This window comes from Notolabrus celidotus, chromosome 23 (genome assembly GCF_009762535.1).
Source record: "Notolabrus celidotus isolate fNotCel1 chromosome 23, fNotCel1.pri, whole genome shotgun sequence".
Lineage (NCBI taxonomy): Eukaryota > Metazoa > Chordata > Actinopteri > Labriformes > Labridae > Notolabrus > Notolabrus celidotus.
Genome location: NC_048294.1, coordinates 24,504,964 through 24,649,142, shown reverse-complemented (window position 1 = coordinate 24,649,142; position 144,179 = coordinate 24,504,964). Strand labels below are relative to the sequence as shown.

General features: G+C 41.0%; 6 protein-coding genes across 12 annotated transcripts in view; 5 read left to right on the top strand and 1 right to left on the bottom strand.

The window, feature by feature from the left end:
• chrnb1l (cholinergic receptor, nicotinic, beta 1 (muscle) like) overlaps positions 1–60,311 on the top strand; it is a 118,138-nt gene extending 57,827 nt beyond the window's left edge. For 2 of the 7 annotated variants that reach the window (XM_034676555.1, XM_034676556.1), the window contains exons 11-12: positions 3,123–3,270; positions 7,265–7,554. In XM_034676555.1, coding sequence (XP_034532446.1) covers positions 3,123–3,270; positions 7,265–7,474 — 358 coding nt within the window. In that variant the 3' untranslated portion in view covers positions 7,475–7,554. Of the gene's footprint in view, positions 1–3,122; positions 3,271–3,489; positions 7,025–7,264; positions 7,555–9,947; positions 9,966–20,748; positions 21,038–26,548; positions 26,683–28,338; positions 28,384–28,767; positions 28,878–31,346; positions 31,456–32,549; positions 32,698–32,778; positions 32,965–43,384; positions 43,609–43,683; positions 43,863–59,552; positions 59,692–59,900 lie in introns of those variants that run through there. The other 5 variants (XM_034676561.1, XM_034676557.1, XM_034676560.1 and 2 more) reach the window with 5 other exon arrangements.
• A 13,711-nt stretch (positions 60,312–74,022) lies between these two features.
• Positions 74,023–88,343, top strand: cldn7a (claudin 7a). Its single transcript, XM_034676667.1, has 4 exons — positions 74,023–74,740; positions 81,697–81,861; positions 85,482–85,566; positions 87,240–88,343. The coding sequence occupies exons 1-4, from the start codon at positions 74,518–74,520 to the stop codon at positions 87,406–87,408; spliced, it is 642 nt and encodes a 213-aa protein (XP_034532558.1). The 5' UTR covers positions 74,023–74,517; the 3' UTR covers positions 87,409–88,343.
• A 1,687-nt stretch (positions 88,344–90,030) lies between these two features.
• On the bottom strand, positions 90,031–97,335 carry si:dkey-112a7.4. Its single transcript, XM_034676914.1, has 3 exons — positions 97,048–97,335; positions 96,385–96,723; positions 90,031–91,530 (listed from the first exon to the last, which is right to left on the bottom strand). Exons 2-3 carry the CDS (start codon positions 96,557–96,559, stop codon positions 91,451–91,453), a joined length of 255 nt encoding a protein of 84 aa, XP_034532805.1. The 5' UTR covers positions 96,560–96,723; positions 97,048–97,335; the 3' UTR covers positions 90,031–91,450.
• A 9,465-nt stretch (positions 97,336–106,800) lies between these two features.
• LOC117807717 (PLAC8-like protein 1) lies at positions 106,801–123,074 on the top strand. The gene is made up of 4 exons (XM_034677102.1): positions 106,801–106,810; positions 107,013–107,124; positions 108,675–108,829; positions 122,363–123,074. The coding sequence occupies exons 2-4, from the start codon at positions 107,025–107,027 to the stop codon at positions 122,522–122,524; spliced, it is 417 nt and encodes a 138-aa protein (XP_034532993.1). The 5' UTR covers positions 106,801–106,810; positions 107,013–107,024; the 3' UTR covers positions 122,525–123,074.
• A 3,260-nt stretch (positions 123,075–126,334) lies between these two features.
• ponzr4 (plac8 onzin related protein 4) lies at positions 126,335–132,940 on the top strand. The gene is made up of 4 exons (XM_034676918.1): positions 126,335–127,132; positions 127,791–127,907; positions 132,153–132,307; positions 132,489–132,940. The coding sequence occupies exons 2-4, from the start codon at positions 127,802–127,804 to the stop codon at positions 132,603–132,605; spliced, it is 378 nt and encodes a 125-aa protein (XP_034532809.1). The 5' UTR covers positions 126,335–127,132; positions 127,791–127,801; the 3' UTR covers positions 132,606–132,940.
• Positions 132,941–141,230: 8,290 nt separating this feature from the next.
• LOC117807463 (UDP-glucuronosyltransferase 2B20-like) lies at positions 141,231–142,715 on the top strand. The gene has a single exon (XM_034676777.1). It carries the CDS (start codon positions 141,246–141,248, stop codon positions 142,713–142,715), a length of 1,470 nt encoding a protein of 489 aa, XP_034532668.1. The 5' UTR covers positions 141,231–141,245.
• The last annotated feature ends 1,464 nt before the right edge of the window (positions 142,716–144,179 follow it).

The window sequence follows — 144,179 nt, the reverse complement described above, 5'->3', positions numbered from 1 at the left end:
TATTATTATTATTATTATTAGGGATGCTCCGATCGATCGGCCACCGATCATAATCGGCCGATTTCTGTGAAAAAGTACGTGATCGGCGTTTGCCGATCACAAAAAACCATCACCTGTGGCTCACAGACATGTCTGCCGTGTGGAACTTTTATACAGTCTGTGAAAGTGATGTAAAGTTTGCATCCTGCAACACATGCGACGAAAAAATACCTCGCAGGGGAAGCACGTTAAAAAAGCTTCAACACAACAATTTAATAAGACATTTAAAGAACAAACACTTGGTGGAGTATGGTGAGTTTTTGAGACTCACGGCAGTGAATGAAAAGAAGACAGCCGGAGCAGCATCAGTCAGACGGCAGCTAACACAGCCCACGGTGGCAACACTCGCCTGTATGAGCGTGACAGTCAGAAGTCTAAGCAAATAACCCCAAAAAGTATTGAATCAGGTTAGATGAGCCTTTCTCAGTGGTGGAAGACACCGGGTTCCGCCGACTGCTCTCACTTGGAGCCCGCTACGTGCCACCGGGACGTAAATAATTCATAGAGACGTAGTGCTGCCAGAGCTCCACCAGACAGTGTACTCTCACCTCGAATGTCTCCCTAAAGAAGGAATCCCATTCTCTGTAAGTTTCACGAGTTTCAAACATGGCATATTCCGAAAGACAAACTTGTGAGATATATTGTATTTTATTTATTTGACTTTCTGCACTATTTAGTCTGTTGAGAGCCTTAATGTTTCCAATCTGTTAAAGATTGGGTTACTGATAGCAGGTACATTGAAGTGTCTCTCAGTTGTCCTTTTGACTGAATAGTTGCTGCATTGTGCTTGCAAGTTTTTTTTTTGTATTTTTTCTCTTGAAGAAGTTAGTAAAAAGACCTTTTTTTCTAAATTAAGGTGATTTTATGGTTCCTTTTTCCCAGATGATGTAGCACTCACCATAACTAAATTGAAAAATGTACAGAAAATCCATGTGATCGGTATCGGTGATCGGCAGTGATCGGCACTGATGGCTGATCGGTATCGGAATCGGCAGCATAAAATCTGATCGGAGCATCCCTAATTTTTATTATTATAATTATTATTATTATTATTATTACTATTATTATCATTCATATCATTAATATCATTATTTTCATTATTATCATTATTATTATCATTATTATTATTATTATTATTATTATTATCATCACTGCATAGTGATGGATACCTACAGATTTGGATGTTCACACTTTTGGATTGGCATCATTGAGCAGTGAACTCCAGCTCGCACTGGGACGGTTTGCAGCCCAGTCTGAAGCAGCGGAGATGAGGATCAGCACCTCCAAGTCTGAGGCCATGGTGCTCAGTCGGAAAAGGTTGGCTTGCCCACTCCGGGTCTGAGGAAAGTCTTTACCCCAAGGGGGGGAGTTTAAGTATCTTGGGGTCTTGTTCACGAGTGAGGGGAAGAGGGAGCGCGAGATTGACAGACGGATCGGGGCGGCATCTGCAGTGATGCGGACGCTGTACCGGTCTGTTGTGGTGAAGAGAGAGCTGAGCCAGAAGGCAAAGCTCTCAATTTACCGGTCAATCTACGTTCCGACCCTCACCTCTGGTCATGAGCTGTGGGTAGTGACCAAAAGAACAAGATCGCGAATACAAGCAGCTATAATGAGCTTTCTCTGCAGGGTGTCTGGGCTCAGCCTTAGAGATAGGGCCAGGAGCTCAGACATCCAGGAGAGACTCACAGTAGGGCTGCTGCTCCTCCGCATCCAGAGGAGCCAGATGAGGTGGTTTTGGCATCTGGTCAGGATGCCTCCCCGACGTCTCCCTGGGGAGGTGTTTCGGGCATGTCCGTCTGGGAGGAGGCCACGGGGAAGACCCAAGACACGCTGGTGAGACTATGTCTCTCAGCTGGACTCGGAGCGCCCCGGTATCCTCTCAGAAGAGCTGGTGGAAGTGGACGGGGAGAGGAGTGTCTGGGCTTCCCTGCTGAGACTGTTGCCCCTGCAACCCGGACCCGGATAAGCGGAGGAAGATGGATGGATGGATAGATGGATGGATGGATGGATGGAGTTTTGGATTGACCTGAAAATGAAGGAGATGTTTTAGGCATGAAGAGGTTTGATCACAGCCTGTTTGAATCTCATGTCTCTTCTTTGTTGAGAGCAGTGAAACAACAAAAGGAGGACATGGCTGAACATCTAAAGTAAAAACAGTCATCCTTTGATTTCAGCCACAATGTCATTTCTGAACATGTGATGTCCTGCAGTGACAGCCGTGCTGTATCACTTCTCTAAAATAAAGAAGTATTAGAGCTCTGTGTCTGATGCTCTACTGGAGGCAGCTAATGGAAATCTATGTGTCATTGCTCAAGGACACTCGGTGTGATTATGCATGGAATTGCAACAGGGAAATCAGAGCAGAAAAGGTTCAGAGTAATCCTTCAGTAGCTGTTAAAGCAACTCTGCAGAACTTTTGGAAGAATCGAGTAGAGACATTTGTACTAAGTGACAGCTATTGTGCTTAATCTTAGCAAACAGTGTTAGCTAATGTTTTTCACCCATGGTAAAAACACTGTCCTAAACATCCTAACAGATTGCCTGAAATTACTCTTAATTTATGATGTTGTGTTTTTTTAAATGAATTTATTACACACACACATTTCCTCTTCCTTAGACCGGACTTAGAATGATTTGAGTGACAGCAGGTTGAGGAGAGATATTCACAGCAACCCTCTCCAAGCTTCCTCCTATAAATACTGCACACCTTGGCAGCTGACAGCTGCTAACTGAGAGCAGGAAGTAAACACAAACATGCATTTCAGTTTGGCAACAAGTAAACATAAATATTCACACACACACACTCAGACAGAGCAGCCCTGTCAGCAGATGCAGAGCGGTGACTTCCACGCTGGCTGAACAGGCCGGGGGAGTTCCTCTGACCTTTATTTCTCTCTAAGTGAAGTGTGAAGAAGCCGTGCAACACACCTTTGCATGAAGTTTACAATGTACAGTATGTCCATGCATTCATTTCCCCTCCCAGCCTCCTCAGTGATCCTGTGATTTATATCTAATGTCTTCTCCTGTGATATACTGATATATTCCAGTGACAGTAAAGTGTGTATTTGTGTGTGTTACCATAGGTTTCATCCAGAGGGCATGTGCACAGATCTGAGAAAGTTCATTGACGGCCCCAGTAGCTACCTCTCGCTACCAGAGGAGCTCAAGTCAGCAATTGATTCCATCACATACATCGCTGAAGCTCTGCAAGCTGAGAAGGACTACGAAGCTGTAAGTTTACCCGCTTGATTTAAAGCTGCTCTTTCCTCATCCTCTGTTTCATCTTCATTCCTCTGAGAACCATCATGTGGTTTTTAAACTCTGCTCCGTCTCTTTTTTTCCCTGTCTCCTCCCATCCTCTCATCGCTCCTTCCTTACTTCCCCTCAATCACTTCCCATCACCCCTTTATTTTTCTCCCACTCTGTTTCCTCTGTCCTCTCCATGCCCAGCTGAGGGAGGACTGGCAGTACGTTGCCATGGTGGTGGACCGCATGTTCCTCTGGATCTTTGTTGTCTTCACCACTGTGGGCACCTTGGCCATCTTCGCCGATGCCAGCTTCAACCATACACCCAATGACCCCTTCAAACCCACATGAAACCGTGGGACGTTTGGTTTTCTTGAGCGTTACCCATCCTCTAGTGCATAATCAACTGAAAGGGAAACTGAACTCACTGTGTCATACTGCCAGAGAGTTTAAAAAGTCTAGTTCACCATCAATCCAATGTGCAGGTACCACTTTGATGTTTTCAGGCCACTGAAGCAGGAGTCCTGAGCAGCCAGTGTTCCAGCTTTAACCGGACGAAAGCTTCAACATTAAAGAACCAGTTTTTCAAATATTACACTTGGACAGAAGGTTGTTTATATATTCTCTCCCCACCCTCAGACAGTGTTGTAGTACTCGAGTACTCGCAGGACTCGTGACTCGACTTGGACTTTAGCACTAATGACTCGGACTTGGACTCAGACTCGAGCATTGATTCCACAAGGACTTGGATGATAGAGAGGAGGACTCGGGCTTATATCCCTGTAAAGCCTGAACCATCAAATCATTTCCAGAAAATTCTAATTCTTTGAAAATGAGTATTTATTGGACCTTCTGACAAAAAAATAAAAATAAATTAAATTGCAATTTTCATATATAAGTTTCAATTTGTATCATATTTGATACATCAGGAATTTTGGTGCACAATTTTTGCTCAAAGTTTCTTCTTTTGAAAACAAACTAAAACATATAAAAACATTTTTAGCCTATTAAACTTTGAGTTTCCTTCAAATTTTTCCCAAAGTAATTTCAAACCTAGAATTTTTTTTTCCATGTTGCACGACAACGTCATATACATTCTGTATGTACTACACAATAAAAAAAATAATTTATTGTTTATTTTTGCTCTGAATTATTCAGTTTTTAGTTTGAGCAATTGAGCAAAAGAAAATTATTTACTATGAGCCATTTTAACATTCAACTAGTCATCAGTCAACATGATACAGCAGGTTACATATATAAAAATACAATATACATTATAAATATCTGAATTTCTACTCTAAATATACCTCAGTATGTCATTTTAACATGTTCTTAAATAATAAAAAGACTGTATGTTGCTTTATAGAATGAATAGTGTATGAAATGTAATAAAATGATGATTGACAGATCTCCAAATAAATGTCCTTATATACCTGCTGTATCAAACATGATACACACATTTTCAACAAGACTATAAATGAAGTCATGAAATATTAATTAGTTTTACATCAATCCAGTAACTATTCCTCTTGAAGTTTCAGGATCAATTTGAAAGTTTTTTTCATCCAAACTTTTTCAAACTTGTTAAAAATATCCCTGAAAAACCTGGAGTGGGTCTCTGATCCACAGCTGACATGTTGGATGTCTCAAGTGACGTCCTTCTGCTGCATGAATGACTCTCACCTGGTGGATTATCCGTGCACTGCATGTATCTGATCGTACACATCAGGTTTTTTATTATAAAAATATATCACACTGATGATGTAGAGGTCTCAAACACTGATGTATCAAATATGACACGCTTGGCGTTATAGGGATATATAGTGATACTGACTGTTTTAATGTTCATGTTAGATTTTGTATGTTTCATAAAATGTATTCGGTTCAGAGCGAGGGCTGGTATGAGCGTTCACCTGTGTGCGTGTTGATGTGACGTCTGCCAGGATTAAAAGACGCTACCAGCCGTGTGTTCTTCTTTCAAAGATTTAACAGTAAAAGCGGTGAGAGCAGATCGACATGTTGGAGATTTAAGAGACCCATCAAACTTTAACAGACATCTGTACAGGATGAACCCAGAGAAGAGAGAGAGAGATGCTAAAGGTACTGAGACCGTTCATCACTTTACTGTGTTAGCATGCTACCAGTAATATTAGTGACTGGTTGGTTAAATTCAGATTAACAGTGAGCAGAATCTCTGAGCGTGTCCCCTCATCAACAGAAGCATGGTGTGCATTTAAATACAGCACACAGCGCTGTGACTTCATTCATAAACTAATCTCCAGACACATCGTATCTGGTACATTGATCTTAATATAAACAACAACAAACACATGACTTAAAGTAAATATGTACATACAATGATGGAAATAGCTCCAACACTAATGTTGATGTAAGGAAATGTGTTTCCTATATATCCAAAAGGTCCCACACAGTCAGTCCAGGTCCACACAGTCCGTCCAGGTCCACACAGTCCGTCAAGGTCCACACAGTCAGTCCAGGTCCACAGTCAGTCAAGGTCCACACAGTCAGCCCAGGTCCATACAGTCAGTCTAGGTCCACACAGTCAGTCCAGGTCCATACAGTCAGTCTAGGTCCACACAGTCAGTCCAGGGTCACACAGTCAATCCAGGTCCACACAGTCAATTCAGGTCCACAGTCAGTCAAGGTCCACACAGTCAGTCCAGGTTCACTAAGTCAGTCCAGGTCCACACAGTCAGTCCAGGTCCACAGTCAGTCCAGGTCCACACAGTCAGTCCAGGTCCACACAGTCAGTCCAGGTCCACACAGTCAGTCAAGGTCCACACAGTCAGTCCAGTTTCGAACAGTCAATGGTTTGGATTGCAACAGCCGCCCTCCTTGTAATAAATAATATTACCAATGAGGACTCAACTTGGACTTGGACTCAAACAATGAGGACTTGACTCAGGCTCACATAATGATGACTCGACTCGGACTCGCATAAAGAGGACTCGGCTCAGACTCAAATAATGAGGACTTGACTCGGACTCAGACTCACATAATGATGCCCCGACTCAGACTCACATAAATAGGACTCGACTCAGACTCACACAATGAGGACTTGACTCGGACTCACATAATGAGGACTCGACTCAGACTCACATAATGAGGAATCAAATCAGATTTTCTCTGGTGACTTGGACTCGACTTGGACTCAAATTCAAACACTGAGGACTCGACTCGGACTCGAACACTGAGGACTCGGGACTCGACTCAGACTCGAACACTGAGGACTCGGGACTTGACTCAGACTCGAACACTGAGGACTCGGGACTCGACTCGGACTCGAACACTGAGGACTCGGGACTCGACTCGGACTCGAACACTGAGGACTCGGGACTCGACTCGGACTCGAGGTTTGGTGACTGGACTACAACACTGCCCTCAGAGGATTGCATGTTGTTTGACCATCTGAATTTATAAAACTGTACGCTGTCAAGAATCCCTGTGAGGTCTCGTCTGCATTCAACCTCAGTTTGCAAGAATCCTCCAATGAAAGAACATCTTGAAGTTTGTCAGCTGAGAGAGCAACAGAGACTTTCAGCGTCAGTGTTTTTGCCTTAATTGCAGAAAATGTCTTGCCGCCAAGAAACGTTGTACAGATCTGGTGACGTGGATCATTTATACGAACCAGAACTACATTTAGTTTGATAACTGCATGAGATTTAGCAACCCAGCCACGTCTACTGTACTTCACGTGTGTATGCAAACATCAATGTTAGCTGCTGCTCGTGTGTGTTTTTAGTGTTTTGAGACTTTAGGTTTGAAGAATGTGGATCCAGGGTTTGATATTCCAATGTGGTGTTCACACATAAACACAAGAGAAACCGGATGCTACATGTAGCAGACTGTATACCTTTCATTTCCCTGTGTTAGAATGTGCTGCAGCGTAACAAATGCTTCATGGGTATTTCTGCAACCACAGTAATCCTCGTTGTATTTTTGGCACTTTTTTTTTTAGCATGGAAGATATTCAAATATTGGACTGGGGAGAAGCATACCAAGTCACTTCACCAGCTGCATCAATACCCTGTGGAATGTTCATTACATAGGAGACATGAGGGTCAGGCTTATGTTCCCAGGGTCTTGTTTACCCGGGTCTTTCAAAAGTTCTGTATGGGTTCCTTTGCAAAGAAATGATGGAGGATGGCTGTTTCACATGCAGTTTTAGATGTAAAAATATTTTTGACCATGCAGAAATACTAAATACTGCATAGCAAGTGCAACAAAATAAAGTTTAAAAAAAAAGTATTTTGACTACTTCTAAAAAGATTATTGGGTTTAAATAAGAGCTGAACATTACGTTGATGTGCATTATGTACACTACTGGTCAAAAGTGTGGAAACACCTTCTCATTCAAGGGTTTGTATTTATTGTAATGATTGTAAACACTGTAGATTAATACTGAAGACATCAACACTATGAAAGAACATATATGGAATTATTGAATGAACAACAAAGTGTTAAAGGTGACATATCACGCTTTTTTCATCAATATATATTGGTCTAAGAGGTCCCCAAAACATGTCTTTAAAGTTTATGCTCAAAAAAACACTTTGAAATCAGATTTTGGTCTGCCTGAAAAGCCCTCTTCTTCAGTCCTCCTCAGAACACTCTGTTTTCTCTCTGACCACGCCCCCTCAGGAAGTGGATGTGCCTCGGATGTCCAGCACGTTGATCTAATGTTTACATGTTGGCTGAATATACACGGCTGCTCAGAGATCACGTTACTTCAACCCTCTGAATCTGATCCAGAATCTGATCCTGACGGAGAGGCGCCTGCAGCAGGACCTTTCTGAAGGATTGGTCACAGATTTAGTGTTTCTTGTTGTTTTATTTATCAGTATGTCGACGTGTGTCTTGGTACACAGCTACAGCTACAGCTATGAACATGTAGCTATGTGGCTATGCTAATTAGCACTAGCACTTATCCATGACAAATACAAATCATCCACTAGATCTTCAAATCTGCAGACGTGGGGGGTAAAACCGACCTCTGCCAGAGAGGCAGCAGGACCTTTCTGAACCATTGGTCACAGATTTAGTGTTTCTTGTTGTTTTATTTGTCAGTATGTCGACGTGTGTCTTGGTACACAGCTACAGCTACGACATGTAGCTATGTAGCTATGCTAACTAGCGCTAGCACTTATCCATGATAAATAAAAATCATGGGAGTAAAACCGACCTTTGTGTTTATTAAGACAGCCTACAACTAGCATGCCTCCCTCCTAAGCTCCCTGTTAGCACACATGTGTGCAGGTAATGAAAAACAGAGGAGGGATTCAGTATTATTTTATACAGTCTATGGGCTGAACAAGCTCTGAGCTCTGACTCCGTTACAGACCGGATATTGTTGTTACGTAACAAAAACACTGAAAACTGAAACGGCTGGTTTCACACACATTTACAGAAAGGTGTAGAAATCAGAACAGGGGCAGAATGGATTTTTTTCATTCTCGGGGGGTTTGTAGACATGCCAGGGAAACATATTTCAGGTAGAGAACCATTAAAAAGTCAATTTTGCATGATATGTCACCTTTAAACAAAGCAGAATCTGTTTTATATTTCAGATTCTGTAAAGTAGCCCCCTTTTTCCTTCATGACAGCTTTGCACACTCTTGGTATTCTCTCAGTCTGCTTCATGAAGTGGTCTCCTGGAATGGTTTCTAATGAACATGAGCCTTGTGAAGAGTTCATTTGTAGAATGACTTGCCTTCTTAATGTGTTTGAGGCCTTCAGTTGTGTTATTCAGAGGTAGGTTTAGTACACAATGGATAGCCCTATTTGACTACTGTTGTAATCCAGATTATGGCAAAACCAGATTATTTCATAGTTTTGATGTCTTCAGTATTAATCTACACTGTTGAAAGCAATTAAAATAAATACAAACCATTGAATGAGAAGGTGTGTCCAAACTTTTGACTGGTAGTGTATGTTACGTCACACACATTATGTTAGGTTGCATTCATAATGTTTCAGAAGTTGCATTCCTGAAGGTGCATACATTATGTTTTTTTGTTAAGTTGCATTTGTTACATTACAAACAGTTTGTAACTAGGTCCAGGAAAACATCACTGATTTCCATGAACTATATTTTTATGGTGCAGACTAGTGATGAGGAAATGAATCTTCGGGAACCACTAGTTGTATTTCTTGACTCCTCTAGATGGCGCTCTCTGTTCAAACAAAGGGTTGAAAGCACACTGAATTACCATTCATTGAGCCTTCATTTTTAAACCAAGAGCGCCATCTAGAGGAGTCAAACAATACAACTAGTGGTTCGCGAAGCCTCATTTGACCATCACTAGTGCTGACTTGTAACTTTAATGCAGCAGTCAGGTGTCAATGCTAAGTTTGATAATCTCTGAGTACTTAATCACAATATGTTGACCACCAAATATTCATATTAAACATTTGACTTATAGAAAACTGTGCAAAGATCATATAACCCTCCTAAAGGTCTCCATAGTGTGTCATATACTCAGAGGATATTAACAAGGTGCACATAGGACCTTGGAGGACAGAGTCCTAAATGTGCTCCCACACGCACACCACACATGCTTTTGGATTCTCTCACATGACTCCAACACACACACACCTGCCCTTTTAATCTTGTGCTATCGTTTTGTGTTTGTCTTTTTAAGTAAAGATCTGAGGGGAGGATATCAAAGGCTGCATCTGTTGTCAGAATGCTATCAGGAGAGCTGTGACCCTTGCTCTGTCACCTGCCTGCTTCGCTATTAATAATCCTCAACACACACACACACACACACACACACACACACACACACACACACACACACACACACACACACACAGAGAGAGAGAGAGAGGGAGAGGAACTGGTCATGAGACTCTGCTGCATGGGCTTCCCTGATATTTATGTGTGTAAATACAGTTGCCCACAATAAAGGCTGACTGGTTGAAGACTGCATAGCTCAACAGCTCATTGTGTAAGATAAGATATTCCTTTATTCGTCCCACAACGAGGACATTTGAAAGTGTTACAGCAGCAAAGTAGATAGTGCAAAAATAGCAATTATTAAAAAGTTATTAGCAATTAGAATTAAAGAAAGTAAAATAAGCATATCTTAAGAGCGTATACACAAAATAAGTACATTTACATATATTTACAAAACCAGTGATTCAGTGAAAAATGTGCACAGACTATTAGCATAGGTTAAAAACAATGTACAGAACTGAGAAGATTGGTAGAAAAAAGTATTGCACATGTTAGGAGAGGGATGAGTAATTATTGCACGTTAATAATTAGACGGGGGAGATATTACACTTGAGTCCTTCTTGGTGAGGTTGTTGTTGTTGGTTATAAAGTCTGACCACTGAAGGAAGAAAAGACGTATGGTATCTCTCCGTGAGACACCGCAGGTGAAAGAGCCTGTCACCGAACAAGGTTCTCAGTGTTGTTATAGTCTCCTGCAGGGGGTGTGACGTGTTGACCTTCATTATTCAGCATCAGTGTTGATGCTAAGAGTGCTTTAATATTGTTGAACCCCAGTTTCAACAAAGTTTGAATGTTAGAATGTTGATAAAAACTGCGGCGCCCCTGAAGTCCCTAAAAAAATGTTTTTATCTTGTGCGCATGAGATTATTATATTGCTTGAATATTTCTATTCTATGTTATTAGGTTTTATGACCCTCTTTCTTTATACATTGAGCTGCTGCAGCGTCCAATCAGGGAGTGATATTCGATAAGGGGGCGTGTCTGTCTGCAAAAAGACTCCGGCTGAGGCTGTTGTCTTTCAGTTAGCGATGCGGAGAGGTAATAGTTATTATTTCATCTCTGCTTTTTGGAGATGATGTGGTTCTGTTGGCTCCTTCGAGCTGGGACCTCCAGCAGGCATTGGGGCGGTTTGCAGCTGAGTGCGAAGCGGCCAGGATGAGAGTCAATACCTCCAAATCTGAGGCCATGGTTCTCGGTGGGGAGCGAGTCTTTGTCCCAAGCGGAGGAGTTTAAGTATCTCAGGGTCTTGTTCGGTAAAATGGAGTGTGAGATCGACAGGCGGATTGGTGCAGCGTCAGCAGTGATGAGGGCGTTGTACCGGACCTTCGTCTTGAAGAGGGAGCTGAGCCAGAAGGCAAAGCTTTCAATTTACCAGTCGTCTACGTTCCAACCCTCACCTATGGTCATGAGCTGTGGGTCATGACTGAAAGAATGAGATCTGTGATACAAGCGGCTGAAATGAGTTTCCTCTGAAGGGTGTCTGGGCTCAGCCTTAGAGAGAGGGTCAGGAGCTCAGACATCTGGAGGGAGCTCGGAGTAGAGCCGCTGCTCCTCCACGTCAAAAGGAGTCACCTGAGGTGGTTTGGGCATCTGGTCAGGACGCCTCCCTTTAGAGGTGTTCCGGGCACGTCCAACTGGGAGAAGACCCCGTGAAAGACCCAGAACTTGTTCGAGGGATTATATCTCCCGCCTGGTCTGGGATCATCTTGGGATTCCCCAAAAGGAGCTGGAAAGTGTTGCTGTGGAGAGGAATGCCTGGGTCAATATGCTTGGACTGCTACCTCCGCCACCCGACCCCGGATAAGCAGAAGAAAATGGATGGATGGTTATAATTATCTTGTGCGCATAAGATAAAAAAATATGTATTTTTGGGACTTCAGGGGCTCCGTAAATACTTGGGACAGGGACAACAAAACATTAAAAGTTGTGTAATGGTGAAAAAAAAACACCACTCATCAGTATTAATCTACAATGTTGAAAAGAATTAAAATAAATAAAAAACATTGAATAAGGTGTGTCCAAACTTTTGACTGGTAGTGTATGTCCAGGTAAAAAAAGTCAAACACACTGGTCTAGTAAGAAGAACTGTGTTATTACCGTACATGGTGTCACACCTAATGAACCTTTTTAGACTATTCTTTGAAACATGTTGCGGGCATCAAATACAAAATGAACATATCGTTTTCATAAAACAATGACATTTTTCAGTTCAACATGTGATATGTAATAATAATAATAATATAATATATTTTAGTTGTAGAGCACTTTTCAAAAACCAAGTTACAAAGTGCTTCACATGGGCAGTAAAATAAAACAGGCAGATCATAAAATCAAACAAGAAGTAAAACATATTTTAAAAGACAAAATTCACCTAAAAGAACTAAAAAAAATTTAAGATATATTTCTTTAGACAGTTAAAACAAAATCCTAATAAAAAAAATCTAATAAAATCAGTGAAGGCTCTGTGATAAAAGTATGTCTTCAGAAGAGATTTAAAAGAGCTCACTGACTCAGCAGACCTGATCTCCTCGGGCAGATGGTTCCAGAGTGTTGGACCCCTCACTGTGAACCCCGTCCTCTTTTGTTTTCATTTTTGTATTTGGAATGCACAATAAACCTCTGCCCGAGGATCTCAATGCACACGTCGGCTCATAGGGTCCTAAAAGGTCTGCTATGTAGCTTGGAGTGAGTCCATGTAGAGCATTAAAGGTGACATATCATGCTTTTTTCATCAATATATATTATATCCCCAAAACATGTCTTTAAAGTTTATGCTCAAAAAAACACTTTGAAATCAGATTTTGGCATGACTGAAAAGCCCTCTTCTTCAGTCCTCCTCAGAACACTCTGTTTTCTCTCTGTCCACGCCCCCTCAGGAAGTGGATGTGGCCTCGGCTCTCCGGCACGTTGGCTGAATATACACGGCCGCTCACAGACCCGCGTTACTTCAACCTTCTGAATCTGATCCAGAATCTGATCCTGACGTAGAGGCGCCTGCAGCAGATTTAGTGTTTCTTGTTGTTTTATTTATCAGTATGTAGACTTGTGTCTTGGTACACAGCTATGAACATGTAGCTATGTAGCTATGCTAACTAGTGCCAGCACTTTTCCATGGAAAATAAAAATCATCCACTAGATCTTCAAATCTGCAGACGTGGGGAGTAAAACCGACCTCTACCAGAAACGCAGCAGGACCTTTCTGAACGATTGGTCACAGATTTAGTGTTTCTTGTTGTTTTAATTGTCAGTATGTCGACGTTTGTCTTGGTACACAGCTACTAACATGGAGCTATGTGGCTATGCTAACTAGCGCTAGCACTTATCCATGATAAATAAAAATCATCCACTAGATCTTCAAATCTGCAGACGTGGGGAGTAAAACCGACCTTTGTGTTTATTAAGACAGCCTACAACTAGCATGCCTCCCTCCTAAGCTCCTTGTTAGCACACATGTGTGCAGGTAATGAAAAACAGAGGAGGGGTTGAGTTGTATTTTATACAGTCTATGGGCTGAACAAGCTCCGAGCTCTGACTCTGTTACAGACCGGATATTGTTGTGACGTAACAAAAACACTGAAGTCTGAAACGGCTGGTTTCAGCACACATTTACAGAAAGGTGGAGAAATCAGAACAGGGGCAGAATGGATTTTTTTCATTCTCGGGGGGTTTGTAGACATGCCAGGGAAACATATTTCAGGTAGAGAACCATTAAAAAGTCAATTTTGCATGATATGTCACCTTTAAAAGTAATCAGTCAAATCTTAAATCCAATTCTAAAACATATAGGGAGCCAGTGCAAGGAAGCTAAAACCGGAGCTATATGGTCAGATTTTTTGGTTCTGGTTAAGTAGTCTGTTACAGTAGTCCAGGCGTGATGAGATAAAAGCATGTAAAATCATCTCTGTGTCTTTAAAAGTTCAAACAGACAGAATTTTAGAAATGTTTCTGAGGTGATAAAAACACACTGTACGAGTGTTGTGGTATGGTAACAATACAACATGACCTTCCACAAAACTGTAGCACTGAGAAGATTTGTTGTTCAATAGCTGCACAAAAACAAACAGCGGCCATTTTGATGTATTTTTACTGGTCGCTGTGGCATGCAGGGAGACACTTTGAGACATTCACCCTCTCTAAACTTTCAACCTCTGCATGATTTATGGCCTGTTTGTGTTCTAGCATTAAATGCCCTGGCCAGCAGAGAGGATAGGGACACCAGATACAACAGGTAATGTGCAGTAGAGTCAGAGGGAAAGTAATGGGAAGAAGGGGAGCTCTTTCTTATCTTTTGTAGCTGACAGAATAACTCGATGGTCCTTGAAATACTAACATCAGCTTCACAACGGCAGCACTGAGGATCCAAGACACGGCAGGAAAACCGAGTTTGTTCCAAGGCCTTCACTTTATCAATCACAACACTTCAGGTTTTCACATCCTTGAACTTCTCTTACCATCTCTACAGTAACAACATCCATCTCTATTTTTATACCCCATTCGACATGCTTATCTTTGCTTGCCTCAAGCTCATTTCAAGCCCAGTATGAGCAAGATGGAAGTTCTCTTTCCTTACGCAGGCTCATGAAACCTAGAAGACCTTTCCATCACTATTAACAACACCTCGCTGCGCCTGCCAAGACGGTTGGTAATTCTAGACTCTGCTTCAGCAACTTAATGCTGCAGGTTTTCACTCCACAGCATCAGTCCTTCAGAGTCTCTCACATTCATTCCCGCACAAACATCAGCTCTAACGGCTCGGAGACGTATAACGTCATGTCAGCTTTACTCGGCTGAATAAGTTCTTCTCTGCTCCACTACCTGCAAGCTTTATGTATCTAAATTTCACTTGTCGTGACAACTCTGACATTATTAAAATGTTTCATAACTTATGAATGACTTTTTCTACTGCTGCAACTTATTTCAGGTTCAGTTTTCACCCTGGAAGACTATTTGTCCTGACAAGCCGAGATGTGCCTCTGAGCCACATTTTTCAAAAGCAAAATGAGCCACACAAGTCCAAATTCTGTGCTGCTTTCAGGACACGTATTCAAGTTTCCATATATGATTTGGGACACTGACCTCTCAGTCAATCCATAAACACTTCTCTGCTTTACCCCAAACACTTCTACTTCTTTGTAACGGCAGTGACATAAAATCCCTGGTTTGTGGACAGCCTTTATTAAAGATGGTCAAATTCCACCAGATCCGTGTCCGGTCTATCTCTGATCCGTCACAGCACCGGATCTGATGGGCTTCTATTCTAGTCAATGTGTTAACTTCCACTGGATCCGCTCCGTTGCATTCCGGCTGCGTCTCTGATCCAGCCAAGCGTGCCGGATACGGCCCTGGTGGGGAGGCTTTCAGCAGTGTGACTGCCCCCTGGTGGCTGGCTGCAGTATAGGTCAAAAAATCCGTCTCCCCCATTCATTTGAATGGGGGAGCAGTCAAACTTTAAAAAATAAATACACGTCGTACGAATGTTTCTCACATCCGTATGTTGTGGTGATATGTAGCTAGTATTTGACTGTTTTGTGTTCAAGGCCTCTTTTTCCTGAAAAGTTTCTTTTTCGTTAGTTATTAGAGTTTAAAAAACGGGGTTTTACTTCCTGGTTTCCTTTGATTCACAGCCGCCGTAGAAGGAAACTTCAAAGGACACAGCGTCTTGTGATGTCACGCTGTAGGGCGGAGCTTATTACAAAGGCTTCACAGGATCTGGCTGCACAATGGCTGCGCCCAGGAGAGGGATTTTTTGGCTTCAGAACTGTACAACGGGAAGAGGCGGAGCAACGCTGTCCATTTTTATTTACAGTCTATGGATCCAGCAGGTCGGAGTCCTCCGGATCAGATACACAAGACTTCTATTTTAGCCGGATGCTGGAGCACACCGCATCAATCTCAACAGAGCAGATGGAGCGGGACAGGAAGTCAGGTTTCACCAAAACAAAATGAAAACATCCTGTTAATTTTCAGAATAAAACACTCTGTGTTATCACCAGATCGTATTTCACTTAACTACAACAACAAACCATCATGATGAGCGGAGCCAGGCCTGGAGTCAACAGGTCAGAGGTTTTCAGAGGACCAGAAAGACAACATGGATGAGGAGAGTCAAGTCAAGTCAACTTTATTTATATAGCACATCTAAAAACAACCAGTGTTGTCCAAAGTGCTTTACAAGGTAAAAAGTAAAAATTACATGAAGACAACAATAAACAACAACATAACAGGATATTAATGTCCTCTTCACGAGGAGAAGGCCAAAGAGAAGAGATGGGTCTTCAACAAAGATTTAAAACATTCAACAGTTGGGGCCGATCATAATTGGATCAAGCCATTCCAGAGCTTGGGGGCCGCTGCTGCAAAGGCTCGGTCTCCCCGGGTTTTAAGGCGACTTTTAGGCACATCCAGAAGCAGCTGGTTTGTTGACCTCAGTGCTCGGGTTGGGTTGTGAGCATGGAGAAGATCAGCCAAGTAGGATGGAGCCAATCCATTTAGGGCCTTGTACGTTAAAAGTGCAACTTTAAAATCAATCCTGTGACGGACTGGGAGCCAGTGGAGAGCACACAGCACAGGTGTGATGAGCTCCCTCTTTTTCCTGCCAGTCAGGAGGCGAGCTGCCGCATTTTGTACAAGCTGCAGGCGCTGAATAGACGGCATGTCTAAGCCCACATACAAAGAATTACAATAATCAAGCCTAGCCGTATTAAAGGCATGTACAACTCTCTCTAGATCCTTAGGAGGGAGATATGCCTTCACCTTTGCTATGAGTCTCAGCTGGAAGAAGCTGGACTGAACCACAGAAGAGATTTGTTTCCCAAATTTGAAGGCACTGTCAAAATGAACTCCAAGACTCTTTACAGAGGAGTGAACATTTGCTGCGAGAGGAGGAGGAGGATCCTTGATTCAGTAATCAACGCGGGAAAACCTCGGTCACATGACTCCAGCTGTCCGGTGGTCCTGCTCCGAGAGAGAGCATGGAGCCGGACCGCAGTGGATCAGAGATGGACCGGACACGGATCTGATGGAAGTCCCGTGTGACATATCAGCTACTACGTGAATTATATGTAGCAGGAGATGAGGGTGTTTCTGGAGACCAGGGGAGAAATGTCTAATAAAGATATCTAAGTTACAGTTTATGTCCTTCAGCTGACTCATGAGCTTGCTAATAAAGTTGGTTACAATGAGCCAACCAATAATGGGATTTTATTCTTGTTGGTAGCTGACCAAAAATGTTTAAACTCACAAAGTGTCTGTTATCTTTAGTGTAGAGGACTAGCAGGAGAATAAATGTAACCAGGTTGTATAGAAGTGTTGGTTTCTTGGTAAAATCTACCCTGACTGTCGTGCAGAGGCTACCACAAATACATCAATGTACGTATAAGGCAAAGTTGTTCCAAAGCATCTCATTTCTCAGTCATAAAACATACATTTGAATCGTGATTGAACTTAATTAAGGTAAGAAAACAGCAAAAACTATTAAAATTGTGCAAAATGTGACGCCATCTGGTATATGTGCTTGTTTACATCTGCATAGTAGAGAATCTTCTTATGGCAGCACCAATAAGGTCATGATGATAACCAGAGCTACAGCCCCAGCTAGTGGAGTTTGGCTGAGCTACATCTTAGATACAACATGTAACCATTTCAGGCCTTTAATAATAAAAATATCAGTTTAAACATCTAATATTCTGGGGACCAGCGAAGCTGACACAGGTTTAATTGGATTCAAGTCAGACTCAAGTCCTGATTTTCAGGATTTGTGACTTTACTTGGACATGTGCTTTGACTACATAAGGACTGAGATGACATCAAGGAGAAGATAGACTTCCTTGATTGATAAAGATTGTTTAAATTTATCACGCCCTAATAATGACCATCGATGGTGCTGCCGTGGAGAGGGTTAGCAACACCAAGTTTCTAGGAGTTCACCTATCCGACAACCTGACAACCACCACCAACACCCCACAGTCATCAAAAAAGCTCAGCAGCAGCTCCGTCCCCTCCGGAGACTCAAAAGGACAGGAGTTCCCACCCCCCACCTCATCACCTTCTACAGAGGCACCATAGAGAGCGTCCTAACATACAGCCGCACTTCCTAGTTTGGGAGTCGCAATGAACACCAGTGGCTAAACAGAGTAGTGAGGACAGTCAGCAAGATCATCGGTGCCCCTCTCACCTCCTTAATGGAGATCCACCAGCAGCGCTGCATCTGCAGAACCTTCTCCATCCTTAAGGACCCCCACCACCCTCCTCAAGGTCTATTTTCCCTCCTGCATCCAGGGAAGAGGTACAGAAGTATCTGCTGCAGATCCAGCAGGATGCTGAACAGCTTTTACCCACAAGCTGTGAGGATCAGAAACAGACTGATTCCCTCCCCTCCTCCTTCACACACTCACATCCAAACAATGTTTCAGCTGACAGCCAATCACCTGTCAAGATGAATCCCACATAACACTTTACTGACTGATGCACTTTCTACCTTTTGGTCTCATCATTCTGCTAATACTGTGTTTTATGTGTTTTTTTAATGTGGCAGGGCGGACTCGTAGCTAAGGTGTAAACATAAATGAAAACCGGCAACGCCACCTGGGGACCTGCGCCCCAGGAACTATAGAACAACTTGATTTTAATGAAATAAGGTCACACAGGTAAGAACTGACAGAAGGCAGAGACAGGGTGTCAAAATAAGTTCAAAGTTTATTAACTCAAATGGAGAGAATGGAAAAACTTTATAAATTACCTAGGAAAGGAGAAAGAAAGTGATACAATGAAACAATAAACAAACAAATAATGAGGGTTAAAGAGTATTTCATTTTAACAAGTATTTAAAATAGGCCTTCTACAAAGTTAATAAAATTATTATTAAAAACTACAATGAACCCCTAACATAAACTAACTAACCTAATCAAACTAAACAAGAAATCCAAATAAACAAGATCAACTCAATGTACGCTGAGGCCACCAGAAGGGAGGCAGACTACACAAAGGAAGTGCAGGGGGTTCTACCACATACTCAACTTGGTGAAGCACACAAGCACACAAGCCAATCGTCGGCGGCTGCCATATTGGAAATGCTGAACTCACCTAACGTAGTGTGAGGTAAAGAGGCGGGGTTTGAGCCATCTAGAGGAGTCAAAAAATACAACTAGTGGTTCGGGAAGCCTCATTTCCCCATCACTAGTTACAACTGTCCCCGGTCTCCCTACTAATAATTGGTATAATAATGTATTTCGGTGTTTCCGTTTTAGGCCTTGGTTTCCTCATTTTTGGTTTTCGGTTTTGGCCAAGAATTTTCATTTTGGTGCATCCCTAGTAATTATTAAATGTATTATCAATTAAAAAGTGAAAAGTAAATTAGCATTTTAGAAGAAAAGTAGGCTTTGTACAAACTAAATAAGTATATTTAAAATATATTTACAAAACCAGTGATACTGTAAGAAATGTGCACAGGAGTAACATGAGTGAATAAAAAACAACGTACAGAAGTAAGAATGTGGGCAGAAACTTATTGCACATGTTTGGAGTGAGATGAGTGATTATTGAACGTGGATAAATAGACAGGGGAGATATTGAACTTGTGTCCGTTTGGTGAAATTATATTATTACTGTTTGTTGTGAAGTCTGAACACAACAGGAAGGAAAGACCTGCGGTATCTCTCCATGAGACAACGTGGGTGAAGTGGTCTGTCACTGAACGAGCTTCCCAGTGTTATGGTCTCCTGGAGGGGGTGTGATGTGTTGTCTATCACAAAAGATAGCTTTGCTATCATCCTCCTGTCAGCCACCACCTCCACAGGGTCCAGTGGGCAGCCCAGGACAGAGCTGACCTTCTTCACCAGTCTGTTCGGCTTCTTCCTGTCAGCAGCAGAAGATGCTGCTTCCCCAGCAGACCACTCCAAAGAAGATGGCTGATGCCACCACAGAGTCAAAGAAGGACTTCAGAAGAGCCCCCTCCACACCAAAAGAGTCTGCTTTGTCCCTTCTTGTACAGCGCGTTAGAGTTATCTGACCAGTCCAGTTTATTGTTCAGGTGAACACCCAGGTACTTGTAAGATTTCACTGTCTCAATCCCCTGGATGTTCACTCTACTCTATCCTAACTTTGTCTGTTTTTTTTAACAGAAATAATCTGGGATTAAAAGTAAATTTGATGAGAAAACATTTCCCCCCAACATTTGATTTACAGCTTCAATGCGACCATTGTTCGTGTCCTACTGTATAACAGACTCAAATCAGCACAACCACAGTGATTCAGTTGAACAGGAGACGAGGCAGGATGGATATGAATGTGTGAAAGAATCTAATAAGTGAAGGTGATTAAGATTGTATTCACCCAGAAAAGAGGAGAGGTCAAATAGAGGATGAAGACAGCATTGAAAATGAAGGGAGTAAGGGATGCCACCACTTCAGCTTAAAAAAACCACCCCACACCATCCACTCCACGCTCCACCCTGCCCCCTCACTCCCCACCCAAAAATATCTCCATTGTCATAACCCGTAGTCCATTGCCATTCCTTTACCCCCTCCACTTCCTCCTCCACCGTCCCCACAGTGCTAACCTCAGGATTGGTGAGCACCAACAGGTGCCTTCCCCACAGGCTTCCCAGTACAAACACATTCCACCCACTCGTCACTCCCAGCACGCACGCCCAATCAGGCCGTGGTTTCACCCATGGAGCCATGGCCACAAAGAGACGAAAGGACAGGAGGGAGCCACGTTAGCTGAACGCTGTGTGCTGTTGAAGGTGCCTACATGCTGATATTCGGCTGACGGTGTGCTCGTGAATGCTGAAGCTTGAAAGGTGTGCCTTCTTTAGTGCGCTTCTTCGTGATTCAAGGCTCCAGCATCAGTGATCCTGTTCAGCAGAGAACAAGGCCTTTGAAATTTAAGATGTCATGACTGCCATGATCGGACAAATGAGGATGAGAATGGACATTCATGTGAGGTTGAACGCGTTTATCTTCTTATGCAGCTGCATTTGTTTCACTTTCTCAGGTAAGACTCTTGACCTCGTGTGTGTGGATAGCTTTTCTTGGTGTTTTGATTTTGTTGAGCTGACATACACTACCAGTCAAAAGTTTGGACACACCTTCTAATTCAATGTTTTTATTTATTTTAATTATTTTCAACATTGTAGATTAATACTGAAGACATCAAAACTATGAAATAATCTGGTTTTGCTATAATCTGGATTACAACAGTAGTCAAATAGGGCTATCCATTGTGTACTAACCCTACCTCTGAACAACACAACTGATGGTCTCAAACACATTAAGAAGGCAAGTCATTCTACAAATGAACTCTTGACAAGGCTCATGTTCATTAGAAACCATTCCAGGAGACCACTTCATGAAGCAGACTGAGAGAATACCAAGAGTGTGCAAAGCTGTCATGAAGGAAAAAGGGGGCTACTTTACAGAATCTAAAATATAAAACAGATTCTGCTTTGTTTAACACTTTTTGGTTCATTCAATAATTCCATATATGTTCTTTCATAGTGTTGATGTCTTCAGTATTAATCTTAAGTGTTTACAATCATTCCAATAAATACAAACCCTTGACTGAGGAGGTGTTTCCAAACTTTTGACTGGTAGTGCACTTTAAGCTTTAAAGGTTAATTCTGTTTTACTTTGATCCAACCACTAATTATGCAATTTTCTTTATCAAAATCTGCTGCCACAGTTATCATATCAACCAGTTCTCTTTTAACTGTGCCTTTAAATCCAGCCTTAAGTTTTGATCTGTGCGGTGACATTGAGAGTTTGGGAGAAAGAGGCAGAAAGACGAACAACAATGCCTGACTAACTTTGACTCTGACCTTTGACCCCATGTCGTGCTTGGGAAGCAAACAGTTGCCCTTTGCGTGTGTGCGACCTGTTGTGCAGTGTTACAATTCCTCTCACTCTCCTAAGACTACAGCTGAACATATTTCCTGCTTGGCTGGACCGGAGGGAATCTTCATAACCCCCAAATGCAAGCTTGCACTCAGAAAATTAAGGCATACCTGCAGTTCAGTCAGATAACATACACAAGCAGCCTGGATCCTGCTGCACTCTGTCAGTTCAGTTAAATTGGTATTGATTCCACTTCCTCTGCCTTTTTTGGGGGATAAAAATCATAATTGAAATCGATTTGTTACAACTAGTTCTTATCTGAGCTGAGCTGAAGGGCTCTGACTTTAACCTTCTGACCGCTGTCCTGCTCTGTTTGAGAAGCTCCACAGGGATTGTGGTGATTTTTTCCTGTCCCTTTTTTAAGTCCAAAACCTGGGGCTAATTTGCCACTTATTTCCCCAAACGGAAAGACTGGCGGTAAAAGAACAAGGAGCTAAGTAGAAGACAGTCCTCAGTCCCTAAATCCCTGTGAAAGAAGTTCTTATTCTCTTTTTTAACTCATAAAGCAAAAACCTGCTCTGGAACATATAATGAATCACATTAACAACTCATTGTTTGTTAATCAGGGTCTATTTTTGTCCCTGATGGAACTGGTATCCTAGACATCCCTTTGATCCCATCCCCCCGCTGCGTATCAATTACATTAGCTCAGTCACCTTTGCTACCCATCGAACAGCACCTGCCCTGCTGACTGCTTCTTTTGCCTGCCCCGGCTGTCCTTCTCCCTCTTTTCCACGTGTTGTTCCACCAAATATTTCAGATGAGTCAATCCATCATTGTTAAGAACTGAAACCCTTTTTTGATTAGACCAGTCATTAGACAGAAATCTGCTGATAATTTCAGACTTAAAATTTAACGTCAAAGATTTCAGTGATTCAAATAGTATTAAATGCTATTGGAAATTGAGCCTTAAAGGCTGTGGAAACGTGAATGGAATATTTAAAATTCACATAGAATATCAAAATGTAATGTGTAATCAAGCTTCAACAAAAATCTGTGTGAAAATAAACATCCACAACTCTGAAAATAATCTGTTCAAAAACATCTTATTTTATAGGTCAGAGCATTTATCAGGACTGTGTGGGCGTGACCTAACTCTTTGATTGACAGGTCAAGAGAGAGTTCACAGCCTGCATGTTTGAGCCGTCTGACTCTGAATCTAAAGACATCAAAACTCTAGAATCTGAAAATTATTCATTTACAATGGTCTCTGAGTGCTGAGTCACAAAATACTTCAGAATCAGGACTTCTATCATTTATTAGTTTTATCACTCCATAGTCTCCGGGGCATCAGGACCATGGGACACCCCAGAGCAGAGGAGGCTGAAGTGTAGTATGTGAACGCAGAGGAGCTCGGCTCCGGGTGTCAGACGGAGCTGTTTGTCTAAACTCTGAGCTGTTTGGGAAAAGTTGGTGAACCGGTCCTGGGGAAAGTTAGTGAACCGGTCCTGGGGAAAGTTAGTGGACTGGTCCTGGGGAAAGTTAGTGAACCGGTCCTGAGGAAAGTTAGTGGACTGGTCCTGGGGAAAGTTAGTGAACCGGTCCTGGGGAAAGTTAGTGGACTGGTCCTGGGGAAAGTTAGTGAACCGGTCCTGAGGAAAGTTAGTGGACTGGTCCTGGGGAAAGTTAGTGAACCGGTCCTGGGGAAAGTTAGTGAACCGGTCCTGGGGAAAGTTAGTGAACCGGTCCTGAGGAAAGTTAGTGGACCGGTCCTGGGGAAAGTTAGTGAACCGGTCCTGGGGAAAGTTAGTGAACCGGTCCTGGGGAAAGTTAGTGAACCGGTCCTGAGGAAAGTTAGTGAACCGGTCCTGGGGAAAGTTAGTGAACCGGTCCTGGGGAAAGTTAGTGGACTGGTCCTGGGGAAAGTTAGTGAACCGGTCCTGAGGAAAGTTGGTGAACCGGTCCTGGGGAAAGTTAGTGGACTGGTCCTGGGGAAAGTTATTGAACCGGTCCTGAGGAAAGTTAGTGGACCGGTCCTGGGGAAAGTTAGTGAACCGGTCCTGGGGAAAGTTATTGAACCGGTCCTGGGGAAAGTTAGTGAACCGGTCCTGAGGAAAGTTAGTGAACCGGTCCTGGGGGAAATGAGCAGAAACAATGTGGGACTGCTTTAGCCACTCGACCACGGCTCAACTCAACCGCGTCCCCAAATTTTCCCAAATCCACCACAGTTAGTTAAACAGAAGAATGACAACAAGCTGTCATCTTCAGCGGTGGATTTGCAGACAGGGACACACGAGAGACAGCTATACAGACAGATTACAGGCAGTACGTGATTAGCCAACAAGCTAACAGCTAAGACAACTCTGAGGGGAGCTGGCTGAGATGTCAGGAGACGGTCTGAGCAGGAGCGGAGTAGTTTTGTTGAACATGTGTGCACGTGACTCAGTGTTTAATTTCTGATTGGTTAGATATTCATACGTAATAAATATCAAAGTTAGCCCCGCCTTCTTTATCCTAGTGTTAGAACAGTATCAAAAACGTAACCGATTATACTTCAAAAATGGATTAAAGTTCAGTTCCAATTAAAGATGTACACGATAGATAGATAGATAGATAGATAGATAGATAGATAGATAGATAGATAGATAGATAGATAGATAGATAGATAGATAGATAGATAGATAGTTCTTTACTCGTCCCACAACGGGGAAATTCAAGTGTCACAGTAGCAAAGCAGACGGTGCAAAAAAAAAAAAGCAAACAAGAGCCTATAAAATATCAATTATTAAAAAGTTATTAGCAATTAAAATCAAAGAGGTAAAAAAAAAAAAAAATATATATATATATATATATATATATATATATTATTGGTTATATAGTCTGAGCACTGCAGGAAGAAAATAATCAAGTATTGATTAATTAATTGTTAAGAAATTACTCAAAACATTTTTGTTTTCAATTTTCCTTGACGTGGAACAAACATCATGTGGTCTCATATTACACTCAGCTATCAGGGAGGTGTTTTAAGTTTAAAGCATGTTTCAAAGTGAATCAGCTGACTGAAGGTGTTGAGCACAGCAGAGACGCTCAGCTGTGCGTCAGGTCTCCACGAGCACTTTTTAAAGAGGATCAATGCACAACTGCTGCCAACAACGACACGGACACGAAGGTTGACAACTATAAACAGGACATTTCCACCTTTAGATACAAAGCCAACAGACTGCTGGGAATTGCTGGTACACTATGTTTGCAGAGCAGCAACATCAGAGCCGTCTGAGCTTCTCTGCAGCTGGACTGATTATGACCCGGTTGCGCTCCAGGCTGACACCTGACCGAATACACACGTTTATTTTTCTCAATAAGAACGAGTAGACAGAAAACTGGACACTGAGTCTGAATTACTTTTTGTTAGTATTATGAGCCTTCACATTATAAGACTGTATGTCCGCGGAGAATATTTTAATGAGCCTGATCGTTGATAATCAATGTTAAACATGTACCTGTATTCAATACCATCAGTTATTTGCATTTTGTTGCTGTAGAAAATATAATTTAGGGGCAAAAGAACATATTTGGCCTTGTTTTTGACTTGATTTGGGTTCCCAGAGGCTTTAACAAAGGGTATACTCTGTATATTTTAAGCATTGGTCATCCCAGTAGAAAATGTAACCCTTCGCCACTGTAGGCCTGGCTCGCTGATCCATGGAGAACAGTCATGCTGTGATCTGGGGGCCAGTGGCATGTGTCATGTGCTCTCTTTGAACAGCTTAGGTCACCCCGCTTAACCTCCAAAGTAAGATTGGGGAATCTGTTTCCAGTCATTTTCAGAAATTCAATCTAATCTACAAAAGTGCGGTTTCACTTGTGTGTACCTGAAAATAAGAATAGAAAGAGATCTCTATATCTGTAGAGGGAGTAGGTCTCATTTACAGGGTCAGCCATGTTTCAGCACTGTACCTCTGGGATATTCCTAAATGCATGGAGGGGAAGTTGTTTGGGATCTGCAGCCAGGGTTAGACGCTACACAATATTACACACTGCAACAGGGTTTTCAAGTGGGCGCTTCCCTTTACCAGTTTTTTTTGTAAATTTAGGCTCACTACACCTTGGGGGAGGCTCAACAGTTAAATCCAGCACCCCAGAAACACCCTTGTCCATGCTGGCTCTGAACCCTTCATACACAGACTCAAAAAAGACAGGAAAAAACAAAGTGAGGAGTCTGTAGAGAGGTGTTGGAAAGAGGACAGGGAAAACAGGGGCCACAGATCACCAGAGCTGGGTGGGGCTGTACTCTCTACCTCCCACTTTCTCCCTATTGTAATGAAGAATGAGGGTAGGGGGATGTAGGAAAAGAGATGTAAGTAGGAGGACTAGGAAGGCAGAGCCAGGGCAAGAAGCCGGTTTGGGCTAGAGCGTCCATCCTCTTGATCCAGGATGGACACTCAAGAGAGGAAGTGTGTTTATGCCCAGGCCAGTAATCATTCTGTCAATTTGCTTTAATTGTATAAAGAAATGAACTGCATCTTTCAGGACTTTTTTGGTCCCGGTTTGGTCTTATTCTTCAGTTTCTCTCAGCTGTTTTTCTTTTCAGACAATGTTGACTCTTGGTTTATCCGGTTTCACTTCCTAACCTCATCATTTTCTGCCTCTTTGCATCCATCCTTTCATCCAGCGGCCTCAGAAATCGAGCGGAGGCTCCATAAGAAGATCTTTGAAAACTACAACTTGAAAGTGAGACCGGCTCGTTACTGGGAAGACAAGGTGATGGTTCGAGTGGGGATGACCCTGTCGCAGCTCGTCAGCTTGGTAAATACACACACGCATGATGGGGGCTGAAATTTAAATAAGGGAGGGGGGGGACAGAGATTTGGTGATTACTGTTTTCCAGGACTGGGACAAATTCATATATGCCAACACAAAATGGGGGGATATGGAGTATGGTACACTTGTCTTGATGCTGGAGTGTTTTCATGGTGGAGAAACGAACCAACTAAGCATGCAAACTAGAAATGGTGACAAGATAAACAGACCAATGTCCCAAAACAAACAAGACAAGTGATGAAGGCTATCTTACTCTTGGACTCACAGTGACTGGGTTGGAAGATAAGGGGAGACCGGTGTTTCAGTTCTATTGGTGTTTTTCGACCGCAGGAACTTTTCCCCCGGAACTAGAGACTTTACCCCTGAACTATGTATGTTTTGACCAGAGGAACCAGGGTCTAAATTTAGTACTTTTCAAAGGTCCCGGGACTTTGGGGGGGCAGGGCCTGCAATGCTGAACGTGTCTGATTGGTAGATTAACCTCAGTGTTTTTATTCCGCCCTCCGTCCACAATAACATCACACACATCTGTGATTCTCTTGATTTCTCTTTCTTTCATTAGTTTTTATTTGTTCTATCTTTTTTGTATGTGTGTGTACTTTTCAAAAGAAGAAGCTGTGATTCTCTTGATTTAGCAGCTTGTAACAGTAGTCTTCTCTCAGCCCACCGTGAATGCGTCTCTCCCGGTGTTCCGGTTTTAAAAGTGACCCTGTAAACTGGAGACCTTCAGCTGAACGTGTCAGTGTTTGTGGAGTTTACACAGCTGTTGAAACACAGAGGGAGTTCCTGGGAATACAAACTAGTTTAGTTTTTATTAAGTTTTCAAAATATCCTCATCAGATATTTAATGATGGTCTAAAGACGTTTATGAGGGATGCATCCGGCTGAGAGTCTCCAGTTAACAGGGTCGCTGTTTAAACCAAAACACCGGTCGATCTCTGCCACGGCTTTTTGAGTTCAAAAGGATTTTAAAGTCGTGTTGAAACGTCTTTGCTACTCGCGCTTATCTCCTCTCACGTGTTGATTCAGTGAATCCATCTGTGATGAAATATAGCACCATCTAAAACAGACCAGCTGAGTCTCTTCATGCTAACAGGCTAACTGTTGTGTTGCTCATAATGATACCTGCCTGTTCAGAATCAGAATCAGAATCAGCTTTATTGGCTAAGTATGCTTGAACACACAAGGAATTTGCTTCTATGGTGTCATCTGTGATGAATGGCATTCCTCTTTGTTTTACTGCCCTCTACTGGTCTGGTGGTGTAGTGCAATTTACTTTTTTTTTCTCCATACGTCACTGGCCTGATTTCCACAATCTACCCGGGACTTCAGCCCGCAGTCGAAACGCAGACAATCGTAGGGGCACAGGAACCTTTTAGTTCAGGGTAAAGTAGTCCTGTGGGCTAAAAGACCCCAGAACTCTTGGTCCAAATGCACCTATAGTGACCCTGTTGACTGGTGACTATCAGTCGGATACATCTGGGGTTATTTCAGTTTCAGCAGATGTTGAATACAGAGTATTTTTTTTATATTAAAAGCATATTTTCACTGTACTGCTATTACTTCACTCCCATACCCAACAACACATGATGGGATCTAACGTATGTACCCCTCTTTCTCTGTCCTTCTATCCCTCTACAGAACGAGAAGAACGAAGAGATGACAACCAACGTGTTCATGAATCTGGTACACACACATGAAACCATTCATCTTCATCACCGAGCCTCGCTCTGCTGCTCTGGCTCCTGTCTTCTCTCTCTTGGCTGCTCTTTCTCTGTGCCCCTCAAATGGACTTGTCACTTTCTATAACCACAAATTATTTAATGCTTTATCCCCCCCTCTCTCTCTGTCTCGCTCTGGCTCACTCATTTCTTCCCAACTTTGGCTAATTAGAAATCAGGACAGGTTGAGCGTTTGTGACAGTTGTGAGTGTGAGTTTAGATTATCATTTTCAAAGACTGGAGAAGGTAGAATGTAAACGACAGAGACATCAGGGCACCATGGATTCTGCTTAACCTTCACCCCCCTGTACTTGTTCTTCATTTCCTTTCTATGTCCCCTCCATGTTAGGCGTGGACAGACTACAGGCTGTCCTGGAACCCAAAGGACTATGATAACATCGATGTTTTGAGGATTCCTCCCAACAAGGTGTGGCGTCCTGACATCTACCTCATAAACAAGTGAGTGTCCTGTTTAAGTAGTTATTCACTACCATATTATAACAACGCAACTTTTCAATATAAACTTCAAACCTCATGTGAAACACAATAGCATTATTACAGAATGAAACACACTATGTATACACTGTATACTTAGATTCATGGTCCCATAGGATGAACCCTTCTGAAACATAAGAACAACATGAGGTTGAAATTTGTCTTTTTAGTTTCATATCTCATTAGCAGACGGTCATAAAATTGGTGTTCCTCCGGCTTTTAATTGAGCACTATCATTTTCTGTACATAGCTAACTAACAAATGAGCGCTTCTGGATATACTTTATTATTTTATTTACTCTATTTTATTTGATCTTTATTTATTTTATTCTATTTTATTTGATTCCTTATTTTATTTTATTCTATTTTTATTTGATCTTTATTTTATTTTATTCTATTTTATTTGATAATTATTTTATTCTGTTTTATTTCATCTTCATCTTATTTTATTCTATTTTATTTGATCTTTTTATTCTATTTATTTGATCATTATTTTATTCTGTTTTATTTGATCTTCATCTTATTTTGTTCTATTTTATTTGATCTTTATTTTATTCTATTTTATTTGATCTTTCTTTTATTTGATTCTATTTTATTTGATCTTTATTTATTTTATTCTATTTTATTTGATTCCTTATTTTATTTTATTCTATTTTTATTTGATCTTTATTTGATTTGATTCTATTTTATTTGATCTTTATTTTATTCTATTTATTTGATCATTATTTTATTCTATTTTATTTGATCTTCATTTTATTTTATTCTATTTGATTCTATTTTATTTGATTCTATTTTATTTGATTCTATTTTATTTGATTCTTTTTTATTTTATCTGTACTTTATTTTATTCGTAGCTATATCTTATTTTATTCCTTTTTCTGCTTATATCTAACTTTCTTACATACCATTTATAAGAGCTCTGTAATGACTTAATTCCCCTCCCCGGGATAAATAAAGCATTTCTGATTCGGATTTTCTGATTGGATCAAAAACTAAACTGGTCTAATGCTTCATTTTATAAGGAACTACCTAAAAACTGGAGATAATTCTATCAAGCTCCTCTGTAGCATATGTTTTGTAGTCATAGGCCAATTTTAGCATGCAAAAAGCTAAGCTAAAATTGAAGCATGTTAAAATGAAAAAGTATTACCTGCTAAACTTTAGCATGTTAGCACTGATTTGATATCTGTGTGAACATTAGCGCTGAGCTCAGAGAGTAGCTTTAAGTTTCCATTAAGTCAAAGAAATCAATGTTTGCCAATAATTCAAATTATAATAATAACTATATGTGTATAGCGCTTTTCAAAACAAATTACAGAGCACTTTACAAACATTTTTTAAAAAGCAGATGGCCGTAATTAAGAACATATCATAATCCAGCAGTAGTAATAAAACAAGCATCAAAGTAATAAACCATCAAATCAATAAAAAGTCTAAAATAGTGAGTTTTTAAAAGACGACAGTCTGTTAGCTTCCCTGATCTCCTCCGGCAGGTCGTTCCACAGCTTCAGGGCCCGAACAGAAAACGCTCGATCTCCTTTGTTTTTCTGTTTGAGCGTGGAATAGTCAGTACCGGAGGATCTGAGGTTACATGAAGGCTCATAGGGAGTCAAGAGGTCAGCAATGTAGTCTGGAGCTGACCCCCCAAAATGGACTGGGAGCCAGTGATATGCTGTTTTATACCAAAAAATGTATAAATATTCCTTCACCACACCTTTTTTAAGAGAGAGATTGTAGTTTCAAGAAAATCTAAAGTTTGGTCAATGACTCATTTGCCCTAAAATAGAAAGAGTATGACATGTAAATTAAATGTTTCCTATCGGGGCCCCTCGTCGCAGGGGTCGCCAGTTTGATTCCCGGCCGGGTCGACCATTCCTGCATGTCTTCCCCCTCTCTCTACTCCCCACATTTCCTGTCTCTCTTCAGCTGTCCTATCTAATAAAGGCAAAAGGGCAAAAAATATAACTTAAAAAAAAAAGTTTTCTATCTGGGTTCACATTCCCAGGATCTACTAGCTAGCTACGTAGCTAGGTAGCTTATCGTTATTGTCATAATCTGTGTTTCAAAATTGTATCATTCATTCATAAATGGCGAGAGTACATCATAATGAATCTCTACACTGAGTCCAGTTCCAGCTTGCACTGGAAACCCTTCTGTATGTATCACTAAACCTGTTAGCCATTTACATTGGAATTCAAAGCCTTGCCTCTGATGACAGATACAAGCAGACTGATACTGAACATCCCCAAACTTCAGACTGAATCATCTTTGTAATCTATGAATAAGGAGTCGTCTTCCTGCTACTCTTCTGTCTGATATCCCTCAAAACCATTTGCTATTGACACGTTTGTTAAGCCTTTAAAAATGTGTTACAGATATACAGTATAATGTCAGGGTATCCTCATGAAATGTTTCTCTTTTTTTCTCCCTACAGTAATGACGGTCAGTTTGATGTCGCTCTCTACGTCAACGTCTTGGTTTACAGTGATGGGACAGTCAACTGGCTTCCTCCTGCCATCTACCGCAGCTCCTGCTCTATAGAGGTAAGAATCAGATCCAACAGGTGGATCACAACCAAAGTACATCAATTATATCAAGACTTGTTTGTACAAATATTCAAACATTTTAACTTTGTTGTGATTCCTATAAAGGCATCAACATTTAAGATTAGGGATGCATGACCAAGGGGGGGATACTGAAGAATTGTATTATCCTGATTATAAATTATAACCTAGTATCAATCACTCAATCTTTATTTGTATCGCACCAAATCACAACAAACATTATCTCATGACACTGTGTACAAACAGAGCAGGTCTAGAGCACTCTATGTCAAATTATGAACAGAGACCCAACACCAAGACAGGATAAGACTCAGTCTGACCCCACCTTAATCCACCATGAGCATTGCACCTAACAGTATTTAGCTAGTTACAGTGGAGAGGACAAACTTCCTTTAACAGGCAGAAACCTCGAGCAGGACCAGACTCATGTTAGACACACATCTGCTGAGACCGAGTTGGGTCTGGAAAGAGGGATAGAGGAGATTAAGAGAGAGAGGGAGCGGTGATAGTGATGAGAAGAGTAGTAGTAGCTGTTGCCGCTGGAGTCCAGCACGTCCGTATCAGCTGGAGTCTGGAACGTCCACAGCAGGAGGACGTCTACGGCAGCTCAGAGGAACCTACGAGACAAGGGAGCTCAGGGACTCCAGAAAGGTCTATGGTTAGTAACTTTAATGGGACAGGGAGAGTTACAGTTAGTGATGAGGGGGTGAGATAGGATCCCAGTGTGTCAGTTCCCCCGGCACTCTAAGCCTATAGCAGCATAACTAAGAGCTGGTCCAAGCCTGATCCAGCTCTAACTATAAGCTTTATCAAAAAGGAAAGTTTGAAGCCTACTCTTAAAAGTAGAGAGGATGTCTGCCTCCCGGACCCTGACTGGTAGATGATTCCAAAGGAGAGGGGCCTGATAACTGAAGGTTCTACCTCCCATACTACTTTTAGAGACTTTAGATACGACCAGCAGGCCTGCCCCCTAAAAGGCTTCACCTATCTGCCGATCTATCGTGCATCTCTACTTGAACTTCTCCCCTCTCCCTCTTACATCATGAATCAGTTTGTCATGTCTCCCCCCTCAGGTGTCGTACTTCCCGTTCGACTGGCAGAACTGCAGCATGGTTTTCCGCTCTTACACCTACGACGCCTCTGAGGTCGAACTGCAGTACTTCCTGGATGAAGAAGGCAAAGAGATTCAAGAGATCGTTATAGACGAGAATGCTTTCACCGGTGAGTGCCTACAGTTCATACAGTACCTGAAGACACTGCACGTGCTCCTCCTTTAACAGCCATGTGTCGGTGTTCCCACAGAAAACGGAGAGTGGAACATTTGTCACAAACCCTCGAGAAAGAACGTGAAAGAGGACCTGTATGAGGACATCACCTTCTACCTGGTCATCGAGAGGAAGCCTCTCTTCTACATCATCAACATCATCGTGCCCTGCATCCTCACCAGCGTGTTGGCTATCTTTGTCTTCTACCTGCCTCCAGGAGCAGGTCAGCACACATGACACACTCTGACACTGACTGCACATCACTGCCACAGAGATATATATGAAGGGATGCTGTTTGATCCAGCGTCTAATGTCATGACAAAGAGCATGTGTCTAATACTAGACTCCTTCATGAGGTAGGGGACCTTAGGTGGGATTTATTATAGATGGAAGGAGAGTGACCTTGGCAAGGAGGCAACTTTATCAGTCTCCGGTCTTGAGGGATGTTCTCGTACAAAGAAGAATTTATAGATTAAACAGAACTGATGACGAGCAGTTTGAGCACGCTGATCTTTGAGAGCACAGAATCTATGAAGGGTTCTCCGATTCAAGGCTGCATTTAGGAACCACGTTCTTAACATAATACAAACCATCAAACTCTTGTAATCGTGTCTCTCTCCAGCGTGAATGCAAATAGCTTAGAAACTCTGTAGTTTAGAGCAGCGGCCCCCAACCTATTTTGCACCACAGAGTGGCGGGCGGTGGCAGGTTTAAAATAAAATTGTACACTGAGCAAAACACAAAGTGCATTAAAGTACCACTCACCAAAAATGGAGAATCAGTGGGAACCCTGAGCTTGTTTCTCTGCAATGACACGGTCCCACCTCAGAGTGATGGAAGACAATGACACACAAACTGTGTTCCTTATGTTCCTTATGTCTACTTTGTTTTGGTCACCGTCACTGCAGAAAAACCCACTTCACAAAGATAGGATGTTGGAAATGGAAGCATTGTTTTTATTTACTTTTGTGGCTCTCTGGATATTCTGCCTTGATTTTAATCCAGAACATTGGCAGGTTTGAAGTTGACTCAAACATACTTTTAAGGCCACCGTCATTTGCAACCTCCAGCAGCCGATCCTGTCCAGCATGGACATGCTTGATGCACCAGGCATGTTTGCAAACGGGCCGCAGATACACTCCTTCATACTACGTGGATCATTTGTGGTTGGGAAGTAATGCTGAAACTCTTTTGATAGTTGAGATAAGTGGTCTTGCACCAGGTGGGAGAATGGGGGCCCAGGCTCAGTCTCTTCCACAACCCCGCCACATATTATGCAGAGAGGGATCGGCGCATCAGAATCACCTGTCGGGATAAACTGACTCTTGATATTTTCTATTAAAGCTGGGGTTGGTAATCAGATTTAGATCCACTTTTTGTTATACTGGTTAAAATGATCTTTATGTCCTGATGGTAATCAATACATAATGTGTTCTTAAAAAAAGAGGTACAAAAAAGCTGCTATCTACAGCCGGAGTAAACCTGGAAAACACCAACCAATCCCTGCCATCAGGAGCCAAATGATGAAACCAATCAAATCCCGTCCTGCCGTTCTGCCCGCCTCCTGCGTGTACATTTCCCTGGCGTGTACTCCTCATCCCCTGCCTCTGCTTCCCCTGCCTCTATTTACTGCCCCTCTCACTCGACCTCAGGCCTGTCCCCTCTTACCCAATGAGGTGCTTTGCTCAGGACTGTAGTCCGGATCAGAGTCTAAAAAGCTCTCACCACGGGGGCTCTGACAAGCAAAAGAATTAATGACATTTAGTAAGTCCTACAGAAATATATATCAGGGTTCCCACGCGTCCTGGACAACCTGGAAAACAGTTGACCAGTTTTCCAGTACTGGAAAACACCTGGAAAATGGGAGAAAAAGTCAAATGTCCTGGAAAATCACATATAGTGCTGGAAAATGATTCCAACATGGCTGCGTGTGACCTGACCCTATTAACAAAACACATCCCCATTCATTGAAAGTTGAGTGCATGCTGTGCTGGAAAAGACAGCGACACTGCGCAACTTTTTTCACATCTTTTCTCCTTCACTTCATAATCATGCATTCACAGAAAACGGGGGTATATTGTGTATGTTTTATGGTACATTTGGCTCAATTACTGTACTCTAGCTCAGTTGTTCTCAAAGTGGGGTCCTGGGACCCCTAGGGGTCCGCGAACCATAGCGTGGAGGTCCCTGAAATAATTTGAATACATTTCTAGTAAATCATAAAATTGTGCTATGTCATTAAAAACAGCATACACCATTGTTATGATACCATTTGGTGTCTGAAGGGATATGTGAGTCTTGTTACTGTTAATTTTCTGAAAGCGTTTAAGATCAATTACTTGAAAAGTATAAATGCTGTCATGTTGAGTCCACAAGGAATGAAATGACCCTCTGTTTTAAAGGATACAAGTGGGATTTACTGGATTCAAATTGAAGTGTTATCTGTTTATCACTATGGTACAGGTCTGAAGGATTTACATTGATACGTTTTACAATACAAATAGTTCCAAGGGCAACTAAGAGTGCAAATGGTAGTAAGCATGTGCTTTAGTGATGGGGAGTTGGGCTCTTTTCAGAGAGCCGGCTCTTTCGACTCCCGAACGGCTCTTAATTTAGGATCTTTTGTAGCCGTATGTTTTACCTTAACTTTGCAAAAAATAATGGTTTGTGTTGAAAACCCTTTAACAGTGTTTTTATGAGAAGACTTATAATTGCCCAATTGTGTGCATTTAGTCTGTTACAAAACCATTCTCACCCTGATCCTAGGGTTATGATTAGGGTTAGGGTTAGGATTAGGGTTAGGGTTGTGATTAGGGTTAGGGTTAGGATTAGGGTTAGGATTAGGGTTAGGATTAGGGTTAGGGTTAGGATTAGGGTTAGGGTTGTGATTAGGGTTAGGATTAGGGTTAGGGTTGTGATTAGGGTTAGGGTTATGATGAGGGTTAGGGTTAGGGTTAGGATTAGGGTTAGGGTTAGGATTAGGGTTTGGGTTAGGATTAGGGTTAGGGTTAGGATTAGGGTTAGGGTTAGGATTAGGGTTAGGGTTAGGATTAGGGTTAGGGTTAGGATTAGGGTTAGGGTTAGGATTAGGGTTTGGGTTAGGATTAGGGTTAAGGTTAGGGTTAGGGTTAGGATAAGGGTTAGGGTTAGGGTTAGGGTTGGGATTAGGGTTAGGGTTAGGATTAGGGTTTGGGTTAGGGTTAAGGTTAGGGTTATGGTTAGTGTTAGGATTAGGGTTTGGGTTAGCATTAGGGTTAGGGTTAGGATTAGGGTTAGGGTTAGGGTTAGTGTTAGGATTAGGGTTAGGGTTAGGATTAGGGTTTGGGTTAGGATTAGGGTTAAGGTTAGGGTTAGGGTTAGGATTAGGGTTAGGGTTAGGGTTAGGGTTAGGGTTAGGATTAGGGTTAGGGTTAGGGTTAGGATTACGGTTAGGGTTAGGGTTAGGGTTAGGTTTAGAAACAGAACCAAACTTATGCAAAGAGAACCAGAATCAAACTCAACCAGACCCGAACCAGAACCGAACCAGAGCCGAACCAGAAACGAACCAGAACCGGACCAGACCCGAACCAGAATCGAACGAGAGCCCTACCAGAACCGAATCAGAACCGAACCAGAACCAAATCAGAACCGAACCAGAACCGAACTAGAACCGTACCAGATTCGAACCAGAACCAAACCAGACTTTAAACAGAACCAAACCAGAACCAAACCAGACTCGAACCAGAACCGAACCAGAACCGTACCAGAACTGAACCAGAACTGAACCGGAACTGAACCGGAACCGAACCAAACCAGAACCAAACCAGAACCGTACCAGAACTGTACCAGAATCGAACCAGAACCGAACCAGACTTGAAACAGAACCAAACCAGACTCGAACCAGAACCGAACAAGAACCGAACCGAACCAGAACCATACCAGAACCAAACCAGACTTGAACCAGAATCGAACCAGAACCATACCAGAACAGAACCAGAACAGAACCAGAACCGAACCAGAACCGAACTCAAGCAAAGTGAACCAAAACCATAACTAAACTCAAGCAAACAGAACCAGAACCAACTCAGGTAAACAGAAACAGAACAAACTCAAGCAAACATAACCAGAACCAAACTCGAACAAACAGAACCAGAACCAGAACCAAACTCAAGCAAACCGAACCGAACCGAACTCGAACAAACAGAACCAGAACCAGAACCAAACTCAAGCAAACAGAACCAGAACCAAACTCGAACAAACAGAACCAGAACCAGAACCAAAATCAAGCAAACAGAACCAGAACCAAACTTGAACAAACAGAACTAGAACCAAACTCGAACAAACAGAACCAGAACCAGAACCAAACTCAAGCAAACAGAACCAGAACCAAACTGGAGCAAACATTATTAATGTCCTCAGGATGGCATTGAGAAATATCAGATGCCTCAGCTTGGATGGGCTGATCTGATTTCTCCTCTCAGTGAGTATTCCCCCAGTCTTAAAGAAGACTCTCTCTGAAGCAACAGATGAAGCCAGGATACACAGCCTCCCCTCCATCACCTGAATCCTATATCCTCACATGTGATTGGCCGCATAGCCGCCATGCTGACCAATCAAAACAAAGTTCTGCTGTGAGCAGAGCTGGGGCTGAGCACTGAGAGAGCTAAGCAGGGAAAGGAACAAACTGGGAGCCGGCTCTCTCTCGATGTAAGCCGGCTCTTCTGATTCACTATAAAGCATCGGCTCTCAGAGCTGCAGCTTTTGATCATGACACATCACTGATGTGCTTAATCTGTGTTACAGTTATGAGGGGGCCATGGACAATTTTCTCACCTGTAAGGGGTCCCTGGCTCCATAAAGTTTGAGAACCCCTGCTCTAGCTAGTAGGAGTGCAAACTCCTGATAGTGAAAACAAACAGAACAAAAAGAGCGACACAGCTGCACAGAAACTCCACGATGTAGACATCGCTGATCATAATAGACATCACCATGCAGGAAGACAGTTTACATTTTTCTAAACCTCTGAGAGATCTTCAAATACAGAGTGTGTCTTTACACCGGTGAGATTTTTTCAGAGTTTACGGTAACTCAATTAAAAAATCGTGACATTTGCTTTGTTTTATATGGACCACTTAGCAGGATGAATATCAGGATTAAGCAGGTATATTTTGAGTCTGAGTTGAGTTGAGAAACATTTGTGGCCATTTTTGTCATTCAGTTCTATTTATGTCATTAAAGCACTGATCCTCTGATCATTATTATTATTTAATTATTTCAGTAAGGCAGCTTCCTGATTCCTTTTCAGGCTCTTTTGTTTTTTTCTTAGCTCATTTTATATGTTTTGAGAAAAGAGAAAGCTGAGATGTTGCCCATCATTGTTACTTGGTTGCACTAATAAAGTGAAGTGCTGTACATCTGTGGTTGCATTGTTCTATTATCAATTTGCCATCATTTTTAAGTATGTAAGAGATGATTTCATTGATAGCCATAGACTACATGTCTTTCAATGTAGACTTCCACTGAGAGGAACATATTAGACTATTTAGGAACTAAATTAGGAACTAAATTTAGACTGTCATACCAGCTTGATCATCACTGAAAATGTCCTGGAAATGTCCTGGAAAATGATCTCTGGAAAAGAGTGGGAACCCTGTATATGTATTGTAGGGGGGGGGCACCTATCTCCTTATCTCCTTCGTGAAGTAGCTCTCCAAAGACGTTTGTTTTTGGCTCATTTTAGCAGGTAGGCCTTAATTTTTTAGTATCACGTGACTGAGAAATGTACGTGTGGAGCGCGTCAACAGGAACAGACAGAAGTTATTAAAGAGCATTCGGTTTTTCAAAATAAAACATCTTTCAGTGTAAAACGGAAATAAAATAAATGATTTATTCTTTCTGTGCGGCCCTGTACCAGATGACCCACTGACCGGTACTGGTCTGTGGCCCGGTGGTTGGGGACCACTGGTGTAGAGTCTTATGATGGTGGTAAGCATTTAAAAATAGACTTATTTCAAAATATTGTCACATCATTTTTTTTAAATGTTCCTGATGTTTGATTTAAATAAGACTCTGTTAATTATTAGTATATTCATAAATAGTCATGGGTGTGCTGTGTTGGCAGTAGTTGTGTATATTTCTTGGTGAGGTCTGTTGTTGATCTTTATTCCTTACTGGCTGTTATACATTGACATGTGGAGTTTTGTTTCTGATATAATGGCCCCTCACATGCTAAAGACCCGATCCAGATCTCCACCCTAAAGCTTAAGCACTTGAACCCTAAAGGACTTTAATACAGTTAGGCATGCGGTGTGTGATTGTGTGAGTCTGTTGAGATGGTATAGAAATGAGGAATGAGGCACGCTATCACAACATCCCTGTTCGCCTGGTAACAGGTTATGTCATTCAGTTATATGAAAATAGCCAGCTGCCACTTTGTACTTGTGTTTCTTATATTACAGTCTTTGTTTATTTATACTTCAATCCTATAAATTAACCACAAAAGTGATGAGCTTGGATTGTTGCTGATAGATATACTCAGACTGTTTACATGTTTTCCCATCACGTCCATGCTTGCATTGTTTACATTATTGAAACTATATCAGTTGACTACATTTGAACATTTGTTAACATCTAGTTGGGAGCTGGACAATCACATTCTTCCTGTCACTAAGCTCCCAGTGCATTGTGGGTAAATCTTCCAGGAGAGTCTGCAGGAATAAGGAGTCACAAAAAGTGCATCATTTGGTGTTGTAGAGTCACAGCCCTTGATGAGGACTAGGGGTGTGCCGATTCATCGATTGTTAGATTCATCGCGATGCGACACGTGACGATTCAATTACGATTCCTAAATGTTCAAAAACGATTCTTTTTAATATTAGCTAAATGACAGGAACACAACCGCTGCTCGCAGAACGAAAGTGAAAGTTGCGCATGCCACCCGGACACCTGTAGGAACAGACCAGGTGAAAATGGTGGCAGCTAACACTTTGGCTACAGTTACTGAGTCACTCATCAGGCTCAAAAGCTAGCGTTTAGAAGCATTTCGGTTGTTATGAACATGAAAATGGAAAGGGCATTGACAAAACCTACTCCATATGTAAGCAGACCTGCCAACACTCCTGATTTAGGCAAGAGTCTACCGCTTTTTAACTTATCCTCTCGCTGTACTCCCGAGTTGTTATTTCTCCCGACAATCTCCCTATTTCACGTTGATGTCAATCAAATGAGTGTCCCTCAACTTCTTTTTCAAGAAGTCCTCTGCGTGAGCCTTATAAATCACCCCCCAAAACATCCACCCCTCCTCTCCCTGTAGATGGTTTGATCCAAAAGACGCTGCTTGAGATCATATCTGATAGCAGGTAAACACAGACACCGAGCGACAGGTCGATCTGTGACACCGGTGGCTGAAGTGTTGATTAGACGGATTGTTCTGAGTTCAACCAACTTCTGCACTGTTTAAAGGGGACATATCACGCTTTTTTCATCAATATATATTGGTCTAAGAGGTCCCCAAAACATGTCTTTAAAGTTTATGCTCAAAAAAACACTTTGAAATCAGATTTTGGTCTGCCTGAAGAACCCTCTTCTTCAGTCCTCATCAGAGCACTCTGTTTTCTCTCTGACCACGCCCCCTCAGGAAGTGGATGTGGTCTCGGCTCTCCAGCACGTTGATCTAATGTTTACATGTTGGCTGAATATACACGGCTGCTCAGAGATCACGTTACTTCAACCCTCTGAATCTGATCCAGAATCTAATCCTGACGGAGAGGCGCCTGTAGCAGGACCTTTCTGAAGGATTGGTCACAGATTTAGTGTTTCTTGTTGTTTTATTTATCAGTATGTAGACGTGTGTCTTGGTACACAGCTACCAACATGTAGCTATGTGGCTATGCTAACTAGCGCTAGCACTTATCCATGATAAATAAAAATCATCCACTAGATCTTCAAATCTGCAGACGTGGGGAGTAAAACCAACCTTTGTGTTTATTAAGACAGCCTACAACTAGCATGCCTCCCTCCTAAGCTCCTTGTTAGCACACATTTGTGCAGGTAATGAAAAACGGAGGAGGGATTCAGTATTATTTTATACAGTCTATGGGCTGAACAAGCTCCGAGCTCTGACTCCGTGACAGACCGGATATTGTTGTTACGTAACAAAAACACTGAAGTCTGAAACGGCTGGTTTCACACACATTTACAGAAAGGTGGAGAAATCAGAACAGGGGCAGAATGGATTTTTTTCATTCTCGGGGGGTTTGTAGACATGCCAGGGACACATATTTCAGGTAGAGAACCATTAAAAAGTCCATTTTGCATGATATGTCACCTTTAAAGGTTTGATCCATCCCTCATTAAAGTGGGTTAGCCCTGTTCTTGCTAGCTAACTTAAGTTGTGAAGTGCAATAATGCAGCCTCCTCTTTAAAGTTCATAAGGAGAGTTTAGAGCTGTGTGACATTTCAAGTATTTGACTTACTGATCCGTTTATTAAATGGTGATTTGTTAAAATAAAAGATAATGGAGATAAATTTGTTTTGTTACTTTAATTAATGGATACTGACAAACATACATTTTTTTAAGTATGAAGTAGCCGCGTGATAACCGTTGAATAATCGAATCAAACCGTGAGGTGCCTTAGATGGCACACCCCTACTGAGGACTGCATTAAACACTCACACACCTACTGGTAACACACGTCAAAGTCTGAGAGTGGGCCAAAGAACTGTCATTTAGTTTTGCATTAGTAGATTCAGGATATACAAAGAGACATGTTGGCTGAGGTTACATGTGCATGGTGAACAGCTCACAATGTTGTTGACTGTAGTCCAAGTTACCAAACCTCCAGTCTGAGTCTGGTCCTGAGTTCAAGAGCTACCAGAGAAGAATCCAAGTGCCCCCATTACCTGAGCATTTATAAACAGGACCATAGTTTAACTCTGAACTATCTGCTTCATGTACCTCAGGTGTGTGTGAGAACTTTTGGATGTGTAGAAAACACATTTTATTCATTAACACTAGATTCTGACTCATGTCTGAGATTTCAATCGTCAGTAAAGCTACAGCGCAGAAGTATAAATCAGCCTTTAGGTTATCAGCAGTCAATGTCCCTTTAGCTTCTTATTTACTTTGCTGGGTTCATCCTGGACAACTGTCTCAAAGTTTAAGCTTGCCCCTGTCTTCTTCTCAATGGTTCTTTGATATAATAAGAAATAATAATTGATTAGACTTTTCTAGGTACTCAAAGACTCTTTACATGAAGTGCAAAATGGATATACCGCACATGTTCATAGTGCCCTATTACCCCTCTAGAACACTACGCTCCCAACATGCAGGCCTGCTCATCGTACCTAAAGTCTCTAAAAGTAGTATGGGAGGTAGAACCTTCAGTTATCAGGCCCCTCTCATTTGGAATCATCTACCAGTCAGGGTCCGGGAGGCAGACACCCTCTCTACTTTTAAGAGTAGGCTTCAAACTTTCCTTTTTGATAAAGCTTATAGTTAGAGCTGGATCAGGCTTGGAGCAGCTCTTAGTTATGCTGCTATAGGCTTATGGGGGAACTGGCACACTGACGCACTGGGATCCCATTTCACCCCCTTCCCCCCCAACCCCTTCATCACTTTCTTTAACTCTCCCTGTCCCATTAAAGTTACTAACCATAGACCTTTCTGGAGTCCCTGAGCTCCCTTGTCTCGTAGGTTCCTCTGAGCTGCTGCAGACGTCCTCCTGCTGTGGACGTTCCAGACTCCAGCTGATACGGACGTGCTGGACTCCAGCGGCAACAGCTACTACTACTATCCGTCTCATTACTATCATCTCTCTCTCTCTCTCTTCATCTCCCTCTATCCCTCTCTCCAACACGGTCTCAGCAGATGTGTGTCTAACATGAGTCTGGTCCTGCTGGAGGTTTCTGCCTGTTAAAGGAAGTTTGTCCTTGCCACTGTAACTTGCTAAATGCTGCAAAGTGCTCTGCTCATGGTGGATTAAGATGAGATCCGACTGAGTCCTGTCTGTGAGATGGGACTGGATCTTATGTAGGCATCTTGGCATGAACTGTTGCTGAACAAGACGGCACATGCACTTGAATGCACTTGTCAGCCCTCTCTCCATTAGGGCCTCAAACACAATAAAACAGTCTGTATCAGAATGTAAGACAGAGGCTCAGGCATGCAGTCAATGCCAGAGTCTCAGTCCAAGTCTGAGTCATCAGTGCTTGAGTCAAAGTTGAGTCACGAGTCGAGTCCTGGAAATCAGGATCAGAGTTGGACAGCCCGAGTCTTAGCCTGGTAGACAGTGAAGAATTGTGTAACTCAGATGGAGATGCTTCTGCTTCCTCCTGTTTCTGAATCAGATGACTGATTCATTCAGTTAAGAGCTGCACTTCACCAATAACTACAGGCAGGGTTGCTGTTTGCAGAATCAAGGAAGATGTCAATTAAAACAAGGGATCCTTGAGAAATTGTCTAAGAAGCAAATACAGTACTTCTCTTAATTATCAACTTTCATTTTCAGTCAGACTGAATTTATTTATGCATTTGTGAATCATAAATGCATCTAAATGTTCCTTTAATTATATCTAACTGAACCCATCATGTTCCCCCTCTCGTTGTGAAGGCATCACAGTGAGATTTGTTATGATTAAGTCTCTTTTGTCCCCGCTGTCTGCAGGAGAGAAGATGACCCTCTCCATTTCTGTCCTCATCGCTCTGACTGTCTTCATGCTCCTGCTGGCTGACAAAGTCCCTGAAACCTCCCTCGGCATCCCAATTATTGTTAACTACGTCATGTTCACCATGATCCTGGTCACGTTCTCTGTCATCCTGAGTGTGGTCGTCCTCAATCTGCATCACCGAACGCCCAGCACACACATCATGCCCACCTGGGTCAGAAAGGTGAGGATTAACGTTTACTCTTCACAAACACTAACCCTACTCCAGTACTCTCATCTCTTTACTTCAACTTTACAGGTTTTCATTCACTTCCTGCCCAAGTACATCGGCATGGCACGGCCAAACCCGGAGGAGCCTCTTTTAGAGGAGGAGTCTAACGAGGACACGCCCAACCCAAGCTATATCAGCAGGCAGCCTGGAGGGGAGTACTTCTTTCGTAAAATAAACCCTGATCTCGTCTTACCCTGGAGAGGGAGGTAAGTGGATCCACCAGGGGATGACTCCATCAGGTTATAATCACTATGAATGCTGCACTGATATGACTCTTATGATTAAAGGGATAGTTCAGTTTTTTTAAGTGTGGTGTATGAGATGCTTTTCAACAGTAAGTGTGTTTAAGCGTTTTTCGACCGCAGGAACTTTACCCCTGAACTACGTGCGTTTTGAGCGGTGGACCCAGGGTCTAAATTTAGTTCAGGCCCCAAAACAGGCCCTGCTAGAGGGGTAGTACTTTTCAAAGGTCCCGGGACTTTGGGGGGGCAGGGCCTGCAATGCTGAACGTGTCTGATTGGTAGATTAACTGCAGTCCACAATAACATCACACACATCTGTGATTCTCTTGATTTCTCTTTCTTTCATTAGTTTTTATTTGTTCGTTCTTTTTTGTATGTGTGTGTACTTTTCAAAAGAAGAAGTTGTGATTCTCTTGATTTAGCAGCTTGTAACAGTAGTCTTCTCTCAGCCCACCGTGAATGCGTCTCTCCCGGTGTTACGGTTTTAAAAGTGACCCTGTAAACTGGAGACCTTCAGCTGAACGTGTCAGTGTTTGTGGAGTTTACACAGCTGTTGAAACACAGGGAGTTCCTGGGAATGCAAACTAGTTTAGTTTTTATTAAGATTTCAAAATATCCTCATCAGGTATTTAATGATCGTCTAAAGACGTTTATGAGGGATGCATCCGGCTGAGAGTCTCCAGTTAACAGGGTCGCTGTTTAAACCAAAACACCGGCCGATCTCTTCCACGGCTTTTTTGAGTTCAAAAGGATTTTAAAGCCGTGTTGAAACGTCTTTGCTACTCGCGCTTATCTCCTCTCACGTGTTGATTCAGTGAATCCATCTGTGATGAAATATAGCACCATCTAAAACAGAGCCAGCTGAGTCTCTTCATGCTAACAGGCTAACTGTTGTGTTGCTCATAATGATACCTGCCTGTCCGTCTGCTTCTATGGTGTCATCTGTGATGAATGGCATTCGTCTTTGTTTGACTGCCCTCTACTGGTCTGGTGGTGTAGTGCATTTACTTTTTTTTCCTCCATACGTCACTGGCCTGATTTACACAATCTACTCGGGACTTCAGCCCGCGGTCGAAACGCAGACAACAATGGGGGCACAGGAACCTTTTAGTTCAGGGGAAAGTAGTTCTGGGGGCTAAAAGATCCTTTAGCCACAAGTGATTCTGGTCAGCTCAGCCCTTTTGTTGAGAAAGAGTCCAGAGAATCTGTATGGAAGCTAGGCTATCAACCACCACAACCGGGGTCAGCCCTACTGTGAGTAGTTGACTTTAACAAGCAAAGCACTGTTCTTGCTCTATTTGGAAAATGATCAGTGATTATTTTGCTATCAGAAAAAAACCTGTTCATTTTTGCATTATGTTCAGATGCGGCACATACTGTATGTGTTCTTCTGCCTGTCGATTCGACGCAGAAGTATAACTCAGGCTTTATTAATCAAAGAGCGGTGAAGCATGCACATGCCAGCATAAACATTAAATCTTGTTCATAGACATTTAGCCCTATTAGCTAGCAAAGCCCTGTTTGTAGAGCCTCTTCAGAAAACATACGTCTGTTTGCTAATCCTGTTTCAGTATCAGCCATGAGAAAAACAACAGGCACATAAATTCAGTATAAAGAAATAACCAATCACTGATAATCTCATGTTACTAAGTGAGTCAGTTAAAACCTCCTCACTGTGCCTTTAAGGAAAAGTCAGAACAAGCTTTTAGTTTGAGAAAAATGAACAGTCTACGTATATTCTTACCCATCAGGAGCATTAGCCACCACAGACCTCCACTAACACCCCTCAGAGGCCTGGTTTAGTCTCCCTCTGGGCCAAGATGTAGTCCCCTTCCTTACACCATCAGAAATGTTTTTCTATTAATGTTAATAAAAGTCGGCACAGCCATGAATCTTCTTTGTGTGCCAAAGTGTGAATGTCAGCGCCGATGCCAGATGAGCTTTTACAGTGAAGTACACGGCGTGCTTGGCAGAGTTACAGCCTTCACCACAGCAGCTCAGAGAATCTGGCAAGACACCGGCGGTACATACACTTCCTTCAGCTTCACACATTAAATGTTACATTTAATACGACCTCAGGAGAGGAGCAAACACAGAAGATTAATGATCCGGGTAGATGGAGCCAGACGAGTGCTTGCATTCTGAACTGAGTGTAGGTAACAGGACCTAATGGAAGAAAAACATCAGAGCTGATGTAGGGGCAGTTTTTAATGCACAGAATACCGTATACGGAGGACCTTATGAGTGTGAATTTTAAAAACTGTATGCAAGAGGCTTTTTAGTATGCCAGTTTGTGGCCTCAGCAATAACAATGTCAGACCAGCATCAGAAATATATCACCTGCAGGGCTGAGTTTTTCTCATTATCGTATTCAAGGCGTCTCTAGGTATGCAAACTTTAGGCTCATATGATACCTTTGAAAGTTCAAACTTCAGTAGGGTTGGGATATTTATGTTCCATGTATCTTTTGGTCTTTGGATTTCTCTTCAGCAAGGAAGTAGGAATTGAAAAATATGTGGTTATTTGATTTTCTGTTTTAAAATCAATCAATCTTTATTTGTATAGCGCCAAATCACAACAAACGTTCTCTCAGGACGCTTTTACAAACAGAGCAGGTCTAGTCCACTCTATGTCAAATTATGAACAGAGACCCAACACCAAGACAGGATAAGATCCAGTCCCATCGCACAGACAGGACTCAGTCTGATCTCATCTTAATCCACCATGAGCAGAGCACTTTGCAGCATTTAGCAAGTTACACTGACAAGGACAAACTTCCTTTAACAGGCAGAAACCTCCAGCAGGACCAGACTCATGTTAGACACACATCTGCTGAGACCGTGTTGGAGAGAGGGATAGAGGGAGATGAAGAGAGAGAGGGAGCAATGATAGTGATGAGACGAATCTCTGTTTAATCTTCCATAGCGATTCAGAGCGTGTTATGTTAATCTACAGCTGATACATGTTGCTGTTTATCATACAGACATGATTACATGAAGAATAGAGAGGAGGAGATGAAACCATGAGCATTGCACCTTGCAGTATTCAGCTAGTTACAGCGGAGAGGAAAAACTTCCTTTTAACAGGCAGAAACCTCGAGCAGGACCAGACTCATGTTAGACACACATCTGCTGAGAATGAGTTGGGTCTGGAAAGAGGGATAGAGGAGAATAAGAGAGAGAGGGAGCGATGATAGTGATGAGACGAGTAGTAGCTGTTGCTGCAAGAGTCCAGCACGTCCGTATCAGCTGGAGTCTGGAACGTCCACAGCAGGAGGACGACTACAAAATTGAAATTCGTAGAAAATCAGCATAAGTGAAGGTTTATTTTTGTTTTGATTTTTTTCTACTGTGAATCAAAAAGACAAAAAATAGTCCCTCTTTTTCATTTTCTGTGACCAGATGTGATCATGGGAAAGTGCAGAGCAGTAAAAGACAGGCAGGGGAACCTTCCAGAAGTTTGTATGTAAAAGTTTTGTCACTTGCTGACTCTCTTTGTTTGTCCTTTAAACTCAGTCATCAAGAAAAGCAGAGTCATCATACACTTTGTTTCTAGATCAATAAATCACAAAGCTTAAATGAACACAGGGCGAGTCATCAAACTGTAAATCAATCAATAAGAAGATTATCAACATTTTTATTTAAATCAAGAATCTGCCTTCAAACCGTACTGTCCCTCCAACCATGCTGTCTAATCTGCCAGTAGGCCTCCGCCTTGCCACCCAGCCCCGGCATCACAAACAGCTCAACAGTTCCCAAACCAAGCCTGGTGCTGAGCAGCTCTCATCCCGTTCCAAAGGCATCAGATTCAGCCCCGGCTAAACCCCTCAGCCCGTCCACAGTCGCCAGACACTAAGCCTCTGTTTAGGTTGGGCATTAGGGGGTAATCCCACAGAGAGGAGGGGGAGGGAGGGGGCACAATAGAGAGTGGGCAGTTGAGTGGAAGGGAAGACCAGCACTGTGTGATCAAGGCATGGGAGGACTTTGTGGTTTTTGATGTGGGAGAGATGGTGGTCGAGCTCTCAGGCACTATCAGGCACCATCAGGCAGTCAGTGTCATCCAACTCTCTTATCGTGTGATTCTGTCACATGTTAGTCAGAGGACAGGTGCTGCACTTCACATATTTATGAGAATGTCCTGCAGGTTTGATGATCTGCTTCAAAGCTTCAGAGAAACAATCAAACTCAATCAATGAGAATCAATAGAAGACAAACATTTTAATAATTGACTGTCATGACCGTTAGTTTCATTCACTGGTTTCAGCTTCTGAGATGTTCAATTTTCTTTAGGAAGGAAAGTGTAATGAGAACTTTAAACAAAGAAAATATATTTTATATTTTTAATTGATTAAATAGATTTGTCAATTTGTAGCTCTGCTTGCATGTGCGTCTGCATCTGAGTGTAGGTATTACTAAGTGTTAATATCAAACATAGTGTAGGTTAGGAGTACGACGGCGTATTAGGACCATTGTAGAAAGAAAAAAACCCTGAATGGATCCAGAAAAAACAAGTAATAATCTCAGACTGATATCACAAATTTGGGAGATTACAAAGTCCCAAATTCTGAATTCTGAAAAAAAAAAGTCACAAAACGGTTAGAAAAATGGTAGAAAATTTACTAGAATAAAAGTGACAAATTGGAGAGAAAATGGCAACTTTGTGGGAATAAAAAAATCCAAATCTGTGAGATTATAATAGCAAAATTGTAACAAAAAAGTTGCAAATGTGTGAGGGGGAAAAAAAGATTTTTGAGAAAAACGTAACAAAATTGTGACAAAAAAAATGCAGCTTTATGCAAAAAGAGTTGTATATTTTTTAGATAAAAGTAATGAATTTGTGATTAAAAAAAAGGTCATGTTTATTTTTAAGAAAAATTAAGCAAATTTTTCAGATCAAAAAGTTGCAAATTTGTGACAAAAAATGCAATTTTATTTTAGAAAAGGGTCTTATTTTCTCCTTTGTTTTAAGATAGAAGTTGCATATTTGTGAGAAGCACAAATCCAGGTAATATTTTTTATAGGATCCATGTTGTTTCGATTCTGAACATCCTGGTTATGCCAAAGACACAGACAGAAAACAGAGAATGCCACATGCACACCAAGTGATAAAGTGTTGGAGTAGGAAACATTGCGTCATCAGGTCAGTTAAGTCAAAGTCAAAATTAATTAAGAAGTTAGTTTATGAGACAAATCAATCAATCAATCAATCAATCAATCAATCATCAATCAATCAGACTTTATTTATAAAGCACTTTTAATACAATGACATTGAAACAAAGTGCTGTACACAAAAACAACTTCAAATATAATAAATTAAAATATAAATACATAAAAATAAAAAAATCTATTAAAAATACATTTAAAAATAAATATAAAAAATTTAAATAAAAAATAAAAATAATATATATACAACTTTTTAAATACAACACATGAATCATAATGAAAATGCTAAATCCATCTAAAAGTACAGTTTAATAAGGTCAAGCACGGCAGACATGATGCATACCTGCAGCGTCTGATGTTTCAAAGAGAAAGGCGATGACGTTCTTTGGCAACATTTACTGAGTTTATCTTGCAAATTTGTATCTTCATAATCTCACAAATTTCAAAAAGTAGTGACGTTGATCTCAGAATACTTATCTTCTCTCTCTCTCTCTCTCTCTCTCTCTCTGGCCCTGATCTGCCGTGGTATGTGAGTACAAAGACTAAGAACACAGTTGATTATGAGTCAGTTACTCAAAATAGGTATGCACATGTGCGATAGGTATTATAGGTACACATATGTTGTTGTGTGAGGGTGTGTTTGTGTCACAGCGAAAAGGCTCCATAGATCTGCAGTAATGAATACAAGCCGGGGAATGTGACTGGCACGCAGCATGTACAGCACCGACATAGCTCTGCGCTGAGCTGTGACCACACACACACACACACACACACACACACACACACACACACACACCTCTCTGGTACAGGCCCTCTCAGCCGTTCCCTTTTATATTGTCTGGCAGGCCATGTGTTGTCACGCTGTCTCCCTGTGACTCTGATAACTTGTCCCGCTCCTTCATGACGCATGACACTGACTGCTGAAGGTTCTGCACTTTATTAAACATCATGAACAATGTCCTCCCTATATACAACACATACATACAGACGCTATACACCTAAGACATGAGCTGGAGGGTCGATCTGACAGTTCCTGTGTGGCGCCTTGAGGAGTCTGAACATGTTGGTGTACAGCCAAATGCTCTCAATGACAAAGACGACTTCATGAGGAGTATCACAGTGGAAATGAACGGCCCTGTCACCTTGTGAGAGTTGGTCTCATTGGACTCACTTTTAATTCCTTTCTCTGTCATTTAAAGAGCGGGCTGCGTCCTACAGGCACCTCCACATACCTGTGACCAATATACCAGCACAGAATGCAGAGAGACAGAGACACTGCATGTCCTGTCATCACTGCCAGTGCAGCCACTAACAACAACAACTGCATGCAACCTGACGGGATCGAAAGTTCACACTAATTCATTCAGGCTGGCAGTGGAGCTTTTTAACAACTACTTTCTCTCGTTAGGTCATAATCATGTTTTCAGTGAAAACAGAGGTTTACTGTTAAAGCACTGAGTCCTCAGTTTAAGACAAGTGACCAGCAGTGGTGGGTGGTGTGAGGAAAGGTCAAAGGCACTAGCTCTGCACCTCACAGATAGTAAAGTTATCACAGGCTGAGTTCAAAGAGCATGGTTCAACCAAGCTTAAAAAGATCCCTTTAATGACTCCTAGTGCTTCATCACTTTTTCCAGCATGTAACCTTTCAGTCTTTCTTTGAATGGACTGTGTTTATACAGCGCTCTCGTCTCCTGACCACTCAAAGAGCTTTTACATTACATATCACATTCACCCATTCACACCACATTCATACACTGATGGCAGACGCTGCTACGCAAAGAGCCAAACACTTTTTACCAATCCCATTCACACACAGCTGGCACAACTATAGTTAGCTGGTCCAAGCCTGATCCAGCTCTATTAGTTATGCTGCTATAAGCTTAGACTGCCGGGGGAACTGGTGCACTGAGACACTGGGATCTTATCTCACCCCCTTCCCCCAACCCCCTCATCACTTACTTTAACTCTGCCTGTCCCATTAAAGTTACTAACCATAGACTTTTCTGGAGTCCCTGAGCTCCCTTGTCTCGTAGGTTCATCGTTATCAGTTTCAATTCTGGCGGAATACTATCCATCTCATCACTATCATTGCTCCCTCTCTCTCTTCATCTCCCTCTATCCCTCTCTCCAACACGGTCTCAGCAGATGTGTGTCTAACATGAGTCTGGTCCTGCTGGAGGTTTCTGCCTGTTAAAGGTGACATATCATTCTTTTTTCATCAATATATATTGGTCTAAGAGGTCCCCAAAACATGTCTTAAAGTTTATGCTAAAAAAAACACTTTGAAATCAGATTTTGGTCTGCCTGTAAACCCCTCTTCTTCAGTCCTCCTCAGAACACTCTGTTTTCCCTCTGGCCACGCCCCCTCAGGAAGTGGATGTGCCCTCGGCTCTCCAGCACGTTGATCTAATGTTTACATGTTGGCTGAATATACACGGCTGCTCACAGACCCGCGTTACTTCAACCCTCTGAATCTGATCCAGAATCTGATCCTGATGGAGAGGCGCCTGCAGCAGGACCTTTCTGAACCATTGGTCACAGATTTAGTGTTTCTTGTTGTTTTATTTATCAGTATGTAGACGTGTGTCTTAGTACACAGCTACGAACATGTAGCTATGTGGTTATGCTAACTAGCGCTAGCACTTATCCATGATAAATAAAAATCATCCACTAGATCTTCAAATCTGCAGACGTGGGGAGTAAAACCGACCTCTGCAAGAAAGGCAGCGGGACCTTTCTGAAGGATTGGTCACAGATTTTGTGTTTCCTGTTGTTTTATTTGTCAGTATGTAGACGTGTGTCTTGGTATACAGCTACAGCTACGACATGTAGCTATGCTAACTAGCACTAGCACTTATCCATGATAAATAAAAATCATCCACTAGATCTTCAAATCTGCAGACGTGGGGAGTAAAACCGACCTTTGTGTTTATTAAGACAGCCTACAACTAGCATGCCTCCCTCCTAAGCTCCTTGTTAGCACACACGTGTGCAGGGAATGAAAAACGGAGGAGGAGTTGAGTTGTATTTTATACAGTCTATGGGCTGAACAAGCTCCGAGCTCTGACTTCCTTACAGACTGGATGTCGTTGTGACGTATGAAAAACACTGAAGTCTGAAACGGCTCGTTTCACACACATTTACAGAAAGGTGGAGAAATCAGAACAGGGGCAGAATGGATTTTTTTCATTCTCGGGGGGTTTGTAGACATGCCAGGGAAACATATTTCAGATAGAAAACCATTAAAAAGTCGATTTTGCATGATATGTCACCTGTTAAAGGCAGTTTGTCCTTGCCACTGTAACTTGCTAAATGCTGCAAAGTGCTCTGCTCATGGTGGATTAAGATCAGATCAGACTGAGTCCTGTCTGTAAGATGGGACTGGATCTTATCCTGTCTTGGTGTTGGGTCTCTGTTCATAATTTGACAGAGAGTTGTCTAGACCTGCTCTGTTTGGAAAGAGTCTTGAGATAACGTTTGTTGGGATTTGGCGCTATACAAATAAAGAATGATTGATTGATTGAATCGTCAGCGGGAGCCATATTGGAAATGTTGAACTCAACAGGCTTTGAGCCTCCTAGCCAACAGCTACAGTGTTCCCGCCTGTCAATCAAGTCAGCTGTGCCTCTTGTAAACTCTTAATCTTAATATCCTCGAAATTGCTGCTTTAGATAAAGAAGTGAGCGATTCAGACTACACTTGTTTCTTGTACCATGTTTATTTCTGCTGTAAAGATCAGCTTCTTTGAATGGGTGTGTTTGAGGGTTTCCGGTACCTCCAAAGCCAGCCTCAAGTGGACACTCGAGGAACTGCAGTTTTTAACACTTCCGCATTGGCTTCAGTTCTAGTTAGCGGAGATTGCCGCTTGTGTAGAGCATCCTTTGTTCAACTAATGAGAAAATAAATAGGGATGTATGAGTTAATCAATACAAGCACAAGAAAAAAATGTGAATGTGCAAATTAAGAAGGAAGTGCTCAAATAAGAGAACACAAGTTAGAGTAAATCAACTGAGGGATTTTTAAATGATCAAGTGCAGTTTTTAGTGTTTCAACTAGTAGTTCATGTTGTCCTTTGAGATGTTCTGAAGCAGAAAATTCCAAATCCTTTAAACTAGTTACTCTTTTTCTACAACATGTCATCCACCAGTCAGGCAATGGTTTGATTCCCAGCTTAAAGTGTCCTTGAGCTGTAATCTGAATGAACAAAGAGCTGATTTCATGTGAAATCTCTCTAAGCTGTTTGTTGGATTGGTTTACAAAAGTTGGTATGATGGTGTTGCAGCCCGGGGATGATTTAACACAAGCTTAGACTTAGTAACAAGAAGGAATCATGCCGTTATTTTTCCTCACATTATAGTACGACCTTCCTCTCTTGAAGTTATTCCTCAGATATGTTTTCACATCATGTATTCATGAGCTGCTGCAGAGTTATTCACACAGGCATGAAGGCACTCCAAGAACGCTGTTAATAAGATTCTGCCCGTATGTTTTGCTTCATGGAACAGCTGTGTGAGGGAAAGAATGAAGGGGTCAGAGGTCACAGCATCATATAAATGTTGACCCAGCGTTGTGTCAATGTCACCCTGTCAGTGTTGGGAGTATGTTGCTGTTGTCACTCAGCGTTCAGCTGCAGAGAGGGGCCCGACGTATAGCTCTGCCTGTCAGTGATTAGAGGATACACACAAGGACAAAGTGTTTGTTATGAAGTGACAACACTGACATCTTCCTTTGTAATGGATGACCTACAGCGGACAGCTAATGTCAGAGCTGGTTTTGTTTCTGCAGAGGTGAATCATGCTGTGCTGCTGACTTCTGACATGTTCAACATCAATCTGAGCTCAGGGAGAATTCATGGAGACTGCTGCTGGAGGTTTTCCTTCTTACTGTTTCAACAAGTTAAAATTTCAAGAGAGACATCCCCAATTAAACAAGAGATGTTTATTGATATATAACATTTGAAGAATGTATCATCTGTTTGCCCATATTTACTTTTCTCTGCATTTAAATGGCAAAAATTTCTATTTATAGACTCTGAAAAAAAAGCTGGATCTGAAAGCATCAGAAGGCAAATTGAATTCTTTGTAGGCGTGTAACAGCACATTTCAGTTCAGTTTGATACGCTCTCTGTAAGTAAGAGAAAGAAAGGACCACATCAAATTTATTTTCCTTTATTTGGAACTTAAAGAACTTTTACACATTAACTAAAGTGGGAAATTGCCAGTTCAGGCTTGTATGCTTGGTCAGATAATAATAATAATTGAAGCCGCAAGCGGCGATGAACAGGCCCTCGCACACCCGCGGCCGCCGCCTACGCGAGCCGCCGCCACATGTAAACCGGCGGCTGATATTTGCCACAACACCATGCAAAAGCTAGATCTGAGAGTCTATACCGCCTTGGGTGTTGCAAATGTTCCAAGTTTCTGGCAGATTGCCAAGAACACCTCCAAACTTTCCAGATGTGCAGCTTGACTCATCACAACAGATTTTTGCTGCTGGATCTCCTTCCTTGCTGTTTAAAATAGTTCTGCAGGGCTTGTTTCTCCTTTGCATTTTGATGCCCCGCCTCAACACATGCCACGCCCACAATTTTTGTCTGAACAGAATTCCTTTAACACTAATTTAATCGTCAATATGTCTGCTATAGAATGTGCCTTGTTTGGACTGAATCTGAGAAAAACTCTAGGAGGAGCTCTCAAAAGTATGCACCCTTATTTGGGCGTCATTCTTTACATTCAAAGCTGTATGTGCATTTTGATGCCCCGCTTCAACACATGCCACGCTTCAACACATGCCACGCCCACAATTTTTGTCTGAACAGAATTCCTTTATCACTAATTTAATCGTCAATATGTCGGCTATAGAATGTGCCTTGTTTGGACTGAATCGGAGAAAAACTCTAGGAGGAGCTCTCAAAAGTATGCACCCTTATTTTGGCCCCGTTTTTCACATTCAAAGCTGTATGTGCGTTTGATGCCCCGCCTCAACGCATGCCACGCCCACAATTTTTATCTGACCAAAATTTGTTCTGATAATTTTTTTTCGTCAAGGTGTCTTCTATAGGTTGCCCTTGGTTTGGAGTGAATCGGAGAAAAGCTCTTAAGGCCAATAGTGTTTGTATGCACCCTTATTTTGACGCCATTTTTCATGTTCAAAGCTAGGTGGCGCTCTTCCTGTTGAGTTTGGGATATGGGTGCAAAAGGCTTTTTTTGTGCGTCCTGATGCCATGAATATGCTTAAAATTTTTCAAGCATGTAGCTCAAAATAACCCCTATGGGGAGGGGTTTTTGAAAACTGTAGGGGGCGCTAGTGAGCACATTTTTTCGACTTTTTTTGCGAAACCCATAAAATGTCGCAATTTTTCCCAGCACTGACGAGTGTGTTGGATGAGGTGAAATTAGGTGCATTTTAAAGTCACAAAAATCAATTTTCCAACGTTTTTTTTTTATGCCCCGCCCCAAAGTCTGCCACGCCCACATCTTTCGTCTGAACGGAATGCCTTTACTTTGTATTAATTGTCAATGGGTTTACTATAGAATGTGACTAGTTTGGACTGAATCGAAGAAAAGCTCTAGGAGAAATTAGCAAAAGTATGCACCCTTGCACAGACCCATTTTGGCCCAATTTTGCATGTTCAAAGCTAGGTGGCGTTCTTCCTGTTGAGTTTTAAATATGGGTGCCACTGACTTTTTTGTGCGTCCGGATGCCATAAATATGTGTAAAATTTTTCATGCATGTAGCTCAAAAAACGATGAGTAGGGTGTTATTTTTACCTCTAGGGGGCGCTATCTATAATAACTTGCAATTTTTACCAGGCCCAATGAGTGTGCAAAAATACTCGCGCTTTCATTAACGTTCAGGGGTCCAAAACTGCAATCTCCTATAATATGAAACCCTTAGGGTTACAATAGGGCCTTCGCCACCATCGGTGCTCGGGCCCTAATAATAATAATAAAGTTTATTTATAAAGCACTTATCAAAACAGACGTTGCAAAGTGCTTAACATCATAAAAACCCACAATAAAGAGAACAAAGCAAGGGGGGGGGGTATGGGCTTGCAAGACAATTTAAGAGGAAAAACTAAAAGAGAAACTCCTAAAAGCAATTAAAACAATTAAAATCAGTAAAACAAATAAAATCAGTAAAACAATAAAACGATCAGTGAATAAAAAATAGATTAAAAATAAATGTAGCATCTTGGATAAAACAATATTACATGTTTTCAGCTGTGATTTAAAAGAAGATACTGATGCAGCTCTCCTGAGATCCTCAGGCAGGTCGTTCCACAGTCAAGGAGCCTGCACAGTAAACGCTCGCTCACCCTTAGACTTCAGCTTTGTGACGGGAACTTTAAGGAGGTTCCTGCCTGAGGATCTGAGGCTGCGCCCGGGCTGGTAGGGTGACAGCAGATCACATATATATTTGGGGGCCAGGCCGTGAAGTGCTTTAAAAGTGAGAAGTAAAACCTTAAAGTCTATTCTAAAAGCAACGGGCAGCCAGTGTAGGGTCATTAAAACAGGAGTAATGTGCTCTCTCTTCTTGGTTTTAGTTAAAAGTCTTGCTGCTGAATTTTGTACCAGTTGTAATCTATTGAGAGATTTTTGTGTTAAACCTGTTAAAAGCCCATTACAATAATCTAGTCTAGAAGAAATAAAAGCATGAATAATGGTCTGGGTGTCATTAAAAGTGAGCATGGATCTGATACAGGCAATATTTCTAAGGTGATAAAAGCAAGACTGGATGGTTTTATTAATATGTCTGTCAAAGGATAAGCTGCTATCAAAGGTCACTCTGAGGTTTCTGACATGTGTTTTTACATTATGTGAGAGGGAACCAAGGGAGGACTGGAGGGGAGGGTGCATGTTTTCTGGACCAATAATGAGTATTTCTGTGTTTTTCTGAGTTGAGTTTCAGGAAGTTTGATGATGTCTTTTTTTTTTTTCTACATTTTAAATTAAACATATATATATATTTTTAATAATATAAAAAGATATATAATAAAATAGATCAAAAATAGAATCATGCAGGATCTGTGAATCAGCGGTTCTCAACCTTTTTGAGTCGCGACCCCCAATTTAACATGCACTGGTGTCCACGACCCCCCCCCACCCCCCTCACGCGCACAGGTCAATTCATACAAATTTAGTTGATACAATGCATTTTGAAAAAGTAATGAAGCACAAAGCAACTCGAACAGCTCCCTGACTGAAATTCTGTAATATAATATTAGATATATTTTTCGAAAATTATTTGGCGACCCCCAGAAATCATCTCGCGACCCCCATTGGGGTCGGGACCCCAGGGTTGAGAATGGCTGCTGTAAATAACCTCCTCTAAATGCAGGCAGATTTTCATTTGCTGAGTACATTTCAGAGGTTTCACTCCTCTCCAGCCTTGGGGAAGGTTTCTACAGGAAACATATAGTGCTGGATGTGGATATGGTGGTATATACTGTAGATATGCATTGCTCTGTTGCGGTCTCTGTCTTGTGGAAGGTTGTTGTGAATGTCTGTACATGTGCTGCCTCACTTTAGAAAAGTGAAGGAAAGAAGGAAATAAAATAATAAGTGTATTAAAGGGGCCAAAATATAAGTTTTGATGCAGTTCTTCTTGAAAAATGACGAAGAAATAATCAAATATTAAAACACACATGTTTGTTGATGAAAATAATTGTTACAGTGATGCATCATTTGAGTTATGAAAGAAAAATGTATGTTATTTTTATTTTGTATCAGCTTACTTTTTTATTTAAAGAGGGCTTGTTTTTGTGTTGTTTGTTCTGTTTTCTTTTGTTTAAATGTTTATGAATTTGTCTGTTTTTGTTTCATGTGTTTGTTTGTTTGTTTGTTTGTTATTGTGTATTTGTGTACAATGGAAAAGCTAAATAAAACAAAATATAAAGACAATATATATACAGATGTGCTCATAAGTATACATACCCTGGCAGAATTTAAGATTTCTTGGGTAGTTTCTGTTGTCTTTATGATAGAAAAAGAGTAAACACAGTTGTTTGATAAAAATTTTGCTTCACCCAACCACTAACCATGAGTGAATTTTTTTTTCTCTTACCACTCATATTCTCTGAAAAATGGCCCAAAAAAAATTCACAAATTCTTCCAGGGTATGTAAACTTATGAGCACTACTGTATATATACAGGGTTCACACGCGTCCTGGAAAACCTGGAAAACCTGGAAAACCTGGAAAACATTTGACCAGTTTTCCAGCACTGGAAAACACCTGGAAAATGGGAGAAAAAGTAAAATGTCCTGAAAAATCACATATAGTCCTGGAAAATGATTCCAACATGACTGCGTGCGACCTGACGAGGTTAAAAAAACACATCCCCATTCAACATTTGTGGCCATTTTTGTCATTCAGTTCTATTTAGGTCAATTTATGCACTGATCCTCTGATTATTATTAGTATTTATTCATTTCAGTAAGGCAGCTTCCAGAGTCCTTTGCAGGCTCTTTTGTTTTTTACTTAGCTCATTTTATATTTATAGAGAAAAGAGAAAGCTGACATGAGAGTTGCCCATCATTGTTACTTGGTTGCACTAATAAAGTGAAGTGCTTTACATCTGTGGTTGAATTATTCTGTAATCAATTTGCCATAATTTTTAAGTATGTAAGAGATGATTTCATGGATAGTCATAGACTGCATGTCTTCAATGTAGACTTCCACTGAGAGGAACTTATTAGACTATTTAGGAACTAAATTAGGAACTAAATTTAGACTGTCATACCAGCTTGATCATCACTGAAAATGTCCTGGAAATGTCCTGGAAAATGATCTCTGGAAAAGAGTGGGAACCCTGTATATATATTAGAGGTTTATTCACCTCATAACAGTAAATATTTATACCAGAACAGTTATCTATTAATAAATAACTCTGCTGAATTTTTGCTGCTTTGTTGGTGTAGCTGCAGCCTCTCTCTCCTGCTGTCTGCAGGTGCTCCACACACATATACACATATGCACACAAACTCACAAACAGGAACTGTTTACACTGGACGTCAAGCTACTGCAAGGGTTTTAGGGATTAAGACTCTATGACAGGGTGACTAGCTGAAGGCTCATTTGAGTTTTGTTTTCTATGAACCCACTAGAGTCTTGATCTGTACTTTCTCCTACATTGGACAGAGTGCACTCTCCTTTTTGAAACCCTGTGTTGCTGCTGTTCTCGGCCCTGTAAAAGCAGTGCTCAGCTGATGAGCTTATTGACCCAGGCGAGATGAATGTGTGAATTTACTTTCAGTAGGAATTCACCTGAGTGAGAATCTTCAGTGATCTCGAGATACTTCTTCCATAATCTCATGAGAGTTTCTCAGGATTTCGAGAAAGTTACTCAGGATCCTGAGAACCTAAAAAAATGTCCCCCCTTGTCTCTTCTGGGACTCTGTACCGTCCTGATTTGCTGTCAGACAAACATCTCCACACATGAAAAAGAGTGTAATGTCTCTGTTGAAACACCCTCTCCTTGTTGTTTTCAAGGTGTGAGAGCACAGTGCAGCTCCAGCGGCTCCCGGACTCTGACAGCTTCTGTCTGATCCTCCCTCCCAACCTGAAGTCAGCCATCGGTGCCGTGACATACATGGCCGAGCAGCTGAAGAAGCAAGACACGGATGACACGGTGAGAAATGTGCACGACACGACTCGACACACTCTGCCAGGCAGCTTGTTCTTCAGTGTGTCTGCAGCTCCTGAGCACAGCCTGTTCCTAACACGCCCCGGGATGTTCACGTGTCATTGCTTACATACAGCACACCGCTGACTCAGGACTCACATCCAGTGCTTTTGTGTGAATGTGTGTGTTTGTTTTTGTGTGTGCTTTCCCTCCAGATGACAGGAGATTGGCAGTTCATCGCCCTTGTGGTGGACCGACTCTTCCTCTGGTTGTTTGTCATCATCACCACCCTGGGCACCCTGGCCATGTTCTTGGATGCTAGTTTAAACCACACACCCGATAACCCCTTCCCATAGGAGATAAAACACACACACACACACACACACACACACACACACTTACACACAGGCACACAACTGCAGCTTGAAACATTATCTTGTCGTCACTTTTTCTTATTAATGTTTTCCAAAATCACTTTTCAAACTTTCCATAAAACAAACTAACAACATTTCCTCTTCCTGCTGTTAGACGTGAACCGGTCTGAAACACAGATAGCATGATTACAGGACTCACGTGTAGATCTGTAGAAGACACATCTCTGATAAATGTCTAAATCAAGTACTGAATACTTTGTCACTTTTGTTATTTGAGTGGTAAATCCTGAAATATAAGATCCTCATCTGTTTCATTGAAAGTAAATTCCTCCATCAAAATGCTGCAAACATACAGAAAACACATTGTTTGTGTTGACTTTGTTGTCCTCTGGAGCACCACACACTGATCCCATGTGATGACGGTAATGTTACCTTTTGGACAGCAGAGGGCAGTCATGTAACGTACATTAGATCCAGTAGACTTCCACCTCTGTTAGTACTGAAACTAACAAATATACAACATTATTCTAACTGGATGTTAGTTTTTCTTTGATATGTGACTGTAGTATCACAATACTTGTTTGTAAATAAGATTTTAAATCAATATGATTCAGAGATCCACTGCTGAAAGTCATGCATTGAATATGTTTGTGATTTCAGAAACAGTATCTGTAACATAGGGTGGGATTAAACAGGTTTCATGAATACAAAAGTTTAGAAACACCTTCTCATTCAAGGGTTTGTATTTATTGTAATGATTGTAAACACTGTAGATTAATACTGAAGACATCACAACTATGAAAGAACATATATGGAATTATTGAATGAACCAAAAAGTGTTAAACAAAGCAGAATCTGTTTTATATTTTAGATTCTGTAAAGTAGCCCCCTTTTTCCTTCATGACAGCTTTGCACACTCTTGGTATTCTCTCAGTCTGCTTCATGAAGTGGTCTCCTGGAATGGTTTCTAATTAACACTCCTGTTACATGTTGTGGGTCAAATTGACCCTTTTTAAAGTCTACTTTAAGCAATATATCAAACAGGCATTCCCCACACATTAATTATTCCACCTCTTCCCTTGTCGTCTGCTTGTCTTATATGTCTTTATTGTATTTATTTATTGTCTCTCTTGTAAAGCGTCTTTGAGTTCTTGAAAAGCGCTATATAAAACTTAGGTATTATTATTATATATGCCTTCCAAACCAGCTAAATGCAGCATAAAGATCTGGGCAGCATGTGACAGAAGTGGTGTCGTGTGTTAATTTATCAACATCACTTCATTCAAAAATTCAAAATGTAAAATAAAATAAACAAAAATCTATGTCATGTAAAACTATCAGATTGTATTTAGGGCTGTACATTAAAACAGTTTTAACATTAATTTTAAAGGTGACATATCATGCAAAATTGACTTTTTAATGGTTCTGTACCTGAAATATGTTTCCCTGGCATGTCTACAAACCCCCTGAGAATGAAAAAAATCCATTCTGCCCCTGTTCTGATTTCTCCACCTTTCTGTAAATGTGTGTGAAACGAGCCGTTTCAGACTTCCGTGTTTTTGTTACGTCACAACAATATCCGGTCTGTCACGGAGTCAGAGCTCGGAGTTTGTTCAGCCCATAGACTGTATAAAATAATACTGAATCCCTCCTCTGTTTTTCATTACCTGCACACGTGTGTGCTAACAAGGAGCTTAGGAGGGAAGCATGCTAGTTGTAGGCTGTCTTAATAAACACAAAGGTCGGTTTTACTCCCCACGTCTGCAGATTTGAAGATCTAGTGGATGATTTTTATTTATCATGGATAAGTGCTAGCGCTAATTGGCATAGCCACATAGCTACATGTTCATAGCTGTAGCTGTAGCTGTAGCTGTAGCTGTAGCTGTAGCTGTAGCTGTAGCTGTAGCTGTAGCTGTAGCTGTAGCTGTGTACCAAGACACACGTCGACATACTGACAAATAAAACAACAAGAAACACTAAATCTGTGACCAATCCTTCATAAAAGGTCCTGCTGCTGCCTTTCTGGCAGAGGTCGGTTTTACTCCCCACGTCTGCAGATTTGAAGATCTAGTGGGTGATTTTTATTTATCATGAATAAGTGCTAGCGCTAGTTAGCATAGCCACATAGCTACATGTCCCTTTTAATGAAAAACGATGAGTTCTCCTCATTGAACCATGATCTGTGAGAATTAAAGAACACCAATGGACCAAATCTTGATTTACATGATTAGTAATGGAGTTCAATATTAGATAAAAAAACAAACATTTTATTGGGATTTTTTGGGGTTTTGACACTTTTGGATAATTGTATATGCCCCGGGTGAAATTTACCCAGGAACATTATTGCTGTTCCAGAAAAACGAACATAACAGGAGGGTTACTATGATCCTTGTCAAGAGTTCATTTGTAGAATGACTTGCCTTCTTAATGTGTTTGAGACCATCAGTTGTGTTGTTCAGAGGTAGGGTTAGTACACAATGGATAGCCCTATTTGACTACTGTTGTAATCCAGATTATGGTAAAACCAGATTATTTCATAGTTTTGATGTCTTCAGTATTAATCTACAATGTTGAAAATAATTAAAATAAATAAAAACCATTGAATGAGAAGGTGTGTCCAAACTTTTGACTGGTAGTGTATATAATGACTGAGTTATCTTTATTTAGTTGACATGTACCCGGCGAGGCCTTTTCATCATAATCCACTCATGACAGTAATCTGTTTGATATCTTTGAATTATTTGACTATTAAAAAATTCTAGCTGGAAGATAATTTAGATTTTTTTATTACATACAAAGAGCAATGAGAAGTGTTACAACAAGACCGAACTAAAGCCATAGAGGTGAAAACAGAATCCTCTGACACAAAATGACCCGAAAGATACATAACACAGTGGCAATGAGATAAAAGATTAAAACACACACTGATATATGAAACAAAATCATTGAAGAGACAATGCAAAATAGTAAGACACAAAGCAGCAAAGCAAAAAAATCAAAGGGACATAAATGACAAGACAAGTGCTTTTTAAACAACTCAGAAGACCTGAAACAAAACAATGAGGCGTAAAACGACTTCAAAGAGACATAGATTCAAACAATGAGAGAAAACATATTCCTAGAGTAGTAATAATAATAATAAAGTTTATTTATATAGCACTTATCAAAACAGACGTTACAAAGTGCTTTACATCATAAAAACCACTAAGCATGGGGGGGAGCAAGACAATTAAAGAGGAACAGCTGAATAAAAGACAAACTAATAAAAGCAATTAAAACATGAATGTAGCATCGTGGGTAAAACAATATTCCAAGAAGGCTTTTCAATAAAATGTGTTTTCAGCTGTGATTTAAAAGAAGATTCTGATGCAGCTCGCCTCAGATCCTCAGGCAGGTCGTTCCACAGTCCTGGAGTCTGAACAGAAAACGTTCGCTCACCCTTAGATTTTAAAGGTGACATATCATGCAAAATTGACTTTTTAATGGTTCTTTACCTGAAATATGTTTCCCTGGCATGTCTACAGACCCCCCGAGAATGAAAAAAATCCATTCTGCCCCTGTTCTGATTTCTCCACCTTTCTGTAAATGTGTGTGAAACCAGCCGTTTCAGACTTCCGTGTTTTTGTTACGTAACAACAATATCCGGTCTGTAACAGAGTCAGAGCTCGGAGCTTGTTCAGCCCATAGACTGTATAAAATAATACTGAATCTCTCCTCCGTTTTTCATTACCTGCACAAATGTGTGCTAACAAGGAGCTTAGGAGGGAGGCATGCTAGTTGTAGGCTGTCTTAATAAACACAAAGGTCGGTTTTACTCCCCACGTCTGCAGATTTGAAGATCTAGTGGATGATTTTTATTTGTCATGGATAAGTGCTAGCGCTAATTAGCATAGCCACATAGCTATATGTTCATAGCTGTAGCTGTAGCTGAAGCTGTAGCTGTAGCTGTAGCTGTGTACCAAGACACACGTCGACATACTGACAAATAAAACAACAAGAAACACTAAATCTGCGACCAATCCTTCATAAAAGGTCCTGCTGCCTTTCTGGTAGAGGTCGGTTTTACTCCCCACGTCTGCAGATTTGAAGATCTAGTGGATGATTTTTATTTATCATGGATAAGTGCTAGCGCTAGTTAGCATAGCCACATAGCTACATGTTCGTAGCTGTGTACCAAGACACACGTCGACATACTGATAAATAAAACAACAAGAAACACTAAATCTGTGACCAATCCTTCAGAAAGGTCCTGCTACAGGCGCCTCTCCGTCAGGATCAGATTCAGAGGGTTGAAGTAACGCGATCTCTGAGCAGTCGTGTATATTCAGCCAACATGTAAACATTAGATCAACGTGCTGGAGAGCCGAGGCACATCCACTTCCTGAGGGGGCGTGGTCAGAGAGAAAACAGAGTGTTCTGATGAGGAATGAAGAAGAGGACTTTTCAGGCATGCCAAAATCTGATTTCAAAGTGTTTTTTTGAGCATAAACTTTAAAGACATGTTTTGGGGACCTCTTAGACCAATATATGTTGATGAAAAAAGCGTGATATGTCACCTTTAAGTTTGGGACAGGAACTTTAAGGAGGTTCCTGCCTGAGGATCTGAGGCTGCACCCAGTAAACCAAAAAAATGTTACTAAAAAACTCCAAAGAGTCAAAAAACAACAGGACATGACAAAACTTCAAAATGACATAAATAAAAGCAATGAGACAGAAAACAACTCATAAGAGACATAAACAAAAACTATGACGCAACTTCAAAGAGACGTCAATTCAAACAAGATAAAACTACTTCTAATAAGTAGAAAAACACAATAAGACACAAAACAACCACAAAGAAGTTCAATAATCCTGTATTTACTGTTACATGTCCTGCCTATTGACTATTCATCTCAACATAGTTGCAGGCTGTTTAAGAACTACCTGCAAATAATCAGCATTATGTAGATTATAAACCATGTCATATATATTTACTTTACAGTATTTACATTCATTGAAGTTGATGAATATCACTTTTTTAACATAAGAACTTAATAATGTTTCTCCTCTTCTTTTCTACGAGTGAAATATTTAAAAGTGTCTGAGCTCACGTCGATTGAAAAACCTGATGTGATATTAAAACGTGTCAGAGCAGCTCAGGGCTGCTGGGTAATGGGATCCCAGTACTGCTCAGTGATATGATGACACAAAGTGGGTGTATTTGGAGCAACTGTGACTCAGTGGTCGGGTCTCAGTTAGCATTGAGCAGTGAGTGAATGCATCTGAAAGGGATTAGTTATTACTGGTAAGCACTGGACAGAGCACCCTGTGCCCCGTATGAATGTGGTGTGAACGGATGACCGCAGCATGGAATGTAAAAGCATGTTGAGTGGCTGATATGACTGGAAAAAGTACAGCATGTTGACATAGTTACACCTTTTGACTCTGTGGCTGTGAGTGTGGAATCTTTGCACCGCACTGCCTCACATCTGATTACTTAAAGGTGCATTTCGACAGAGAGCTCCGGGGTCTTTTAGCCCCCAGAACTAGCATGAAGAGACTCAGCTGGCTCTGTTTTAGATGGTGCTATATTTCAATCAGGAGAGACACAATTTGAATATTAAGGTTATTTATTACAACTGAATGAATGATGGAACTTGACAGAAATCTTTGGCGTAAGGACTCTACGGGGATAATGTTATGAGCGTAGGATGCATGAATTTGGCAGCTGAAGAAATCCCCCTAGAGTCCAGACACTGGTGGTGGTTGAAGATCCAAGGAAATGAAGACTCGCAGAGACCAGGTGGAGATGGGAAGGTGGAGGGGTGCGCACCATCAATGCAAGAAGGAACTAGCAGGAGAGAGAGACACATTTAAAAAGACAGTAGAAAGTTGATAGGCTGACGATAAGGGCGCGCCACTGAGCTATTGGATGACGCCGCTGCTGATTAACCAATGACAGCTCCGGAGCATGAAGCTGGAAGCGGGTGAGCTATTGAATGAGGGAGAGGAGAGTTAAACAACTGCTGTGATGCTTTATAGTCTTCCTGTCTGAACTTTCACCAGAGCTACATTTCATCACAGATGGATTCACTGAATCAACACATGAGAGGAGATAAGAAGACGTTTCAACACGGCTTTAAAATCGTTTTGAACTCAAAAAGCCGTGGCAGAGATCGACCGGTGTTTTGGTTTAAACAGCGACCCTGTTAACTGGAGACTTTCAGCCGGATGCATCCCTCATAAACGTCTTTAGACGATCATTAAATATCTGATGAGGATATTTTGAAATCTTAATAAAAACTAAACTAGTTTGCATTCCCAGGAACTCCCTCTGTGTTTCAACAGCTGTGTAAACTCCACAAACACTGACACGTTCAGCTGAAGGTCTCCAGTTTACAGGGTCACTTTTAAAACCGTAACACCGGGAGAGACGCATTCACGGTGGGCTGAGAGAAGACTACTGTTACAAGCTGCTAAATCAAGAGAATCACAGCTTCTTCTTTTGAAAAGTACACACACATACAAAAAAGATAGAACAAATAAAAACTAATGAAAGAAAGAGAAATCAAGAGAATCACAGATGTGTGTGATGTTATTGTGGACGGAGGGAGGAATAAAAACACTGAGGTCAATCTACCAATCAGACACGTTCAGCATTGCAGGCCCTGCCCCCCGAAAGTCCCAGGACCTTTGAAAAGTACTAAACCCCTAGTAAGGGCTTTATAGGGGGGAGATTATCAACCCCTGAACAAAATTTAGACCCTGGGTCCACCGGTCGAAACACACGTAGTTCAGGGGTAAAGTCCCTGCGGTCTAGAAATGCTTTTATAGTACGGTTCATTCTACAGTTACACTGCAGCCTTTTTCATGCTCACTGATCTGCAGCTTGAAGCCACAGTCTGTGATTGTTTTCAAACTGTCCAAATATGTTTCCCCTCTGCCTGTTACTCTTTCCAAACTCCTCAAGGAAAAAAAACTCCTCTTTCTCATTGCCTGGGAGGGAAAATATGAGTCCACCAGAACAGGGACACAATCTGTTTGTCCTGTCCTGCTGCTGCGACACAAAAGCCGAGTCATGTTGCATAAGACTGAAGGTGATAGAGACAGAGGACATGTAGAGAAGGGCGCCATCCCCCTCATTTGCACACCCTGAGCTTTTCAGGGAAAAGCCGTGGGCCCAGCGTGTTTTATTGCTAATGCCTCAGTGACTTCCAAGGGCACTTAAAGGACCTCAATCATTGGATTTGCACTTCACTTGCTCACTTCAGATCCAGAGGAGGCCTCAGGAATGGGAGGGAGAGCCCCCAAGGGAATGTTATTAGAGTCCTTCTTTGGGCTGATTTAGATGTTTTCTTTTTCAGCTCCCATTGAGCGTTGGGCAACGGCTAAACCAGCGAGACGAATGTGTGTTTACGCTTTTAAAAAGTAGTAAACGGGAGAAGAGGAGAAAAAGCAGAGGGGGGAAAGAGCAATGTTCTTTTTGTTCTCTGCAGACCAGGTTTAGGGTGGAAACGGAGCCAAGAGGACATCAGATAAATCAGGTTTCCAGTGGCAACAGCACTGGTAGGCCTGAGACCGGCCCCTGATCGTCTGCATCTACCTCTCTTCACATAACCCGTCTCTTTGTCACACCTTCCTCACCTTCATACATTTGTTCGTTTACACATTTCCTTCATCTTTTTCCACCAACAACTCTTTCAACCCTCAGACCGCCTCCTCCTCCTCCTCCACACCTCCTCCTCCTCTTCATCAACCTCTGTATCAAAGTGAAACACATTCCTTGAGCTGTGGGGTCAGTCCTCCCCAGCAACAATGAGGCATTTGTTGGCCTCAACAGCTACGACTTGAAGCCCGGGTACAGTATAGGAGAAGAGTTATGGCGGGAGAAGACGTGGGTGAGAGCGGAGGGAGGAAAGGGCAGGAACGTGAGAAAAGGAAGGAACAGTTCAAGGATGGCGGTAGAGGAAAAGAGCCTGAATACTTTTAGAAAAGTTAATCTAGCCCGTAGCTGAGAACATTTTCATTAACCTGGCAGTGGGGATCACTTCCTCCAGGATTATGGGTTATTACTTCCTCTCCCTTTGCAGTGGCACCATTGTTTCTCCACAGTGTGAAGTCACAGACACTGCTGACCACTGATATGAACAATGCCTGCTATTGTCTGCTTGTTTTTGTCCATTCACTGCAGAACAAGGACACAACGTGCATGCTAATGAACCTCAGGGAAACTGTTAATTGGAAAATAAAGTAATTACACGACTAAAGTTGAACAAAACTTGCAAAGAAAGGTTGCACTCTGGAGGATGCAGTTTGCTGCAAAGCAAGATTTGTCATGTTTCGGTGATGTTTAGTCTGATTGTTTTGACTTTCACTTGCTCCAGTGTTGTGTGAAACAAAAGAGGAGAGATCATGGTATAATAATACAGACACAATTACCAGGCTGGGTCAAACTTTGTAATGCACTGGAATATCAATCAATCAATCAATCAACCAATCAATCTTTATTTGTATAGCGCTAAATCACAACAAACGTTATCTCAAGACGATTTTACAAACAGAGCAGGTCTAGACCACTCTATGTCAAATTATGAACAGAGACCCAACACCAAGACAGGATAAGACTCAGTCTGACCCCACCTTAATCCACCATGAGCATTGCACCTCACAGTATTTAGCTAGTTACAGCGGAGAGGAAAAACTTCCTTTAACAGGTAGAAACCTTGAGCAGAACCAGACTCATGTTAGACAGCCATCTGCTGAGACCGAGTTGGGTCTGGAAAGAGAGATAGAGGAGAATAAGAAAGAGAGGGAGCGGTGATAGTGATGAGACGAGTAGTAGTAGCTGTTGCTGCTGGAGTCCAGCACGTCCACAGCAGGAGGACGTCTACGGCAGCTCAGAGGAACCTACGAGACAAGGGAGCTCAGGGACTCCAGAAAGGTCTATGGTTAGTAACTTTAATGGGACAGGGAGAGTTAAAGTGAGTGATGAGGGTGTTGGGGGGAAGGGGGTGAGATAGGATCCCAGTGTGTCAGTGCTCCAGTTCCCCCCACAGTCTAAGCCTATAGCAGCATAACTAAAGAGCTGGTCCAAGCCTGATCCAGCTCTAACTATAAGCTTTATCAAAAAGGAAAGTTTGAAGCCTACTCTTAAAAGTAGAGAGGGTGTCTGCCTCCCGGACCCTGACTGGTAGATGGAAGGAGATGAGATGTGATGAATCCTCTCTGAGCAGGTGATGGATGATGTGAGGTAGGAGGGTTTGGTATACATTGTACAGTGACAGAGACCGGAGTTATGGCGTCATTGTGGGTCAGTGGGTGTAGACTGTGAACTGTAGACTGTGTGCACACCGTTTTTAGACTATGGTAGAAAAAGACTGCACACAATATTTAGGGACAAATACATGAATGATAATGCAGCATCACTGTTACACATTCATTTTTGTTGGTTTCAGTTCGACTGATTTATAACGTCAGAATAATACTCGTCTCATCTCTATCATCTCTCTCTCTTATTCTCCCTCTATCCCTCTCTCCAACACGGTCTCAGCAGATGTGTGTCTAACATGAGTCTGGTCCTGCTGGAGGTTTCTGCCTGTTAAAGGAAGTTTGTCCTTGCCACTGTAACTTGCTAAATGCTGCAAAGTGCTCTGTTCATGGTGGATTAAGATGAGATCAGACTGAGTCCTGTCTGTAAGATGGGACTGGATCTTATCCTGTCTTGATGTTGAGTCTTTGTTAATAATAGAACATAGAGTAAGGTCTAGACCCTCTCTGTTTGTAGAAGAGTCTTGAGATAAAGTGTTTTGTGATTTGGCGATATACAAATAAAGATTGATTGATTGATTGAATAGGAAAACAAGAAAGTGATACTTTTAAAAACTTACAAAATGTAATATTTCTAAGGAAGCATCTGTTCTAAAGTTCATTTTTAAGTCTGTTACTAATTGTAACTTTCACTTTAGTAAACATGATGCAAAGAGCAGCTTCATATTTAAACTACAGATGCCATTCAAATCCTTCTACACAAGTTCTCATGCATACACTTGTAGTTTTAACAGGTAATTTTTTATCACATTTTGTTTCAAATGAAAGGAAGAGGATTAGGGCCACTAAAAAAAATTGAGGTGAAATATTTTTATTATTATTATTATTATTATTATTATTATTATTATTATTATTATTATTATTCTGAGATTAGAGTCAGAATTCTGACTCTAATCTCAGAATAATAATAATAAAAAAACATTGCACCTCAATTTTTTATTAAAAATATTGGCTGCACGGTGTTGCCTAACAGCAAGAAGGTTCCTGGTTCGAGTCCCCGGTCGGGAAGGTGCCTTGCTGTGTGGACTTTGCATGTTCTCTCCGGGTTCTCTGGCTTCCTCCCACAATCCAAAAGCATGCTCACCAGGTTAATTGGTCGCTCTAAATTGTGAGTGTGTGTGAATGGTTGTGTATCTCTCCATATTTGCCCTGTGATAGGTTGTACCCTGCCTTCTGCCCGAAGTCAGCTGGGATTGGCTCCAGCCCCCGTGACCCTAAACAGGATAAGCAGTCAAGATAATGGATGAGTGGATTAAAAAATATTGCACCTTAAATTCTTTTTTTTCAGTGGCCTTAATCCTTTTCCGTACAAATGACTTCATATCATTTTTTGTGACTATTCTTGTTTTTAATACAAATGTGTTAGGGTAAGAGGGAACCCTAGTCAGAATAACCCAGGTCTCTGTATTTGCTCTCTATCTTTTATGATGAAACCAGTTATTGTATTCACTCATTTGTATTTCTCTATAAGTAATAGAACTGGAATAAGGGCGGCTGTGGGTTCAGTGGGTAGAGTCGGTCGTCTGTCAATCGGAAGGTTGGTGGTTCGATCCCAGCTCCTGCAGTCATATGCTGAAGTGTCCCCCAGCAAGCACATTAGCAGCCACTACCGTCAGTGAGTGAATGTGCTGAGTAGTGTGAAAAAGCGCTTTGAGTAGTCAGACAGATCAGCAAAGCGCTATATAAATACAAGACCATTTTGAAGTGCAACCCATTTCAGTGCAAAAAGATGCATTAAAAGAACAGTGGTAAAAGAAAAATAAATCATAAAAACAGTAGACAAACATAAATGATAAATAAAAACAAAGAGACACACTGCATTCAACAGTCAGACTTTCAAGTGATCAAAAGATTGCTCAGTCCCATTTTATATTTGCATTATTTAGCATGGTGAGAAGTTAAGGTCACAAAAAAACCCTGAAATTAAACTAATTGTTATGGATCCCCTAAAGTGACATGGGCAGAAAGAAATGATTTGATATGTTCCCGTGTGCACCAGAAAGTAACCCATGCTCACCAGAAAGTTTCCTGTGCAGACGCCAAATTTTCCCATGTGCACAAGGTACCAAGTGCACACTGGAGATCATCCAGGGCATCGCTGTCTTCCAGTTTCAATCTAAAAATGACAGTACGGCAGTTAGTTGAGCTTTAATTCAACCTTGGGCTTCATTAAAAGGATATTACGTCTTTGCTTGCACATCGTCACTGCTTTATTGTCTCAGAACAGCATCTAAAACGTACATGCTGCCTCACTGAAGTGTGTTTTGCCCAATGGGATATGTAGTTTACTTCACGTGTGCACGCAGTACCTTTTCGTGCTCACGGGAAATTATTACATGCACACGAGAAAGTTTCTCATGAGCACACAATAATATTTTGTGACCTCAAGAAGTGTTCTCCTGAGCACTGAGGGATAGTTTCCAGTGTGCACGAGGACATATCTAATTATTTGTTTCTGCCTATGTCACTTCAGGGGCTCCGTACATTATAACAGGATATGTAAAAATGTTCCCATACAGAATACATCTAACTGCTGAAGCAACATCTTCTAATCTTCAAATCATGGTTGTTAGTTTAAAGCTGCTGTGAGGAACTTTTGATTTATATCAATTTTGGCGCCCACTTGTAGACAAAGTGATACCTCTTACATTTTGTTCTGTACATGCAGAAGTAGTGTTTTTTTAAGTTATATTTTTGGCCTTTTTGCCTTTATTTGATAGTACAGGTGAAGAGAGAGGAAATGTGGGGAGTAGAGTGCGGGGGAAGACCAAGGGAGAGGTCCCGGTGGCTGGTGGTGAGGCTTTCAGCAGTGTGTCTGCCCCCTGGTGGCTGGCTGCAGTATAGGTCAAAAAAATTGTCTCCCCCATTCATTTGAATGGGGGAGCAGTCAAACTTTAAAAAATAAAAACACGTCATATGAATGTTTCTCACATCCGTATGCTGTGGTGATATGTAGTTAGTATTTGACTGTGTTGTGTTCAAGGCCTCTTTTTCCTGAAAAGTTTCTTTTTCGTTAGTTATTAGAGTTTAAAAAACGGGGTTTTACTTCCTGTTTCCTTTGATTCACAGCCGCCGTGGAGTGAAACTTCAAAGGACACACAGCGTCTTGTGACGTCACGCTGTAGGGCGGAGCTTATTACAGTGGCTTCACAGGCTCTGGCTGCACAATGGCGGCACCGGGGAGAGGGTTTTTTTTGGCTTCAGAACCGTACAACGGGTAGAGGCGGAGCAACGCTGTCCATTTTTATTTACAGTCTATGGGGAAGACATGCAGGAAATGGTCAACCGGCCGAGAATCGAACCGGCGACCCCTGCATCGAGGACTGTAGCCTCTGTATGTGGGGCGCTTAGACCGCAAGGCCACCAGCGCCCCAAAAAGTAGTGATTTCAACAAAAACCTCACCCTGCTGTCTTCTAACTACGGAGCTCCTAAAGTGACATGTGCAGAATTTTTTTTTTGGAAAGTATCTCGTGCGTACGAGATACTTTCTCGTGCGCACGAGATACTTTCTCGTGTGCACGAGATACCAAGTTAGCACTGGAGATCAACCAGTTTGGATCTAAAAATGACAGTACAGCAGTTAGTTGAGCTTTATTTCAACCTTGGGCTGCCTTGTATCTTGTTACATTTATATACGGACTGTTCAGTCTGCATTTACGAACTGTTTGTAATTTGTGAACCTCACTGCATTTGTGAATGGAATTTTTGAGACTGCAGGGCAATGTCTGTAACCAATCAGATGTCTCACTCCTATGCAGCCAATCATAGTGTAGATTCCAGGGTATGTGGTTGTGAAGCGATCCCTTTAGCCATGCCCGAGACCAGAGCGCACCGAGACCAGAGCGCACTGAGACCAGAGCGCACCGAGACCAAGACTAGTCGATATCATCCCGCATTTAGGCAGTTATTTAATGAGGACTATGTTTGATCCTTTGTTACAATGGGTAGCCTATCTGCTGACGTCTCTGCAAACGTTTTATCCTCAGCCCGTTACTGTATTATTGATCAGTCTGACGTTCGTTTACCTGCATATGAAAAGTGCTATAATTCCTTTAATTTGAACATTATACTGAAGAACTGATTTAGCTTTGGTAGCTTTGGTAGTCTTTGGTAAATCAAAGTGAACTTATTTTTATTGATCAGATAATATCTGTGGTAATAATACTGTTACATGTGGTCACTAGATGGCGCCCTTGCTCTTTGTATTGTACTGTTCTGTCAAAGGTTACACTGTGCGTGCAGATGTGACGTCATCACACAGTATTTGCGCCCTGTTATGTTAATGAAGAGGAGAGCAGGAGATTATGTTTTATGCCAGGATATTAATGATGAAACCTCAGTGTTGTTGTTCATGGTCTTGTTTGCTTTTGAAGGTCAGAAAGAGGCATCAGTGTCAGTTTCAGTCTGTTTCTCAGCTGGTTAAAAACTCCTCATAGTGCCTTTAAAGACATGAATAAACTTTAAAAAAAAAACATGCAACCTGACACAAAGCATGATGGGAAATAGAGTAAAATAAATATAAGAATGCATGTCCACTTAGGGCTTCTGTGCAAAACAACATACTTCTTAAAATGTCTTTCCTAAACAAAAGAAGCAGCAATGGTGTGTGAGGAAAAAAACTTAACTAACAAAAGTATGATGAGAAATGAGGCAAGATTGGCCACTACATGTAGGCTACAGCTTCATAAGTATACATAGCTCCATTAAAGAGCATTAAATGTTACCATGAATGATGTTCTGTTGCAGGTTTGCATTGAAGAAGATGTGTTTGGTGCGTGTTATAAAGGATGAAGAATGTGACAGTAGAAAAAGGTTGGGAGTTTCTAAAGTGGAGCTTTGAGGTGAAAGACAACCTGTTGCTTCCCTGGAAGCATAGGGGACATTTCCCAGCAGCGACCTCAGAGCACTCCTTCTCCATGCATCAGCAGGCAGGACAATTACACACCCACTTGACACCATCACCCACATCTCGGATCATGCCCATCCCCGCGTGAAGACCCCCGGTACACAGCTCAGGAGCGCCTCGGACAACACCAGCAGCTTGTATTGCTTCATTGTAAAGCTGATTTTATAGTAACATCTTGGAGTTTCCAGAGGAGGAGAGAGAGCAGGGTTCATCCAAGTCAAAAAGGCGCACAGATTTTGGAGACGATGGCTAACTCCGGGATTCAGCTGCTGGGATTTTTCCTGTCTCTAATTGGCATCGTTGGTCTGATCATCGGGACAGTGTTACCGCAGTGGAAGATGTCAGCCTATATCGGGGACAACATCATCACAGCAGTGGCCATGTACCAGGGACTGTGGATGTCCTGCGCCTTCCAGAGCACCGGGCAGCTGCAGTGTAAAATCTACGACTCCATCCTGCAGCTGGACAGTAAGTGTCTCACTACGAGTTGAGATTAATAATTAATCATCAGTCATTGTGGTTAGAAGTTCACTTCTCAAACTGCTAACTCCTCTCAGCCTCACATTAAGCTTCTCCACCTGCTCCGTCACCTGTGAGACCTCAAAGGACCACAGAGTATCACATAGCTGCCTCAGGGTATGGAAAGCCAATCAGGCCATAATTACACGGACGCACTACAGTGATCAGTAACATATCCAAACAGTGTGGCTTTGTTTTCTCCATCAGGCTTTCTCTGCTTCGTTGATGTTTCACAGATTTATCCTATTCTTGAAGCAATACTGAGAAACCTCACCCTCACATTGTTACATTCTGGGAAACCCTCCCACCCAACCTCCTAACATTTCTTCACACCTCAACACACACACACACATACACACACACACACATATATATATACTACTGTAGATCAGGGGTATTCCACTTAAATTGCAAGAGGTCCAGTTAGGGAAAATTTCTTGAAGCAAAGGTCAGAAAGATCATAATGTCTAACTATGTATTGTGATATACTGTATCTGCATTTAACCTGACTGTCAATTTAAATGAATTCAGTGCAATTCAAAACTTTTGAGCCAGGGTTGCCAACTTTGAGTGTCTAGCAGGAGATGTTTATGTCATGGACCTCATCACACTTATTTTAATCACACAGGATTGAACAGAAGAATGATCAGTAGTGGACTCAGGCTGCTTCAAGGGGCAGGGGAGAGGGAAATAGAACAGCACTCCCTTTCAGACCTGATACCCAAAATTTAGGATTCATTTAAACATATTGAGGTAGAGGGGGGTCTGGGGGTCCTCCCACAGGAAATCTTGGGGATTCAACACTTAACTCCTGCATCCTGGTGAATATCTATGTGACCATTTGTGCTGGAAATTAAATTATGAAAAAGGAAAACACAAAATGATTGATATATAAATAAAAAAAAAATGAATTCAAATCCCTGAATGAAGTTTACATTCCAGTAGAATATGATATTATTTTTCATGAGGTCTCTTTAAAACTAAGTAGTTCAATTTAAATCAGAGGTAAAAATAAATAAATAAATACTATAACTGATGACACGTTTAGATCAATAAACACTCTCTGAGGTGTTAAACTAAACTCCCAAACCGATGGCAGTCAGGGGTCCCAATCATTCAGGACTCACTTCAGATCTGAGTCTGTTTGTTCAAAACCTTCTTGTTTTGTCTCATAATGACGTTTCACGTTGACTCTTTTAATAAGTGCCATGGTTTCTGAACATATGAGATACGCTGGTTTAGCTCTCTCAGTGGGAAGTATGAACAGAAATGAGTCTGTCCATTCTGAATTAAATGCTCTATTTTCTCAGCACACTTTTGGGTCACTAGTTCCTTGTTTTCTAAATTTTCTCCAGAGCAGTCGTCTGTATCGCTCCATTACTCTGTCTCCCTCCTCTGTTTATCTCCCTTTGTTTTCTCTAACTTTATCACTATCTTTCTTTTTCTTTCCACCATCCTTTCCCGTGTAACTTGCCTCTAACTCTCTCATCTGTCTGATCTGTACAGTCGCAATGTTTAATGTCTGGAATGCACTGACTTGATTGGCTGAGTAGTATCACGTGGGATGGCTTAACTTGCATGCAATTGGTCCATACGTTTCCTCCGCCGGTAAACCACTACCATAAAGACTGCAAAATCTGCTCCGGTTAAAACAGAAGCACCCTGTCAGATTTTAAATCAGAACCCTCTGTTTTGGCTGTCGGTCCGGGTCTGTATGGGGCGGCTACTTGGTCCAGACCCGGACCGCGGCCCGCCAGTTAGTGACCTATGCAGTTGCTGGTGCCAAAGTTTCAAGAGCTAATCTGGTAATCCACACACTGTTAAAACGAAAAAGCTGTGAAAACTCAAAATTTCAAGGCAACTGTGTGCACTAGATTTTTGAGTTTTGAGGCTAATTTGGAAATCTTACACTGATGAGTTTTTGTTGAGATCACTTATCATTCATATGTAGTGTAACTTAAAGTGTTGAGTTCTACATACTAAGAAGTGAAAGTTGTGCCAACTTCTTATTGTTTGTTCAGAAAATGTTCTTTTGTTACTGCACGTTACTGCACCGTTTTCACTCCTGCAATGTAGCTAGCTAATGTTCATGACGGCTAACTGTTGGTAATGACCATGCCTTATTAAACTAACTAAACAAACAAATTAAAGCTGGGGTTGGTAATCAGATTTAGATCCACTTTTTGTTATACTGGTTAAAATGATCTTTATGTCCTGATGGTAATCAATACATAATGTGTTCTTTAAAAAGAGTGAAAAAAAGCTGCTATCTACAGCTGGAGTTAACCTGGGAAAACACCAACCAATCCCTGCCATCAGGAGCCAAATGATGAAACCAATCAAATCAGAGATGGCGCCACATGTGGGGAATTGAGAGTGTGGAAGACCCCTGTAGATTTGAGTTGGAGACCCCATTCTCTGCCTGAAGCAGACTCTAATAATTGAGCCGAGCCTCAAACCCATCATTTAAAGGTTTACCAACCTAACTTATGAAATGAGACCAACTTTACAACAAACTTAATACAAGGAGTTGAGATAACTACTTTGATGTAGTTTAAAACAAAATGGAACATTTTTTGTTTACTTAACCAAAATATCATTTTCAGGCCAACAATTTTAAGTTTTCATTTTTACACTTTAGTGGTAATTCCTGGATGGCTGAAGTCTTGAAAAACAGGAAACTGGGAATATATTTATGTGTCTGTATTCTTTGAGAGTGTCAGGATTACCATTACATAAAAACACAAGACTTGCTACTAAAAGATGTCGCCAGCTAGAGTACTGACAGTGAGAAACCTGCAGGCTTCTGACCTCACTCAATGACACATTAGAGGTTTTCAAGCTGTCAGGGAAAAGTTACAACCATCTAACCATTGAACAAAAGAATAAAGATAATCACTACTTCTGATTAGAGATCTAGTTTACATCTAGATACTTCAATCTCAGAACCCATCCGTGGAGACGATAGCCAACTTCTCTGTATTTGTCAGTAGACAGATGTAAACAACTTCCAGGTGAGACGTCCTTGTCTGTGTGACTGTGTGTTCAGATCAAAAGTGGAATACAGTCTTCTTGATACATCTGAAAACAAACCCTGGCCTTCTGGCTTCAATATAACAGTAGTGACTGTCTATCTGTTACTAATGAGCCTCAGTTTCACTGTAAATAGTACTCTTTAAGTTAAAGCAGGCTTCTCTCTGGCTTGTTTTAATGGTATGAACCTGTTAAAGAAACACAACTTTCTCATGATCAGAATCATAATTCAGATACACATTAAAAATGCAAGCTTTTTCACGTCTGCCCTCAAGAAGAGAAGAAAACAACTTTTAAATTGCTCGTTATATGAGTACAGGTCAGATCAATCATTTCTGATGCGTTCAAGGATGTCAGGAAATCTTAGTGCTGATCGGCTTTTCTGGTACAGTGTCAAGCAGACTGTCATGTTGAATTTTTGGTTTGTGAGATTGTCACTACAGTTGCATCAGCTTCATATGAGCTTTGTCAAATCACTTACTTTGCAATATTTATCCGTGGATAACAACATGCAACAATACATATAAAGATGAATATCTGCATGCTGGACGCCAGAGAGAATAAAATCAGCAAATATTAAATAACATCTTTTCAAGTTTGAGGAGCAATCACAATGTTTGAAGTCTAAAGTTCTGCATCTTTTACTTAACAAGAGAAGAAGTCAGGACAGCCCAAAGTCTCAATCAATCAATCTTTATTTGTATAGCGCCAAATCACAACAAACGTTATCTCAAGACTCTTTTACAAACAGAGCAGGTCTAGACCACTCTATGTTAAATTATGAACAGAGAACCAACACCAAGACAGGATAAGATCCAGTCCCATCTTTCAGACAGGACTCAGTCTGATCTCATCTTAATCCACCATGAGCAGAGCACTTTGCAGCGTTTAGCAAGTTACAGTGGCAAGGACAAACTTCCTTTAACAGGCAGAAACCTCCAGCAGGACCAGACTCATGTTAGACACACATCTGCTGAGACCGTGTTGGAGAGAGGGATAGAGGGAGATGAAGAGAGAGAGAGAGAGATGATAGAGATGAGACAAATAGTAGTGTTAGTAGGCCGTCTAGAGGAACCTACGAGCCAAGGGAGCTCAGGGATTCCAGAAAGGTCTATGGTTAGTAACTTTAATGGGACAGGGAGAGTTAAAGTAAGTGATGAGGGGGTTGGGGAGAGAGGGGGGAGACAGGATCCCAGTGTGTCAGTTTCCCCGGCAGTCTAAAGGCTGATTTATACTTATGCGTCTCCCCTATGCAGCAGGGGCTGACGCAGACATGAGCACCACATACTTGTGAGTCGATGTGTCCGTGACACACAGCAATTCCCCGCCGAAACTCTTGAGGGCAGTGTGGTCTCTCTGATAGCCGGTCGCCTGCTTCCGGCCCCGCTACGATCTCTGTTTACTTTTCCACAGAGATTCAGAGCGTGTTCTGTTAATCTACAGCTGATACATGTTGCTGTTTATCATACAGACATGATTACATGAAGAATAGAGAGGAGGAGATGAAATACACGGCCGATGAGTGGTGATCCTGGAAATGCTGGAAATGCAGGAAATACAATGTCGTCGAGCGGACCAATCACAGGGCTTGCTACCGCGTTGATTCTACGGGAGGAGCTGCACGTCAGCTAAGTGTGTAGGCCTCTGCGTAGGTATGGAAGCTACGGGGACCTCCAGTGTAGGCTGATGCAGAAGTATAAATCAGCCTTAAGCCTATATCAGCATAACTAAGAGCTGGTCCAAGCCTGAGCCAGCTCTAACTATAAGCTTTATCAAAAAAAACCGCATCCATAATCTGTCTTGTATCAAATCACAACAAACGTTATCTCAAGACGCTTTTACAAACAGAGCAGGTCTAGACCACTCTATGTCAAATTATGAACAGAGACCCAACACCAAGACAGGGTAAGACTCAGTCTGACCCCACCTTAATCCACCATGAGCATTGCACATCGCAGTATTTAGATAGTTAAAGTGGTGAGGAAAAACTTCCTTCCAGACTCATGTTAGACAGCCATCATGCCTCGACTGAGTTGGGTCTGGAAAGACAGATAGAGGGGAGTAAGAGAGAGAGGTGATAGTGATGAGACGAGTCGTAGAAGCTGTTGCCGCTGGAGTCCAGCACGTCCGTATCAGCTGGAGTCCAGATCGTCCGCAGCAGGAGGACGTCTACGGCAGCTCAGAGGAATCTACGAGACAATGGAGCTCAGGGACTCCAGAAAGGTCTATGGTTAGTAACTTTAATGGGACAGGGAGAGTTAAAGTGAGTGATGAGGGGGTTGGGGGGAAGAGGGTGAGCTAGGATCCCAGTGTGTCAGTGTGCCAGTTCCCCCGGCAGTCTAGGCCTATAGCAGCATGACAAAAGCTGGTCCAAGCCTGATCCAGCTCTAACTATAAGCTTTATCAAAAAGGAAAGTTTTAAGTCTACTCTTAAAAGTGGAGAGGGTGTCTGCCTCCCGGACCCTGACTGGTAGATGATTCCAAAGGAGAGGAGCCTGATAACTGAAGGTTCTACCTCCCACACTACTTTTAGAGATTTTAGGTACAACTAGCAAGCCTGCATGTTGGGAGCGTAGAGTTCTAGAGGGGTAATAGGGCACTATGAGCTCTTTAAGATACGAGGGTGCCTGATTTTTAAGGGCTTTGTAGGTTAAAAGAAGAATTTTAAATTCTATTCTTCATTTTATTGGGAGCCAGTGTAGAGAAGCTAACACTGGAGAGATGTGCTCTCTCTTCCTAGTTTTAGTCAATACTCGAGCTGCGGCGTTTTGAACTAGCTGAAGAATCTTTAGAGACTTATTGGGGCAGCCTGATAAGAGGGAGTTACAGTAATCTAACCTGGAGGTAACAAATGCATGGACTAGTTTTTCTGCGTCGCTCTGAGATAGGAAGTGTCTAATTTTAGAAATATTGCGCAAGATATATGCTAGAGCTGCAAAACTGTCATGTGCATGTCAGAGATAGAAAAAGAGAGTTCACTTGTTTTTATGAAAAAGACATTGAGGCACTTATTAATGTGCCAACACTTACAGGATTCATATTGAAACTGTTGTGTGTGCACAAGTAATCATGAACACGTGTTTCATCTGTTGTTTACTGTGCCGTAGCAATAATAACAACAACAGTGTGATAGACAGGATCCTGCCTCTGTCCGTGTTTACAACATAATCAACCCCACTGTTTCCCATGCCTCCCCACTTCATAGAGTGACCCTACACCCCTACTCTTTCTCTTCCTCTCCCCTGCAACTTCTTCCCCTCTGCCTCTCTCATCCCTCCATCCTCTCCTCTCTGCTGGAGGGTTTTGTTTGTTTGGGCAGGGCAGGGATGGCCTAGACTGGCACAGACTGGTTCTAGGTGGACCGAGAGGGGGGAGAGACAAAGAGCTGGGGCTTACCCTGTGCAAGGTTTATAGGGTCAGGAGGGAGGGGGGGGACTGATAGATGAGGATCCCTACAGTAGTGTTTCAGCCGAGCAGGCCCCTCGAACAGCAACAGATGGGAGGAGTGTGAGATGTGTTTCTTTGTCTCTCTGTTTGTGTGTGCTGGTGTGTGTCCATGTGTATCCCATGGTTTCTCTTCCAGGAAAAGCTCACAGTAAAATCTCCTGACAGGCTAATGTGAACGTAATTCACAACCCGAGGACACACACACAAAGCCTCTCTGATAGGTGGACTTTATTACTCTTTCCTTATCATTTCCCAGTAAGCGCTGGACTGATTCCTTGACTTTGTCCACTCTTTGTGTATTTGCATACTGTTTTTTATTCCTAACCTTTCTCGCTGCACTCCCACATTCCAGGAAACAAAAGACCAGATATGAAGAGCCTCCCATAACTGAGCCACTTTTTCCCCCTCTTTTCCACGTGCCGCAGGTTCCCTCCAGGCAACACGTGCCTTGATGATCGTGGGTATCATAGTGTCCATTGCAGGGCTGGGCGTGGCCTGTATGGGGATGAAGTGCACCACCTGTGCAGGTAGCGACAAGCTACGCAAGTCCCGCATCGCCATGACAGGGGGCATCATCCTGCTAGTGGGAGGTGAGAATGCAAGTTTCCTATTTCCCGTCCAAGTTAATCCACTTCCTGTATTCCAACCAAGCTGCAACGTCTTGCTGCGAGAATTGAAGCCAATGCGGAAGTGTTAAAAACTGCAGTTCATCAAGTGTCCACTAGAGGCTGGCTGCACAAACACCATTCAAAGAGCCGATCTTTACAGCAGAAATAAACATGTTTACAGCCTGGTTCAAAAAACGAGTGTAGTCTGGATAGCTCATTTCACGATCTGAGGTAAATTTTTTCATAACGCTGCAATTTAGAAGATATTAAGATTATGAGTTTTCCATTATGAGAGGCACAGCTGATTTGATTGACAGGCGGGAACATTATAACTGTTGGCTAGGAGGCTCAAAGCCCGCCTCTTTACATCAAACTCACTCGACAGAAGGTATGTTGAGTTCAACATTTCCAATGTGGCTCCCGCCGACGATTGGCTTCAAAACAGCGCTTCAGAAACAGATGGGTGACGATGTGGATACTACATATGTAAAACCGGGCTGTATGGCGTTCTTTATCAGTGAAAGTAGCATCATAGTAAACACGCTCTTTCTGAGGTGTTATGTGGTGTTTACTTTCACAGTTTTAATGCCAAGAATCACATCCCCTCATACAAATGTTCCACTTTAACACGTTTGTTCCTGAAGCTTATTGTGGGTGCACTCTGAAGGGAGAAATACTCACTAAAGCAGCTTTCTTCTCATAAGTGCTGTATCATGAAGGGTTCAGCCATGCTTTCTCTAGTGCAGACCCTGTGCAAAAATGTGTCCAGCAGTTGGTCTGGTTAGGCTTAAAGTGCTCTTAAGTGATAGTTTTGACGGATTCAGGACTTTTTAATGGCTCTCTTGACATCTCTAAAGGTGCATTTTGAATCACAGATGTGTGTGATGTTATTGTGGACGGCGGGCGGAATAAAAACACTGCGGTTAATCTACCAATCAGTCACTCTAGCAGGGGCTTTTTAGGGGGGAGGTTATCTACCCGTGAACTAAATTTAGACCCTGGGTCCAACGGTCGAAAGGCATGTAGTTCAGGGTAAAGTTCCTAGTTCCTCCTGTCGAAAAAACGCCTTAATGTAGGAAACACTTGTAAACAAGTCCAAGCTTAATTCAGCTGTAATCTAGCATGCAGACATGTGGGTTGCTAGTTTAGATGAGCAGTATGGATAGGCATTTCAAGCCACAATACTATTTGATAGTCTTTGGCATCCATTCAACTATTATTCAAATTATCCCCCCACACACACAAACACACACACCTGTCCCATTAACAGCCCATTTGTGTGGCAGTCTCGTTAACCAGCAGCAGGACGAGGTGCTGCTAGTAGCAGCACTGTCAGCGTTTGTCTTGACCTTCATGTCGGTGTTTCTGTGTAGCAGCCAAGCGGCAACCTCTGGTCTAAAAATATGAGTCAATGCGGAAGTGTTAAAAGCTGCAGTTCATCGAGGATCCTCTTGAGGCTGGCTCCGGAAGTACCGGAAGTCACATACACATGAATGGGGAAAAGACGATCTTTGCAGCATTAATAAACATGTTTACAGCCTGGTACAAAAGATGAGTGTAGTCTGAATAGCTAATTTCTCGATGACCTCTCACTGTGAGGGGGGTGAATTTTTTTCTAATTCGGCAATTTCGAAGATATTGAGATTACCAGTCTTCCAATGAGAGGCACAGCTGCCTGTGGGAACACTGCAGCTGTTGGCTAGGAGGCTCAAAGCCCGCCTCTTTACGTCACACTGGCTCGACAGAAGCAATATGGCTGCCGCAGCCGATTGGTCTCAAAACAGCTCTTCAGAAACAGATGGGTGACGTCACGGATACTATGTCCATATTTTTTACAGTCTATGGTAGCAGCGTGTGTGTTTATATTTTACAGCCATGCTCAGTCTCTGGAAATATGATAGACTGTATAAAAAATGGACGTAGTATCTGACGTCACCCATCTGTTCCTGAGTGCTGTTTTGAAGCCGATCGTCGGCGTCAGCCATATTGGAAATGCTGAACTCAACCAGGCTTAGTGTGAGGTAAAGAGGTGGGGTTTGAGCCTCCTAGCCAACAGCTATGTGTTCCCACCTGTCAGTCAAGTCAGTCATGTCCTTATTTGGGCAAAAACTGGTAATCTTAATATCTTCTGAACCGTCACGTTATAAAATAATTCAGCCCCCTGTACAGTGTGTGTTGATAGAGAAATTAGCTACGTAGACCCAAGCTGTCTTTTGAACCAGACTGTAAACATGTTTATTAATGCTGTAAAAAGTGTCTTCTTTGAATGGGTGTGTATGTGGTTTCTGGTGTTTCTGCAGCCAGCCTCAAGCGGACACTCGATGAATTGCAGTTTATCACACTTCCGCATGGGCTTCATACTTTGAGACCGGAGGTTGCCGTTTGGGAAATACGTGTGGTAGTAGTGTGAGTGTGATTCAGAAACAGAGAAAATTGCTGCAACGGTTGCTAATGTTTCTTCTTCTTTAGCAATTTAATGCAGTTAGAATTCTTCTTCTTCTGTTACTTAATGCGGTTTGCAAACAGCTTTAAGACGCTGTGTAGCCACCGTCTGGCAGGAATACTGTATTACAACCAGGCACCGGTAAAAATGATGAAAATTTGTACTTTTAAAATGAGAAAATGTTCTCTATATATTAAGTAACTCTTCGATTTTTAATAAGTGAACGAATATTTGAATATTTGAAAATCATTGCCCATCCATGATGAGCAGTTGAATCATGCGCCCCATGTACAGAGGCTACAGTGCTCAAAGTAGGCGGTCCAGGTTTGATGCCTTTACAGTAAAGGCCAACATGCTAATATTAAATGAGTGTTATCTTTACTGTGCTCTCATTTTTAGCTTAGCATTTTAGCATGCTAACATTTCCTTATAGCACAAAAGACATACCACATTTAGCAGACATTGGCCCTGAACACTATTTGCTCTGACATTAAGTCTGTTTTACTGTTGTTGCATCTTAAAGGTGATCTTGAGGGTCTTGAAAGGTGCCAATAAACAAAATGTTTAATTATTATTAGAAGTTATTGGATGATTCCTCTTTACATTGATCACCCGAGTGGTTCCAGTTCGGGACAATAAGATGCACACTCTTTATAAATGCTCCTAAATGCTACAAATGAAAACACTCTATAATGTCCTTAGAGCTACTTTTCTAACCTTAGTTAAAAGCTAACAGGTGAACTTACTGGTGTCGCTACATGTTCAGCAGGGGGGCAGGTCTCTCCTGGGTCCTGTGATAATGAATGCATCCCTGGTTATGTAATCCTTCATGAAACCCAGCCAAGCTCAGCTCCTCATCAAACATTTGCTCAGATCTTGTGTACATCATACAGCAGGTAGGAGGAGGTTTGATCCCTGGTCCAGAAAGCCTTCCTCCCACTCTGAAGCTCCAGAGGTCTTCAGTCCAGTCCTCGTGGCACCGAAGCTAACAAAAGAGGCCTAATGGTTCCAAAGAGAGCTCAAACACTAAAAGCTAATTGTGCTGGAGTCAGTAGCTAGCTGCCTGGTGCATATAGAGGGGATAAAAGCTAGTGTATCAGGTTTTGATGATGTGCTGATGGACTGATTGATCCTTGTTGTTTACTTTCTCTCCTCTCAGGGCTCTGTGCCATCGTGGCGTGTTCCTGGTTCGCTCATAATGTGATCCGAGCGTTCTATAATCCCTACACTCCCGTCAACACCAAGTAAGGAACTCAAAGAACATGCTGTGTTAGCAAAACAAAGGAAGCATAGCTTTGACTCATTCTACTTTTTAAAGAGTTACTTTCATATCGTCTGTTAGAGATAACCTTACAGACAGGAGATGGTTAGCTTAGCTTAGCTTAGCATACAGAGTGAAAACAGCAGGGACAGCTATCTAAGTTAATATATACCTCCAGAGTGGAGAGGTAGTGTAACATAAAGAGTCAAGACATGAGGAAACAGCTTCATGCCAATAAATAGAAACATACTCAGGAGACTACCTAGCTCAGCTTAGCTTAATTTAGTGTAACTTAGCTTAGTTTAGCTTAGCTTTAAGAGTAGAAAACACAGGAAACAATCTAGTTGGTTTTATTGTATATAGATCCTGATGTCCCCAAAAAAAGTTATTATTATTATTATTATTATTATTATTATTATTATTATTATTATTGTTATTGTTATTAATATATTATCATTGTACTTATTAGTATTATTATGATTATTATTATTGTTATAATTATAATAATTATTATTATTATTATCATTATTATTATTGTTGCATGTATTTTTTTTAAATATTTTTAATTTCTTCTATTTTAAGTTGTTTTTATGTACGGCACTTTTTGTTACTTTGTCATTGTATGAAAAGCGCTTGATAAATAAAGTCTGATTGATTGATTGATTGATTGATTGATTGATTGATTGATTGATTGATTGATTGCAACAATCATGTGGGAACAAGTTATTATCCTGTGCGCACAACTTGGTTTCTTTCTGCTCAAGATAACAACTTGTTCCCACTAAATAATAATATTGTGCACACGAGTTATCTTGTTGGAACAAGTAATATTTTTTTGTACGGGCGACAATAACTACATTATAATTATCTTTTGTGCACGTATTTATCTTGTTGGAAAAAGTTACTCATCTTGTGTGCACAACATCATTTTCATATAGGGACAAGTTATCATCTTGAATGCTTAAATTGATATCTTGTGCACACAAGTTATGTGATCTTCTGTGCAGAGTATAATTTTCTAGTGGAAACAAGATAATATCTTGTCTAAACAAGATATTTTTCTTGTGTGCACAAGATATAACTTTTTCACTTTTTTCAAAATTTGGGGAACAGGAATTTGTGATGTTATGGACAGGACAATTTCATGGCCTGGTGCAGTGAATCCTTTTTTAATACTCACAATCCAGCTCCCCACATTAATGTCAGACAGATACATTGAATTCTCCAAAGAAAGGTGGATATGTAAAAGTGTTTTATGGAGAATGAGTCAATTTTTTCCAAAGTTCTTACTTTTATTTCATAACATTTGATTAAATAACTGCACTCTTATTTTAATAATTTGTTATTGAATAAGAGCTTTTGTATTTTACCCTGTGTATTACTATTAAAAGGCAGAACGTTGACCATAAATACATACATTTCACCTTTTCTTGCCTAACATGATATATAAACAGCTGATGAGTTGGCCGTGTAATGACTAGGAGCTTGTGAAGCCTCATAGCTAAAGTTAGAGATCAGATATTTCTTTGCTGCTAATGTTCAAACCTGCTGTTGTGGAAGATTAGCCAAACTATTTATTTTCAACCTAAGATGAAGGGAGAGACATTTTATCTTTGAGAAATGAATATTGAATCAACTCAATCTTGTCCTCCTCAGGTTCGAGTTTGGTGCAGCCATCTTCATCGCCTGGGGGGGCTCCCTCCTTGACGTCCTGGGCGGTGCCATGTTGGCAGCTTCATGTCCCAGAAAAAAACACGTCTCCAAGTACCCGTCCATGGCCGGTTCCCGCTCTGGTCCCCCGAGCAGCACTAAAGAATACGTCTGAGAGCGACCCCCTTAGAACTTGACAGTGGAACAGGATCTGAAAAAGGCAGTCTGGCTCCGGTGAGGAATGAAACTGACGTCCGTAGAGGAGATTGTCAGAGAATCGCTGCAATGGGACTTTCTTTCTTTTATTCTTGATCTGGCAGGCCTTTGATAACCCCTTCATTATCATACAGTTGTTTCATGAATGATGTCTCTCATCCCGTCCACACATTCAACAATTGTTTACAAGTGATCTTCACAAATGCATTATAATTGGATCCCATTACTTTATAGATGAGCCCCTCTTCTTGAGTTGTAGCCTAAATGGTGGATTACAGCCAACAATAGCACCTCTGTTTTAGATCTAGCATCTATTGGCGTCTGCCGTGTAATTGAAGGTAATTAATTTCAGTGTGTTGGTCGAGCTCAGTGTGACAGGGACACATACGCTGTTTTATTCAGCCTGTTGTTGGTTTTAAGATAGACGCTACATTGAGTAGGGTGTGACTTCACACTCCGGCTCAGTGTGTAGGGTGATCAGATCATGCAGGCAGTTTACTACAACACTCACTACAGCCCCCCCACCCACCCACAGCTCTTCATACCCGTGTTACAAACCCTGCTTGCATATGAAATATTTTATCATGTAGTCACTGTCCCTCTAATAGCCTCCATATCAGCCACTATGACATTATACTGCCTCTATTTATTTTTCACACGTAGGATGAGGTTTTGCTCCTGTGTAGGTTTATATAATTGGTAGTTTGCTGTTGCCCAGTTCTAGCTCTCAGAGATGTGAAGTCATATTTTGAATAATCTCTGAACAGTGTGGGCCGTTGTTTTTAAATGTCATAGTTTTTTGTACACTGTAGCAGATGAAAGTGTCATGAAAGATGAATTTAATGGTTTTTTAACATGTCCAACATACCTAAACAATAAAGATATTGAACTTTGTGAAGCTTGTGGTGGTGATGGAAACTGTAAAGAGTCCTTTTTGTAGTTTTTAACACCTTGAATGTATTAACTCTAAAGTGTGCATGGTTCCTGTCTCTCCTGATTTGTCCTTCACACATTAGTTGTGTTGTTGCACCAAGAATCTTATCCTGCAGCCTAATGTGTCACTAATCATGAATATTTCAGATAACTCTCATTTTAGGCTTAAGGACAAATTCCATCAGATCCATGTCTGGTCCGTCTCCAATCCGTCACGGCACCAAATCTGATAGGTTTCTACTCTAATCAATGTGTAAACTTCCACTGGACCCGCTCTGTTGCGTTCCGGCTGCGTCTCTGATCCAGCAGGTCGGAGTCCTCCGGATCAGATACTCAAGACTTCTGTTTTTGCAGGATGCCGGAGCACGATGCATCAATCTCAACAGAGCAGATGGAGCGGGACAGGAAGTCAGGTTTCACCAAAACAAAATGAAAACATCTGGTTCATTTTCAGAATAAAACACTCTGTGTTATCACCAGATCGTATTTCACTTAACTACAACAACAAACCAAAGTCATGATGAGCGGAGCCAGGCCTGGAGTCGACAGGTCAGAGGTTTTCAGAGGACCAGAAAGACAACATGGATGAGGAGAGGAGGAGGAGAATCCTTGATTCAGTGATTACCGCATGAAAACCTCGGTCACATGACTCCAGCTGACCGGAGGTCCTGCTCCATGCTGCGTTCTGAAAACACAACAGGTGCGTGTTGACGGCAAGAGAGCACGAAGCTGGAGCACAGCGGGTCGGAGACGGACCAGACATGGATCTGATGTTAAAATCAGTACCTGTGTGAATGTAATAAATGAAGTATGCCTTTTAAATCAGTTAAGTTCAATAAAGCAGGGGTTCCCAAACTTTTCAGCTCCCACCAAAAACATTTGTGCCAAAGACTTGCGATCCCCACTGTCCCTCAAAGTGATTTAATGTTCATTTCGCTGCAGAAAATGACCCTACCTATATGAGCATGTGTCTGTGTTTCCTGTGCCGTTATGAATGAACCTACTGATGCTTTTGATAAAGCTTATAGTTAGAGCTGGATCAGGCTTGGACCAGCTCTTAGTTATGCTGCTATAGGCTTAGATTGCCCAGGGAACTGACACACTGACACACTGGGATCCTATCTCACCCCCTTCCCCCCAACCCCCTCATCTCTTACTTTAACTCTCCCTGTTCCATTAAAGTTACTAACCATAGACCTTTCTGGAGTCCCTGAGCTCCCTTGTCTCGTAGGTTCCTCTGAGCTGCCGTAGACATCCTCCTGCTGTGGACGTTCCAGACTCCAGCTGCTATGGACGTGCTGGACTCCAGCTGCAACAGGTACTACTACTCATCTCATCACTATCACCGCTCCCTCTCTCTCTAACCCTAAACTTGGGAGTCATCTGGCATAAAGAAAGGCAGAACCCTCATTACATTTTCTATTTTCTAGGTTTTATATCAAGTTTAGCTACTATTAGTGTAGATATTTTTAGCTATAATGGGTAAAATGTACTATTTTTTAGACAAAAAAAAAAAATGCTGGACGAAATCTCACGACCCCCCATTGGGGTCCCGACCCACACTTTGGGAACCCCTGTAATAAAGAGTGTGAGATAAAAGTAACATGGATGGCAAAAATGCATTAAAAGAGAAAAAAGTGAGGACAGATTCAGTGAACATAAAAGAGCAGGATTCATCTTTTATTTCCAGAGATGCGTTGTGAAAAGTCGTCCATGCAAATGTTCAACCACAACCTGAACAACAACCTCCTGAGTCAGAGGCTGGACAGTGAGATACAGTGTTTTTCCATGACGCGAGAACAAAAAGTGACCCATAAACAATTTCCCAGCCAAAGAACACGACATCATCAGCATGAGCCTTCACACACAACCCGTCATTTCAAGAGTCCACTGCAATCTTTCAAATCCACCAAAACACCGGTGTAGAGATTGTCTGAGCGATGAGAGCTTCTTTCCATGATGTCACACTGTGAAGTTAAGTTCACCTGATCCAGGGTGGCGTTCAAAGCCACTTTACTCCCCTGCTGTTAGAAATACAAAATGAGAATTTCTTCAACGGCCAATCAGAATCTGTTACCAACCTGACACAGCAGAAGATACTGTTTGGCAATTTCATCAACACATTTACAGCTGTACATTTTTATATCACAGCTGTCGGGCCTCCTCCTCCTCACTTTTAGGAAACAAACAAACAAACGTCTCAAATTGTCGAGTTTGCATCCAAAGCCCACAACGTGCTCTGAAAAACGCCGACTCTGCACCACCTCAGTGGAGTAACGGCGGCGTGGCGTGATATACTACTACATAGCCCTTAATAAAAAAGGATACCAGTTACGTGTTTGATGCTTTAACAGAGTCCATGCATAGAAGTCTGCAACATATCACTGCACATAACAGGCATTCCCACAAAGTGCACCGTTTGGAAACAATATAAACCTCAGTTATAGATTTCTGATCCAGAAATAAACAAGTTTAAAAAACACAAAGCAGCCATAACAACACGACGAATAGTTTCCTCTCCGTTTTTTTGATAATAAATAGTTAGCAGTAGTTTTTCTGTAGAGAGCGAGCTTCTATCTGCTGGAGAACAGGACACCACTTGCATCATCAGTGTGAGAGAGGAGAGTGATAGTCATTGCACAACCAAAGCTTAACGTTTCACCTGTGTGGTACATATTAACAGGCATGTTCCCTCACCCTTCCCCTTAAAACCCGCTCAGTGCAACTTTAGAAATGTAGCCCTTTGATGAGAAGCTTTGAAAAAACACACTTTCTCCAAATCTTCCCCATTCCTGATCATTCCTGATGTCCTACAGCCAACCGAGGTATAGAGTAGAGGGTGATGCAACACATTTCATTCACAGTCTGACAAAGTTAAGTTAAATAAACTATTTACAGTAAGGGCTTCAGCTGGCGCTAAGAGAGCTGCTTTTTTCTCGTGCCTTTTCAGCCATCGGAGGCGTCTTCAGGACACGTCACAAGCTCAAGGCCGAGATCGCTGATGGGGGGAGTTTTGGCGTCCCAAGGGGTTTTCTTTTCTTTTTTTGTTTGGCACTTCTCGGTGAAGTTTAGGAGATAGGAGACAAGGAGACAGGACACTGGCCGTTGTTGTTCATGATGTCATCCAAGTCTTCGTCCTCCAGGTCCACTGTGGAGGAAAGGTCAGAAGAATGTGAGTCTAAGGTGAAGGCAAGCAGACACTAGAACCAGACACTAGTGTTGAGATAAGTGTTGCTTTTGATTTTTTTTAACAGAATAAGCTGGTCGAGGCAGATGGCTGTCTAACATGAGTCTCATCACTATCACCGCTCCCTCTCTCTCTTATTCTCCTCTATCCCTCTTTCCAGACCCAACTCGGTCTCAGCAGATGTGTGTCTAACATGAGTCTGGTCCTGCTCAAGGTTTCTGCCTGTTAAAGGAAGTTTGTCCTCTCCGCTGTAACTAGCTAAATACTGTGAGGTGCAATGCTCATGGTGGATTAAGGTGGGGTCAGACTGAGTCTTATCCTGTCTTGGTGTTGGGTCTCTGTTCATAATTTGACATAGAGTGGTCTAGACCTGCTCTGTTTGTAAAAGTGTCTTGAGATAACGTTTGTTGTGATTTAGCGCGATACAAATAAAGATTGATTGATTGACTTTAGAGGATCGATGCTGATTTCTTTAGCCACACTATCAACAACAAGACGCCACTGAAACTTCACCCAGGTTCATCGCATCAGATTAACAGCCATTTTTCTGCAGCCTTATTTAAATCATTCCGATTAGAGACTCATATTTTGCTGTTTACATTAATACATATCTTTAAGACGCGTTCACATGCAGCAAGCATTTAAACCAGTTGGCACAGATTTGTTCAGCGGGTCGAATGTGTAAAAACAAGCAGAAGAAACGCTTTTAAATCTCTTAATGGTCCTGCTCCTTCTTATTTATCAGATTTGCTTTTATCATATGAGCCAGTGAGAGAGAGAGACCCTCAGGTCTTCAGGTAGTGGACTTTTAATGGTACCAAAACTAAGAAATAAGACCCACAGTGAGGCAGCTTTTTATCATGACGGCCCAGAGGTCTGTGGAACACCCTACCTGAAGATCTGAGGGCTGCAGAGAGCATCAACATTTTTAAAAGCAAATTCAAGACCGACCTTTTTAGTCTCGCTTAAAACTGAGTTTTATTCTTATAACTGTTTTATTTCACCTTACTTTATTTATTTATTTATGTATTTATGTATTTATTTATTAGTTTTATTATATAGTTTTTTTGTTTTATTTTATGTATTTATTTATTTTATTTTTTAAGTATAGCATCTTATTTTCTTTTAATGGTTTAATATTTCAGTTTTTAATGATCTTAGAAATTTATTTTATTTTGGTAAGTTTAATTTCCTGTGTTGAGTTTTAACATCTTATTTAACCTCCAGTGTTTCCGCAGTAGATATCATCAGAGCATTTCCTCAGCAACTTATTCTTTATTTTTTATTTATTTTATTTTATTTTATTTTATTTTATTGTATTTTTATTGTTATTATTATTATTGATGCATATATTGAGTTCTTAACCTTAGGTTTGTTAGGTGCGATTGGAGTCTAGGGTGGGTTTGGGATTGGGATGGGGGGTCTTTATATTTTTATTTCTATACATATATATATATTTAATTGATTCTACTTTAAGTTGTTTTTATGTATAGCACTCTGTGTTACAGTGTCATTGTATGAAAAGCACTATAAATAAAGTCTGATTGATTGATTGATTGATAAAGTTAAAAAAAAAACACCTGCCACTGCACGCCTCTTCATATTGCTTCTCTACAGCAGGGATCACATTCTCCTCCTCTTGTCACGTCTGTGACTTTGAATGTTTATTGTTTATTCATCTATTAGTTTGTTTGTTTGACAATCAAGATGTTCATCAATCCAGAGTGCTTTTAAAGTTTCATGTAAAGTAGTTGTCTAAGCTACAGATCAGCTCTCCGCTGTGCTTCTATCAAACCCGACAATAGGAAAAGCGGAAACTTGTCACATCCAAGCGCCACCCTCTGATCTTAAGAAACAACGCCAATGTGGAAGTGCTACAAACTGCACCTCCCAGAGTCTCCCCTTGAGGCAGGATGCACATACACACTCATCTAAAAAGTCCATCTTTACATCTCAATTAACATGTTTACAGCCTGATTCAAAAAACTATTTTGGTCTCAACAGCTCATGTCTCTATCTGAAAAAACAACCTGATCATGTGTTGACGTGACTAATGATTTAACTAATCTGTCCCCCCATCAAGGTGTTTACAAGAAGCCTGTTTACTCTGATCAGGACAGGTTAACATAGTAAGAGATAATACAGCAGACCTACCACCATCTTTTACCTGTTTATTAGCCTCATTTTATCTTTTTTTAAGTTATATTTTTGGGCATTCTCTCTTTATTTGATAGGACAGCTGAAGAGAGACAGGAGTCAAACTCACGACCGCTACAACAAGGACTATAGCCTCCGTGTGTGGGGCACGCGCCTAAACTGCTATGCCAACTCTGCCCTGCCTAATTGTCACCTTTAAATTTAAGAGGTTTGTTTTCAGGTGTTTCTGTAATCTGGTTTAATCACTAAATCTACTTGGTTATGTCTCAGACAGAGTCATGGGTTTGGAAGTGAGTCGGTTCTTCATTGTCTTTATGGACAGAACTCTTCTTGGCTCTCGGACGGAGAATAACGACATCACAGGATGTCGTTTGAATATCCCATCATTTGAAATTACCATCACTGCTTCAGAATGGCAGATTAGATTAGATTATTCTTACTAAAACTGGATACGTTTATCAGAAGTGAGCGGAGGATTGCCTACATGTATTGCAGCAACTATCAAATACAAAGTTCAGAATAAAAATGTGTCCTCTTGCTCTCTGAGGAGGGCAGGGACGGTAGTCTCCCTCATGTTAACGCATTCTCCCACTGTGCTCGCCACTTGTAATGTCTCCCAATTATCTCCCTTTTTCATGTTGAAAGCATTCAAACAGGTGTCCCTCAACCTCTATGTGAGATATGCGTCATAAGACCTGGCAACCCTACTAGTAGGCAGCTACAGGCACAAACCACTCCACTCTGCATATGTGCGCTTCACTCCTCACTGCACTCGTTTTGTAAGACATGGAGACTTTTTGTACATTTTGTAAGTTTTCTTTAGTCCCCTTTAATGTGAGCCTTAGAGTTAAGAGATAATAAATTATTCTGATACTTCATAAAATCTCCCTTTTTCACAGTCTAACGTTGGCAGAGATGAGCATTAAGCACGGGGTGAATAAAAATAACTTATATTAAATTAATGACATTTAAGAAGATGCTTTTCATGTGGTCGAGGTATGATTTGTTTGCTGTTATTATTGTGTGTGTGTTTGTGTGTGTGTGTGTGTGTGTGTGTGTGTGTGTGTGTGTGTGTGTGTGTGTGTGTGTGTGTGAGAGAATTTTTTTATTACCCCTACATAATGGTTCCTAATGGATCAGAAGTCAAGGAGAGGCCTGTCTGTCTAAAGATGGAATATAACAATGATAACATTATTTCCACTTGTCATGATGGGTACGTTCATAACAAAATAATAACTACCATACACATTCTGTTCTCCATGTTTTGCTCTGTGTAGCCTTGCTGATCCTCAGGCCCCATCACAAATGATTCTAATTTTAAAGGCAAATCATAAAAGCAAAATCTCTGTTTTTGGTTCCTGTTTTATTTAAAAACATTTAATTTCATAACAAAATGTGTAACTTTGTTAGCTCAGAGGCTGATCCTTATTCAGTGAAAATCCTCTCATTCCTTGAGCTGGACTCAGTGGCTGAGAGATGTGATGCAACACCTTAGACTTGAAGAACTGAGATTCACAATCCATAACTTCTCTGATAAGTTTGAGGAAACATGGAAACCTTTTAAGGACTACATTAAAGACACGCTTGATACCCTACTAAGCTGAAAGTAACTCTATAAAAGACAAGTCATAATCATATAAAACTCATAATCTGCTGCCCCCATTATGGCCCTTCACTTAAAGTGACATTTTGACTTACTAACTTCATTATTGATGGGTTGTTTTTCTGTTGATTTTTACACAACTGCCAATGTGTTTTGGTTTGTTTGTGTGTTTGTTTGTCTGTGAAGTCAACAATGTTTGAATGTCCTGTATGCTTTCTAATAAGAAAATGATCAATGAAAATATACTTAAAAAACATTTATTTTCAGATATATTCTATAACCCTCCTGTTATGTTGCGGGTCAAACTGACCCTTTTTAAAGTCTATTTTGGGTAATATATGCCTTCCAAACCAGCTAAATGCAGCATCAAAATCTGGGCAGCATGTGACAGAAGAGGTGTCGTGTTAATTTATCAACATCACTTCATGAAAAAATAGAAAATAAAAATAAAAATGTCATGTAAAACTATTGTATTGATATGTAGGTCTTTCCAATGTACATTAAAAAAAGTTTCAACATGAATTTTAATGAAAAAACAGTGAGTTCTCCTCGTTGAACCATGATCTGTGAGAATTAAAGAACACCAATGGACTACATCTTGATTTAAATTGTTAGTAATGGAGTTAAAAATTTGATTTAAAAAAATGTGTATTGGGATTTTTTGGGGTTCTGACACTTTTGGATAATTGAATATGCCCTGGGTCAAATCGACCCAGGAACATTATTGCTGCTCCAGAGAAACAGTCATAACAGGAGGGTTAAGGATCAATACAAAGAGCTGTTTTCAGGCAGTTAGCTGTCCTAAATTAAAGAATAAGGAATGACTTTCACGCTTTTAACATCAGAATTGTTGTTATAGTTTTTGAATTATTTGAAAAGAGACCTCAAAACTTTCTTATTTCTTTTCTTCATGTGGCTCTAACATCAGCATATGTTTGCATAGGTGTATAATGCTGCAGTGAAACTGGTGACATTCATGTAACAAGGATCTAAATCAGATAAAAGATGATTTAAAAAAAGGAAGAAGTTAAGATATAAAGGTACCAGTCACTCACCTTTCTTGGTGCGTCCAATCTGGCCCAGCTTTGGAGCCCTCTGTCCGAGTCTCTGCGGGTTGGCCCCGCCCCCGTGGACCTGCGGGTGTCCCGGGTTGAACTGTCCTGCCGGGCCGGGTTGTCGCGGCGGCCCGCTGGGCGCGATGAGCTCTGGGATCCCTGAAGCTCCGTACATCTCCGCTGGAGGAGCAGTTCTCTTGGTCGGCCGCTGGATGTCAGCACTGCTCAAGCCTTGTGTCGTGTCGGAAAGCTTCTCACTTCCGCAATGGCATTAAACAATGAATGTATGAACAACAGACGACCAAATTGTGGAGAGAACAGGGAGAAAGTCCTCGCAGCCTGTGGGAGAAAGTAGATACGTTTATTAAAAATAGCCTCCGTGCGTCAGAGCGCGGACAGCGTCAGGAGAGTGCGCACAAACACTTCTCCGCAGTTTGTCCTGACAGAAGCGATGTTCTATGTTAGATTTCCACCCAGTCTCATCTAACAGGTGTATTAAAAGCCTTCCTGGTCATTACAGTAGTGAAACAGGACAGCAGCGTGTCTCCTGTGTGGATCCACTCACTATGACAAACTGCTTTTCCGCTCAAAAATCCACATGAACACTATCGCTTTCCCCGTTCTCCCCTAAGATCATGTTAAATATAAAAAGAGTAACCTCACCTCTTTCCCTACGAGGCCGCAGTATCACTGAATCCGGTAAAAGCGGCTTCTGAGACCAGTGTTGTTGTTTATCAGTCTTCTCCCTCCCTCTCTCTCTCTCCCTTGGCACAGCACCGAGGAAGCGTCGATTTAAAGGGGCCTCTCGTCTATTTCTCGGCCTTGGGGATTTCCTCGTATTGTGTCTTGACTCATACCAGCAGGTGAACGTCACACCGTGCGGTTGGTACAAGCGACAGTGCTGACATTCCGGATTACACAGCGGAGGTGTGCTAAAGTTTCAGGCTGCAGTGCGTAATTACGCACCTCCAATAATGAGAGAGTGACTCAGGCGCCAGCCAATGGCAGACGGAGCTGAGTAATCCCCACACATAACACATGTAATGCTTTATGTCAGAGCAGGGGGGGTCACGCCAGCAAAGAAAGTTCACATGGGATGAAAGTAGAAGTGTAAAAAAGAAAAAAAGTAGAAATTAGAAATGATCCTTGGATTTAATCCATTTTTAATTCATACTGAAACTTGAATTTGAGGTTCTCGTTACTTCTGCATTTCCATATATGCTACGTTATACTTTGCTATATTTCAGGGGCAGATACTTTACTCCACTACCATTCTATAACTTTAGTTAGATATTCTGTAGATGTATACTTTAAACCAGGGGTTCCCAAAGTGTGGGTCGGGACTCCCCTGGGGGGTCGCGACACACAAATGGGGGGTCGTGAGATGTCTTCCAGAATGTTTTTTTTTTAAAATTTACCTAAACATATTTATTATTATTATTTATTTTTGTTTATTTACCTTGTTTTCTTATGTTTATCTTCCTTTTTGTTTGAACTGTAAATTATTATCATTTATTTATTTATTATTATTATTATTATTATTATTATTATTATTTTCTTCTCTTTGTTGGTTTTGTGTTTCTTATATATAAGTTGTTAACATGTGGTGAACAAAGAAATACTAAAAAATGCAATAAGAAAAGTTATCTAAAAATAGTACATTTTACCCATTTATAGTATAAGATATAGACAAAAATAGTAGCTAAACTTGAAATAAAACCTTGAAAATAGAAAATGTAATGAGTTTTCTGCCTTTCTTTGTTTCCAGATGACTCCTAAGTTTAGGGTTAGTGAACAGTTAATGATCAAAAGCATCAGTAGCAGCAGGTTCATTCATAACAGCACAGGAAACACAAACACATGCTCATATAGGTAGGGTCATTTTCTGCAGACCAGCTAAATGATGACACATTAAATCACTTTGAGGGACAGTAGTGGTCACAAGTCTTTGGTACCTTTATTTTGGGGGGTCGCGGGCTGAAAAGTTTAGGAATCATTGCTTCAAACAATATCTGCTAGCCCAATTTGAAAAGTTTGGATGTGTTTATTCAGAATTAGATGGGTTGTAAATTATTAAAACTCCATGGACAACATATCAAATGTTGAAACTGAAAAGTTTTATTTTTGTATTAAAAGTTTTATTTTTTTATTAAATAATGCTCAAATAAATGTGATGCCAGCAACATGTTTCAGAAAAGTTTGGACAGAGGCAACAAAACACTGAATAAGTTGTGTCCTGCTGGACGAAGAACACCTGAAGGAACATCTGCTGACTAATCAGTTAACTCTCAACAGGTCAGTAACATGAAGGGGTTTAAAAAGTGAAATGCAGAAAGGCTGAGTGTTTTAGAAGTAAAGACAGGGAGATGATCAACACTCTGTGAGAGACCACACAAGTACATTTAAAACGTGGCAAACACATATGATAGTACTTTCAACTTATTTTTGATTCTAATTTGAATGCTTTAATTTTCTACAAATGATACTAATTTGATTTCTACTCATTTAGAATGACTTGATGTCCACTAGTTACTAGCTACTCTTCATATGTTTGTCAAATCTTAATGAGTTTTGTGTTCCTAATCACAGGTCAAAGCCCCTGTATTTTGTCTTCTGGATGTTGGCCGACAACTTGTGTTTCCTTCAGAGATTGCAATCAATACGCTCAGATCCGACAGTACTCTGGTCTCCTTCACTGAAGAAGGTCTTCATCATTGAACTCACTGTACCCTAGGAGGATTCAGTGGATGAAGCATATGAACAAAAACATCTACGATATGCTGACATAGCTGCTGAAGCACAGCACCGTGGCTGGAACACTGAAGTCTGCCCAGTGGAAGTGGGCTGCAGAGGGTTCGTGGCAGTATCTACCACCGAACTGCTACCTGGGAATCAGAGGTCAAAGGCTCCGCCAAACCATCAAAACCATGACAGAGGCAGCAGAGAGAAGCAGCCAGTGGTTACGGATAAAGAGGAAAGATTCCTGCTGGGCGTCGTGTTGAGTATGCAGGGACACACTGTGGGGCTTGATCACCCAGGAGGGCCTTTCTCACGCGTATACAGGTATAACATACTGATGATGTATCCCAGGCCCGTTCCACCATACTCTCTTGGTAGGTGCCAGCACTTAGAGGATGGTTTACATCTCGTCCTGTGTTTTTGAATACTTCTGGGAAAATATTTCAATGAATTTCAATTTGCTGTTTATGTCATAAAGTAAAAGACCAACTGGATCTTTAATTGTATTATCCAGTCTGATCTCTAGTTTTAGGTCCACTGAACAAAGTACACCAATGTACTTCTTTAATATCTGAGTGACTATAAGAATACGTTGCTGTCAGGTAAGGTCAGAGTTCATGCTGTTTCCTGTGTTTCCGTGCATGTTCCTCCTGTATGCCTGTGTGAGTCTGAATGTGTTATCAACATCTGGATCACTGTTGTATTCATGCACAGTTGAAGGTTTACTAGAAAAAAATCCCCCCTCAGACTTGCTGAGACTGATCTGCCCGCAGATCAAACCGTGTAGACCCGCTGTGTGGATGTTAACGGCCAGTTCCTCCTCTTCTGTTGAACACTCATCATGTCCAGGATCATATGTGCGACTCTCCTGCTCGTCGTTCTGGTGGATCACTTCCATGACGGCACAGGTAACTACAAAATAAATTCTATTTGACTTATTTCTGTGTTGGTGCGTCACATAACGGGAACATAGAGATGTTGACACCAGAGTAAATAAGTGACTCTGCTTTTTCAGGTCGCTCTGTAAAGTGAGTTAACTGTGCATCAGAAGGTGGTTGATGAGTGATGTATTTCTGTCCCACATTAATGAGTTCTGCTGTGTTTTTTTTACTGCACACACAGCTTCACATGTTGAGTATCATGTGTCCAAAGAGCACATCCGCAAGTGTGGGTGCAGAGGTGAGTTTCCACTGGCCTTTCATGCATTTTGGTTAAAAATTGATAAAAATCTGCACAATTGTGGAAAAAGTGCCTGAAAGAAGATTAGTTTGGGCCTTTTTTCCATTCCTGCTCCTACTACAGTGTACTGTACAGTCAGTAAAAAGACTAAAATGCATTCAAACCTGTTGTAAAGAGAGTTTAAGTATTTCACTGGCTCTGTTCTCTGTGCAGTTTTTCCGAAGGGGATAATATGGTGTCACTCTCCTCTGTTGCGTGCAAAGCGCGTACAGATCCAGGACCTGATGAAATGCTTCTGCAGCAAAGCAAACCAACACAGTGAGTGAAGTGGCACTACATGTGGGTGGGTGATGTTTTTCTTCTCTTCTGTCAGCGCTCTGTGAAAGGTTTCATTTGTTGCCGTTTTGTCTTTGTTTTGTAGAATTCCCAGAGTTTCAAGCAGCCTGCACACCATGGCGTCCTTTCCTGAGCACCCCGCTTTAATGACTCTCATTTACAGCTCAGTGCATCCTGTTACAGCGCTGCACATATATCATCATGTATCACACATAACAGCATTTAAACTTACTTAACCCACCAAAATATAAACAATATGAATATATATATATATATAAATAAAGAAATGATTTATGTTACAGAGTGCTTGCTTTGTTGTTGTTTTGTTCATGTTTGAATGTAACTGGAATGGGGCAATAGTTTCATGTTTTACTTACTGGCCTTGACCATTTAGCCAGTGTATAAAAAAATTGGTGAGAACGCTGGCGTACGTCACATAAGTTATAGGTAAGTTTTGTGTAAGTTAAGAGCCCGCTAGTTTATCATGGTGAGTAGGCAAGTTCAGGGATGGTTGACACACGTTCACACACGTAGAGCTGTGTGTCTCTGCGTGTGTGTGTGTGTGTGTGTGTGTGTGTGTGTGTGTGTGTGTGTGTGTGTGTGAGAAGCCTTGGAGCCCTCACTCAGTGTCAAACAGCAGAGCCTCTGAAACAGAAGCTGAAGCCAGCATGTCAGAGTCTGCTGGTGTTCAATGATAAAGCTGCTGTTGTTGAATTCAATGAACTTCAAAATGTGATGTTTTTGAAAGCACTGCAGTCAATAAGTGGAACTTGTTGTAAAGATCAGAGGCTGTGTTCCTGCTGGTTTCACTCCTCTGACACTCTCCACGGCTCATCATGTTCTTACAAAGAGAGACTGCAGAGTTTTTAATAACACACACCTTTTTTTAATCACCAATGAAGAGCATCTCATTTCAACACTTATACATCGTCATTAACGAGCAGCAGCCTTTTTATACACTTCATCTGTGTTATTACGCTGCTGCTGCTTTGAACAAGTGGACTATAGTTGGGCAGAAGTTATGAATATGTTATGTATACGCCCAACATTGAAAAAAACATCAATAATTCAGTGTATGTCAGAGTTTTAGAGGCTTTTTGGTACGTCGGGAACAAGCTGGCTAAATTGTCAAGGTGTGACAGGGACATAAGATACTCGCTCCTTCTCACTCTGAGCGTTACATGAAAAGGTACTTAAGTCTGCTGTAAATAAAAGACTATGCTAGCAGCATGTTAGCTTGATTTGCACTCTCTGAAGGTAAGCTATATCATTAATCAATTTTCATATATCATTTCTTCTTTATCATTTTTTTATTTTTCATTTAAAAGGACCATGCATATTAATTAACATTTTTGAAAAATATGCCACAATCAACCAAAAAGCTAGTTTACATTCCTAGTCCCTTGCCAGATGTTAAAAAGGCTCCCTAAAAAGATCAAGATTAAAAAATAAAATAAAGCAAAATAAAATGGAAATAAAAAAGTACTACTAGATCTAGCTGATGCTTGCAGTTGGCTAGCTAAGTGAAGCTTAAATCAGGAGGCTAGTTGCTAGTTAAAAATAAGTCTGGCGTTTTGTTTTTGTTTGTAATTTCCTGATTGTCTTCCTCCATGTATTTAATGTCCACGGCCACTTTCTCAAAGACTGTCATCTCCTTATGTAGTGTCCTTTTAATCATACTTTTCTTAAAGGGGACATATCACACTTTTTTCATCAATATCTATTGGTCTAAGAGGTCCCCAAAACATGTCTTTAAAGTTTATGCTCAAAAAAACACTGCCTGAAAAACCCTCTTCTTCAGTCCTCCTCAGAACACTCCGTTTTCCCTCTGACCACGCCCCCTCCGGAAGTGGATATGCCTCGGCTGTCCAGCACGTTGATCTAATGTTTACATGTTGGCTGAATATACACGGCTGCTCAGAGATCACGTTACTTCAACCCTCTGAATCTGATCCAGAATCTGATCCTGACGGAGAGGCGCCTGTAGCAGGACCTTTCTGAACGATTGGTCACAGATTTAGTGTTTCTTGTTGTTTTATTTATCAGTATGTAGACGTGTGTCTTGGTACACAGCTACGAACATGTAGCTATGTGGCTATGCTAACTAGCGCTAGCACTTATCCATGATAAATAAAAATCATCCACTAGATTTTCAAATCTGCAGACGTGGGGAGTAAAACCGACCTCTGCCAGAAAGGCAGCAGGACCTTTTCTGAACGATTGGTCACAGATTTAGTGTTTCTTGTTGTTTTATTTGTCAGTATGTCGACGTGTGTCTTGGTACACAGCTACAGCTACAGCTACAGCTACAGCTACAGCTACAGCTACAGCTACAGCTACAGCTACAGCTACAGCTACAGCTACAGCTACAGCTACAGCTACAGCTACAGCTACAGCTACGAACATATAGCTATATGGCTATGCTAATTAGCGCTAGCACTTATCCATGACAAATAAAAATCATCCACTAGATCTTCAAATCTGCAGACGTGGGGAGTAAAACAGACCTTTGTGTTTATTAAGACAGCCTACAACTAGCATGCCTCCCTCCTAAGCTCCTTGTTAGCACACATTTGTGCAGGTAATGAAAAACGGAGGAGGGGATTCAGTATTATTTTATACAGTCTATGGGCTGAACAAGCTCTGAGCTCTGACTCCGTGACAGACCGGATATTGTTGTTACGTAACAAAAACACTGAAGTCTGAAACGGCTCGTTTCACAAACATTTACAGAAAGGTGGAGAAATCAGAACAGGGGCAGAATGGATTTTTTTCATTCTCGGGGGGTTTGTAGACATGCCAGGGAAACATATTTCAGGTAAAGAACCATTAAAAAGTCCATTTTGCATGATATGTCACCTTTAACTTTTCTTCTTTTTTTTGTGTGTTCTGGTTTCTCCTCTTCCTTTTTTTTGTCATCTTACTAAGCTTCCCCAAATGTTGAAATATTGCATAAAATTCATTACCCATGGCTATGAAACTACTTACAACACATGTTGGGACACGGTATTCACAATGCTTTAAGCCAAGGTAAATCTTACATTTAAAAACTTTAGGTCTTTTTAATATCTTTATAAAACATTCAGTATGCTGTGGACAAAAACAGCAAAATACAGTATATTTTAGAACTTAGCGTAACTACAGTTGGGTGGTTTGTTTATACTTGTGTGGATGTAATTATTTGCACTGAGCATAAACATGACATCTGGTTATCTTCAGTCCGATCACCCGAATCAGCAGCAGCCTTCATGGAAGAGGGGGCAGGACTTGCTTGATAAGGGTAGAATTCACTCAACCTGGTCTTTTCTGTTTTCCTCACCTCTATCAGAGCAATAAGACATCAGATATCAGAGGGTTGTTTTGTAGAATCCACTCTCTGGAGGCAGTTAGATGTGGTGCAATGTCTTCAGCTAGTTCAAATGCTGCAGCTCGAGTACTGACAAGAATGAGGAAGAGAGAGCACATCTCTCCAGTGCTAGCTTCTCTACACTGACTCCCCATAAAATCTAGACTAGAATTTAAAATAATTCTTCTAAGCTACAAAGCCCTTAATGATCAGACACCTTCGTATCTTAAAGAGCTCATAGTGCCCTATCACCCCTCTAGAACACTACGCTCCCAACATTACGGGAGATAGAACCTTCAGTTATCAGGCCCCTCTCCTTTGGAATCATCTACCAGTCAGGGTCTGGGAGGCAGACACCCTCTCTACTTTTAAGAGTAGGCTTCAAACTTTCCTTTTTGATAAAGCTTTTAGTTGGAGCTGGATCAGGCTTGGACCAGCTCTTAGTTATACTGCTATAGACTGACACACTGGGATACTATCTAACCCCCTTCCCCTCAACCCCCTCATCACTTACTTTAACTCTCCCTGTCCCATTAAAGTTACTAACCATAGACCTTTCTGGAGTCCCTGAGCTCCCTTGTCTCGTAGGTTCCTCTGAGCTGCCGTAGACGTCCTCCTGCTGTGGACGTTCCAGACTCCAGCTGATACGGACGTCCTGAACTCCAGCGGCAACAGCTACTACTACTCATCTCATCACTATCACCGCTCCCTCTCTCTCTTATTCTCCTCTATCCCTCTTTCCAGACCCAACTCGGTCTCAGCAGATGTGTGTCTAACATGAGTCTGGTCCTGCTCGAGGCTTCTGCCTGTTAAAGGAAGTTTGTCCTTTCCACTGTAACTAGCTAAATACTGCGAGGTGCAATGCTCATGGTGGATTAGCTTGAGATAACGTTTGTTGTGATTTGGCGCTATACAAATAAAGGTTGATTGATTGAATGTCAGGTGGTTAAACATGGGTAGATCTTTTAAATTGTGTGTTTTTCACAAAGTGAAACATGAACAGCACAGCTCACTTTGACTGAATGTTAATGTGTTTCTATTTATACTTCTTGATTCTTGATACACAGTTAAAAAAAAAAGGGAAAAGCTCTTTATGATGAAATCCTGTGGTTTGTTGTGCTCGGCTGTGTTAAATCTGGAATGTCCTGTTGCGTAACTTTCATACATTTTATATTTCCACTTGAGCAACAACTGATAAAGTGGAATTTACCTCAACTCTAAAAGTTAGAAATATACAGGGTTGAATGTAACGTGTATCTCTCTCAGAGATCTAAGAAGTAACAGGTCAGCAGCATGTTGTGTTTATTCCACAGATCTGTATTTACACCAAAACACCTCTTACCTGCAGCCATGTGAAAGTCAAACCGAGCAGACAGAGGAACAAGTCAAACAGTACATGAGATCAGTGTGTATCAGTGTCCAGTGCTTGTTTTTTGGAGGGATTTCAACACCTTCACTTTGACAGGTAAGTCACGTATTCTCCATCAAAGGAAGCCTAGTCAGATATTTCTGGTTACACTTTGACTCTGCCTGGAGAGGGGATGTAAATCATTCCTCTGCAGCTGGCTCAGAGCCATGCATGTACCAGAGAAAGAGAGAGAGCTCTGGTGGAATCTTTCTCTCCTCAGAGTTTGGTGTGAGCTAAAGAATAACTCAGGTCCGGAAACAGCAGTGTTTAATCCTGAGCGAGTGCGGGGCGGGGACCTTTGTTCTCAGCCAGCAGCTCACTGGTTTGCTGAGCTGGTCTTTTTACCGACACAGTGGTCTCCTGTGGAGGTTGAACTTGGTTGTGACCCAGAAATGTGGGTCACAGATGCAACGTTTGCTGCTTTGAGTCCTCTTTGTTGGGAATCAGCACATCACAGTTTCCTTTGTAAGCAAATGTGTACATTAGTCAGAAACTCTATCTCCTCCTGATCTCTTATTTCAAATGTATCGCATAATGTTTACAGGAAGCAGAAGTGTTTCTTGGATTTCTGTCCACTACTATTCCATGGATCAAAACCTAAGTTTGAGATCTACCCATGTTTAACCACCTGACATTCAATCAATCAATCTTTATTTGTATAGCGTCAAATAACAACAAACTTTATCTCAAGATGCTTTTACAAGATGCTTTTGCACCTCACAGTATTTAGCTAGTTACAGCTGAGAGGAAAAACTTCCTTTAACAGGCAGAAACCTCGAGCAGGACCAGACTCATGTTAGACAGCCATCTGCTGAGACCGAGTTGGGTCTGGAAAGAGGTTTTTATCAATTACTTTGACCATGTAGTGTCCTTTGAGTTGTCTGAAGATAACAATAGAAATGAAATCCCCTCTTACTTTCTTCAGGAAAAGGACCTTTTCAGTGACAGATTGCAGACGTGTTCAGTGTGGACATTTGTGTCAGTTATAAACACCAACAACAATGTGTTTCAAACATATCTGCAAAGTATATATTGTGTGTATCTGCTAATGTGAAGAAGTTATTTAGACATGATTGCATGTGAAAACACAGAAGTCTCCATTTAAAAATTTTTTTTTAAATTAAAGGGAAATACAAATTAACTATCCTTTTAATTTAAAATATTTGAAAAATATGTTTTAAAATAATTTAAAAATATTTTAAATTAAAGGGATTGTTACTTTGTTTTGTCTTTATGAAGTGTTGTATGAGCTACTTGTCATTAGTAAAGGTATTACTCACAGGTTCAGGTCAGCTCAAACTTTTTATTGGGGAACCATCCGATAATAAGCACAGAAGCTATAAACCGCTGCTGGAGTCAGTTTTAACTCATAATTGAACTACCATACAATCCAGTGTATAAGAAGTATAAAGAGAGAGGTATTTTATTGTGTAATTTTGTTTTACCAAGAAAATAGCTCAGAAGTTTCTGCATTTATTCAAGACAAGTACCTCACACAGCCCTTTATCAATAACCTGGACTGTCTATTCTGTCTATCCTGCTCTTGTCCTCTTGTTATGACATTAAACTCAATGTGTGGTGTAACTTTTGTCCCACTTCTTTTTTATGGCTTCTTGGAAGGCCAGCTCACTTATGTTCCAAGATGTGGTCCAGCTGCAGCCGGGGAACAGGGTTCAGGATGCAGGTCAATGGAGCACTGGCCTGTGTGAGTGCTATAAAGACATCGGAGACTGTACGTATCTACATTTTCACAATGGTAATAATAATAAAAATGATAATGAATGATAATAATGATAATAATAATAATAATAATAATAATAATAATAATAATATAAATAATGATATCATGATGATAGTACTAATATTAACAGTTATCATAATAATAATAATAATAATAATAATAATAATAATAATGTTTTATTAGACCTTTATTTTACTAGGTAAAAATGTTTGAGAACCAGTTCTCATTTATAAACATGACCTGACCAAGAGGCGCTAACAGGAACACATACACATGTAAACTACAGTCACACATAGACATATAAACATAAAACAGAACAAAAGTGGACAAGTAACAAGCAATGTGCGCGAGGTGTAAAAAAGTATGTGTGTATAAAAGTATGCATGTAAGTAAAGTCTGAAGTGATCAGCAGGAGCAACAGTCAACTACAATCTGTTGAAGTTTAAGCTTGAAGGTTGTGAGTGGAGTCAAAGTTGAGAGTTTGAGGGTGTTTTGTAAGATATTTCAGTCGTTAGCTGCTGCAAAACCAAAGGAATTACGACCAAAAACAATAGAAGTACTGGAGATGATGAGGTTGATGTATTCACTGGACCTAGTGTGATATGAAACATGGGTGATGTGAAGAAGAGTGGACAGGTAGGGAGGTGTCTTGCCCAGGATTGACTTATATACAAAATGAAGCCAGTGGTGAAGCCGCCGGGTGTGAAGAGAGGGCCACATCACCAATTTATAGAGATCGCAGTGGTGAGTGTGGAAGGGTGCTTTAGTGGCAAAGCAGATAGCTGAGTGATAAAGAGTGTCCAGTTTCTTGAGCACGGTATTTGAGGCCATTTTGAAAATTATGTCATCATAATCCAGAATCGGGAGTATTGTCATCATGACCAGGGTGTGTTTGGCAGCATGAGTGAGGGAGGCTTTATTGCGGAAAAGGAAAGCTAGTCTGGCTTTGATTTTGGACTATAGGTTGTTAATGTGTGTGGTGAAGGACAGAGATGAATCCAGCCAGAAGCCTAGATATTTATAATGTAATGTAATGTAATCATAATAATGATGATAATGATAACAATAATAATAACAATAACAATAACAATAATAATGATAATACATAATAATGAAAGTGATCATAAAATTATAATAATTATAATAGAAATAATAATATTGGTAATAATAATGAATGATAATAATTATAATAGCAGTAATAATAATAATACTAATAGTAATCATAATGATAATCGTAATAATAAAAAAAAAAAATAAATAAATAAAAAATAATAATAATAATAATAATAATAATAATAATAATTTTATTTGTACAGCACTTTTCAATACAGTTAAAAAAAATACTTCACAAAAACAATAAAAGACAATAAAAACCAAAAGGTAAAATTTAAAAAATGAATATAATTACAGATGAAAAGTTTTTTTTATAGAAAGGTGTGTCTTGAGTGAAATAAAATGAGGGACTGACTCTGTTAGTCTGATTTCCTCTGGCAGCTGGTTTTAAAGTCTGTGCTGAAATTTGATGTACTATGTGTGTCCAGGCTGCTTTGCCCTTTGCTGCCTCCCAGTGTTCACCTGTAAGGTGACCCATGCAGTGGGTGCATGTCCCTGCCTGCCTCTGCTTGACTGCATCGGATGTGTACCACCAGCCTCACTCGCAATGAGGGCATCTGTCAGGGAACGATACGGCATAAAGGTAAACAATACGTTTTTGATGGTAAGCACTTGACATATGGAGGATCACACTTATCATGCATCACAGGAGCTTCTTGTCCTCGATCGATGGGAGGGATGAGCAGGGGTGTGTTTCAATCCAGAATCTGACCACCAGTGTTGCTAAATATTCCCATTTCTTGACACTGCTTCTTTTGTAGTCATTACCAACAGAACAACAACTTTGGGGACAACTTTAGTAACCTAGCAAGAGTGAGACAAGCGAGAAGTGTTCTGAAATCGATAATGTGGGTGCTGCCAGCGACAAAATATAGGCTATGCCTTTGGTGGAAACAGGCCCTTATAAATGTGAAAAAATATTTCTTAAATTTTATTAAAGTAATCACGTAGGCTGGAATTTAAAGCAAACAAAAACATTTTACACTAATAGTCAGGTCCAGGAATCGTCACAGCAGAGTCAAGGAACACACAGACAACTTATTCAGCTTTTAGCTAGCTTTTGCAAAAGGGAAGACTGATCCAATGTTCACCACAAAGTGTGGTCGATCATCTTCAAAGTCTCCTCTGTTGCTCAGCTTTTTTTATTGAAAGCATAGGCGTGATCGTATTACAAAGGGCGTGATAATATTTCATTGGTTTGCACAACAGTAAGTCACAAGTTGCTGGGCAGAATCACCTTGAAGTTGTTTTTCTCAATGTGCTGCTACCTCTTATCATATCCTGAAAGAACACAAAGTGCTGGCAGATGATAAGAAGTTTGCACAGTTCTCACATTTCCCTCCTGTTTATCATTTGACAGCATTTTCATCAGTACCATGTTACTTGCTCTTCACATTTTCAACATGAACATCATTATGCATGTCTCTTTTTCACAGTATCCTCACCATAAGGATCGAGGTCATCATACTTGTCAACATTGTTAACATTCAGTGGAACATAGTTGTGATTCTGTACCAGCATCTGATGTTGAAGGAAAGAAGCACTTACAGTGCGCATAACCATACTGCGAAGACATGGCAAAACACACATAAACAGTACAACAAATAATGCCAAAATGATCAGAAGGGGTGTAACAGTTTTCAATAATACTTGCCACCAGGAGCCCTGTGTCAACCAGTCCAACATTCCCGTGGTTGAGGCTCCTGGGGTGTGACCCTCAACATACCTTTGTAGGGCAGTGAGATTCTGTAGAGCACGGTATATGGCTCCACCATCACTAGCTTCATTTGTTGCAGGCAGTGTAATTAGTCATAGAACAGAATGAAACAATCTGATTGCACAGATGTGAGGGTGTGGTACCTAGTTCTTTACTTCCATTTCCAACCACACACCAAGGGAAACTTCCTTTGTCCAGGTGATGAATGTAGACCACTCCTGTCTCCGATTCAGGGTTTTCTGTCTGTGGCCAGTCCAGGACATCTCTTACAGCAGAGCAGTTGAAACCAGTTAGTACCTTACCCTGCTGGACATTGGCATGGTTCAACGGTACACTGTAGTTTAGCCTGAGATAGGCTGGCGTTTCCAGGGTGCGTACTCAGTCCCATGAGGCAGAGGGTCTTGTTACTGGACACGTTGTATGGCCAAAATCCTGCATTCACTCCGGAGCTAGGTAGATGGGTACACACATAGCAGTTAGACATGTTCTGATTTCTTGCAATGTAATTTTGCATACTTCCACCATTCATTTACTGCATAAGAATGGGGAATGACTGGATTGGCTCTTTTCAACTGAGAATTTTACATCTTGTAGGAGCCACCAAACTGTTCCTCTAAATAGGAAAATGATCACGACAGCTACAGCACAGCATCCGGGTCACGGCACCAAGAAATATGTCAGGTCCAGGAATCGTCACAGCAGAGTCAAGGAACACACAGACAACTTTGAGTCTGTGCTGAGCAGCTGGCCCCCATCTTCACAAAGATCTTCAACACATCGCTGGAGCTGTGTGAAGTGCCCTCATGCTTCAAAAGCTCCACCATCATCCCAGTCCCAAAGAAACCCACCATCACGGGACTCAATGACTACAGGCCCGTCGCCCTGACGTCTGTGGTCATGAAGTCCTTCGAGAGACTAGTGTTGAGCCACCTGAAAGACATCACAGGCCCCCTGCTGGACCCCCTGCAGTTTGCCTATCGGGCAAACAGGTCGGTGGAGGATGCAGTCAATATGGGTCTGAACTACATCCTGCATCACCTGGACTCCCCCAGGACCTACGCTAGGATCCTGTTTGTGGACTTCAGCTCTGCGTTCAATACCATCATACCAGACATCCTGCACCAGAAACTCACCCAGCTCACAGTGCCGGCCTCCATCTGTCAGTGGATCACCAACTTCCTGACGGACAGGAGACAGCAGGTGAGGCTGGGGAGCATCAAATCCAGCACCCGGACCATCAGCACTGGCGCCCCACAGGGATGTGTTCTCTCCCCACTGCTCTTCTCCCTCTACACCAATGACTGCACCTCAGGGGACCCCTCGGTGAAACTCCTGAAGTTTGCAGACGACACCACCGTCATCGGTCTCATCCAGGACGGAGACGAGTCTGCTTACAGACAGGAGGTGGAACAGCTGGCCCTCTGGTGTAGTCAGAACCATCTGGAGCTGAACCCGCTCAAGACGGTAGAGATGACAGTGGACTTCAGGAGAAGCCCCCCCCCACTCCCCCCCCTCACCATCCTGAACAGCACTGTGTCTACTGTGGACTCTTTCAGGTTCCTGGGATCCACTATTTCCCGGGACCTGAGGTGGACCTCCCACATAGACACAATCAGAAAAAAGGCCCAGCAGAGGATGTACTTCCTGCGTCAGCTCAGGAAGTTCAACCTGCCTCAGGAGCTGCTGATCATGTTCTACACCTCCATCATCCAGTCTGTTCTGTGTACCTCCATCACTGTCTGGTTTGGCTCTGCAACCAAACTAGACAAACACAGACTGCAGCGGACTATAAGGACTGCAGAGAAAATCATCGGTGTCGACCTGCCCCCCATCCAGGACTTGTACCGGTCCCGGGCCAGGAAACGGGCAGGGAGCATTACCGCTGACCCCTCACACCCTGGACACAAATTCTTCAAACTCCTCCCCTCCGGCAGGCGCTACAGATCACTGTGCGCCAAAACAACCCGCCATAAGAACAGTTTCTTCCCCCAGGCTGTCACTCTGATGAACACTAAACCATAACAGTGTCATACCTGTCAGATAAATACTCTCTGTAAATATACATGTAGATATACAATGCAACAATTCTCAAGCAGAATTCCATATTTCTATTTTTTGTATTATTTAACTTCTATTTTATAATGTAAAACTACCTCTGCAACTCACCACTGCACTTTATCATATTATTTTAGCCTGTACATATTAGTCAAGCTATTTGTTGTTTCTTTGTATTTATAGCTAAGGTTATTGTTATTATATTTTTATTTTATTTTTTATTGTAGTTCTTATTCTTATTCCTATTCTTATGCCTTGTACAAAGAGAGCACAGTTTACCAAAGTCAAATTCCTTGTGTGTTCAAGCATACTTGGCGAATAAAGCTGATTCTGATTCTGATTCTGATTCTGAACTTATTCAGCTTTTAGCTAGCTTTTGCAAAAGGGAAGACTGATCCAATGTTCATCACAAAGTGTGGTCGATCATCTTCAAAGTCTCCTCTGTTGCTCAGCTTTTTTTATTGAAAAGGATAGGCGTGATCGTATTACAAAGGGCGTGATAATATTTCATTGGTTTGCACAACAATAAGTCACAAGTTGCTGGGCAGAATCACCTTGAAGTTGTTTTTCTCAATGTGCTGCTACCTCTTATCATATCCTGAAAGAACACAAAGTGCTGGCAGATGATAAGAAGTTTGCACAGTTCTCACATTTCCCTCCTGTTTATCATTTGACAGCATTTTCATCAGTACCATGTTACTTGCTCTTCACATTTTCAACATGAACATCATTATGCATGTCTCTTTTACACAGTATCCTCACCATAAGGATCGAGGTCATCATACTTGTCAACATTGTTAACATTCAGGGGAACATAGTTGTGATTCTGTACCAGCATCTGATGTTGAAGGAAAGAAGCACTTACAGTGTGCATAACCATACTGCGAAGACATGGTAAAACACACATAAACAGTACAACAAATAATGCCAAAATGATCAGAAGGGGTGTAACAGTTTTCAATAATACTTGCCACCAGGAGCCCTGTGTCAACCAGTCCAACATTCCTGTGGTTGAGGCTCCCGGGGTGTGACCCTCAACATACCTTTGTAGGGCAGTGAGATTCTGTAGAGCACGGTATATGGCTCCACCATCACTAGCTTCATTTGTTGCAGGCAGTGTAATTAGTCATAGAACAAAATTAAACAATCTGATTGCACAGATGTGAGGGTGTGGTACCTAGTTCTTTACTTCCATTTCCAACCACACACCAAGGGAAACTTCCTTTGTCCAGGTGATGAATGTAGACCACTCCTGGCACCGATTCAGGGTTTTCTGTCTGTGGCCAGTCGAGGACATCTCTTACAGCAGAACAGTTGAAACCAGTTAGTACCTTACCCTGCTGGACTTTGGCATGGTTCAACGGTACACTGTAGTTTAGCCTGAGATAGGCTGGCGTTTCCAGGGTGCGTACTCAGTCCCATGAGGCAGAGGGTCTTGTTACTGGACACGTTGTATGGCCAAAATCCTGCATTCACTCCGGACTGCTTAAAGGAACATGATCATAGCAAAGACTAGCACAAACTAAACTGGCACATTGGGCATGAGGAAGATGTGAACGCAAGTTGAACCGTGTTCACCCTTTTGAACCGAGCGCCATCATCCTCCCGTTCAATCTGCGTTGGCCATCTGCAGCACATGATAGAAAGCAAAGAAACGAGAGCACACGCACAGAGAGGAGGACAGCACCACACCAGGTAGGGAGGCAAGAGAGATTAGTCTTCAAACATATGACCCACAGTCAGAACATTAGTTTGTTTTTACTTCCTTCATTCTCGGTTGGGAAATATGAGCTGCAAGCAAACTACAGCCAAAACATCAAAATTGGGCTCAAAATGGGTCACATCATGGCTGATCTAGATACCCAACTTGGTCCCAGACAATCTTGCCCTCGGTTTCCATTGGAGCCACACCTTTAGATGGCACTGGTGACCCCTTGATGGATCCATACAAGGCCCATATGATCACCATGTTCCAACTTTGGAACTATCTTGTGTCCATCTTTGTACTAAACCAAGCGGCAACCTCCTGTCTCAAAATATGAAGCCCATGCGGAAGTGTTATAAACTGCAATTCATTGAGCATCCACTAGAGGCTGGCTGCAGATACACAGGAAACCACATACACACCCATTCAAAGAAGACGATCTTTACAGCAGAAATAAACATGTTTACAGCCTGGTCCAAAAAAATGGCTTTGGTCTGCATAGCTAATTTCTCTATCAGCATACACTGTATGGAAGGTGAATTTTTTCCTAACACGACGGTTCAGAAGATATTAAGATTACGAGTTTTTGCCCAAATAAGGTCATGGCTGACTTGACTGACAGGCGGGAACACATAGCTGTTGGCCAGGAGGCTCAAACCCCGCCTCTTTACGTCACACTCTTTTGGTTGAGTTCAGCATTACCAATATGGCTCCCACCGACGATTGGCTTCAAAACAGCGCTCAGGAACAGATGGGTGACGTCACGGATACTACGTCCATTATTTATACAGTCTGGGCCCGATCTACTAAAGGTTTGCGTGTATAAAAACACGTGCAAACTTGATAGCGCGCGCAAAGCTGACGTACTAACCGGGAGCACCGAGGATTGCGTCTGTCAAATGAGCAAAATAGCACTCGCAAATCATTTAGCGTGTTTGCCTTCATGAAAATGCAGAATACATGTAGATCATCAGAACGCGCAAAATACTGGGAGGAGGAGGAGATGCAAATGTAATCATTTAGCACACGCAATGTGATCTATCAAACCTGAAGCAGATAGCGTGCGCTGTATTTGCGTCTACAGTCATGGCCAAAAGTTTTGAGAATGACACAACTATTAATTTTCACAAAGTCTGCTGTTTCAGTTTTTATAATGGCAATTTGCATATACTCCAGAATGTTATGAGGAGTGATCAGCTCAACTGCAATTAATTGCAAAGTCCCTCTTTGCCTTGAAAATGAACTTTATCACCAAAAACACATTTCCACTGCATTTCAGCCCTGCCACAAAAGGACCAGCTAACATCATTTCAATGACCCACAGGTGTCACACACATTAACACAGGTGTGGGTGTTGATGAGGACAAGGCTGGCGATCAATCTGTCATGATTGAGTGACTGGACACTTTAAAAGGAAGATGGTGCATGACACCATTGTTCCTCATCTGTTAGCCATGGTTACCTGCAAGGAAACACGTGCAGCCATCATTGCATTGCACAAAAAGGGCCTAACAGGGAAGTTTATAGCAGCCAGTAAGATTGCACCTCAGTCAACCGTCTATCCAATTATCAAGAACTTCAAGGAGAGAGGTTCAATTGTTGCCAAACAGGCTCCAGGGCGCCCAAGAAAGTCCAGCAAGCACCAGGACCGTCTCCTGAAGGTGTTACAGCTGCGGGATCGGGCCACCACCAGTGCAGAGCTTGCTCAGGAATGGCAGCAGGCAGGTGTGAGTGCATCTGCACGCTCAGTGAGGCGAAGACTTTTGGAGGAAGGCCTGGTGTCAAGGAGGGCAGCAAAGAAGCCACTTCTCTCCAGTAAAAACATCAGGGACAGACTGATACTCTGCAGAAGGTACAGGGACTGGACTGCTGAGGACTGGGGTAAAGTCATTTTCTCTGATGAATCCCCTTTCAGATTGTTTGGGGCATCTGGAGGAAGGCTTGTTCGGAGAAGATGAGGTGAGCGCTACCATCAGTCCTGTCTCTTGCCAACAGTGAAGCATCCTGAGACCATTCATGTGTGGGGTTGCTTTTCGGTCAAGGGAGTGGGCTCTCTCACAATCTTGCCTAAAAACACAGCCATGAATAAAGAATGGTACCAGAACGTCCTCCGAGAGCAACTTCTCCCAACCATCCAAGGGCAGTTTGGTGATGAAGAATGCCTTTTCCAGCATGATGGAGCACCTTGCCATAAAGCAAAAGTCATAACAAAATGGCTCGGGGAACAAAACATTAAGTGGACAATCAAAAACCCACAAATTCTGACAAATTCCAAGCATTGATTATGCAAGAATGGACTGCCACCAGTCAGGATTTGGTCCAGAAGTTGATTGACAGCATGCCAGGGAGAATTGCAGAGGTCTTGAAAAAGAAGGGTCAACACTGCAAATATTGACTTATTGCATGAATTCTGTGTAATTCTCAATAAAAGCTTTTGATACTTATGAAATGCTTCTAATTGTATTTCATTATACCATAGAAACATCGGACAAAAACACCTAAAAACCCTGAAGCAGCAGACTTTGTGAAAATGTAATATTTGTGTCATTCTCAAAACTTTTGGCCATGACTGTATATTTAGCACATTTGAAAGGCAGGTGCAAACTGGCACAGCGGTACACACACTTGGCTGCGGTCACTGTAAAGCTCATCATAACATCGCTTTACAACATGCCCGCAACAGCTGGGCTTACAAGCATTACTACATGTTTTAGTCAATCAAACCAAGAGAACAAAATAATGATAATAAAACAACACAAATTCAAAGCAGTTCAGCACCATGGATAGCGACCGCATCATTCTGACACCCACTTGAACCTTTTTCATATAATGAGAGCACAGTAGGTCACTGTATCAACAGATATACAGTTTAGTCAAATTGTCACAGCGGCCCACATGTTCACATACAAACACAAAATCAATATGAAGTACTCGGCCTACTCACTACTGTTTGGACGAGCCTTAAGCTCCGCGGACTTGTCCACGATGCACTGTATGTCCATTTTCTTTGATCTGTCATTCTCAATAGATAACATGACATGTCCACTCAGTCTCTCCTGTCCCATCGTGCTCATCAAGGGGTTTTTAGTTAGTTTTAACTTGGAGAATGAGCGCTCACTGAGCTGCGCCAGGCAGCTTGGAATTACTCCTCATCTCGTGCTTGCAGCAGTGTGTTGGGGCGAATTGACTCAAACATATTCCCAGTTCCATTTAAGCTGGTGAATCTTTGGGACAGTTGCTGGATGATGATATCAGGCATTGAAAACGTTCATCCGAAAGTTGCTCCCTGGGACAGTGAGGCGACTGTCTTCATCCAAGTGACGCCTAACTTTTCTAGAGCAAGAGTGGCAGACTAAGCCTCATCAAATCGCTCTCTAAACTCCATCAAAACACTGATTGTGTTTTGGAGTAGAGTAGATGCGTTTATTTCATCGGCAGATCTTCTGTTTTTTTCTCACATCATTCACCTTTTCACAGATGGCCTCCCAAATCGCGTTTCTAATGCTGAGATGTCTCTGCTGGACTTCACCGATGTGTTTATTTCCCTCCTCCACAAAGACCTCCAACTCCATGACTTCAAACTTCATTTATCACTTAAGACCACTCTGCTCTCTCAAACTCTACATGGTGACAGCTGATAGCACACGCAAAATCCTCATTAAAGGGCGGTCCGCATCACTTTTGCACTTGTTATCATTTGCGTACGCAGTCTTAGTAGATCACCCGCAACACGCCCAGAAATAACACGTGCAAAATTATTATTTGCACACGCAAATTAGCGCTCGTTATTTGGGATCTTAGTAGATCAGGCCCTCTATGTACTAAACACAGGAGTATAAGGCAAAATGAATCAAAACCATTAAGTTTGGTAAAACTGCACATGTAGTAACTGGTTAAACAGCTATGACACCAACCTTTTGTTTCATAGCTTCTTTGACAATTATGGTTATCTTATCATGTGTTGCATGTCTCATGGCATTCATGACATTTTGTGTTTGTTTTGTTTGTTTCCTACTTAGGGGGAGTAATGGATTCTTAAACCAAGTTTAGTGGCCCCTGTAGTTATGAAGTTGTGATAAAAACTGGTGTGATTGCTTACTACGGTCCCCAGCTAAATAACAGCGCTGATGGATGTTTGAATGATTATGATTAGTGCTCAGGAAATGAGGAAGTCTGAGTAATGAAACACAATAACAGCTCATGGGGGGAAAGATGCAACAGCATGGAGGTGTGCCTGATGACACTGGTTATTACCTTTCCAATGCAACATCAGGTAAACATTTTTAATATGCTGATGATAAAAAGAAATCAGGGCATGTTTATCTGGTAGATAAATCCACACTATGGCCATGCATAACCTGATGGAAAACAAGAAACTATGAGCTTCCCAGGCTGCCAATCCCCCTCCCTCCCTCACTCACCTCTGTGCTGTTTTTCACACCAAACATTTAAACATCTGCCTGCGTGACCACAGATATCAACAGACATCAAGTCTCCGTCACTGATCAGCGCACACAACCAATACAAAACACATGTTCGACGTGCAAAGAAAATCCCACGGCCTTGTTGAGATTTCGATGTGCGATAAGCTGAGCCGATTGTTTCTGGGACACTGAGGAGGAGGAGGAGGAGAGATAAGGCAGGAGGCGGGAGCGGTTGGAGGCCAGGCTGGCTGAAGCTGGAGCACTGCCATCGGAGAGAAGGAGGTGGTTGGTAATGTTGGCTTCTCTGGAGGTGGAGTGGGCAGTGGATCGCTGTCAATACTGCAGAGCAGGAGCAAGGAGGGTGCCAGAAGTTCGTGTGAAAACAAGTCCAAGTATGTAGGCTGTTTGTAAAGCAAGGCAATTATGGATGGAAGAGACAATGCAGAACAGAACTGTGGATTCAGACAGATTGCTTGAACTAATTGGAGATGCATTTGAAAATTCCTGATAAACTTTCTTTGCAAATCATATGATCTCTCTCTGCCAAGTATGTATTTTTGTTTACTGTAAAACTGAATTAACCAGCATTGACTCAGTAGTTTTTTTTCCCCCTGATACCATGAGTAAAGCTATTTACAATGTGTCAAAGCTCCAGCCTACAAGCTTGGTTAGAATGATGGATAACTGAGACATTGCTACATAAGGTGCAATTTGACCAAGAGGTCTTTTAGCCCCCAGAACTACTTTACCCTGAACTAAAAGGTTCCTGTGCCTCCATTGTTGTCTGTGGTTCAACTGTGGGCTGAAGTCCCGGGTAGATTGTGTAAATCAGGCCAGTGACATATGGAGAAAAAAAAAGTAACTGCACTACACCACCAGACCAGTAGAGGACAGTAAAACAAAGACGAATGCCATTCATCACAGATGACACCATAGAAGCAGACGGACAGTCAGGTATCATTATGAGCAACACAACAGTTAGCCTGTTAGCATGAAGGGACTCAGCTGGCGCTGTTTTAGATGGTGCTATATTTCATCACAGATGGATTCACTGAATCAACACGTGAGAGGAGATAAGCGCGAGTAGCAAAGACGTTTCAACACGGCTTTAAAATCCTTTTGAACTCAAAAAGCCGTGACAGAGATCGGACGGTGTTTTGGTTTAAACAGCGACCCTGTTAACTGGAGACTTTCAGCCGGATGCATCCCTCATAAACGTCTTTAGACGATCATTAAATATCTGATGAGGATATTTTGAAATCTCCCTCTGTGTTTCAACAGCTGTGTAAACTCCACAAACACTGACACGTTCAGCTGAAGGTCTCCAGTTTACAGGGTCACTTTTAAAACCGGAACACCGGGAGAGAGGCATTCACGGTGGGCTGAGAGAAGACTACTGTTACAAGCTGCTAAATCAAGAGAATCACAGCTTCTTCTTTTGAAAAGTACACATTCATACAAAAAAGATAGAACAAATAAAAACTTAAGAAAGACACGTTCAGCATTGCAGGCAGAAAGTCCCGGGACCTTTGAAAAGTACTACCCCCCAAGCAGGGGGGTTCACCCTGGTTCCCCCGGCCGAAATGCACGTAGTTCAGGGGTTAAGTCCCTTGTTCCGGGGTAATGTTTCTGTGGCCTATAGAAAAAGTAGCACCTTCTTAATTCCTTAAAGGAGAAATCTAACAGCAATTTACTGACAGGGCTTACTCGTAGTCAAAGTTGCTGAAGGATGCAAGTAGTACGCAGGAGGTGAGCTAACAGCCCTCTATTCACCACTCCGAACTTTGTACCGACTGGTCCTAGTTGGACTTGTATTGGCATTCTCCAGCATGCAAGCCATTTACACACAGGTTGAGCTACTGAAGCTCTGTGTTAACGATATTTGCTGTATCACCTTAAAGTCTTGTGCAGACATTTGTGATGCCAAGCACAACCATGAGGTTTAGAAGCTTGAGTGAAGAGTCTCAACAAATTGGATAGATGGCCGTAAAATGAGCGTAGATCATAAACTTTAAAAACATGGCCATAGTCTCTGTGATGTCACCTAAGGAATTAAAATCACTGATCAAACTGGGAGCTTTCTTCAGTGGAACCATGCTGACTTGAGACGTTTGCACATGCATGAAAACATTCAATCACACAGTTTCATAAAGCACCTTGCTGCCCAGACCTGATCACTTAGTCATTGCCACCACCCACAGTGTATTCACATGAGAGGAGGTGCAGCAGAGAGCGAGCGTGGTACCGAGCAGATCTCAGGTTTCTACTGCTCAAGAAAGACAAGCGTGGAAATCTGAAGACACTCAATACTTTTCTCTTGTGAGACTTCTTCCCAGTATGTAACACTACAGAACCTCAGGCTGCATGAGGATGTGTGTCGGTGCAAATGTTTGTTGTGACACATTCAACATTTAGTTACACACACAGCAAGGTAGCATGATTGTGATGCAGCAGTTGCAGTGTTAGATTTTACTGCATGCTGTTTTCATGCTCCAAGACGATGTGGATTATGTTCACAAATACATTATGATCAAATATCTTTGCTTTTATGAAAAAATAATGACCTAATTTGACAGAAATACATGTAGCAGTGCTAGTATTTAAGACTGACGATGTCTAATGATGCATATTATATTATATTATATTATATTATATTATATTATATTATATTATATTATATTATATTAAATTATATTATATTATATTAAATCATATTATATTATATTATATTATATTATATTAAATTATATTATATCATATCATATTATATTATATTATATTATATTAAATTATATTATATTATATTATATTAAATTATATTATATTATATTAAATTATATTATATTATATTATGTTAAATTATATTATATTATATAAAATTATATTATATTATTCTATTCTATTATACTCTATTATTCTATTATTAAATTATATCATATCATCTTACATTATATATATTATTCTAAATTGAACCACATTATATTGTATTATATTAATGTGAAATATTATTACATAGCTATTGTTATAGCAATAAACAATATTAATATATACAATTTTAATAACAAATTATGATTGACTATTTTTGGTATTATATATAATATATTATGTTATTTATTATGCTATGTTATACCATATTTGATTATATTGTATTATGTTATATTATATTATACTAATATAATACATTATGTGATATTATATTATACTATATTATATTATAGCTATTATTATATTGTGTTTTATTATACTGTATTATTAATAACTGATTATTTTACCATCAAATAGTACTTTTTATTATTCTCTATCTCTGTATTCAGACATATTACTTATTACATTTATTTAAATTGCATAAAATGTGTCATAACTACATCATAATCACACCATGTCAACCTCTCGCTACTGAAAAACATTTGCTTACTGCCTGTTATTACAACCATTTACACTATGTGTATCATTTGTAAATACCTTTACATTTTATTCTTATTTTATTTATCAATTTTTAATTTTATTTTTGCTTTATTTAAATGTATTCCTTATGTCTGCTCTATTATTCTTGTACTGCTCTTGCAACTATGTCTGTGTTGCTGCAACAACCAAATTTCCCCTGGGATCAAACAAGTATTATCTTATCTTAACTGGCAAAAAGTGTTCATAGTTGCATCGCTGCTAGGAAGAAATCTCATGTTGAGGCTGCAAACAGAACAACTAGAAAGTGCCACCTCACTGTGATTCTCAGACTGTATTGATTCATCAGATCTCACCCACCAACATTTCCATCCTAACGTTACTGACAGGCTCTTTATCCTGGATGCTGCTGCTGCTGCTGCTGCTGCTGAGAAAGACACAAATACCTCAACAGAAGGGCATGATTATTAATGTCACATGATTTACTTACTTCACACAACTGTTTCCTACTGTTAATGATGAATTCTTGCTCTGTAGATACGGAGGAATTCACCTTGAATGGTCTTATTTAACACATATTGTTCTTATATTCTTTCTAATTGTTTTATGTAAATTATGTTGATTTCAAAGGTTTTAAAAGTGAGCTTATACCAGAGTAACCAAAGGGAAAAGATAATTCAGAAGTGCTGTATTCTCTATATGAGTGAACATGACTTTTGTGAACCTAAATGTAAATATTCACCTTTTGTTCGAGCCTCCCACCTGTGTTCAGGCCTCTCTCTCTCTCTCTCTCTTTCAATGTGTGTCTTACAGGGGAGTGTGTGGAGCGACTGCCTGTACGGATGCTGCTGCTATCCGCTATCTTGGCTCCAGATCTCCAGAGAGCTGAAGAGAAGGGCAGCATCCCACGCCTCTTCCTCCTCCTCAGCCAGATACACGGCTCTGACCTCCCTGCAGGGGGCGCACTTGGTTTAAACACAAGGAGCACTCCTTTTCTTCTGGTCTGGCCTTTTGCTGCAGCTCTCCCTCCAGAGTGCTGGAGTTGATTTAATCACACTTCCTCTGGTCTGTAGACAGTTCCTGTTATCTCAGAGGATAAAGCTGGAGCAGTGTGACCCCCGGGTCAGTGTGACCTGAGATAAAGTGAAAGAAGTATGATAACGGTCTATAAAAACGAACAATTAAGTTGTAAGCATACATGATAAAGATAACAGGGTTAAAAAATTGACTCTGGTTTCTGGCAGTGTTGTACTTCCACCTCTCTAAGAGTTTTGTGTTCTCAGTTTTTCATCTTGATTTCACACAGATTGATAAGCTGATAAAGGATGATTCTTCATCCAACATAAGTCCCTCCCAATCTTTTTGTATTCATGATGAGTGAAAGAGAGCAGCGTGTAGTTGTGTTAGAATATCTCACAGCCTTCAGAAAATAATAAAAGTGTATTTGTGTGTTTGTGTAGCAGATTGGGATTTTTTTTTTGTATTTAATATTGCAATAATAAAATGTTATCTCATGAAAACAGCCGATAAGAATGATGCTGTACGTGTTAACAAGCCTACACATTCAGACTCTAGGTGGCAGTGTGCAGTCAGCCATTGATCACAAAGCAGGAGAACAAGGGCTGATGAGCAATCTGAAGAGAGTCAACATGTGGAAGCTTTAAACTGTTCCTGAGGAGGATGATACATCTGCAGTTTCCCAAACTCAGGCAAGGATTCCTAGATGAGGAAAAAAGTCTTTAAAAAGTTTTAACACAATGGTGCTCATTCACTAACAGTGCGTATGCACGACTACGTGCTTAAACTGTGAGTACAAATGTTTGAAGCACAAATCTGGGATTCATCAATATATTCTTACTTGAACTTGTTCTTACACTACGAACAAAAATAGAACTTCCTAAGGCCATGCATACGCACAAATGAGGATGACCAACTTTCTCAGAAAATGTAAACACATACTCTTTTAAAGGGGACATATCACGCTTTTTTCATCAATATATATTGGTCTAAGAGGTCCCCAAAACATGTCTTTAAAGTTTATGCTCAAAAAAACACTTTGAAATCAGATTTTGGTCTGCCTGAAAAGTCCTCTTCTTCATTCCTCATCAGAACACTCTGTTTTCTCTCTGACCACGCCCCCTCAGGAAGTGGATGTGCCTCGGCTCTCCAGCACGTTGATATATTTACATGTTGGCTGAATATACACGGCTGCTCAGAGATCGCGTTACTTCAACCCTCTGAATCTGATCCTGATGGAGAGGCGCCTGTAGCAGGACCTTTCTGAAGGATTGGTCACAGATTTAGTGTTTCTTGTTGTTTTATTTATCAGTATGTCGACGTGTGTCTTGGTACACAGCTACTAACATGTAGCTATGTGGCTATGCTAACTAGCGCTAGCACTTATCCATGATAAATAAAAATCATCCACTAGATCTTCAAATCTGCAGACGTGGGGAGTAAAACCGACCTTTGTGTTTATTAAGACAGCCTACAACTAGCATGCCTCCCTCCTAAGCTCCTTGTTAGCACACATTTGTGCAGGTAATGAAAAACGGGGGAGGGATTCAGTATTATTTTATACAGTCTATGGGCTGAACAAGCTCCGAGCTCTGACTCCGTGACAGACCGGATATTGTCGTTACGTAACAAAAACACTGAAGTCTGAAACGGCTCGTTTCACACACATTTACAGAAAGGTGGAGAAATCAGAACAGGGGCAGAATGGATTTTTTTCATTCTCGGGGGGTTTGTAGACATGCCAGGGAAAAATATTTCAGGTAGAGAACCATTAAAAAGTCCATTTTGCATGATATGTCACCTTTAACTAAATGCATGACAAACTTAAACTACTTTCAGTAAAAGAAAAAAACAGATGACTATCATATAGCCATGTGGCAAAAAGAAAAGCAGAAAACTCATCACATTTTCTATTTTCAAGGTTTTATTTCAAGGTTAGCTACTATTTTTGTTGATATTTTTTTATTATAATGGGTAAAATGTACTATTTAAAAAAATAATAATTCTGGAAGACATCTCACAACCCCCCATTTGTGTCTCGCGACCCCCCAGGGGGGTCTCGACCCCCACTTTGGGAACCCCTGCTCTAAGAAATGGATGGCTAGTTGGTGAGCATATTTTATGTTATATTTAGCTTAAGTCTATATCCTGTTTATGCTAAAATGTTGTTGTTTATACGTGAGATATGGCCTTAAAACCTGGCTTATGACTCCATTTGCAAGTTTTTTTTTTGGCATTCACTTTAATATCAGACCTTTTTTTCTGAACCTGAGCCATGGTGCGAACCTCAAGAGACACTTGAGACACTTGACAGCATTAACAGCCTCAGTAAGAAACCCAGGCTTCATTTTATTTTGTCATGGTGACTCCTCCTGCTGATACGCTTCAGAAAAGTTTTGGTTTTCTTGCCTCCATCTCCGCAACAATCACCTCTATTTCTGCCGAGGTGAAATTCAGCATCTTGATGCACCGAACAGATGTCCTTATATGGATGAATTGGGGCGTGGTAGTATGCTGATTGCACACGCCTGCCAATTTAGAATGATTCTGATTCACTAATATACGCACGGTGGTGAGAACAAAATTAGCTGGTACGCACGTGTCATGAATCCGACGGTGATTTTACGTAAGCACTTATTTTATGAGTAAGAACATTTCTATGCATTTATTAGTGAATGAGGCACAATGAATCTTAAAAATCCTGAAAACTAATCATTACCATGAAGATGTTTTTAAAGAATATGAAGCCGCAGCTAGCATTAGCACAAAATGTGCATTTTGACCAAGAGTTCTGGGGTCTTTCAGCCCCAAGAACTACTTTCAGCTGAACTAAAAGGTTCCTCTGCCCCCATTGTTGTCTGCGTTTCGACCGCAGGCGAAGGCCAGTGACATATGGAGAAAAAAAAAGTAAATGCACTACACCACCAGACCAGTAGAGGGCAGTAAAACAAAGAGGAATGCCACTCATCACAGATGACACCATAGAAGCAGACGGACAGGCAGGTATCATTAAAAACACTGCGGTTAATCTACCAATCAGACACGTTCAGGTTTGCAGGCCATGCCCCATGAAAGTCCCAAGCAGAGGCTTTTTAAGGGGGAGATTATCTACCCCTGAACTAAATTTAGACCCTGGGTCGACTGGTCGAAACGCACATAGTTCCGGGTTAAAGTTCCTCGGCATCAAAAACCGCCTAAAGAAAAAGAACGTCATGTCTTTATACAAGTCCTTTGAAAAAAGAGCATTTGGAATGGTCATTGGAATGGTTTCCAATCAGCCTCTTCAGTAGACAGTCATATGACTCTTTGTAAACTGCCACCCACTGGCCAGCTGTTGTAAGTGTACCACATATTTCTCAAAATCAAGTTGGCCAGCAGGAATTCAGAAATGCTGCAAGGCTCAGGAATATGTTGCAAATCCTTCTACAGTAGCCAGACCTCATAGATGATTAATTTGTCACATCAAATGAAAAAAACAGAAACCCTTCAAAACTCAAATTCAGTGGACATGTGACAAACTGTTAATGTCTAAAAATGAATGCTTGCACTTCAGTGCTGCATGATGTCCACTTCAGTTGACTCTTCTGTAACTTGCTCAAATTCTGAATATAAATAACCTCACTTTGTGTCCTCAGAAGTAAAAAAAATAACATGTTTGATGCTCTGTTATTATGTGATTAATACATGAAAGGATCAATTCTGTAAGTTTGAATACATCATTATGAAAATGCAGAATCACAGTCAACATAAAGAAGTTTCTTCAGCCTTCAAACAAAGCTACAGAGCCACATAACACCGGGTTGTCATAGACATGTCAGACATTTTTGTTCAGACCTTATCAAACATGTCTGTCTAAAAACAGAGCTGCACTCTCTGCTTGTGCGGTAAAGTGGCACGTTAGCATTATTAATGATGTGTGACGGTCAGATAGTCTGATGACTGACTGTGAAAGGTGTTGACAAGAGTCCAACTGGACGGACGGGTCGGTGGCATGCATCTTCTGGTCTCCTGTCACGTTCACATCTCTGCAGTCCGTCTTTAAGACACATCTCTGCAACCTGTCTTTAAGGCACATCTCTGCAACCTGTCTTTAAGACACATCTCTGCAGCCCGACTTTAAGACACATCTCTGCAACCTGTCTTTAAGACACATCTCTGCAACCTGTCTTTAAGACACATCTCTGCAACCTGTCTTTAAGACACATCTCTGCAGCCCAACTTTAAGACACATCTCTGCAGCCCGACTTTAAGACACATCTCTGCAGCCCGACTTTAAGACACATCTCTGCAGCCCGACTTTAAGGCACATCTCTGCAGCCCGACTTTAAGACTCATCTCTGCAACCTGTCTTTAAGACACATCTCTGCAACCTGTCTTTAAGGCACATCTCTGCAACCTGTCTTAAAGACACATCTCTGCAGCCCGACTTTAAGACACATCTCTGCAGCCGACTTTAAGACACATCTCTGCAGCCCGACTTTAAGACACATCTCTGCAGCCCGACTTTAAGACTCATCTCTGCCCTGAGCATTCTCAGCTGAGCCGTCTGCCTGAGAGGACAATAAGGTAGGATATGAGAAACACGAAATATTAACACCATGATAACCAGCTGCAGGTCAGAGCACATAATTATGCTGAATGATTATATTCTCATCACAGGAGCAACACTCTTTAATTATTCACATATTAAGCATAATAACATAATGGCGTGTTATAGCATAGCAGCTAACTTACAAAACTGTATGATTCCAGTAAAATATGTTGTTCCTGCTTTATAGTAAAAACAAAGTATGAAGAGTTTGCTTAATATGATCTTATAATAAGGTCAAATTGTGAGATCACATGTTTGGAGACATCAGGAAGACAAGAAAATATGACCTTTTATAATAAAATGAGTCATTAAACTTATGACTGAAGTGTTGCTTGCTGCACTAGCAGCTATTTGCATGAATTGAAATCAATGAAGTCCTTAGCTGTGGCCTGTAATATATTGAAATATGATTTATTTCCTGGAGTGGTCGAGTCTATGTGACATAAACTAAGTGAAAAAACATATTTTGACCAAGAGAGATTTGAGTTTTGAAGTGCATGTCCTGTGAAGTAATATTGACCTCAGTGAACTGAACTTTTTGAAAAAGAAAGTTTCTGCCGTCATTGAACCACTAACTTTGAATGCAGCGCTACATTTCACTCTGACTTGTTCTGTGTTCGTCTCTTTTGTCAGAAGCTCAAGTCATGTCTGGGAGGATGGTCGTGACCCAACCCAGGCCCTTCATCAATTCCTCCGTCTCCAACAAATGGACCTCTGGCATCTGTGATTGCTTCCACGACCTGCCGCTGTGTAAGTCTACACTACATGCAATATGACGAGGTATACATATCTTTTATTGACAGAAAAGGGACACTGATACATTTTTAAAAAAGAACATTTAAGCTTATGTCAAAACAAGCTTTATCATCGAGACTGATCTTGTTTCAGGAATGCCAACAAATGTCAGATTGTAGATCAGTGAGGGTCGGTCCACAAAACTATGATCAAGTATGACGGTTCAAGTGAAGAACATTCCTTTCATGGGTTGTCATGTTACAGCTCAAAGTGTCCAGCTAAACATGTGTTCATGTACAGTCATGGAAAAATCAAGAATCACTCTTAGGTCTTCAAGTGCAATTTATTTTAGTACAGTCACAGCCAAAATACTAAACAAATCCTAAAAAATCCATTAAAAACTTTAAATTGATTGATTCCATAAAAGACATAAGACATATTGAGTATTGGGTCATTTTGGAACCAGTAATCCACTAATGAAGGTCGTACTTTTTATTATTAAAACAAGGAACCTAACGCAGGAAACACGCCTGAAGATACAGATTCTCAGCCAGGAAGGGTAAAGCTGCCGCCAGATAGCCAGGAAGTGCAGATGCAGTCCTTCAGCTACACTTGGATACACTCTGCAGAAATACAGACGAACCAACAGCTTGGAAGACAAACCAAGATCTGGGCATCCATGGGTGTCTTCAGCAAGAAATGTGCAGAGAAAACCGCCGAATGACATCACAGGAGCTTCAGCAGCAGTGGTCAAACCAAACTGGTGTCCAGTGATCCACCCACACTGTACGTGGCTGACTTTTAGATCGTGGCTTAAGGTCCTACAAGGCGGTCAAGAAGCCCCTCATCATTGAGATACAGAGGTTAAGCCCGGCGTCGTTGGGCCCAAGCACACAAGCAGCTATAAGTGAGACTAAAGCAAATTCATTCAGTGAGAGGAAACCAGCGGCGTCTTATCAGTGGGTCAAGGAATGAAAAGGGAAGGGACAGCATTGTACTGTGTCAACTATGATGTTCAGTCTTGTAGTTGTATTCCCCATATCGGTCCAAGTGGCCACAGAAGTGTCACCAATTGATTTGTAGACCGCCCCCCCCCCCCCCCCCCCCCCTACAGCATCTTGACTTTGGTGCCAGTAGGATCAATCAATCAGACTTTATTTATAAAGCGCTTTTCATACAATGACATTGTAACACAAAGTGCTGTACATAAAAACAACTTCAAATAGTATACATTAAAAAAAAGAAATATATATATATATATATAAAAATAAAGACCCCCCATCCTAATACCACCCCCAGCCCAAACCCACCCCACAATCCTAAGGTTGAGAACACAATATTTGCAGCAAAAATAATAATAACAATAAAAATAAAATAAATAAATAAATGAAAAATAAATAAGAAGTTGCCGAATGAGCTGAGGAAACACCCTTATGATATCTTAATGAGGAAACACTGGAGGGAAAAAATGATGTTAAAACTCAACACAGGAAATTAAACTCACCAAAATAAAATACATTTCTAAGATCATAAAACACTAAAATATTAAACCTTTAAAAGAAAACAAATATACTTAAAAATAAATAAATAAATAAATAAACAGAATAGAATAGAATAAAGAAAAAGTTACTAGAATTTGAACTTGATAATAAATGAATAAATGAATAAAGTTAGGTGAAATAAAACTGTTATAAGAATAAAACTCAGTTAAAAGTGAGTCTAAAAGGTCTGTCTGGAGTTTGGCACCAGGATTTTCTGGTAGTCTTTTTTATTCATAGGAATCTACCCTTAATTAAGACATAACCTATTTTATAGTGCTATTTTAACTCTAAATGAGACCTATATTGACAAAGAGAACATTATAATGAATAAACAGGACTTCAAAGTATAGATTTACACCATAAAGTCTTTGAGAAAATCAGTAGGGACATTTTCTGGTAAACTTACATACAATGCAATGCTCTTCTTTCATCTGTTTGTCCCCCCCTGCTGGCCATTACAAAGAATGCACATATAAAGTACTTAAACACCAGCTTCATCGACTTCTTTCTACAACTTCCTGTATATTATTCTTATATGTTTCCCTTGATACTGTGTCTAACAACATTGTGTGTATGTCTCTAAGAGGCCCCAGGCAGGGGAAAGTCCAGAGGGGTGGCCAGGAATGGGATGGGCCCTTCCTTGAAATCTAAAGGGCCACCCCTGTTGTCATCTCAAAATCCCCAACTATGATTGGCTTTTTTCTTTGTTGGAGGCGGTACTTATGTAAGAACTAAATACTTAGACTGTGCTGAAACAAACAGTCTGTTATTATATTTCTTGGCATTTCAATACGGCACTTCTTTTTGGTTCTGTAGATAGGAGCAACATGCTTTACACATTTATATCATTAGATAGGAGAGGGATCAGTCCTTTGATGATTTCAAGCAAACTTCTTCACACTGTCTTACTGTCAAAAACACTTATTAACCCTCCTGTTATGTTCCTGGGTTAACTTGACCCGGGGCATATTTAATGATCCAAAAGTGTCAGAACCCAAAAAATCCCAATACACATTTTTTAACTTGATTATAAACTCCATTACTAACCATTTAAATCAATATTTACTGCAATGGTGTTCTTTAATTCTCAGATCATGGTTCAATGAGGATAACTTACTCGTTTTCATGTGTGTTCCTGATTGGTTGAAATATATCACACAGTTGCAAAGAACCAATTAGTATTTGACACTTCTGACCCCTTTTAGCCTCCACTTTGACTGCCGGGTCAAGTTGACCCATGAACAGTATGTAATATAAACATGCAGGGTTAAGAGCATTTCAGTGCTAAAAAATGCTAATAAATGTCTCAAAAAGGCTTTTAAAGGAACCTTAAAATTGGACTTTCGAAAAAGTATACACAGGAGTATGACATCTGTATGATACTTTAATGTTAGGAGTTAAACAGGGTTCCCACGCGTCCTGGAAAATCTGGAAAACATTTGACCAGTTTTCCAGTACTGGAAAACACCTGGAAAATGGGAGAAAAAGTAAAATGTCCTGAAAAATCACATATAGTCCTGGAAAATGATTCCAACATGACTGTGTGCGACCTGACAAGGTTAAAAAAAGCACATCCCCATTCAACATTTGTGACCATTTTTGTCATTCAGTTCTATTTAGTTCAATTTATGCACTGATCCTCTGATTATTATTATTATTTATTTATTTCAGTGAGGCAGCTTCCAGAGTCCTTTGTTGGCTCTTTTGTTTTTTACTTAGCTCATTTTATATTTATAGAGAAAAGAGAAAGCTGAGATGAGAGTCGCCCATCATTGTTACTTGGTTGCACTAATAAAGTGAAGTGCTGTACATCTGTGGTTGCATTATTCTGTAATCAATTTGCCATAATTTTTAAGCATGTAAGAGATGATTTCATGGATAGTCATAGACTGCACGTCTTCAGTGTAGACTTCCACTGAGAGGAACATATTAGACTATTTAGGAACTAAATTAGGAACTAAATTTAGACTGTCATACCAGCTTGATCATCACTGAAAATGTCCTTGAAATGTCCTGGAAAATGATCTCTGGAGAAGAGTGGGAACCCTGGTTAAAGCAGATTTGTTGTATAAGCAAATAGATTAAAGAAATGCTGTTAATTCATCCATGGGTGTGTGCGTAGATACTCAAAGCCACCCCTGCATAAGTCAGTATCTCAGTCGTGCGTAGTGCGTAGTTATAACATTAACAATGAAAAAGATAATAAGAGACAACAGTAACAAAAATAAGAACAGCAATTATTTTAATAGAAAAAAAATGAATAAAATAGAATAAATAATTAATATATAATAATATAAGTAATAAAAAATAAATACAATTAAATAAATACATGAATAAATATTAATAAAAAAGGTTATATTCAAAAAATATACTAATAACACAATCAGCAACACAATTATAATATCAACAGCAACAACAGTAATAATTATAATAATACACAAAGATACTAAAATTAATAATAATAATAAAATTACAAATAATAATTATATTACTGAAAACGTTATATATATATACACATATACATATGTGCAAATGTGTAACAACAAATAGTTATACATGGACTTAATATTTATACCCCAGTTCTACAGAATCTGGACACGCCCCTGCCTGGCTCAGAGTTCAATACTACAGCAAAGACTGTACTGGCTCATGTTTGCAGGCATATTTCCTAAAGTTAAGCACGTCCCTATTGTGGAACATAATTGTGGCTTTGTTTCAGGTTGCCTTGCCTTTTGGTGTCTCCCCTGCTTCGCCTGTAAGACGGCACACGATGCCGGGGAGTGTGTATGTTTACCTCTGCTGGATGTTTTTGGATGCATCCCTCCCATTACCACGGCCCTCAGAGTGTCGGTGCGCCAACGATACGGCATTGAGGTATGGGCACGGTGTTAACCTAAGCTCCTATTCACAGACATTTACACTACACCTTTATAATGAGGAATGAATGTAGCCTGGATAAGTGCTGTGTTCTAACAGCAGATGTGTGCACAAGCCAATAAATCTGTACTCTTCTATTCATAAACCAGACGACCTCTGACTGTGTGTCTCTTCACAGGGTACAGTGTGCAAAGACTGTGTGTACGCCTGCTGCTGCGGGCCCTGCACCTGGTGTCAAATGGCAAGAGAGATCAAATCAAGGATGAGTCCCATCGTCTTCACCAACATGGTGTGATAAAATGACATTTTCATGGTCTTTTGGAGTTTGATATGATACTATGGCTTGTTTTTTTTGCAAATGGGAGGGATACTTCGACTTTTTAAATGATGTGTTTTAAGCCTATCTACATCTGAGGAATGTCACTAAGTAACTGATTGCAGATCAGCATACAATGGCCATGAACATTGCATCGCTTACAGACATGACCTAGAGATAAGCAGCTGTCTAACCAGCCTGCATGTGGGTTTCTTCTACAACTGTTTTAATGGTGGGATAAACTTTATGCTAATGCTGCAGTTTTGGGTTGGTTGAATTGCATTATAAGCAACATGTAAATAAAGGCGACAATGTGTACAGTTATATACTTGTATATGAGTAAATTCAAACATATGCACAGATCAAGTTTGGTGCACAGAAACCAAGCTTATCAATAAACTGGTTTGTTTTTAAGTTTCTTTTGAACAGGTTTATCTCATGGTGCATACATAAATCAATCAATCAGACTTTATTTATAAAGCGCTTTTCATACAATGACATTGTAACACAGATTGCTGTACATAAAAACAACTTGGAATAGAATAAATACAAAAAAAGATATACAAATAAACCCCCCCCTCATCCTAATCCCAACCTCAGCTCCGACCCCCAAACCCACCCCACAATCCTAAGGTTATAAGCAACAATAATAATAAAAACAATGAAAATAAAAATTCATAAATAAATAAATTAAAAATTAAAAAGAAGTTGCTGAACGAACAGAGGAAATGCTCTCATGATATCTTGATGAGGAAACACTGGAGGTAAAATAAGATGTTAAAACTCAACACAGGAAATGAAACTCACCAAAATAAAATACATTTCTAAGATAATAAAACACTAAAATATTAAACCATTAAAAGAAAATAAGATGCTAAACTTAGAATAAATAAAAAATAAAATAAAATAATATCAAATAAATAAAAAATGACTACAATTTAAACTAGATAATAAATAAATAAATATTATAAAATAAGAAATGACTACAATTTGAATTAGACAACAAATAAATAAATAAATACATAAATAAAGTAAGGTGAAATAAAACTGTTGTAAGCATTAAACTCAGTGTAAAGCGAGACTAAAAAGGTCAGTCTGGAGTTTTAAAGATGTTGATGCTCTGTGCAGCCCTCAGATCTTCAGGTAGGGTGTTCCACAGGCCTGAGGGCCGTGATGATAATAAGCTGCCTCACCGAAGGTCTAAATACATCATGTCATCTTATTCTCTATTGATAGTGTCATATAATTATAATTGGTTACATGGGGTCTCAATAAGTGAAATATGCAGAGTAGTCCATGGAAAGGCATGAATTCTCTGCTGAGGAGATCTGGGGGGGCATGGCCACTTGAAATGAAATCCTTGTTTCTGATTGGCTGTCCCTGCTCTGAGCACATGTGTGATTAATAACAGCTGCACTGAAGGATCCCGTTACGACTTTCTGCAAGAAAAAAAATGAAATGCATGCTATAGCATCTCAGTGAAGAACGTGCATGTTATTGGAACAGTCTATGGCATGTACTTGATCTGCATAGCTCCAAACATGAATCAACAGGGTCAGAATAAGACATCACTGGTTTGTACCTGAACAGGCTTGAACTGCCTTCTGAGGAGCGTGACTTTGGTAATCATGAACATGTCATGTCAACATGTAAACTCTTGGAGCACATGGCCTTTAAGCTGCATGTCTTTATCTCTGCCGAGGTGATTGTGCTTTCACTGCTCAAGTTTGTGAAACTTCACAAAGGCAGAGGTGAGGAGGGGAAGGCTGCAGCGCACTGATATGACTGTTTTGACCTTGCTGCTTTCTCACACACTCTGGCTCTGTTCCAGCTGGGCTCTTTGCCAAGTTCTGCCCGATGTTTCCACATCCAACAGGTTACAATAAACCAGCCTGTGAGCAGAATAAGAGGATTTAATACAGAAAGAAACCTGACCAGTTAAGAAAAACAGGCAGTCAACCCCACAAATCTTTTGAATCAGTATAAAAATATACACCATAATATACAATATCACTGCTACGCTGATTACTCCCAGGTACACTACTGTTCAAAAGTTTGGGGTCACCCAGACAAATTTGTGTTTTTCATGAAAACTCACAGTTTTATTTATTAAATGAGTTACAAAATGAATAGAAAATATAGTCAAGACATTGAGAATGTTAGAAATAATGATTTTTAGTTGAAATAATAATTTTGTCCTTCAAGCTTTTCTTTCATCAAAGAATGCTCCCTTTGCAGCAATTACAGCATTGCAGACCTTTGGCATTCTAGCTGTTAAGTTGTTGAGGGAATCTGAAGAAATTTCACCCCACGCTTCCTGAAGCACCTCCCACAAGTTGGATTGGCTTGATGGACACTTCTTGTGTACCATACGGTCAAGCTGCTCCCACAACAGCTCAATGGGGTTGAGATCTGGTGACTGTGCTGTCCACTCCATTGCAGACAGAATACCAGCTGCCTGCTTCTTCCCTAAATAGTTCTTGCATAATCTGGAAGTGTGCTTTGGGTCATTGTCCTGTTGTAGGAGGAAATTGGCTCCAATCAAGCATTGTCCACAGGGTATGGCATGGTGTTGCAAAATTGAGTGATAGCCTTCATGATTCAAAATCCCTTTTATCTGGTACAAATCTCCCACTTTACCTGCACCAAAGCATCCTCAGACCATCACATGACCTCCACCATGCTTAACAGATGGCATCAAGCACTCCTCCAGCATTTTTTCACTTGTTCTGTATCTCACTAATCTTCTTCTGTGTGATCCAAACACCTCAAACTTTGATTTGTCCATCCGTACCTTTTTCAAATCTTCCTCTGTCCATTGTCTGTGTTCTTCTGCACATATTAATCTTTTCCTTTTATTGGCCAGTCTCAGATATGGCTTTTTCTTTGCCACTCAACAGCTGGAGATCTCAAAATGTTCTAAAACTCAGTGAAGACAAAACTGAAGTTATCCTTTTCTCCACATCAAATTCTACTAATAACATACTCAGCCACCTTGGACCCCTTTCACTTAACATTACACCTACTGCAAGAAACTTAGGTGTGCGGTTTGACTCCAAGCTTTGTTTTGATGCCCAGGTTAAAAAGGTTGTGCAGACATGTTTGTTCCATCTCAAACTAATTTCCAAATCAAATCATTTTAATCATTTAAAGACTTGCACAAGGTTGTCAATGCCTTTATCTTGTCAAGATTAGATATCTGCAATGCCATTTGTTCTGGTTTATCTCATACTTCTGTTCCCCGCCTTCAATTAACTCAAAATGCAGCTGCCCAATTAATCACTGGATCACGAAAACCAGATCACATGACTCAAATTCTGGCTTCTTTACGTTGGCTTCCTGTTAAATTTCCCTGGAAAGATTATTGTACAGGCTTCCAGATAGGGTGGAGGAGTATGACTTGAAGTGGAGGCATTATCACTCTTTTTTGTCTGACTGAAGACGTTTCCAACTCAGAAAACAGGAGAATGATTTCAGTTGAACAACAATTGTTATGGTCCTGGTTTTTTGTTATTTGCCCTAACCCTCTCTCTCTCTGCCTGCAGGTTGCATGGGTAGGGGCGGGGCCGGTCTCCTCAGGAGTGAGGCTCATCAGGCACACCTGTCCCTGATTTTCTCATCAGCACTGGCTTCTTAAGCTGCCACCAAACACTCCTCCAGTGCCAGATTATTTTCCTCTAGCCGCATGCTCCATGTCCCATTGTAGCCTTGCTCCTGAGGAGATTCAAGCCACGCTTTCTGTGTACTTATCTCGAGTTTCTTCCAGAGGACTGATTCCTAGTTTTTTGTTTGTGAGTTTTTTTGATAGAACCTAGTGATGGTGAGATGAAGCCTCATGAGGCTTCGAACCACTTGAGCCAATTGGTTCGAGAAAGGGTTCATTTCTCGAAGCTTCATGTGCACACGAAACCACCTACTGGCCAGGTTTATCATTACATGCTGCTGGATCTTAACCACATAATGTGTGATGCATTGAATTTTTGTGTCTGTTATGGGAATGACTAAATTACAAAAAATGTATGACCAAATCATTTCTGTACATAAATGATCATATATGTGTATGATACAATATTTTTGAATGTATTCTGTGTGTGTACATTTTCCCAAAATGGTAGTATCATATGATATGGCAGGTTGTGTAATTATATTTTTCTGTCACTTTAGGAAAATGGAATTGGCTTAAGCAGCCAGAGGACAGTAAAAGGGATTGTGGAACTAGGAAGAGGGCACTGAATATGCTTGTGTTATTAGGAGTTATTAAATCAAAATGTTACCACACAGGGGAAATCCTCCTCTTTCTTTCTTGTTAAAGTTACATTTTTGGGCTTTGACATCTTTTATTTATAGAGGAGAGGACAGTGTAGAAACTGGAAGAAAGTGTGAAAAAAACATGATTAATAAGCCGCAGGCTGGATTCGAACCCTAGCCAAATATTTCATGGACATGCTATTTACCATTAGGCCAAGTCTGTAACAGATTAGCAAGACGTCCGCACCTAATTCCCCTCTTTCTAGTTGGCTCTGTCTTACCTGTCCTCTTTTCACTCCTAAATCTTCAAACCATCTCTCTCTCTCTCTCTCTCTCTCTAAACTATATAAACGCTATCCAAACTCTAGTATCCAAACTATCAAAACTCTATCCGAACTCTGAACTGACCGCAGCTCTCCATCAAAAACCCACATTATGAATGGGACCTGAGGGGTTTATATTGCTGTCAAACCATCAAACCTTGCAGCAAAATCTGAACCATTTGCCGAAGCAGTCACGTGGTACAGCCGGGCAGCGAGGCTTCGGACGTCATCATTTTCGGCTCCTCCCCTCAATGAAGCGAGCCTCGATACGCGCTTCACGGAAACGCCCCCTCCGTTACTCGACACACGCTTCGAAGCCTCGGAACAACTCGTAACATCACTAATAGAACCTTTTTCCCCCTTTTTGGGTGATTTTGTGTTACTCCTAGTTTTGTACTTTTTCTCAGTTGTTTTTACCCGCAAGGCGCTTTAGTTGAACCTTGATGAATATTTTTTTCCCTGTACTCTGCATTTGGGTCCTGGTCCTTTGCTCAAGCCCTAACAACAATAATGATATAAACAATTGTGGGAATACTGTGGTACAACGCAACAAGAAACACTGTTAAATTTGAGGCTGTCTGTGCATCTGTTTTTATTTATTCATTTATTTTTTGTGTATGTAGTGGTTGTTGCTATGATTCTTATTTTTATGTGTGTATGTAATTGTATTGTGTTTATTTTAGTTCTAGGTGGTCCTTGCCATTCAGGATGCCACTGCTTGTTTATGCTTGTTCACTGTGAAAATAACAATAAAAACTATGAATCATAAAAAAAAAAAAAATCTTATTAATTTTAAAATGTTATTGCTATCTAATAAAGCTCTACACAATCTGGCTCTAGTCTCCAGCCCAGGGGCAATCATAGTTTTGCAGTAGTCTTGACAGATTACAATGCATTGCTGTGTCTCAGTTGAGGAAGGCTGTGCACCAAAGCCTCAGTTCATTAAGACTGTCATGCTCTTTGAGCCTGAAAATTGAGTCACCTGGACTTTAGCCCATGCAAAACAGGGTCTGTGTTAAACATGCACTTAGTGGGAATGCAGAAACCCACCAGCGTGTTTGCTCACTTAGCACTTTCAGTTTTTGCTAAATCCCTGGATATTGACAAAGCAACAACCAGGTGAGGCATTCAATTCACTTTTAGTTGAATAATTAGGAGCCTGTAACCTTCAACAAGCAGCTTGAACCAAATATTAAATGAAGCAGGTTAATTTCTTGGCAAAAAACATGAATTTTTCATCTGTTGGATTACTGTCATAGTTGATCTTTGCCCATAGGAATGCAAACTCATAACATTAGGTGGGTGAATATAGACTGTTTACCTGTGACTAAAATATGCAAGGTGAGTTAAAACTATGAGGATTATTTTATCTAATCTAACTTGATATAATACAAATCATGCAGTTTTAACCATAAAATATGCAGTCTTACTTCACTTTACATACCGCAAATGGTATCCTTGAGCCTTTGGAGGGTGACCAATGTGCAGATAAACTCCTGTTTGAAGCTACAAGATGAAAGAAGATGAATTGATTTGATTTTACTGTTACCTCTTTCTTTTTAAATTGAGTTTTCTGCTGTCAGAAATAACTCTAATGTTCTTAGACTTTAAAGTAGGCCTATTTTTAGTTAGACCTAAACATGATACAGTCCTTGTTCTAAACTGAATTAATTATATTTTTAAAAAGATATTAAAAATCTAACATATACAGAGTCAGAGTTCTTCTTATTGTTGTCTTCATGCACTTTTCACTTTGTAAATCACTTTGGCCAACTTGGTCGTTTTAAATGTGCTGTATGAATAAAGTTGGCTCATGGATGAAAGGAAGAAGCAGTGATGATGATGGTTATGGTTGTATTTAGCTATAGTATCTTTATTTATTTATTTACATTTTTTTATATATTATTACTCTTCTTCTTCTTCTTCTTCTTCTTCTTCTTCTTCTTCTTATTATTCTTCTTCTTCTTCTTCTTCTTCTTATTATTATTATATCTCTTTATTTGTATTTACTCCATTTCTTACTTGCCCACTGAACTATGTTCCCTTTTTTTCATTTACTAATTTATTTACTTATTTTTTATTTAATTTGTATGTGATGGTAGTGTGCATACCTATATATACACACATACGTACACATCTGCACATATTTCTGCTGTTTTAATTAATTGACCCTTCTGTTGTTGTTAATTGTTATAGTGATATTAAATAATGTTCCAGTGAAGGTCATGTTTCTGGGCCTTCCTGCTGGTTATTTTGCAGCCTGAAAGCTACCTTTTCTAACCGAGTTATTTCCACTGCTTTGGTGATCCACTATTTATAAGATGGTGCGTTAGATTCAATCCAGTTAGCCATGATGACTTCGTTATGCAACACTTTAATAAACAAATAAATAAATAAAGTTGACTTAACTTACCTTGTCTTTTTAGCTGCATCTAAATTCTTTTTCCGTTGACCCTCCTTTACTTCAGTCCCCAGCCTTTAATCACTGACATTTACTAAACTATATGAATTACTGCATTCTACTCTATAATTATAGACAGGTATTATGTGTAAGAGACAAGAAAATCTGCAGCTATGAACACTTAGAAACACACATCTAACTCTCCAACCTCTCAGCTGAATATTTGGCTAAAGGATCCGACTTTAACACCTTGAGACCCGGGGAGCATCCTCTAAAATAAAGGAGCTGAGGGAAAACCTGACTTCTGCTACAGTGAACAAAGCACTCTGTAACTCTGGATTTCTCTCTGGAGCTGCAAACTGAGCGGTTCAGCTCACTGTTCACCAAAGTATGAGCGCTTTCAATGAACATGCGTTTATTTTAGTGCGAACAACATCCTCTCTATTTTCAGAGTCCTGGTGCAGACAATGCTCCAGTCTGAGCACAAGCCTGAGTCATCAGTGCCAAAGTCCAAGTAGTTACAAGCCCAACAGGTCACTGTGACCAAGACTGATAGTCACGTTAGTCTTTGTAGGTCAAGACTGTCATCAAACATGTTAAATGATTGAAATGTGTGTGAAAGTTGAAGTTGGCTTTTCTAGTGGATGGTGTGATCACCACTGACTGAATATCTTTTTAAATTGATATTTTTGGGCATTTTCACCTTTAATGGATAGGACAGCTGAAGAGAGACAGGAAGCATGGGGAGTAGGGAGAGGGGAAGGACATGCAGTAAATGGTCAAGGCAGGAATTGAACCTGTGACCTCTGAGAGGAGGGCTATAGATTCTGTATTACCTCTTTTCGACCAAGGCGAACCGGGTTGTATTTCCAGGCTGGTTCAGAGCTGGTTGAACTTGTGAACCAACACGGCACCTGTTTGTTTTTTAGCCCGCTCGAGCCCGTGGAAGAGGCACGTCATGACGTCAGATTTACTTGACCACTTTTCCCAGCAGCGCTAGCGCAAACTTTCCCTCACAACAACAATGATGGCAGCTTGTCTCCTCGGCCGACCACTGCTTAGCCTTGGAATCCATTACTCTCTTTTATTTTTCGCTGCAGGACGATGGAGGAAACACGTTTGGTTTGTGTTTTTGATCAGGGCAACCTCGCCCCCGCCCCCGCCCCTGACGTTAGTGGTTCACGGTTCTAGACCAGCAAAGAGTTGGAGCTGCTCTGGAACCGGTTTTCCTGGCCAGGAGCCGGTTCAGTTGCAGTTGAAACACAAAAAACTGGTTCTCTATGGAGCGCCGGCTCCAAACTGGACCTGAAACTGCCTTGGTCAAAAAGGGGTCTATACGTGGCGCGTGCCTTGACCACTAGGCCAACGGCGCCCACTGACTGCATATCTTATGATGTCTTTGGCCTCTGATTTCTGCTACGACCAACCACAACAACAACCGACCAAACGCTACACCGGCAATAATTAGATATAGAAGATAGGAAAGTAATACCAATACCAACCACTTGTGTCTTTGTTCTCTTACAGGAAATCCTGAGGATGATCCAAGTATTCCTGACTGGGCTCTTCTTCCTGTTGCTCAGGCCCACTTGTTGCAGTGGCAGCAGGATTCTGGTAGTTCCCGTTGATGGCAGCCATTGGATCAACATGGAGGTGATCCTCCGAGAGCTGCACTCCAGAGGCCACGACATCACTGTGCTGCACTCTGCCAAGAGCTGGTACATCCCTATTAACTCTACTTTCTATACCTCCATTACAAGGCGTATGATGGAGGATGAGTCAGACCTGAGTTACTACAATATTATGGTTTTGAAAGTTATGGAATGCCGCAAGTCATCAACTTTCACACGCACCTTCTGTCAAAATGACTTAATCGGATCCATGTTTGGTCTCGGCCACAAGATCCTTGCAGGAGCAGCTGCTGAAATGTTGGATGATCCTGTTTTTATAAAGAAACTTCAGGATGCCAAGTTTGACCTGATGCTCACAGACCCTGGCTTGCCCATAGGGGTTATATTGGGTAGCTACCTCAAACTGCCAATGGTTTTTAATGTGCGCTGGATCAATACTGGAGAGGCCCATCTTACCATAGCTCCCTCTCCTCTCTCGTATGTCCCCTTATCAGTAAGTGAACTTCACGATGAAATGGATTTCCTGGATAGGATCAAGAATATGTTACATTATTTCCAAAGCTATGCTCAACAGCACTACATCATAAACCCTCTTTACTCAGACTTGTTCGAGCGTCACTTCCCCCCTGAAACTGACATGTTGTCTCTGCAGCTTTCAGCTGATCTCTGGCTGGTAAGAACAGATTTCGTCTTTGAGTTCCCTCGCCCCACAATGCCCAATGTGGTCTACATAGCAGGATTCCAGTGCAAAAAGGCCCGTCCCCTCCCTGCTGATCTGGAGGCCTTCGTGCAGAGCTCTGGGGAGCATGGGGTGGTAATCATGTCTCTGGGGACGCTGGTGTCGGCTCTGTCTCGTGAGGTCACTGAGGCCATCGCTGCTGCTTTTGCTCGCCTCCCTCAGAAGGTGGTGTGGAAGTTTGTTGGTGAAAAGCCTTCATCTTTGGGGAACAACACACTCTTGGTGAAATGGCTACCTCAGAATGACCTCCTTGGACACCCCAAGACTCGTGCCTTCGTAGCCCATGGTGGCACCAATGGCATGTATGAGGCCATTTACCATGGCGTTCCAGTTGTGGGCTTGCCCCTCTTCTTTGACCAGTTTGATAACGTACTCCGGCTGAAAGTGCGAGGGGCAGCCCGGGTGGTGGAGGCAGGATCACTCACAGAAGATGAGTTTGTGGAGGCTTTGAAAGACGTCATCGAGACTCCTTCATATCGTAACAACATGAAGCGTCTTTCACTGCTGCACCAGGACCTCCCTATGTCCCCCATGGACACCGCCATCTTTTGGATTGAGTACGTCATCAGACACAAGGGAGCCGCCCATCTTCAGGCTGCAGGTTTTAGTCTACCTTGGTACTCGTACTTCTGTCTGGATGTGGCCGTTTTCTTCTTAGTCATTATTGTAGCCTTTGTCTGGGCTTCAGTTTCAGTCTGCAGGATTCTCTGCTCCTGGAGCTCCTGGAAAAAGATGAAAGCAGAGTGACGATGTAAACATTTTCAGTGACTTCTTTCTTGTTGGGAGTATTTGTCTCTGCAAATACTGTTTGATGGGTTTTAATTCATATTTTTAATTAATTTATATCACTTTGCCAGTCACACTGAATTTCTGTTGACATTATTATTGAGCACTCTTGGAACCCTCTCCCAACCCCAGGCTGTTTAATACATAGACATAGTGTTAGTAGCGTCAACTATTTGTTCATGAAGAGACTCAAACCAACTTCCAGCAGTCTAGCAACTAACAAAGGGTTAGAGTTGAGGCAATAACCTAGCTGCATGGCTAACATTCAGCTATGTTAGTTATCACAAATAAAAAACATGAGGTATAGAGACTAAAAACTTTTTTGTACCAGGCTGTAAAGATGTTTAACTCCACTGTTATAAGTGATTTTGGTAACACTGTATATTAACTACACACTTTTAAGCATTAGTTAAGCATTAATTAAGGTTATGATTCTAACATTTAGTAAGGGTTAGTGAACACCTTATTACATAGCAAATTATCATTAATCAAGGTAGTCACAAAGGACTTATAAGCTGCTTGTTCATGGTTTTGTGAGCTGATCTAAAGTGAGGACTTTATATGCTTTACAAAGGATTCATTAATGAGATTTAAGACCAGCAGCACCTTAAAACACAGAAGTCACAGATATTGATTCAATAGAATAAGGAAACAGACACAACACATGGACTTAAACTTGTATTTATTAAATGGAAACAACCTCTGTATAAAACCGCGTTTATCAAAATAACTCTTCATATGAACATAAAATACTCTGCAACTGAAAAAGAAAATCTCTCAAACTTAAGGTGCTCACAGTGGAAAAACTCAAATAAAATATGACATATCAAATATATAAAAAGACACAGTAACATTTAAACGCTGGCTGTATGAAACCATTTGTAAACACAAGTTAAAATGCAGCTGCAAAACTGAACAATAACTTGGATTCTGTGTTTTAAGGTGCTGCTGGTCTTAAATCTCATTAATGAATGTGCTATGTAATAAGGTGTTCACTAACCCTTACTAAATGTTAGAATCATAACCTGTAAATGTGCTTTATAATGACCATAATAGCTCATTTGTATTTGGTGAATCCATCATTTATAAAGTATGAACAAAGACTTAGTTAACACATTATAGAGAGTCATATTCATGAATAATAAAACATTTATAACTGTGTTTGTACATGATATATAAATGAGTATTAATGTATGAACAATGCTTTACAGATGATGAGTTAAGTATTAATTAATTCTTAATTAATGCTTAAAAGTGTGTAGTTAATATAAAGTGTTACCGTGATTTTTAAATGGGCTCAGTAAGGTTTTCCTTGTTTTTTGAGCCAGCCTCAAGTGGACACTCAAGGAACTGCAGTTTTTTGCACTTCAGCATTGGCTTCATCTGTGAAGGTGGAGTGGAGGTGAGACCATGTAAAGAGTGTCA

Coding starts and splice junctions, on each gene's coding strand:
- cldn7a (XM_034676667.1), top strand. CDS start 74,518: ATGGCTAACTCCGGGATTCAGCTGCTGGGATTTTTCCTGTCTCTAATT. Junction 81,862..85,481: donor CATCATCCTGCTAGTGGGAG/GTGAGAATGCAA, acceptor CTCTCCTCTCAG/GGCTCTGTGCCATCGTGGCG. Junction 85,567..87,239: donor TACACTCCCGTCAACACCAA/GTAAGGAACTCA, acceptor TGTCCTCCTCAG/GTTCGAGTTTGGTGCAGCCA.
- ponzr4 (XM_034676918.1), top strand. CDS start 127,802: ATGTCTGGGAGGATGGTCGTGACCCAACCCAGGCCCTTCATCAATTCC. Junction 127,908..132,152: donor CTTCCACGACCTGCCGCTGT/GTAAGTCTACAC, acceptor GCTTTGTTTCAG/GTTGCCTTGCCTTTTGGTGT. Junction 132,308..132,488: donor GCCAACGATACGGCATTGAG/GTATGGGCACGG, acceptor GTCTCTTCACAG/GGTACAGTGTGCAAAGACTG.
- LOC117807463 (XM_034676777.1), top strand. CDS start 141,246: ATGGAGGTGATCCTCCGAGAGCTGCACTCCAGAGGCCACGACATCACT.
- LOC117807717 (XM_034677102.1), top strand. CDS start 107,025: ATGTTCCAAGATGTGGTCCAGCTGCAGCCGGGGAACAGGGTTCAGGAT. Junction 107,125..108,674: donor CTATAAAGACATCGGAGACT/GTACGTATCTAC, acceptor ATGTGTGTCCAG/GCTGCTTTGCCCTTTGCTGC. Junction 108,830..122,362: donor GGGAACGATACGGCATAAAG/GTAAACAATACG, acceptor TGTGTCTTACAG/GGGAGTGTGTGGAGCGACTG.
- si:dkey-112a7.4 (XM_034676914.1), bottom strand. CDS start 96,559: ATGTACGGAGCTTCAGGGATCCCAGAGCTCATCGCGCCCAGCGGGCCG. Junction 91,531..96,384: donor GATTGGACGCACCAAGAAAG/GTGAGTGACTGG, acceptor TTTCCTCCACAG/TGGACCTGGAGGACGAAGAC.